The 144,179-nt window shown below is 41.6% G+C and overlaps 2 protein-coding genes and 1 non-coding gene across 4 annotated transcripts; 1 reads left to right on the plus strand and 2 right to left on the minus strand.

The window, feature by feature from the left end:
- Positions 1–20,629: 20,629 nt before the first annotated feature.
- SCAF4 (SR-related CTD associated factor 4) lies at positions 20,630–82,629 on the plus strand. 2 transcript variants are annotated; one of them, XM_019957132.2, is made up of 20 exons: positions 20,630–21,063; positions 43,930–44,013; positions 44,544–44,588; positions 45,779–45,940; positions 47,485–47,620; positions 47,945–48,084; positions 48,667–48,843; positions 52,796–52,980; positions 53,341–53,449; positions 57,729–57,893; positions 58,431–58,516; positions 59,206–59,396; positions 62,102–62,202; positions 62,637–62,750; positions 63,456–63,612; positions 64,691–64,848; positions 66,201–66,366; positions 66,456–66,542; positions 66,697–66,888; positions 81,314–82,629. In XM_019957132.2, exons 1-20 carry the CDS (start codon positions 21,034–21,036, stop codon positions 82,258–82,260), a joined length of 3,432 nt encoding a protein of 1,143 aa, XP_019812691.1. In that variant the 5' UTR covers positions 20,630–21,033; the 3' UTR covers positions 82,261–82,629. The 2 variants fall into 2 exon arrangements, with proteins under 2 accessions (XP_019812691.1, XP_019812767.1); XM_019957208.2 differs by having other exon boundaries at positions 66,763–66,888.
- A 2,088-nt stretch (positions 82,630–84,717) lies between these two features.
- SOD1 (superoxide dismutase 1) lies at positions 84,718–93,453 on the minus strand. The gene is made up of 5 exons (XM_019957330.2): positions 93,279–93,453; positions 89,587–89,677; positions 87,698–87,767; positions 86,753–86,870; positions 84,718–85,144 (listed from the first exon to the last, which is right to left on the minus strand). The coding sequence occupies exons 1-5, from the start codon at positions 93,348–93,350 to the stop codon at positions 85,037–85,039; spliced, it is 459 nt and encodes a 152-aa protein (XP_019812889.1). The 5' UTR covers positions 93,351–93,453; the 3' UTR covers positions 84,718–85,036.
- A 30,802-nt stretch (positions 93,454–124,255) lies between these two features.
- On the minus strand, positions 124,256–124,328 carry TRNAG-CCC (transfer RNA glycine (anticodon CCC)). Its single transcript has one exon. It is a non-coding gene; the product is annotated as a tRNA-Gly (tRNA).
- Between the last annotated feature and the right edge of the window lie 19,851 nt (positions 124,329–144,179).

Below are 144,179 nucleotides of genomic sequence, written 5' to 3' on the forward strand. Positions count from 1 at the left end.
TAGCTAGGGTAGTGCCGGGATTTGAACCCAGCCTGGCTCCAGTGTTTGCTCAAAATCACTACAGTAGTGTCTTTAAGCCAATACCTTGGTTTTGGAAGTAAGATCAGAAACCAACCTGCCATGCCCATGTGCTAGATATAAAAATAATATCATCAAAAAATAATAATAATAATAACATCAAAGTATCAATTTGCTCATTCCATTTTTCTGATATTGCTGAGGCCAGAAGGGAAAATGTTCTAACGTACAGTCTGCTTAGAAACATCTTATTTTATTGAGTATCTGTTTTGTCACTTCCTAAAATTAGAGCTCGGAGAAGGCAATGGCACCCCACTCCAGTACTTTTGCCTAGAAAATCCAATGGATGGAGGAGCCTGGTAGGCTGCAGTCCATGGGGTCGCTAGAGTCGGACACGACTGAACGACTTCACTTTCACTTTTCACTTTCATGCATTGGAGAAGGAAATGGCAACCCACTCCAGTGTTCTTGCCTGGAGAATCCCAGGGACGGGGAAGCCTGGTGGGCTGCCGTCTATGGGGTCGCACGGAGTCGGACACGACTGAAGCAACTTAGCAGCAGCAGCAGCAAAATTATAGCTAGTCCAGAGAAAGGAAACCATATACCCCTCAGTTTGCTCCCTTCAGACTACAACCTGCACACGGAGTCTTACTCAATAAGAACCATGAAAGAAAATCAGAAAAAAAAGTATTTCCCTGTTCGGACCCTATAAAGTGTTATTTTAAAGAATTACCCCTCCCCCCCAAAAAAAGAAAGAAGAAAAGAGTGGGTGTGGGGGATTGAGGGGGGAAAAAGAATTACCTATGTCATTATAATTCATTGCTCTAAGTTTCTTTTATTTTTTTTTAATTGAAGTACAATTGATTTACAATCTTGTGTTAGTTTCTAGTGTATAGCAAAGTGATTCAGTTATACATACACACATATATGTATAAATATATGTATATATACTTTTCAATTATAGGTTATTATAAGATATTGAATATAGTTCCCAACTCAAAACTTCTTTTATTTGCAGCTATACTCTCTTATGTCAAAGTTACTTGATGTCTTTCACATACCCCTAATCTGGGCTTCCCTAGTGGCTCAGCTGGTTAAGAATCCGCCAGCAATATGGGAAACATGGGTTCGATCCCTGAGTTGGGAAGATTCCCTGGAGAAGGGAACAGCTCCGCATTCCAGTATCCTGGCCTGGAGAACTCCATGGACTGTATAGTCCACGGGGTTGCAAAGAGTCAGACGTGCCTGAATGACTTCCACGTCACTTCAAGCTGCTTCTAGACCTTGTTGCATCTCCCGGAGAAAGCCTGTTAGCACTTAGGTTTAGTCTAGTTTTTCCCTGAGCACATATGTTTATTAGCATAGTTAGATAATCTCAACTCCATGTTCACATGGACCTGCTGGAAATTATCCAAGCAGAACTACTTTACTTTGCACAACCTGTTCATCCTGGAAGAACTTTCCCAACCAAGCGACATACTGTGCTTCCTTTAAAAACTTAGTTCACCTCTTACAGGAAGTCCTCCCTGAAGACATTGCATGGGCTCCAGTAAAACTCACACAACCCACCACAATAGTAGCTCCCTTAGCACTTTCCACATTATAAGACTTTTTGTTAACTTGTCAGACTCTCACCTGAAATTGTAAACCCTGTTTGCAAAGACACCGTTCAGATCTATGTCTATTCAGATCTGTGTCTCCACTGCCTTTGGATTAAGAAATAAATTAGTATTTCAGATTTATCAATTTGTCATGAAAATGGAAGATCATTGCTTTCAAAGATATTAAATATGTATTATAATTTAATAGATATCTATAATAAATAATTATTTTTAATAAATAGACTTTAATGTTTTAAATTTTCATATTTATTAAACTTTAGAGGTAACTTAGAAATAACTTATAATGTCTCCAATAAGGACATTATCAAGAATGTTTATAAGGAAATAATAAAACAATGGTCCCTTGTCATTAGCAATGTATTTGGACACTTCCTTAGGAGTTTTGTATAAAAAGCCCATAATCTGTCTCAATAAATGAGAATTCAGACAGAGATTGAGACAGCTACTGTCTTTTAGGTAATAATATTTCTTTACCAAAGTAATAAGCAAAGAAAAATATCCAAAGATATATAGGATAAAAAGAAAACTTTTTGAATTTATACTTTGCATAGGGGTAGGGGAAAGAAAGAAAGACTTATGAGTGATTTTGATAAATGGATGGAGGGAAGATAAGGTATTAAGTTTTACCCAGACTGGGATGGAAATAATGTCACTTTGCAAAGAAATCAATGAAAATGTCATAGATATAAGTACAAAATCTGTCAATCTGAATAGTAACATACTTTAAAGATTTAGGAAGTGATGTCCTTGAATTATACAATGACAGGAGTTATGTCTAGGGGAGACAGATTCTTAGAGTGGCAGGTATTATAGGAGAACATGGGGAAATTTTCAGATGCTTTAAAGACAAATTGCCAAAACTGATCTGTGAAAAGCAATTCCACTCAAAGACCCAGATATGAGATAACTCTCACACAGTCACTGTCTAATAGATCACTTTAAGCTGCAAAAAACATCAGGACATCCGGCCATGAAAACTGGATCTGTTTATGCAGGAGACATATGTCATGGGCCTGAAACTATTTTTCCAAGGGAGAAATCATAATGAATTTGATCTGATTCATTCAAATTTTCCCTAAATCTCTTGTAGGAACAGATGTAGAAGACGAATATCTGAGATTAAGAGGATGACAGGCAATCATAAATGAGAACTGCTCTGCTTCAGGAAGTGTATGTTAGATGGGGGGGAGGGGCAGGGGACAGCCCTTGCAAGACCTAGCCTCCCACTCTGCTTTAATCTGATCTCGGGGGAGATGAATCACTCCTTTGATTGAAAGGGGAACCTCAGATCATAAGACATGTTTGAAGAAGGAAATGAATCTCCTCAAATACAGAAAAGCAAAATCCACAACTTCTTGGCAGCAGAGGGTAGGCAAAGACAATCTGCACTTAATGTAATAATAAAAATAATATTAATAATTGTCTTTTGCGACATAGGAAAGGTAGGTGAACAGTTTTATAGGGATCATTTATATTTGTAAACCAAAAGAAACAAGAAGGAAACAGTTATCTTTTTTGAATATAAAAAGTGTGAGATTTACTCTCTCTTAAAGATCTTAAAACTCCAAATATGAATCTAAAGAAGATGCATCTAAAATAGAAGTCAACAAACATTTTTTGTAAAAGGTCAGATAATAAATATTTTAGGCTTTGTGGGCTATAAATTCTCTGTTATAACTTCAAAACTCTCCCATTATACTGTGAAGCAGCCATAGGTGATATGCAAATGAATGGGTGAGGCTATGTTTCAATAAAACTTTATTTGTAAAAACAAGGAGTGGGCCAGATTTGGTCCACAGTATGCCTATCCCAATCTAAAACATTGTTAAAGAAGTAACAAATAACACACTTTCACATAAATCATTTTTTTATGTGGTTAATATCAAGACTACAAATTAAAGTATCTGTAAAAAAATTAAAAATAAAATAATAGTATTTGAGGAGAAATACTCAAAATAACAATGGTGATGATGAAGGTAATAAGAAAGCAAGAAAAAAGCATGTCTATTTATTATTCAACAACTGATTATACTGTGCTTACTAAGTTTCAGGCTCTAGCCCAAATACTTTATAAATATTAGCTCATTTAATTCCCAAAACACCCCTATTATTACCATTATTATCTCCATCTTACAGATAAGGAAACTAAGACATAAGAGGCTATCACTTGCCCACCAGCAAAAAGCTAGTAATCATGGGAAGACAACAAAGTCAAATTGAAAAGACTCTCAAAGGAATATTATTATCAGAAGACTGAATTAAAATTCTCCTTCCACAGCTAACTAGCTTGACCACATAATTAGCTGGTGTGCACTCCTCTCAAAGTACCTAGGAAAGCTGTGGCCATAATTCTGCCCTCCCTTTGGACTGCACAGAGTTCCTGCATCTCTCAAATACATTGGAAAGGGGTTCATTACTTCTCTTTGCTTCCACAAAATGTTAGTATCACTACTCAGTTATCTAACAAATATATGTGTGTATGTGTATATATCCATCTAGTATTTACACTAGAACTAAAATTCATGAATGACCAGCGGGACTATTCTCAACCTTGCAGAATTCAGACAAGCATAAAACTCGTCTCTTCACTGTCCTGGGCTCTATAATGATTTTTCACATATATGCATAAATCTGATACTAACAACAATTGTTTTGCAGACTAGAAATCTAAAATTTAGAGAATTAAATTCACCCGTATAAGTTCATATTAAAAACCAGTTCCTTGGAGAAATTAACAATAACACAATAATAGTGGGAGACTTTAATACCCCACTCACACCTATGGATAGATCAACTAAACAGAAAATTAACAAGGAAACACAAACGTTAAATGATACAATAGACTAGTTAGACCTAATTGATATCTATAGGACATTTCATCCCCCAAAAATGAATTACACCTTTTTCTCAAGCGCACATGGAACCTTCTCCAGGATAGATCACATGCTGGGCCATAAATCTAGCCTTGGTAAATTCAAAAAAATAGAAATCATTCCAAGCATCTTTTCTGACCACAATGCAGTAAGATTAGATCTCAATTACAGGAGAAAAACTATTAAAAATTCCAACATATGGAGGCTGAACAACACCCTGCTGAATAACCAACAAATCACAGAAGAAATCAAAAAAGAAATCAAAATTTGCATAGAAACTAATGAAAATGAAAACACAACAACTCAAAACCTGTGGGACACTTTAAAAGCAGTCCTAAGGGGAAAGTTCATAGCAATACAGGCATTCCTAAAGAAACAAGAAAAAAGTCAAATAAATAACCTAACCCTACACCTAAAGCAACTAGAAAAGGAAAAAATGAAGAACCCCAGGGTTAGTAGAAGGAAAGAAATCTTAAAAATTAGGGCAGAAATAAATGCAAAAGAAACAAAAGAGACCATAGCAAAAATCAACAAAGCCAAAAGCTGGTTCTTTGAAAGGATAAATAAAATTGACAAACCATTAGCCAGACTCATCAAGAAACAAAGGGAGAAAAATCAAATCAATAAAATTAGAAATGAAAATGGAGAGATCACAACAGACAACACAGAAATACAAAGGATCATAAGAGACTACTATCAACAATTATATGCCAATAAAATGGACAACGTGGAAGAAATGGACAAATTCTTAGAAAAGTACAACTTTCCAAAACTGGACCAGGAAGAAATAGAAAATCTTAACAGACCCATCACAAGCATGGAAATTGAAACTGTAATAAAAAATCTTCCAGCAAACAAAAGCCCAGGTCCAGACGGCTTCACAGCTGAATTCTACCAAAAATTTAGAGAAGAGCTAACACCTATCCTGCTCAAACTCTTCCAGAAAACTGCAGAGGAAGGTAAACTTCCAAACTCATTCTATGAGGCCACCATCACCCTAATACCAAAACCTAACAAAGATCCCACAAAAAAAGAAAACTACAGGCCAATATCACTGATGAACATAGATGCAAAAATCCTTAACAAAATTCTAGCAATCAGAATCCAACAACATTAAAAAGATCATACACCATGACCAAGTGGGCTTTATCCCAGGGATGCAAGGATTCTTCAATATCCGCAAATCAATCAATGTTATACACCACATTAACAAATTGAAAAACAAAAAGCATATGATTATCTCAATAGATGCAGAGAAAGCCTTTGACAAAATTCAACATCCATTTATGATAAGAACTCTCCAGAAAGCAGGAATAGAAGGAGCATACCTCAACATAATAAAAGCTATATATGACAAACCCACAGCAAACATTATCCTCAATGGTGAAAAATTGAAAGCATTTCCTCTAAAGTCAGGAACAAGACAAGGGTGCCCACTTTCACCATTCCTATTCAACATAGTTTTGGAAGTTTTGGCCACAGCAATCAGAGCAGAAAAAGAAATAAAAGGAATCCAAATTGGAAAAGAAGAAGTAAAACTCTCACTGTTTGCAGATGACATGATCCTTTACATAGAAAACCCTAAAGACTCCACCAGAAAATTACTAGAACTAATCAATGATTATAGTAAAGTTGCAGGATATAAAATCAACACACAAAAATCCCTTGCATTCCTATACACTAATAATGAGAAAACTGAAAGAGAAATTAAGGAAACAATTCCATTCACCATTGCAACAGAAAGAATAAAATACTTAGGAATATATCTACCTAAAGAAACTAAAGACCTATATATAGAAAACTATAAAACACTGGTGAAAGAAATCAAAGAGGACACTAATAGATGGAGAAATATACCATGTTCATGGATTGGAAGAATAAATATAGTGAAAATGAGTATACTACCCAAAGCAATTTATAGATTCAATGCAATCCCTATCAAGCTACCAACGGTATTCTTCACAGAGCTAGAACAAATAATTTCACAATTTGTATGGAAATACAAAAAACCTCGAATAGCCAAAGCTATCTTGAGAAAGAAGAATGAAACTGGAGGAATCAACCTACCTGACTTCAGGCTCTATTACAAAGCCACAGTTATCAAGACAGTATGGTACTGGCACAAAGACAGAAATATTGATCAATGGAACAAAATAGAAAGCCCAGAGATAAATCCACGCACCTATGGACACCTTATCTTTGACAAAGGAGGCAAGAATATACAATGGATTAAAGACAATCTCTTTAACAAGTGGTGCTGGGAAAACTGGTCAACCACTTGTAAAAGAATGAAACTGAACACTTTCTAACACCTTACACAAAAATAAACTCAAAATGGATTAAAGATCTAAACGTAAGACCAGAAACTATAAAACTCCTAGAGGAGAACATAGGCAAAACACTCTCTGACATACATCACAGCAGGATCCTCTATGACCCACCTCCCAGAATATTGGAAATAAAAGCAAAAATAAACAAATGGGACCTAATTAACCTTAAAAGCTTCTGCACAACAAAGGAAACTATTAGCAAGGTGAAAAGGCAGCCTTCAGAATGGGAGAAAATAATAGCAAATGAAGCAACGGACAAACAACTAATCTCAAAAACACACAAGCAACTCCTATAGCTCAACTCCAGAAAAATAAATGACCCAATCAAAAAATGGGCCAAAGAACTAAATAGACATTTCTCCAAAGAAGACATACAGATGGCTAACAAACACATGAAAAGATGCTCAACATCACTCATTATCAGAGAAATGCAAATCAAAACCACTATGAGGTACCATTTCACGCCAGTCAGAATGGCTGTGATCCAAAAGTCTACAAGCAATAAATGCTGGAGAGGGTGTGCAGAAAAGGGAACCCTCTTACACTGTTGGTGGGAATGCAAACTAGTACAGCCACTATGGAGAACAGTGTGGAGATTCCTTAAAAAACTGGAAATAGAACTGCCTTATGATCCAGCAATCCCACTGCTGGGCATACACACTGAGGAAATCAGAAGGGAAAGAGACAAGTGTACCCCAATGTTCATTGCAGCACTGTTTATAATAGCCAGGACATGGAAGCAACCTAGATGCCCATCAGCAGATGAATGGATAAGAAAGCTGTGGTACATATACACAATGGAGTATTACTCAGCCATTAAAAAGAATACATTTGAATCAGTTCTAATGAGATGGATGAAACTGGAACCTATTATACAGAGTGAAGTAAGCCAGAAAGAAAAACACCAATACAGTATACTAACGCATATATATGGAATTTAGAAAGATGGTAACAATAACCCTGTGTACGAGACTGCAAAAGAGACACTGATGTATAGATCAGTCTTATGGACTCTGTGGGAGAGGGAGAGGGTGGGGAGATTTGGGAGAATAGCATTGAAACATGTATAATATCATGTATGAAACGAGTCGCCAGTCCAGGTTCGATGCACGGTACTGGATGCTTGGGGCTGGTGCACTGGGACGACCCAGAGGGAGGGTAGGGGAGGGAGGAGGGAGGAGGGTTCAGGATGGGGAACGCGGGTACACCTGTGGCGGATTCATTTCGATATTTGGCAAAACTAATACAATATTGTAAATTTTAAAAATAAAATTAAATTAAAAAAAATAAAAATAAAAACCAGTTCCTTGGATTCTTTCCAAGGCTTCATAATAATAAAGTAGTTCAAAGTGAGGGAAATGGCACAGTGAGGCCTAAGTTGGGTTTATTGTTTTACTTGTTTAAGCATTTTCTTAAATGTTTAATAGTTCATTCTGGAGGATGCGATTAAGAGCTATAAACACAGATTGTATATTGAATAAATTAGGATATTTTCAATCACAAATAACAGAAAACCCAACACAAACTGGCTTCCATAATAAGGCAATATATTGGTTTTCATAATTCCAAGTCCAGAAGTAGATTCAGGGTTGGTTTAATCCAGCATCCTGTTCAGTTTTCCTGGGATTCTCTTGGTTCTGCTCCTCAGCCTATGGCAGCTTCATTCTCAGGCTGGTATCAAGATGGTTGCATACAGACCAAATACAGAAGATGCTACTGTCTTTCTGTCACTTTCTGGATCATGAGAAACTTTCCCCTAGAATCACCTAGAACATGTCATCTTGCATCTCTTTAGACTACAATCTGTCAGATGCCTATTCCTCAGCCAATCTTTGAGGTCAGAGGAACCACCTTGTGCTAACTGGTTTTGCTGTTGTTCAGTTGCTCAGTCATCTCCAACTCTTTGTGACTGCATGGACTGCAGCACTCAAGGCTTCCCTGTCCTTCACCACCTCCCAGGGTTGGCTCAAACTCATGTCCATGATTCAGTGATGCCCGCTTCTCCTGTATTTCTGAACAAATCACTAGCAAGGGGGATTACATTGTTGAATTTGTCTGGATAAAGCCCAGGTTACCTTTGGAGTTGAGATTAATCTTCTTAACTTCATAGTTGTTAGACAACAGAGGGATGAAATGGATCAGGAAAAGCATTTGTTGCTGTTTTTGGCTGAGCAGCTCTGAACCTCCTTCATATATTGGGGATAAGAATCTGGATTTATTTCTCCAGATTATAAATCCTAGTGGAGAGCAGATTCTAAGTCCCATCATTAAAAGTGAAAAACAGATTTTGTCACTCCTCAGATGCTTATGTAGCTAGGAGGTGGGCAAATGACCTAGATTCAGCCAACTGGACCCTTTCCCTTCCTTCAGCCATCCCCAGAGAGCGAATCAGGAGCAAGTGACCCAAAGAAGCAGGGCCAGAATAGAATCTGAATGGTCTGACTAGCAGGGCTCTTTCGTCATGGCTAACTGACCATGGAATTTCTAAGGTCCAAAATCATAAGGAGCCCACTCATGTCTGACAAATCAGAGGAATTTCAATAGAGAGTCTCAAATCTTAGACCTGAAGTAGTTTATAGACTCAGAGCCTTTTGAATGAAGGAACTACTGATGAATAACTACACTTTCATTGTTGTCATTTTAGTCGCTAAGTCATGTCCGATTCTTTTGCCACCCCATGGACTGTAGCCCCTCGGGGCTCCTTTGTCCATGGGATTTCCCAGGCAAGAATACTGGAGTGGATTGCCATTTTCTTCTCCAAGGGATCTTCCCAACCCAGGGATTGAACCTTAGTCTCCTGCATTGACAGGCAGATTCTTTACCACTGTACCACCTGGGAAGCCCAGATCTACAATAAGATCATAAATATGTATTGAAAATCCTCATCCTGATCTTCCTCTAAAACAGTTATCATCATTAGTCAGGGTAAACGTGTACTAAAGAAGGGGAAGTACCTAGATCTTCAGAGGATTATTACAAACTGGTCCATTATTAATGCTAATTCCTACGGAAACAGAATGCCACTGTTGTCTACCAGAGAGAAGATTATGGGCAATAAGGTAATAAATTGATTTGTTTGTCTTCATTAGGCTCAATGAGCCCCCAAATCTGTGTTCATTTCCTCAGCTTATGGAGTTATAACTGGAACTGATACATACAGCAAAGAGCAATTCTCCACATTGGCTCTCTAGTCCATGAATTAAGGGCTATTATGATAGGAATGGTCAAGTGCAAACTCTCCATACATAAAATAGCACATCATAAGTGATATCACATCCCTAGAAGAATTTCAGAGATTAAAAGATCTGAAAGACCAAAGATGATGATTGCTACCACATTCCGATTTAACTTTCTAGATTGGTCAGTGAAGAAAACCAGGTGGGTCTTAGAGAGTGACAATAGATTATTATAATCTTATTTAATTACATCTACATCTCAGCAGGCTTCATTTGACAGAAGCAAACATACAGAGACCCTGGCACTTGGTATGCATCTATGGATTTGCCAAAGTGTTTTTTCTCTATCCCAGCACACAAAGAGAACCAGAAGCAAGTGTTTGCTTGCTTGTTTTACCTGGCAAGGACAATAGTACACTTTTATTATCTTATCCCATTAAGTTACTTCTCTGGTTTTGTGTCACAGTTGGGTCTGAAGCAACCTCAATTGTCCAAAGGACATCAAGTTGACAGAATCTAGGAAGCTGAAGCAGCAGATACCCAGGATGATTGGATTAGACAATTTATATCAAACGGTGAGACATAAGTCTCAAAAAAACTACACTGGATTTAGGGCAGTGGATTTTAGGAAGAGGTGGGGGAAAGGGTCTAATAATGGAGGACATATAGGGCTCTATCTCCAAAATGAAGAGTAAGTTGTTATACCTTGAAAGCCCTATCACTAGGAATCAGGTGCCATGTTTGTGGACTTTAGATTTGTACAATACATTGCCATCTGACTCCGTGGGTGACTCAACTCTCAGTTTGGACAATGAGATGGTCCAGAGCTGGTCCAGGCTATAGTACCAGCTACTCTGCCATTTAGCGCTTGTGATCCAGCTGATCCAATGAGGCCTGACATGTCTCTGGCCAATTGGGATGCAATAGAGTCTAGGATGAGATGGATGGCATCACCGACTGAATGGACATGAGTTTGAGCAAACTCCAAGAGACAATGAAGGACAAGGAAGCCTGGCGTGCTGCCGTTCATGGGCTTGCAAACAGTCGGACACAACTTCGGGACCGAACAACAACAAGTTTGTGGCAGGCCCTGATAGAAGAACCAAAGCAGACAACCATATGGATCTAAGAAAAGCTAAGAACCCTGAGCAAATAGCAAACCTTTAGAGAGCCGGCTCTAGGGTTAATATGCTACAAGGCAACACGATGTAGTGAGTGAGCGGAAGCTTGCCTGGCTCCAGGCTGCCAGAGTTTGAATCTCATCTCTGTCACTCACTAGCTGTGAGACTGTGGACCACAGCTTATCTTCCTTTTGTCTCAGTTCCCCACCAATAAAGCTGGCTTAACAGCAGGGACTTGTTGAGAGGATTAAGTATGCTCATGCATGAGAAGTGCCTGGCATGGTATCCAGCCACACGTGAGTGCTCCATAAGTATTAGTTATCACATCCAGTATGTTGAACAAGCATGGACCGTGCCACAAACAAAACCTTAGTTGTGGGTTTCCCCTCAATCCTTCAAGCTCTTCTCAGTGGAATTTATCTTCTCATCAAAAGAGCCTAGATGAAATTCTAGGAAGTCCCATAGCTTTTCTACTCATTTCTAGGTAATACATGAGTCATGTTAAGTCACAGTTTTATTAGTTAGAATGTCAGAAAACTCAACTTGACAGTGTTAAGCCTTTACCCTCCCTTGACTTCTTGGCTGGAAGCTTCTGCTCCCCTTTTCCCCTGCTCACGTCCTCCCCAGATCGCCAGTCGTTGCTGTGGTGCCACTGGGGCAAAGCAGGGATGGGCGAGGAGGAAACAGGGGTCTAGACCAGCTCTCATTCAGCTGGTGCCTTCACACTGAGTCTCTGGGCTGACAGATGGTTGGTTCTGGCTCTCTCTCATGGGTTCATTTGTGGACTCTTTAAAGGTTTTCTTCTAGACCCTTTTCTCCCCTTCTTCCTTTGACCACAAAGGATGTACCTATTCTGTGTGGTCTCTTATATGATCTTCTTTAATCTCTGGGCAAGCAACACCTGGTCAGCTCTGCCTAGGTCTCCAGGTGGCCTATCCAGTAAGACCCCAAATGAACCTTATCACCACTTTCTGCCTCCCATTCAGTCGTGACTGGTCCTCAGGAAACACTCAGAGTCATTTCCCCTACCCATCCTGGATCCAGGCATCACAGGATTGTTTCTGCCACCAGAAAAAGGCTCACCCTCTAGATTTCCTAGGAGTCAGATCCCAGCCCATGGGTTACCTTCGTTGCCTGAGACATGGTTTATACCTGTCTCCAACGTCCACAGATCTTTTCAATACTCTTCCACTGACCCCTGAAGTCTTCCTCATGAGGCATGAGATTAGAAGAGAGGTCAGCAAACTTTTCCTGAAGAGAGCTGGGTAGTATATTTTAGACTTTGTAGCCTCCAGCTCTGTGTCATAACTATTCAATTCTGCATTGTAGCTTGAAACACAGCATAGAGACAATACATAACCCAATCAGCATGACTGCGTCCCAGTGAAACTTTATTTATGAAAAGGTGATGCTGAAGCTCCAATACTTTGGCCACCTGATGCAAAGAGCCGACTCACTGGAAAAGACCCTGACGCTGGGAAAGACTGAGGGCAGGAGGAGAAGGGGGAAACAGGGGATGAGATGGTTAGACAGCGTCACTGACTTGATGGACAAACTCCAGGAGATAGTGAAGGACAGGGAAGCCTGGCATGCTGCAGTCCATAGGATTGCAAAGAGTCGAATATGACTTAGCAACCAAACAACAACAACGACAACCAGGTTTGGCCTGCAGGCAAAAGCTTGCCGATCCCTAGGTTAGAGGTAGCATTCCTCCATTCTTCATTTCACTTCCCAAACAGATGGGGTGGAAGCCCGAGAAAGACAGTCACTGAAAAAAATATATTAATTTCTTTATCTATTTATTTATTTGGCCATGCCAGGTCTTAGTTGTGGCAGACTAGACCTGGTTAAACTTGGGCACCCTGCACTGGGAGCAGAATGTTAGCCACTGGACCACCAGGGAAGCCCCAACAGCCGCTTTCTTATTTCCAGTCCTTACAACAAACCCTCTCTCTTGGTACCCTGACCACTTTTATCACCTCAAAGTGGGGGAGGGTGTTTAAGAGTTTAACAAACACTTTCTCAGACATTTCCCTTGAAAATGTTCATACATGGACTTGCTTCACAATCACTTTGGTAATTGATATCAAACTGGCACCTTAATTGAAAATGAGGCGGGAAATGTTTCAGATGCACTGAGCCGGAAGTGGCTGCAGATGCCAGCTGGTGCGTCCAGTAGACAGCCGAAGGTTGCGCCTTGAAAGTCACAATGAGCTGGGCAGAGTTCCTTTCTCAAGAAAGGCATAGCTATTCTAATATATGCTGTCTTGCTTTCTAAAAGAATGTGGCACACACCCTCAATTTCCTTGTTAGCTGGGGTCTGACATCACAGCAACCTTTTTGTGACTTACTGTGAAAAGGATGCCAGCAGGGGTTGGGGGTGGTGGTTATGGAAGTGCCTAGAACCAGTTTCTTTTAAAATGAATGGCCCTGACAGTTTTGTCTTGATGAGTTCTTGTGTCTGCTTTCTACAGATTTTTCTGTCTCCTTCCTCACTATAAGTCCTGCTGGCAGCCGCTTGGTGTTGCTGTGTTTACCGTTCTCCAGCAGCCTCCTTCCCTATTTCAGTGCTTTTAATGTGCTTGGACTTAAAAGACTCAAGGTATTATAATTGTTGGATAACCGTAAGAGTGAGGGCTGAGTGACTGTCCAGTCGGTAGCAGGTATGATCTTTATATGTGGACAATAAGACATCTATTTTGGTTGTTTGAAGACTTGTGTTTGTTTAGCTGGAATATCTATTGGGGCTGCTTCCAGACATTATTCATTCACTTGCCCTTCATTTACTTATCTTTTGGTTGAATGCAGGTGCTCAGCCATATTGCTGATATTTTGCCATTCCACCCCTCAAATGACCTTTGTTTTGGATGGGGTTGGAGCCACTTTTTTAATCTTCCAATTGATTTATGTACATCTGTGAGTACTCTTTATCTATGAATGTTTTTCTGGGCTCTTCAGGAGTGAGCTGCTTTCTAGTTTCCACCCCTACAGACTGTAGCCAGCATTCAAGAGAATGTGTTGAGTACCCACAGACGTACATAATTTCATGTAAATACATATAAATACAAATATTCATTTATATAAATACTCTATGTATTTTTAGAACATTTGTGTGTGTGTGTGCGCTTTCTTCCTCTCCTGCTTCATCCATATTAGGGCCCCTTTCCCAACTGTGATGGATCATGTGCCAACAACTGTACATATACCCTTCCATATATCCTGCATACAGCACACATTCACACACCAAGTGTCTTTAGATGGCAGTCAATCTTTGTTGTTCATTCAACAGCCATACCTTAGGGCTCTTCCTCACCCCTCTTTTTTTTAAGTTTTTTTTAAAAAATGTGGACCATTTTTAAGGTCCTCAATCAATCTGTTACAATATTGCTTGTGTTTCATGTTTTGTTTTTTTGGCTGCAAGGCATGTGGGATCTTAGCTCCCAGCCAGGGACTGAACCCACATTCCCTGCATTGGAAGGTGATATCTTAAACCACTGGACCACCAGGGAAGTCTCTGCACCTTCTTCTTCTTTTCTAATAATTATTATCATTTTTTTTTAAAGTTTTGGTTGTGCTGGGTCTTCATTGCTGTGCATGAGCTCTTCCTTCTTCCACTTTCCTTTCCTCAGAGCTCATTCCCCTATTTTGGTGCCAACCACATAAAGAGCTCAGAGACAGAGGCTGACACAAAAACGAACCAGGTGGGTCCCTTGGGGACAAAGGAGGATGTCCACGTGGAATTTTCTAGTCGGTAGCTGGAAATACAGTTGCCAACCAGGGGAGATTTCAGACCTGTAAGTGGGGAGGGACAGCAATCACTGAGATGTCAGGTGAAATCTCAGGAAGGGGAGGACGCTGGCCAGAGAAGGAAAGCAGACCAAGAAGAAAGAAGAGTCTTGTACAGTATCATTAGTTTATACTTGCTCCGGAAAGCATACAGTCTAAAGCATTAGAAACAATGCTGTTTCCTCTTGAACTCTTTATCTATGAATGTTTTTCTGAGCTCTTCAGGAGTGAGCTGCTTTCTGGTTTCCACCCCTACAGACTGTAGCCAGCATTCAACAGAATGTGTTGACATGTGAAGGGCACAGAATTAACAGGAATATTGCTTTCTGAATGTCATCTTTTCTTTCCTCTGAATTGATTTCATCTACTCTTTTTAAAAACAAGTTTGTTTGGAATGGCTTTTAAGAACTATTTCCACACCCACATTATGAACACATGAATCTAAGTCAATGTTCTTTGAGCAAAGGAAAGTCTGCAGGTGGATAAAATGTCTTGCTGACTTCTGCCACATGTATTTACGATTCACCAGCCATCTTTCTAACAGGCTGCGTTCCTACTGCTTCAAGGTCTGCTCACAAAGGATAGTCCTCATGAATTTTTGTTATTTGCCCAAAATTTCCTATTGGAGGATTTGATTTGTGTGCCTGGAGAGTCAGAGATGGAAGTCTGGCAGTAGCTCTGCAAATGGTTGCCAGGCTTCCCTGGTGGCTGAGATGATAAAGAATCTGCCTGCCATGAAGGAGACCCAGGTGTGATCCCTGGGTTGGGAAGATTCCCTGGAGAAGGGCATGGCAACCCACTCCAGTATTCTTGCCTGGAGGATTCCATGGACTGAGGAGCCTGGCAGGCTACAGTCCATGATGTCACAGAGTCAGACACGACTGAGCAACTAACATTTTCACTTCCTATTGGAGGGTTTGATTTGTATGCCTGGAGAGACAGAGATGGAAATCCAGCAGTAGTTCTGCAAATGGTTGTCAGATATCCCAAAGCAAATAGAGGTGCTGCCATCTTCTGAACCGAAAATTTGTAGTAAATGCTGCCAAGGCACCCAAAGCCTAGCTGATAACACATATTCCCTAAACAACTTGTCTAAAAGACCTCCCAAATACTATCAACATATAAACCAAACAACCCTATTCAGAATAGCACCCCCTGCATCTAATTATCTACTTCAAACAGAAGGATGTGTGTTCAGTCTCATCCGATTCTTTGCAACCCCATGGACTGTACCCTGCCAGGCTCCTTTGCCCATGGAATTCTCCAGGCAAGAATACTGGAGTGGGTTGCCATTTCCTTCTCTAAGAAATCTTCCTGACCCAGGGATTGAATCACATCTCTTGCTGTCTGCGCCACTTAAAAAGCCCTCAAACTTAAGGATGGTGCTGGGTGCTCAGATGTGTCCGACTCTTTTCAACCCCATGGACTGTACCCTGCCAGGCTCCTCTGTCTATGGGATTCTCCAGGCAAGAATACTGGAGTGGGTGGCCATTCCCTCCACCAGGGATCGGACTTGTATCTCTTGCGTCTCCTGCATTGGCAGGTGGATTCTTTACCACTGCGCCACCTGGGATAGCTAGTGGGAAGTTGCTGTAAAACATAAGGATATCAGATGTCAAATCTTGTTCCTTATACATTCAAATCTCAATAGAACGGTACACAGAAAATGTTTTCCTCTGGGCCATCATTCCCTCAGTTCTCATGCAGACTTCCCTGGTGGTCCAGTGGCTAAGACTCCAGGCATTTCTGGTCAGGGAACTAGATCCCATATGCCGCATCTTAAGACCCAGCAGTCAAATAAAGAAATATTTTTTAAAAATAGCTGCTGCTGCTAAGTCACTTCAGTCGTGTCCAACTCTGTATGACCCCATAGACGGCAGCCCACCAGGCTCCCTCATCCCCGGGATTCTCCAGGCAAGAACGCTGAAGCGGGTTGCCATTGCCTTCTCCAATGCATGGAAGTGAAAAGTGAAAGGGAAGTCGCTCAATCGTGTCCAACTCTTCGAGATCCCATGGACTGCAGCCTACTAGGCTCCTCCGTCCATGGGATTTTCCAGGCAAGAGTACTGGAGTGGGGTGCCATTGCTGAGTCCCAAATGCCAAATATCTGAAGCTGAAGTCACCACCTTCCCCCCAGCTCAAGACTTCAAACTTCCTTGGCCAAATCTACTTCCCTGAATTACAGGAGGAAAGAAGACTGCAGTTATGAATTGAGGGAGAAGGAACTCCATTAGACTTTATAGATCCCTTTTAAAATTCTGCTGCTGTTCACAGAAAGAGGTAGAAGAAGGCCAAGGGCACAACAGACCTTCTCCCGCCCCCTTTTCAGATAATAGCAATATAAGGTAAGAGGTGCTGGGGTCATGGAAGCATATGGTGGGAGATGTTGAGTCTGGCTGGGAGGAGAAGAGAGAAGCTGTTCAGCACAGTGCCTGACACAAAGTAGGTATCTGAGAAGTGATTAATAATTGAAAGGAAGTATCGTCTGAATGGGCTTCCCTGGTGGCTCACACAGTAAAGAATCCACCTGCCTGGGATTCACCTGCAGGAGACCTGGGTTTGATCCCTGGGTTGGGAAGATTCCCCTGAAGGGAATGGCAACCCACACCAGTATTCTTGCCTGGAGCCTGGAGAATTCCGTGGACAGAGGAGCCTAGCAGGCTACAGTTCATGGGGTTACGAAGAGTCAGACATGACTGAGTGAGTAACACACACATACACAATGTCTGAACATCAACCAGGTGCTAAATCGGCCTGCCTACACGAGATGCAGGGAGGGGTTTTACATAAGCGCAAAGGTGTGTCCAGGGAATGACCAAACTTGGGTTGGGCCCCTGGCCGTAGGCTGGAAACATGGTGTGGGAGTCTTGGATAGTCTTTGGCAGACTATGGAATATCCAGAAAAGCCAAGAGGAAGATCTTCTAAGAACTGTATTTTCTAACGCAATGGCCCTATGGGTAACTACTTCTACAGAAGCCAAATGGGTTTTAAAAAACATAATGGTAGTTCAACTGAGAGAGAAAAAGGGAGTGTAATGAAGTAGAGGCCAGATGGGCCCTGAAAGAATATTCTGCTTGTTCCTTCAACAAAATTAAGAGTGCACTTCTCACAACCTAAAAGAAAGGAGCACAGTCTTCCTTCATTCTACAGCTCTTCCCTGGGGCCCTTACAAACTTGCTTTCATAGTCAAGACTGTCTAATACCTCCTGCTGCCTTCCGCTGAGTGCACGCCAGTTTGGCTTCGGTTCTACACTCTCACCCACATTCCTGCAGAGGTCCCCGATGCTCTCAGGTACTTTCCAATCTGTACCTTGCTGACCTCCAACTCCAGCAGCAGAGGAGGCTGACCTCTCCTGCAGTATTCTTCCTCGGCCTTTTCTAACTCCAGCTTTTCTCCTCTCACACAGCTCAGTTCCCAGCCTCCTTTCCCCTTGTCTGTTTCAGTGAGTTGTCAGTTTCAGCTCCTCCCATCACTATGTGCACTAATGACTCCCAGATCTCCACCTCCTCTCAGCATCTCTACGGACTCCACTGTTTACCCAACTGCCTCTTAGACATCTTCACTTATTTGCCCCAAGTGGCAGCTCAAACTCCACAGGCCCTGTAAGGAAATCATCTGGCTTTGGGCCTGGTAGTTAACTGGGCCTCACTGCCTCAACTCTAAAACAGGGGAATTACCTATAGTCACATCATACAGAAGCCCATTATGCAGATTAAATGAAATAACACAGACTAGCATGTCAGATAGGGCTTCCCAGGTTGTGCTAGAGGAAAAGAACCCACCTGCCAATGCAGGAGACATAAGTGACACGGGTTCAATCCTTGGGTCAGGAAGATCCCTTGGAATAGGAAATGGCAACACACTCCAGTATTCTTGCCTGGAGAATCCCATGGACCAGAGGACCCTGGTGGGCTACAGTCCATAGCGTCACAAAAAGTTGGACACAACTGAAGTGACTTAGCTCACATACTCCTTCTAATTATATCACACAATACCTGGGATGGGAAGATCCCCTGGAGGAGGGCATGGAAACCCACTCCAGTATTCCTGCCTGGAGAATCCCATGGACAGAGGAGACTGGAGGGCTATGGTTCAAAGGGTCATAAAGAGTGGGACAGGACTGAATCGACTTAGCATTCAGGCATACATACGTGAAAGATAAACAATAAAGACTAGAATCCACCTTCCAATGCAGGGGACACAGGTTCGATCCCTGGTTGGGAACTACGGTCCCACACGCTGCAGCACAACTAAGCCTGCATGCTGGAATGAAGACCCTGAATGCCAATAAATAAATTTATATATATACATATATATAATAAATTAAAAAATAAACCCATGCACTTCATTGAGCCAGAACCTACAGCATCCTCCTTGATGTCTCCCTCTACCTTAACATCAATTGTTCTGTCCCAGCCCATCCATTCCCCCTTCATAAGGTATCTGACCTTGTCTCTCTACTCCATTGCCTTAAACCCTCAGCATCCCATGGGGCTAGGGCTATTCTTTCCCTGACCCCACTCTCCTACTATACACAGTAGTCTTGAAAGAGCGCACTGGACACCATCCTCCTTTTAAAAACCTTTCAATGCCGCCCTTGGGGACAAAACCCAGACTCCTTGGAAGGGCACAGACTGCTCAGGGCCTGGTCACAGTCCTTGGCACTCTCTAAACTCCAGCTGGTTCTCCTTGAGTTAACGCCACCGTGCTCAGCAAGCTCAGTCAGGCCAGAGTGCCTTCTTCAACCACTCTGGCCGCTTCTTCCAGATACAGGAAGATGCCACTTCCTCTAAGAAGCCTTCCTGGACTTCCAGTCAGACGAGTATCTTTATTCCCCAGGGTCCCTACCCTAACACTTACCATGCCATCGTTATTACCTGTTCATTTGCCTGTCCTCTCCCACTAAAACGAGCTGTCTGCGGAAAGAGAAATTATCCTTTAATTTCCATATTCCCAGAACCCAGCACAGCGCCCGGCTGACAGTAAGGTTGCGAGGGAAGTGAATCAGAACAGTGTGGCCACCGAAAAAGGAAACAACGCGGTTGTAAGCGAATCCACTCCTCCCGCGGCCGGCAATACAGGGCTCCCTTTAGGTCTGCGTGGACGTCCAGGGCCTGCAAGTCCTTCTCGGGGCTTCAGCTTGAGCAGATGTAACCCGCACCATCAGGGCAGACGGGGTACAGCATCGGCAGAGGCTGCGCGAGGAGCCCGCAAATGCATGCCTAGCGGGCTGAGGTAAAAAAAAAAAAAAAAAATCCTGAGCCCTTTGTTCCAGGCGGCGGAGGGTAAGCGGCTCCGAGTCCTCCGACGGGTGCAGGGCCTGCCTGGGCAGGATGGCACACAAAAACGCACCGGGCAGCGCCGCGTCCGGTAGGGGCGCGCTTGTCCGCGGGCCTTCTCCGTGCCCCCTTCCCGGCCCTGAGATTTCCCCGAACTCTCCAGCGCCCCTCGCGGGGACCCGGTGTAAGTGCCTGGCGGTCTCCCGGGCCTGAGGCGGCAGCAGGCGGGAAAGGGCTCGGCGTTCAGGCGTCACGCGCCAGCGGCTGGCCGGACGGCGCGCGCACGCGCGCGCGGGGCGGGGCGGGCGCGGGGGCGGGGCCGGCGTGGGCGGGGCGGGGCGGGGCGGGAGCCAGGCACAGGAAGCGCTGGGAGGCCGGAGCCGTCCCAGTGTGCCCCGCGCGGCGTGGACTCGGGTCGCTGCCGCCATCCCGCTGGCGAGAGGCAGAGGAGAGGCCCGCCCGCTTGCCGGTCGGGCCAGTGTGGGCCAGTGCGTGAGGGCGCTGGGGGCCGTGTCAGCGAGACGCAGAGCGCAGCCGCCGCCACCGAACGGACATGTTGGAGCCCAGCGCCGCCGCCGCCGCCTCTTTTTCCTCATCCTCCGAACGGGACTGAGAGGGGGCCCGCCACCCCTCTGCCTCCTCAGCCTCAGCCGCCTGCCCCGCCGCCTCGGCCGAGCCTCTTCCTGCCCGGCCTCCGGCTACGCCGCTCGTTGCCTCCGCCGGCCCTTCAAGGCCCGGCCGGTTCCTCAGCTCCTCTCCGCCGCGGCGCGAGGTCTTATGTGACCGACGGGCCCGGAGCAGCCGCCGTCGCCGCCGCAGCGCGAACATGGACGCCGTCAACGCCTTCAACCAAGAGGTGAGGGGTGATCGGGACATGGGGGTGCCGGGGGCCTACCAGGGGGAGCTGGGCCGTCGTTTCTCCCGCCGCCTGAGGTTTAAAGCTTAGGTCGGGGTGGGGACGCTTCCTGCCCCGGTTCCGGGGCGGCGGGCCTGCGCGGAGCGGGCCTGTGTGGCCCGGGGAGGTCGCGGCGGCCCGGTCGCCGACCCCCACACCCCTCCCCCACCGCCCACCCCCGGGCGGCGACCTCAGGCTGCCCCCTCTCGCCCCCTTCCGGCCTCGTCCAGCCCAGCGACGGCCTCCGGTGTCTTTAACTTAGCCCCCCACCCTTTTCAGGTCTGGGCGCTCTCGCCCTCTGCTCCCGTTATTGGCTTCGCGGTGCCGGGAGCCCGCAAGGGGCTAAGAAAGAAACGCGGGCGGGCCTGGGTCGGGGGGGTGGGTGGGGAAGCCGGGAGCATCTGCCGGTCGCGGGGCCGGCAGAGCGGTGGCCTGGGCTTCTCCTGTTGCTCAGGCCGCGCGGCGCGCCGGCTGCTGGACTCTGATCTCGGGTCGGGGAGGAGTTGGTGAGGGTATTCATCCCCCCTCCCTTCGGGATTCCTGCACTTGGGAAATGGAGTTAATAGACGGGGCTCTTTACCCTCCCGAGTCGTGAACTCAACCCTGTTACGGGCTCCGTGGCCCCAACGTGACACCTAAAAAGTTGAATGGGAGAGGACAGCATCTGCTCCGCCTTAGACCGCTAGAAAGCCGGCTTTGGCCTCCAGTCCTCCCACCCTCGCACCCTCCTCGCGGTTGGTTAATCCTTGGCTCCCTTCTTTGGGAACATTTACATGTGAAAAACCTCCCAAAACCGGTAACAAAGCTGCCTGCCGCCCTAAAGCTCTCTGGTTTTATCTCAAAACCTTCCAGGTGCTGTTTTTGAAGTGTCGAGTCCACAGATTCTATTTTTCAGAATCCATTTCAGGGAGAGGGGTCTTGACCATTGATAGCAAACGTACCTACAAAATGGAAACAATTGGCATATGTTGAGTTGGATTATCTTCCTTTTCCAAATACCGCCGATCAACCCAACACTGAAAAAAACAGATGTAGCAGTGCTAGATGCCTTGGGACCACGTTGATGACTTGGTGCACCCTGCACAACGTGATTTTGTAGTTTCACTTGTAACAATTAGGGTGCAGTAACTTTCACTTTGTAGCGCTTCCAGTAACACTGCAGTTAGGACCGTTCATTGCCTTGTCAGTTATCCTAGACATGATTTGTCTTTAACTGATGAATACAGAAAGTTGGACAGTGTCTTTTAAAGTTCTATATTGCCTATTTTCAAAATGATGAAATAGTATTTCCTGATTTTTTTTGATGGCTAGGGCGTTTGTGATAATGCCCCAAAGATTTCAGGATTGGGAGTTGACTTTGTTTCCTGAAGGCAAAATATACTGGAATGTTGGCTTCATGAGGGTGGAGAGTTTCTGTCCTTTGCTTCCTCATAGCACATGCTTGGAAAAAACTTGTTGAATGAATGAGAACTTACACAAATGACACAGTGTTTTAAAAGATAGGTACATAACTTATATAAATGACACAGTGTTTTAAAAGATAGGTACATTTCTTTCTCAAGATGAAAACTTTCTGGATGTTTTCAGTGAACAAAGAGGAAGGGTTTTAGCCTATTCTTAAGACCAGAATTATTTAATTATGATTGAGGCATTATGGACATTAAGCACGTTATTAAGTATCACGTTAATTCTGGGAAAATGTGATCAGTAGTTTTTACTTTGAAAACCAAGATTAGGAATGATAGTGTCTTCTTGAAAAAGGAAAACGGCATTTTGACCTTTTAAAATGTACAAAGTAAGAGTTTTCCTATCATCGATCATTTTCCTCTTTAAATAATTTTTATTTCCGTTCCTAGTCTTTATTAACTGCATTATGTTAGGTGTATGTTACCAATTCCAGCTCTTTTCTGCCAAACTTTCTTCCCCAAAAACTTTCTTCCGGAGAAATTAGTCTGACTTTGAAATCCATCTCCTTGTCCCTGCTTGACGTAGTGCTTCTCAGTTAATTCTCCCCATTCATAAAATGTTAGTGGTTAGTTGCATGTAACCTTAAATCTCCGAAATGTTCATTTTACAAATATTTGAGAGCCTGCCTAGCTGTAAAGCTGTGTCCTAATTAGGATGGCACTGCCACTAAGGATCTCTGCCCCCTAGGAGCCTAAACTAATAGAGGACACAAAACTTAGACAAGTAACTTTAATGTGTGCTGGAACAATTTCCTTTGGGGTCTTTTTAAAGTACTGTGGGGTGGCCATGGGGCATTAGACCTGGGAGAAGAGAGTGTCAGTCTCAGAATTTCCAAAGGTGTAGGAAAAGTAATTCAAAGGCAACATTGGTGAGAAATAAGGAACAGTAGTTTGACTCCTGAGGCTACTGAAAGGGTGGTTAAGGTAGTTTGGGGCCTGACAAGTTTCAAGTCTGTCTAATATGTTTGAATTCCTTTTTCTTTTTTTCCCAGTCTATGGATAAATTGAAGGTTTTAGGCAGGGGAGTAATATAGTCAAAATACTGCTTGATTTATAGTATGTATTGTAGAAGGCAAAGGTTTGGGGAAACATGGCGGGTTGGGGACTGAGGTGGGAGAAGAAAGTAGAATCTGAGCTTGGCATATCTATAAAGGGACTAGAGAGGAGGGGAAGGATGTGGACCTGAAGAATCTGTGGATTTGACATCTGATAGATTTATAGGCACCTTTTGCCCTGGACATCTAAGCTCTGGGAGAGGGGTGACACATCAAGCAGTCATCAAAAGTATATTTAGTGGAGGGGGAAATATGTTTGATTTTGAACAGTTTATGTTTGAGTGAAACAGTCATGTGGAAATTTTTGGCTAGCAGTTGATCATATTGGACTCAAACTTGGAAGCAACAAAGAGTTGGAGGAAGACATCAAAGAGTCACTCTCAGATTGCCTTAGAGAAAATTGAGAGGGGGAGACAAAATGAATTAATAATAAGCATCTATAGCATGTGAGGTGCTTTGTATATACATATCGAAGTTAATACTCCTTCAACCTTGCGTACACGAAAGCTGATTTTCAATTTCAAAGAAATCAAATAGTAATTCACCCAGGGGCATACTACTAGTTCATGGCAGAGCTGAAGTTTAAATACAGATGGTCCCATCTTAATTACTGCCTGAAAATAATATTTTACATAATACCAAGGGAATGGTCATAGGTTAAGTAATACAAAGGCCACAAAATTTTTTGAGCACATGGGATCTGTAGTTTAAGATTGAATGGTGATGGGAGAGATATGGATAAGAGGTAGCAAATATAAAGTAGGTGGGTGTTTTGGGATTTATTGTTGTTTTAGAAGTTTGGTTGTAAGGTGTTCTGCGGAAAAGTCTCTTCAAGGATGAAGGGAAGAAAGAGCAGTTGACAATGTAGTAGACGCTGGTGCTAGCCCTTTGATATGCTTATATATATAGTGTATATGTAAGGTCTTAACCTAAGTAAGTGGTGTTCAAGCCCTGGTCTTTATCAGATGCGTGTAGATGCTAGAGCATGTTGAGGGAGGGGATGTGCAAAAAAGCGTAGTTCAAGTGGCTAGAGGGATTGGTTAACTTAGAACAAAATTGTGGATGAAAGGAAGGGGACAGATCAGAAGCACAGGTAAAAGTATGTATCTGTGATACAGAAAAAGAGGAAGATAAAGATATGGTTAAAGACCTTTTGAGAGAACTTTCATGGCAAGACACTGTGAAGTGTTGTAAAGAATGGAAAGATGAGTTTAAAAATCAGTGATCTCTTAATTGTGTTCTATATATACTCCTTGTTGGTTACATGGATAAAGATTATAGATTGGAATTTTTTAATCCATTGATTGCGTTTTTAGCCTTTAATCAGTCTTCTCTAAATCAAAAAGAATAACTCTTCCCTCATCCTCGCTTTTCTTTTTGCAGCATCTGTGATTTTAAGATCTTTAATTAAAGTACAAAAAAAGTGCAGAGGATATAACAAAAATTGACAGTTGTTATTAGGTGTTTTTAATTTAAAAATAAAATATTATGATGTCTTCGTTTCCTCCCTTTCCCACCCCTCTACCCCCCCACCAACCCCCCAATCAGAAGCAATCAGGTAATGAATTTAGTATCAATCTCTGTGGTCCCTAAACTGTGTGTGTGTATGTGTGTGTGTGTATAAAATCTGTTTTGATAACATATTCCCCAGTGTTTTGTGTGTAAAAATTACTAATGCTGTATGTTAAGAACTGTATAGTTCATTCTGACCATTGTGTAGTATTCTATCATTTGAATAAACCGAATTTTATCTGGTTCCCCAGTTGATGAACGTTTGTTTCTCATTTGTTACTGATAGACACTGCAATCAATGAACTTTCTCAGACATGTCTCTGTGTAAGAGTTTCTCTCGGGCAGCTGTTCTCAAACTTTGGATTTTGACTCCTTCAAGCTCTAGAAGTTAAGGACCACAGAGACTTTTTGTATCTATGGATTATATCTTGATATTTGCTGTATGAGAAATTCAAACCAAGAACAAGATTTATTAAAAATAATAAACCTGTTACATATTATCATAAATAACATTTCTAATGAAAAATAATATTTCCAAGACCAAAAAAACCTAGTGAGAAAATGACATGGTTTTATCTGTTTGCAGATCTCATTTAAACTTAGGTTTAATAAAACTTGAATTCTTGTATATACTTCATTCAGTTTCCAGCTGTTACACAAGTCAGGTAGCCTTTGGAAAACTCCACTGTATACTTGTGAGATTAAGGATAAGGAATGTCTTAGCATTAATATGAAAACAGTTTTTACCTCACAGACCACTGAAAGAAAGTCAGACACCCCTGCCCACCCCCCTCCATCCTAGAGTGTCTTTTTAAGAACTACAACATAGAGATGGTATGCATGTAATGATACTTTAAAGTGCAGGAAGAAAACAGGAGTACTTTTACATTTGTGTTTATCTTTTTTTTTTTGGCTGCTCCTGATGTTAGTGACAAATGGGATCTTTTAGTTTCAGCATGTGAATTCTTAGTTGCATTATGTGAGATCTGGTTCCCTGACAAGGGATTCAAACTGGGCCCCCTGCAGTGAGAGCACGGACTCTTAGCCACTGGACCACTAAGGAAGTCTCTTTTGTTTATCTTTAAAATCAGACAGATTAAACTTTATGAGTACTTTTAACATATGAGTTGACATTACTGCCCTTAACCACTTAGTTGTCAGTCTTGAACCATGTTACTCTGAAGAAGAATTGAGTTCCACATCTCATTAGGGAGCTTCCTAGTCCCAGTGGAAATTGTTCTATATAAACTGTTCTGTATTTTACCTCTTAAAATTACTAGTATGATTGTCTTCTAGACTTTAGATCATATGATGACAGTACCTTGTTCACTTTTTTTTTTAACCTGTAATGTTAATCTGGTTGTTTTTGATTATTCCCTTGTTCTCTGAGAGGTCTGTCTAAAGAAGCGGACCAGGATTTGAAACAAGTTCTTAACTGTATGGAAGAGACGTATCGGACCGGGGCAACAGAAGTAAATTTTGAGGTTTCTCATGACTCATCTGACTGTTACACTATTTATAACAGGGGTTGGAATATTAAAAGTTAGTTGTAATTTTGTTCCTCTTGACTTGCAGAGATTTACTTATCTCTGACAATAGTAGAAGTCTGGCTTTATGATGAGTGGAATAAAGCTGGCTCTTCAGAGCTTTCTGTAGCAGAATTTATCACTGATGTTCTTGTTGAAAACAGCCCACTCCCTAGTCTATCATTTTGTTTAGAATTTTGTTTCAGAAGAAAAAAATACGTGGACATATGATAAGGAACTGATTCAGAGAATAATGGGAATAATGGAAAAGTTGGCTTGTAAATCTTGTGGAACAGAATTCGCAGGGTGGGGGGAGTACCTGATAAAAAGTTGACAAGATGTCCGTTGGTTTTTTGGGGAGAGTTTTGTTTTTGTTTTTAATGTGCTCAGTCACGTCCAACTCTTTTCAACCCCAAGGACTGTAGCGCGCCAGGCTCCTCTGTCCATGGGGATTCTCCAGGCAAGAATACTGGAGTGTGTTGCCATACCCTCCTCCAGGGGATTTTCCCAACCCATGGATCGAACCCACATCTCCTGCATTATGTACAGATTCTTTACTATCTGAGCCACCAGGAAAGCCCAAGAATACTGGAGTGGTTAGCCTATCCCTTCTCCAGTGGAACTTCTTGACCTAGGAATCGAACTGGGGTCTCCTGCATTGCAGGTGTATAGTTGATTAACAATATTGTGTTAGTTTCAGGTGTGCAGCATAGTGATTCCAGGCTTTTCTTTTTTTTTCAAATTCTATTCCATTATTATTATGTTATTACAGAGATGCCTTGTTATCTTGTAGTATCAATTGTCCCTTCCCCTCTCCAGCTCCTTTTCTGTTAACCATAAGTTTGTTTGCTATGTGAGTCTGTTTCTGTTTTGTATATAAATTCCTTTGTATTATTTTTTGGATTACATATATGTGATATCAATACTTTTCTATTATTTCACTAAGCACTCTCCAGATTCATCCACATTGCTGTCAATGACAATATTTCAGTTTTTATGTCCGTGTAATGTTCCGTTACGGAAAGAGTCAGACACAACTGGGTGACTGAACAACAACAACAAAGGTCCACTGTGTATATTTACCACGTGTTCTTAAGCCAGTCATCTGTTGGTGGGCACTTAGTGCTGCTGTGGAACATTGGGGTGCATGTATCTTTTCAAATTAGAGGGGTGTTTTTTTTCCCTAGATATATACCCAGGAATAGAATTGCTAAATCATGTGGTAGTTCTATTTTAGTATTTTAAGGAACCTCCATACTGTTTTCCATAGTGGCTGCACCAATTTACATTCCCACCAACAGTATATAAGAGGGTTCCCTTTTCTCAAAACCTTTTTCAGTACTTATTATTTGTAGACTCTGATGATGGCCATTTTGAATGATGTGAGGTGATACTTCATTGTAATAGTTTTTATTTGCATATCTCTGATCATTAGCGATGTTAAGCATCTTTCCATATGCCAGTTAGCCATCTGTTTATCTTCTTCGGAAAAACATCTATTTAAGTCTTTTGCCCATTTTTTGATTGGGGATTTTTTTTTTTTTTTGGTTGTATGACAGGTAATTTTTCTGTAGATAATCTGCATGTGTTTAAAACTCATTTCAAATATACTTTGATAACACAGGGAAAACATTGTTACATAAATGGTCAACCTTTAGAAGTTTGTGATAACGTTTGTTAAGATAATATACAGAATCATTTCAGAGCGACACCATACAACTTTTTAACAATAAGCTAAAAACAAGCTGTACTATGTTATTAGGTAGTGTATAGGATAAGCAGCTATTAACAATGTAAGTTTTGATAGAGTTGGTAATAGTTAAATTTGGTTAGGTTTTACCAAGTTCCGTTGTGAGCTTAGTCTAGAAGAGACATGTTAACATTTCTGTGTTAATATTAAGTGTAATTAACAATGTACTGTTCATGATTTTTTTTTTTTTTTTTTTTTTTTTTTGCGAACTAGAAGATTAATTGCTGAAACGGTATTATAATTTATTATGCTTCAGTCACCTTCATCCTTTTCAATATTTGCATGGCTTATCAATTAACATTTTATTGTGTTAGGACTCTATTGGTGCTTGTGAAGCCATAGGTATTTATAGAAACTTTGATAATATTGAGAAAGCATTGTATAGGTTAGTAGTGAATTCAGCAAGAAATCCAGTGACACTCTGAAGGGGATTTAAGAATTAGAAGCCAAGGTTCAGATGGGATGGGGGAAATAACAGGGCTCTTGAAAAGTGGAGGGCCATACAGGTACCCCTTAAAGGTTATAATTGGTGTTTGGATAATTCATGATTTTTGGTATAAATCCAAGTGGGTCATGTGGAGGAGATTGTAGACAGTAGCATACCTAACATATTTGACATCCTGAGAACTTTTTTTTTTAGCTTAATTCCTCTTTTACAACAAAATTATTTTCAAATATAATCATGAAATTAGCCAGGAAAGAAATTTGAACTTCATGTCACTTACAAGTAAATATTACAACAAAGAAATAATTGATTAATGTTTTAAATTTTCATTAATACTTCTTTCTGTTATATGTAGAAAATCTTACCTACGTACTGCTCTATAACAGTAATGAATAATAATATTCAGGCTCTTTTAAGTCTTAACTTCTGCATATTTATTAAATGATTGTCAGTGTTGATCTTCACAGTATTTGAGTTCAGTAGACAATTGTATGGAGAAGGCAATGGCACCCCACTCCAGTACTCTTGCCTGGAAAATCCCATGGACAGAGGAGCCTGGTAGGCTGTAGTCCATTGGGTCACTAAGAGTCGGACACGACTGAGCGACTTCACTTTCACTTTTCACTTTCATGCATTGGAGAAGGAAATGGCAACCCACTCCAGTGTTCTTGCCTGGAGAATCCCAGGGACGGCGGAGCCTGATGGGCTGCCGTCTATGGGGTCGCACAGAGTCGGACACGACTGAAGCGACTCAGCAACAGCAGCAGCAGCAGCAAATTGTAGTCAGATTTAGCAGTGTTATCTCCACCTCTAAGTGGTTGAAGAACACTTCTCATTAATTCTGTTTACTAAAGGTTGTATGTGTAGCGGCAGATACACAATAGTTGGGAAATCTTAAACATAAAGTTACCTTTGGCACAAATTTAAGAAAAGCTCACTTCACAATAAATTCTGGAAATCAAAATGCTACCCATGTCTTTTTTGACATCAATTCTAGTGACTTTGCCTGGCGACTCAGTGGTAATGAATCCATCTGCCAATGCATCCTGCATCCTGGCATCCTGACATGTGTTCGATCCCTGGGTCAGGATGATCGCCTGAAGAAGGAAATGGTAATCCATTCCAGTATCTTGCCTGGGAAATCCCACGGACAGAGAAGGCCTAGCAGGCTTTAGTCCATGGGGTCACAAAGAGTTGGATATGACTTCTCTGCTAAACAACTAGTGACTTCCAAATGTACTGTCAGTCAAAAAAATTTCACTAAAATATTTTCACCCACAGTTTCTATAGAGGTCTCTATTGTAATTGATGAACCTCTTTAAGATTATGTGTAATGGCATTCTCCATAATTTTTATTCATGGATCATTAAGCTTTGTGTTTTCTTTAAGACTCACTCTGCTGTTTATAAATATTTATACCACAAAAAAAAAAAAAGATATATCAGGAATGAAGAACTGCAGCTATCATACTTTAAATGTACTGTTTAAATATTTGAATATATACACTTAGGAACTGCAGAATTGGAGATGTAAAATGAGCCTGAGGAGAGTACAGGCTATCCTGAAAAACAATCTCGGTCAACCAAATATTTTAGGGAAAGGAATATTTTATCCCTTATATCATTTAGAATTGCTAGTATTTGCTGATGATAAAACAGTTTTCAAACAGTTTTATTATTTTGTAAGTCTTTAAAGACAATTCACCCACTTTTTGCCTGCCCCTGGGTGGACTTCTCCCATTGTTCCACTCTAGGTGTGTTATTACTCTGGAGAGCAGTAAGTATCTAATGCTATAGTCTGTAAATCTGCAGTATCCCCTGTATATCTTTATGCCTTTTATCGTGAATACTCCACTTTAATCCTTCTTTTGTCAGAGTTTAGTCTTAGCTGATGTAGAATTAGAATACCCTATAGAAAGCCTGTAATAAGGAAATTTATGGTAATACCCTTTTAAGTTTTCAGAAAACATAAACTATTCTTTAAATAAACAGTCACATATGACCTGGTCCACTGTAATTACAAGTTGCTGAATGATATAAATAACTTTATCAAGGACAGCTGAGTTTGGGGTTCAGTTGGAGATATGTTCAAATCTTTATGAAGACCTTAAACATTGTTGACTAATATAAGAGCATATTTTATAAAGTTTGGAGTTTTGTTTTAATATAGTAGTCCAAAATGGGCAAATCTATATAGAGAGAAAGTAGGTTATTCATGAGGGGATGGAGGAAGAATGGGGATGACTACTAATGGGTATGGGATTTCTTTGAAGTATAATGAAAATAATTCTAAAATTACATAGTGTTGATGGTTGTAACTCTGAATATAGCAAAAGCCACTGAGATGTACACTTTAAAGAGGTGAGTTTTATGGTATATGAATTATATCTCAGAGCTCTTTTAAAAATAACACAGAAAAGTTATGTTTTAACACCATTTTCATTATTTTATTGCTTGATTTGATTGACAGATTGAAAACAATATCTATTAGCTGCTGAGTGGCTCTGCAGGTTGTTTTGTTGATCCTGAATCATAAGTTTGTTGAAAGGATATCTTTAGTTTTTACATGCTATTTTAAGAAGTAATCCAGCAGAGACAGTTCAAGGGAAGGGCAGTAAATGAATCTTGCATTTGCTTATTCCCAACTAGATACTAGCATATGGGTTAGGTGTCTTATATATACCTTTCTTTATATTTTATATATACCTTTCTTTCTATTTTATATATTCTATATATTTCTTATATATACCTTTCTTTCTATTTTAGAGGTAAGGAAGCTGGAAAGGATGGTGTTATTTGACCGAGAACTCTTAAGAGGCTGCTTGAGTCCAGTCCACAGCCCCACAATACTGCTCTGAAGTTTTTTGAGCAGCTCATCTCTGTCTGTCGTATTGTTAATGAAGGGAGAGGGCTTCCTGAACAACTGTTGTATATTTGACTCAAAGTAGCAAGGGCACTGTAATGTATATTTGTGGGAGGATTTGCCAGAGTTTAAGAATGATGAAGTTTGGGAGTTTTTAAGTCATCTACAGTAATGCAGTAGATGCAGTCAGTGTTTTAAACTGAAGATTTGCTTTTTAGATGTTATATTTCATTTGCTAATTTATAGTCACAATTAAAATTTTTAATTAATTGGGGATTTTATAAATGTTAACCTTTTCAGTTTTGATCCCATGCTTGTGTGTAGATCTAGTCATTACAACTTGGTAGGGAGAAAAGTAGATATGGATAAAACATACAATGTATAGGATAATGTTTTTCTTCTAATCAAATGATTTTATATCCTGGAACCAGTTTTTATTTGTTCAATTAGTCTGGAAGGAACTGTTTAATTCATTAAAATGTTTGATAGCCAGCTTTGGGTAAACACAAAGTTTACTTAGTGAGGCACAATAAAAGCAATTTTGAAACCTGGCAGCTATGCTAGTAAAATGGGGAGTAATGGTATGGGTAGAATATTTGGCAGTTGCAAAGATCAAATCCTGGCCTATTTCGTGAGCAAGTGAAGACAAAGGAGTTAAGGATTGATTGCAGTTCAGTGAATCAAAATGGAGGTAAGGAATAAAGAATGACCTAGTAAGTGGAACTGAGGGGGTTAAAAGGCCTGACAGCGGGGGTGCAGCAGCCTTGGTTCTAAAGTAAAAAGTTTAATTGAAAGGTAGACCCTTGTAAATTGTAAGGGAGTTAGTCTTACATGAAGAATAAATTAGGGCATACTTTGTGGAGTGAGTCATCAGAAATTAACTGCTTAGAAAATTAGTTCTGGCAGCGGCAAATGGTAACAGAATTAGGGATTGGTGATACAATTAAATAGGGAGGAAGTTTAAACTACTGTTTGCTATATTACTATATTCTATTTTCATAATGCACATAGAAACATAAATAGTTAACTTGAAAGTGGTTTCATACATAATTTAACAGTATATGTTTGCGTTTATTTGTGTGTATTTTGTAAAGCATTTTCCTTGGTTCTGGAACCAGGAGAAAATTTGGTGAGCTTGTGGGTAAGTGTAGTAAGGTAAAGAAGTGTAGAAAGGAGTAAGTATGAAAAATTTTAAGACTCTTTAAACTTGAGAATAGTATATGCATCTTTGCTGTTTGTAAAAATACCTGGTTTATAACCTTATGGGGAAATAAGTAGAACTGATTTGTAGTGTTTAAGTAAAGACCCTGCTCCATAGGAGCAGAGGAACTGTGTAGTTTCTTTTTTCCCATCTAAAGAGCCATGTAAATTTGCCCTGTTATTAGACATACTGTATATTAGTGCCAGACCTGTCTTATCTCCATACATTCCTTTAACCAGGTGGAAAATTGATTAAATATTTGGGTTTCAAAGGATTTGACTCTCTGGAAAGTAAATATAACTTACATGGGAGTAAATCCCTGGGTTGGGAAGATCCTGTGGAGAAGGAAATGGCAACCCACTCCAGTGTTCTTGCCTTGGAAATCCCATGGGCAGAAGAGCCTGGAGGGCTACAGTACATGGGGTCATAAGAGTCAGACACAAGTTAGTGACTAAAACAAAACAACAAAAATCATATATCAGTAGTTAAAGGGATGCTTTCTTTAATGCACAGAGGTCAAAAAATATACTTAAGTGATTTTTCAGTTTTGGGTTTTATGCACAAAGACTTCAGATACAAAGATTTTAAATGGCAGATTTTATGTTTATTTTAAAAATTTTGTTTTAGCAGTTTGAAAAGTTAAAGATTTATAAGGCATTAATTTAAACATATGTGTTAACTTCAAAGATATGGTTTACTCCACAGACAATTCGTACTTGGTAATGATGGTCCTATACATTTACAATCAAGTTGGAGAAATGCATTTCTGTGTCTCAGACACAAATGTAAAGTTTTCCACTTTTAACCCATGATTTTAATTTATTTATTTTTGAACTAATGCAAATTAGGTAAATTTAAGTAAGAAGATATCCCACCAAATATCTTTAACATTTTAGAGTATGTCAGTCTTTTTTTCCCCTTCCACTTGTGTTTGGATATGGTTACCAGATCTTTTTGATAACATGAATTACTTTCTGATTTTAAAAGCCATCTTGGGAATTTGGGGAACATCTGATTTAGATAAATTTCTAAAAATGGAATTGTTGGTTTAAAAGATATGGACTTTTTGAGTTCTTGATATATATAGCTTTAGATTTCTCTCTGAAATTGAAACTTGGCCGTTCTCATCAGCAGAGTGCTTTCTTTGCTTTTTGCTAATCTACACTCATGCCCATTAGATACCTAAGTGAACTGTTATCTCATTGTCTTAATTTGTACTTTTTTGACTATTGGTAAGACTGAACATTTTTTTCCATGTTTATTAATTAGTTTCTGGCTCTATTTGTTATACTTTGTACAGTTTCCAGTTTTATTGTTTTTCTTAGTGTTTGTTATTAACTCATGCACAGTATTCTGCTTTAGGGTAGAGTGGTATAATGGTACTTGTCTAACATGCTTGGCTTGCAGCTCTTCTTTCCTTCCCTGCGCTGCACCCCCCCCTCCCCCCGCCCCCCGCTCTCTCTCTCAGTCTCTTTGTCTCACATACATTCACACGGTCACATTAAGTGCCCAGTATTAAAGAATTAGCTCAGACAAAGTTTTGGTAAAGGCATAAAATGAAATGCCAGTTAAGAAGAGACTAAACTATCTCTTACCTGATTGTTCTAGCACTATTTTATAGAGCTGTCTTCAGGCTATAATTAGAGGGACAAAGCATCTTTGTGGAGATGATTTTAAGATTTTCCCCCTACGTTTTCTTTTGTTAAATTTAATGTGTGCTTTTATAAAGTATATTTTATCAGTAAACATTTAAGTTAAGTTGGCTTTAACTCTTGATTTGGTTGAAGCCAATGTATCAGATTTGATGAGACAGATGAACAAAAGAGGGAGGGAGATTGTAGACTTGAACACTTTGATAACTTGATCTGTCAGAAGGGAGATTTGAGTACCAGCCTGTTACTGTGAGTATGTGTATGTATTTTTGGAAGCATCCAAATTTTTTTTTTTAACTTTGTAATTAATTATTAATAATAGGAGCTTAAGGCAGAATTTGTCATCACGGAGATCATAATAGCAAAGGAAAGGAATACTAGATATCTTAAAGTATAATTCATTATAGTAAGTTTAAGAGGATAAGATGGGATAAGTACACCATTGAAAGAGATTCTGCCTAGAGATTTCTAGTCACTTGGAGCTAGAACAGATTCTCACAGACCAATTAAACATTTTTCTTTCATAAGAAAGAAAATGTGTTTCATCTAGTGAGGACTGCATATATTTCAGATATTTGTCATGATTTCATCTTGAATAAATTAGAAAAAATATTGATAAGTTGAGAGTATTGTTAAGTGAATTTTATCTAACTGGCAGGGTCCACAGAATATTAGATAAAGTCTTCCTACAAGTTGCAAGTATCAGTTCAGTTCAGTCTCTCAGTCGTGTCCGACTCTTTGCGACCCCATGAATTGCAGCACGCCAGTCCTCCCTGTCCATCACCAACTCCCGGAGTTCACTCAGACTCACGTCCATCAAGTCGGTGATACCTTCCAGCCATCTCATCCTCTGTCGTCCCCTTTTCCTCCTGCCCCCAATTCCTCCCAGCATCAGTCTTTTCCAATGAGTCAACTCTTCACATGAGGTGGCCAAAGTACTGGAGTTTCAGCTTTAGCATCAGTCCTTCCAAAGAAATCCCAGGGCTGATCTCCTTTAGAATGGACTGGTTGGATCTCCTTGCAGTCCAAGGGACACTCAAGAGTCTTCTCCAACACCACAGTTCAAAAGCATCAATTCTTCAGCGCTCAGCCTTCTTCACAGTCCAACTCTCGCATCCATACATGACCACTGGAAAAACCATAGCCTTGACTAGACAAACCTTTGTTGGCAAAGTACTGTCTCTGCTTTTGAATATGCTGTCTAGGTTGGTCATAACTTTACTTCCAAGGAGTAAGCGTCTTTTAATTTCATGGCTGCAGTCACCATCTGCAGTGATTTTGGAGCCCAGAAAAATAAAGTCTGACACTGTTTCCACTGTTTCCCTATCTGTTTGCCATGAAGTGATGGGACCAGATGCCATGATCTTCGTTTTCTGTATGTTGAGCTTTAAGCCAACTTTTCCACTCTCCTCTTTCACTTTCATCAAGAGGCTTTTTAGTTCCTCTTCACTTTCTGCCCTAAGGGTGGTGTCATCTGCATATCTGAGGTTATTGATGATTCTCCCGGCAATCTTGATTCCAGCTTTTGCTTCTTCCAGTCCAGTGTTTCTCATGATGTACTCTGCAGATAAGTTAAATAAGCAGAGTGACAATATACAGCCTTGACGTGCTCCTTTTCCTATTTGGAACCAGTCTGTTGTTCCATGTCCAGTTCTAACTGTTGCTTCCTGACCTGCATACAGGTTTCTCAAAATGCAGGTCAGGTGGTAGTTTCAAGTATAGGTCTTTCTAATTTTTAAAAAACCGTGGTGTTGAAAAAAGCCATCTATATAGCAGATTCATGAAAGTTACAAACTAATTGGAATAGCTGCTACGTTGAAAACAGAAAGTGATTTCTAGACTACCTAAGTAGATTGAAGGACTGTCAGAAACCAACATAAAATCAACATGAAGTTCTAGTTCTGATGAAGATTGCAGTGAAACAGTCTGAGGGTTTTACTTGGTTATAAATATGAGTTAATAATGAATTGAGCACTATATATTTAAACTGCACTGGATCTTCATTGCTTCATTGGCTTTCCCTAGTTGTGATGAGGGAGGGCTACTGTTTATTGCGGAACGTGGGCCTCTCATTGCAATGGCTTCTCTTGTTGTGGAGCACAGGCTTTTGGGATCTTTCAAGACCAGGGATTGAGCCCATGACCCCTCCATTGGTAGGGAGACTCCTATCCACTGGACCACCAGGAAAGCCCCAACTATTTAACTTATATGCAGAGTACATCATGAGAAACGCTGGGCTGGAAGAAACACAAGCTGGAATCAAGATTGCCAGGAGAAATATCAATAACCTCAGATATGCAGATGACACCACCCTTAGGGCAGAAAGTGAAGAGGAACTAAAAAGCCTCTTGATGAAAGTGAAAGAGGAGAGTGGAAAAGTCGGCTTAAAGCTCAACATTCAGAAAACGAAGATCATGGCATCTGGTCCCATCACTTCATGGCAAATAGATCGGGAAACAGTGGAAACAGTGTCAGACTTTATTTTTCTGGGCTCCAAAATCACTGCAGATGGTGACTGCAGCCATGAAATTAAAAGACGCTTACTCCTTGGAAGTAAAGTTATGACCAACCTAGACAGCATATTCAAAAGCAGAGACAGTACTTTGCCAACAAAGGTCCGTCTAGTCAAGGCTATGGTTTTTCCTGTGGTCATGTATGGATGTGAGAGTTGGACTGTGAAGAAAGCTGAGCGCCGAAGAATTGATGCTTTTGAACTGTGGTGTTGGAGAAGACTCTTGAGAGTCCCTTGGACTGCAAGGAGATCCAACCAGTCCATTCTAAAGGAGATCAGCCCTGGGATTTCTTTGGAAGGACTGATGCTAAAGCTGAAACTCCAGTACTTTGGCCACCTCATGTGAAGAGTTGACTCATTGGAAAAGACTGATGTTGGGAGGGATTGGGGGCAGGAGGAAAAGGGGGCAACAGAAGATGAGATGGCTGGAAGGTATCACCGACTCGATGGACGTGAGTCTGAGTGAACTCTGGAAGTTGGTGATGGACAGGGAGGCCTGGCGTGCTGTGATTCATGGGGTCGCAGAGTCGGACACGACTGAGCAACTGAACTGAACTGAACTGAAGCAGTATTTTAAAATTTAATAATAATAGATGATCTCCCCTACCCTAGAGTGACCATGTTCTGAATCCTAGAACCTGAGAATGTGTTACCTTACTTGGCAAAGAGACTTTGCAGATGTGAATAAGGGTTTGAGTTGAGTTAATTGTCCCATGTTATCTGGATGAACCCAGTGTAACCCCAAGGGTCCTTAAAATGAGAGACATGAAAGTCAGAGAAAGTGAGGTACAGTGAAAGCAGAGGCTAAGGAAGGACAGACGATGCTATGCTGCCAGCTTTGAAGATGGAAGAGCCAAAGGAATTTAGGCACCCTTTGGCTAGAAAAGGAAAGAAATAGATTTTGACCTAGAGTGCCCAGAAGGAAGGCGGCCCTACCAATGCCTTGATTTCAGACTAATGAGGTTGTGAATTCCACAAGTGTTGTTTTAAGCTACTGAGTTTGTGGTAATGTGTTCCTGCAAGAAGAGGAAACTGATACAAAAGACAACCCACTAGATTCCACAGGAATATATCCAGGCCCTCTTTATTTTGTTTTATCATACTTTTAAAAGGAATTAGCCAGTATAGTCAGATCTAGAAATCATATCATATGGTTAATAGTTGAAGCCGATAAGAAAACATGCTTAGTTATGTTTATTTTCTCACATGAGAAAGATCACTATTGTTCTGTGCTCCAGAGGCAGAACTAGAGCAGGAAAAGGGAGGGAAGGTTATCAGAAGGGAGATTTGGGGTCAGTACAAAGATGACAGCTGTAACCGTTGCAGCTGATTAGTTATGAGTTAGTAACCCTGTGAACTAATATGGGACCTGCCAGATATATTGTGAAAGCAGTTGTGAATTTAGTATGAATACTAGATTAGGTAGTAGGTGCTATACAGCTGCAGAAGTCTTTGATACTGCTGTGTTTTCAGTATAGAGAAAATTTCTCCAAATGCAGCACTTGAATAGTAGATGTAACACAATAAAGTTTTTATGCTAAGCCATAATAAAAAATTGGGCTTCCCTGGTGGCTCACATGGTAAAGAATCCACCTGCAAATGCAGGAGACCTAGGTTCAATCCCTGGGTCGGAAAGATCCCCTGAAAGGAATGGATACCCACTCCGGTATTCTTGCCTGAAGAATTCCATGGACAGAGAAGCCTGGCAGGCTACAGTTCATGGGTCAGTAAGAGTTGGACACAACTGAAGCACTAACGCCTTCAGTTTCACGACAAAAACTTAAACTTGAGATCTGTGTTAAGATTCCCAGGGCATTATGTACTTCTTTTTACCGAGCCATTTATGTGTCAGATCTAGGCCAAGAGATTTATATATACATTATCTCATTTAATCCTAACAGTTTTATGAAAGTGAAGTCGCTCAGTTGTGTCCGACTCTTTGCAGTGCCATGGACTGCAGCCCACCAGGCTCCTCCGCCCATGGGATTCTCCAGGCAAGAATACTGGAGTGGGTTGCCATTTCCTGCCATCTTCCCGACCCTGGGATCGAGCCCAGGTCTCCCGCATTGCAGGCAGATGCTTTAACCTCTGAGCCACCAGGGAAGCCCAACAGTTTTATGAAGTGAATTGAATATTACTAATCCTCTTTTTCATACATCATTGAAATTCAGAAAAGTTTTAACTAAACTTGTCAAAGTTTATGCAGTCAATAAATAGTAGAGTATCATGTTATTTTGACTAACCCTCAAACCCTGTGAATTCTATAAGTGTGATGGGCCAAATTTAAAATTGTTCTTTATTGATAATAGGAATCATTGTGAGTGATTTTTTTTTCATAATTTTTAGAATACTTTGTATATCAGGCACCCAGCAGAACAGTGTTCATGTTTAGTTTTTCTAATAGTTATTCAACTGATGACAACAAAAAAAAACAAACTTGTGTCTATTGCTAGCAAATATGTTTTTCTTACTAAGGCTTTCTAAGGAGGTTTTGTACCTTTTGGGGCCTACTGCTGCTATTATCCTCTATAACAGAATTGCATCATTTTCTGTGGGTGCGTTGACACTTTTTGTTTTTGGACAGATCACATTAATTCTGAATGCAGATGTGTAGTAGCAATGAGAGCGCTGCACCTAGTGATGTTTATTGAGCATTTGCCCAGTTGCAGATGATAGTACTAGTCATTCAGTTTAGTCGCTCAGTCGTGTCTGACTCTTTGCAACCCCATGGACTGCAGCATGCTAGGCTTCCCTGTCTGTCACCAACACCCGGAGCTTGCTCAAACTCATGTCCATGCCATTGAATGGCATCGGTGATGGCATTTAACCAGCTCATCCTCTGTCATCCCCTTCTCCTTCTGCCTTCAATCTTTCCCAGCATCAGGGTCTTTTCAGATGAGTCAGTTCTTCGCATGAGGTGGCCAAAGTATTGGAGTTTCAGCTTCAGTATCAGTCTTTCCAGTGAACACTCAGGACTGATTTCCTTTAGGATGGACTGGTTGGATTTCCTTGCAGTCCAAGGGACTCTCAAGAGTCTTCTCCAACACCACAGTTCAAAAGCATCAATTCTTCAGCACTCAGCTTTCTTCACAGTCCAACTCTCACATCCATACATGACTACTGGAAAAACCATAGCCTTGACTAAGTGGACCTTTGTTGGCAAAATAATATCTCTGCTTTTTAATATGCTGTCTAGGTTGGTCATAACTTTTCTTCAAAGGAGCAAGCGTCTTTTAATTTCATGGCTGCAGTCACCATCTGCAGTGATTCTGGAGTCCAAGAAAAGAAAGTCTCTCACTGTTTCCATTATTTCTCCATCTGTTTGTCGTGAATTGATGGGCCTGGATGCCATAATCTGAGGTTTTTCAATGTTAAGTGTTAAGCCAGCTTTTTCACTCTTCCTCTTTCACTTTTGGGCTTCCCTTGTGGCTCAGCTGGTAAAGAATCTGCCTACAATGTGGTAGACCTGGGTTTGATCCCTGGGTTGGGAAGATCCCCTGGAGGAGGGAAAGGCTACCCACTCCAGTATTCTGGCCTGGAGAATTCCATGGACAGAGGAGCCTGGCAGGCTACAGTCCATGGGGTCGCAAAGAGTTGGATACTACTGAGCGACTTTCACTTTCATCAAGAGGCTCTTCGGGTCCTCTTTGCTTTCTGCCATAAGGGTGGTATCATCTGTATATCTGAGGTTATTGATATTTCTCCCGGCAGTCTTGATTCCAGTTTGTGCTTCATCCAGCCTGGCATTTTACATGATGGAATGTTAGTCAAGCCATATGAAAAAAACTAAAGCAGTAAAGGTTTAGTTTCTGGTGTTTGTCCTGGTGTTCCTTTGTGTCGCCCCCTTTTCTGTGCTACATTGAAATATTTGGTATACTGTAGTTAGTTGTATCTTTGTTCCCTTCTTACTCGTCTTCCTGGTTTTGATTCTGTAATCTCTCAGTTTCTAGAAGGACCTCTGCTTTTTCAAGATCCATATTCCAGTCTGCTGAAATCTCTGCCTGGATTTTCAGTAGGCATCCCAAGTTAAATTCAGTATGTCTCATCGTTATCCCTGAACCAATGCAATATATATAGAGAGAGATGAGCACAGATGCCTACTTGGTATTTTGCCTGCATTCTCCATCAGAGTTAATGGTCTTTGCATGTATTTACAACAAGCAGCATTGTATAAGGAGTTGACTATATGGTTTATCCAGTAGTCATGTATGGATGTGAGAGTTGGACTATAAAGAAAGCTGAGTGCCGAAGAATTGATGCTTTTGAACTGTGGTGTTGGGAGAATACTCCTGAGAGTCCCTTGGACTGCAAGGAGATCCAACCAGTCCATCCTAAAGGAAATCAGTCCTGAGTAATCATGGGAAGGACTGATGCTGAAGCTGAAACTCCAGTACTTTGGCCACCTGATGCAAAGAACTGACTCACTGGAAAAGACCCTAATACTGGGAAAGATTGAAGGCAGAAGGAGAAGAGGACAACAGAGAATGAGATGGTTGGATGGCATCACTGACTCAATGGACATGAGTTTGAGCAAGCTCCGGGAGTTGGTGATGGACAGGGAGGCCTGGCATGCTGCAGTCATGGGGTCGCAGAGTTGGACACGACTGAGCGACTGAACTGAACTGATAATCTTAAGGATTGTGAGCTTTACAATCAACAAATTCTAGTCCAGACACATTCCCTGGGAATCATTTGAAAGCAGATGTAATCCTTTTTGGTATCGGCTCAAAACAGCTGTGACAATCTATGTTAATTGTTAATATGATTAAATAAGATGATGTACCACCTTATACTTAGGCACTTAGTGTTGATTCAAAATCAACTTCCTCTTGTCTTGAGTTGTGCCTTCTTTAGTGGAATAAATACCCTTCCTCTGTCTGTCTCTTAAATGGTAGCACTTAAATGCTCTCTTGCTGGTTTATTGCCTGAGTGATAGTTATACTGCTATATGGTATAGTCTGTACTTTAATTTTTTAAGATAAATGATTTAAATATAAACTGTAGAGCATTTCATCAGAAGATGGCACTAATCTGTCTTGTCTCCTCAGTTGGCTGGGGTTTTTTGTGTGTGTGTTGTTGTTTTTTAATATGGGGAGTTCCTTACTGTAGAAATAATCAAGAATGTGGGACATTAAATGAATATTCGTGCTGGCTTAGGCTTCAGAGAAATATGATTCTCTAAGCTTTTAATGGCCAGAAAAGTAGTTCTCGCTGTTACTCATTCTTGAGATCGTGTATAAACTCTTTTTGTATCCAGTTTCTCTGCTTTAAGATCCAGAAAAGGAAATAGAACTGTAGTAATAAATAACTGTTTCAATAGCTTTTGTAACTTAGAAATGGGCAGAATATGCCCTTTTATAAACTGTGTGCTGCATACATTTTTCAGTTTGTATTGGAGTTGAAATACTTTAAATCGTTTCTTAGTTTCTCATTGGTTTATATAGTTTTAAAGATTAGTGTCTCTAGTTGTTTTTCAATTAGTGAGCATTTATTTTCACGGAGAATTTTTATTTTGTTGGAAATAAAGAATAATGACCCGAATTAGATAATGCCTTTTTAAAAAAATCAGTCTTTGTGTTAGTATCTTTGTTTTTCCCATTCTCTGTATTTTAGTATTGTTGTTCTTGTTCAGTCCTAAGTCATGTCCAACTCTTTGTGACCCCATGAGCTGCAGCATGCCAGGCTTCCCTGTCCTTCACGATCTCCCAGAGTTTACTCAAATTCATCTTAGTATCATTTATCAAAAAATTCTACCTTTCTCTGCTTAAACAAAGTACGTTTTTAGTTCTTATATTGATCATATCTTGCATTGCATACTTTTTAAAAAAATTACTGTTACCACTATCTATAGTCCCATTGTGTCTGTAGTTTTGAAAAACTGCAAAAACTCTGTTGCCAGAGTATTTTGTTGACAGGTAGGGCTATTTATTCTGGAAAAGGAGACTTGTTCTTTAGGGTACCTTTTTAGTAGGTGTCCAGTAAAGATAGTCTGTGTCTTAGGGGTTCCATATTTGAAATTCCAGCATTAGTTGGAGAGAAATGGAAATATGATTCATGTAAGACTGATAATGCTTAGAAGGCCCTGAAACTTATTTCAAAATGTATTTTTAGAAGAATATGTATGCTTATGGTTAAAACAAAAACAAGATTTTAAGAAACTAGATATAAGCTTCTTCTTAATGTCAGAATTTTATCTTTATTACTCTTTATGGGCTCTCATTATATTTTGGTTGGGTTTAAATTTTAGGGGAAAGGAGTGTGCCTGTGTGGTTTCATCTCCTGGGACTCCCTGATTGTTGGATTTACTGTAGTGAAATTTGTTAAATACGGTGTCATTTTTATTCCTGACTAATCAAGAAATTGTGAATTCAAGTTTTATAATGACGTGTTAAGTTTCTTACCTGATGTAATACATGTGTATCTCCAAATGAACATCAGAATTATTTGAAGTCCTGCAAAATCTCAGTGAGGTTGGATTTGAAATATTAAATATTGAGTCACAGTATTGCCATTTTCAGTATAGGAACATGGTGTGTTTGTTTCCATTCAAATCAGTTTTGAGTTCTTCAGTAGGGTTTTGTAAATTTTCTGTTATAGATTTTGTCAATTTTTTTTTACCTTTTCCCCCTTTTTTGCTGATTTTAGCATAATCTTTTCCCATTCTGTTTTCAAAGTGGTGATGCTAGTATGTAAGAAAGCTCTTGGTTTTTCTTTACCAGACAAATTATTAAACCTAGTTTTAGAAATTTTATTATTCTTTTAGTTACAAATATATTTGTTGAAATGAAGGGTAAACCTCTAATTTTACTTTTAATTAAAACTTTTTTCCTTTTTTTTTTTTTAAAGCTCTTTTCACTTATGGATATGAAACCTCCCATCTCTCGAGCCAAGATGATTCTCATCACGAAAGCTGCTATTAAAGCTATAAAGGTAAGAGTAAAAGAAATATATTAATTTGGAAGGTGTTTTTTAAAATGTTGAAAATATTATTGTTAAATTTGAGGTTTCATATTGTGAAGTAGTTCAGGCCTAAGTCAAAGAGCACTAACCAGGTTTTGCTGAAAGTACATAATAACAACTGTATGATGTGTCTACATTGTAACATATTTCAAAATCTGTTACGTTGTATTTCCTCTTTATATTTTTTAACTTTATTGAGGTATAGTTGACAGATTTAGTAGTAGGTAATAGAGCACGGTTTGATGCACATGTACGTTGTGAAATGATTACCTTATACTAATTGACACATCCATCACCTCACGTAGTTACCTTGTTTATGTGTGGTTAAGAATTTTTTGAGTTGTTGACTATGGATTATTTACTAGGGTTCGTTCAGTATTACCTTGAGAATTATTCAAATTGTACAAATTTTGAGGTTTTAGGTATTTTCTAATTATAGGAAATGTATTGAAGAGAAAAGTGTGTTAGCTGGATAATGATATTCTTTTTGTTCTTTTCAGCTTTATAAGCATGTGGTTCAAATAGTAGAAAAGTTCATCAAAAAGGTAACTATCCATTTTATTATTACCTCATTTTAGTTATGATCAATATTGTAATGTACTTTGTGAGTTGTAATTTGAATAATTACTTCGAAAGTCACTCTACAGAAAAGTTGTCACTGGAAGTCTTGTTTTTTTGTTTCATAACAAAACAAAAATATATAGCAGTACTGTTGATTGAGTACTTACTATGAGTCAGGATTCGAAATAGTTTTTTGTCTGCTCGAGCCTTCTCTCCCCATTGCCCTGATGACTCTTTTGACTTTTAACTTATCTTGTAGTACTTCAAATGAAATCACTGTGGTGTTTTCAACTTCCCTTTCTCCCATCATAATTAAACCACTTTTCACTTCTACAGTTATATGTTGTTTGATAACATATGTAACATTAGCACATGTCTATGTCAGTAAAGGACTGAGAAAGGAGACTTAGACATCATTGTCTTCTCCCCTAACCTAGAGCTGTACCTTTTTTTTTTTTAACTGTTTTGGCCATGCCACGTGGCTTGCAGAATCTTAGTTCCCCGACCAGGGATCAAGCTGTGCCCCCTGCATTGGAAATATGGAGTCTGTTTTCCTTAGTATAAATTTTTAGAAATAGGGTTGTTGGATCAAACAAGGCTTTGTGTTTATTGCTAAATTATTTTTCATAAAGGTTGTACCACCAGAAGTGTTTGCAGGTGTCTATCTATTCATTTTATCTTGTCAGTTTGTAAGGCCAAGAATGACTTTGCCTTTTGGGTTTTGTTTCTCTGATACTGTACTTTAATAGAATTGAAATTAATATTTTGGTTAAGATTGGCTTTTTGATAATTTTAAAAGTTATTTTTTGAGCAGGATGAATGAGAGTAGATTTTTCCATAATAAGTAGATCTGTATGGAGGTGGCTTAGGCATTGATAAAGTAATGCTGATTCTAGGAAGTTGGAAGTGGGGGAGGACAGAGGGATCAGAAAAAAGTAAAATATTGGGAGTCTGAAACATCAAGAGAATGGTAGTTCTCTACAGACCTGTGGGAATCTTGACAAGCTAGCCAATAAGAGAATTTAACATTTAAGTAGTTAATTACTTAAATTAATAACTTTAGTTATTTCTGTAGAAATAACCTTGAATATATAGTTTCATAAGAGTGAGATTAATGGGTGTCAAATTGTGATTTACTTTTCTTGTATTGACTTTACATCTTTAATCTTTGTAGTGTAAACCAGAATACAAGGTTCCAGGATTATATGTAATCGACTCAATTGTGCGACAGTCTCGTCATCAGTTTGGAACTGATAAAGATGTTTTTGGGCCAAGATTCTCTAAAAACATAACTGCCACATTCCAATATCTGTATCTTTGTCCATCTGAAGATAAGGTATAGTTTATAATTTTTAAATTAAACTTGTATTCTTACTCTATTCTTAAATGTATATTAGGTATTTAAAGCCTACTGTATTATTAGAAAGGTAATCACATAGTGATCTCTGTGAACTTGAAACAAAACCCAGTTTTTTTCTATAGTAGTCATATCTATTTTCTTGTGAAGTCCTTCAGAAATGTTGTACTTTTGAAATACAAAAGGAGCATCAGTTCAGTTCAGTCGCTCAGTCGTGTCTGACTCTTTGAAACCCCATGAGTCGCAGCACACCAGGCCTCCCTGTCTATCACCAACTCCCGGAGTTCACCCAAACTCAACGTCCATCGAGTCGGCGATGCCGTCCAGCCATCTCATCCTCTGTCATCCCCTTCTCCTGCACCCAATCCCTCCCAGCATCAGAGTCTTTTCCAATGAGTCAACTCTTCACATGAGGTGGCCAAAGTATTGGAGTTTCAGCTTTAGCATCAGTCCTTCCAAAGAACACCCAGGACTGATCGCCTTTAGAATGGACTGGTTGGATCTCCTTGCAGTTCAAGGGACTCTCAAGAGTCTTCTCCAACACCACAGTTCAAAAGCATCAATTCTTCAGCACTCAGCTTTCTTCACAGTCCAACTCTCACATCCATACATGACCACTGGACAAAAAAAAGGAGCATCATCTTTCTTTAAAGAAAACATTATTAGAAAGATTTCTTGTGACTGAATGGTAAAGAAATTCTGCAGTAGAGGAGGACAGTGCTTATCTCAAATTGTTGTTTATTCCAGAAGGAAGGGACCAATCATTGACTTTCCCCATCATATAGAGATGTTGAAGTATAAATGATATTCATTAGCAATCAGACTACTGTATTTAATTCCTCACATTTATAGCTGGTTTTACTCTGTACTGTAAAAAGATAGAAAAACATAGACAAAAAACTAGACTCTAATAGGTAGGAGAAATACACTGGTAAGCTCAGAATAACAAAGACTAGAGCCTGTATAATAAAGGACATATGAATTCGCATGTTATGGATTCTCTGTATTCTTGGAGGAATGCTCTTGTGGGAAAGATATACAAGAGAAAAGTTCATTCCTAGAGGAGGAGATAAGAGTTGTAACCATGAATAACACATTTTCTCTGGATCTCCTTCAAATTTGGTAACCCACAAAACAACTTACCTAGCAATTAGAGGCCAGTTAATTGTGTTAAATATTTTAACTATTAAAATCATCCTGGATTTTACTCTTCTTAGATAACTGAATTTTTTGGTTTCTTTGTAATCATAAATATGAAAATTTCAAGTAATTCTAATGCATTTCTTTTGACTCTCTAGGTTAATTTTTTGTTTTTTTTCTCTCCCTGTTTCTTACCCTGGATTACACTACTGAAGGAAGGCCAGTTAGAGTAGTTTAATGAGGCTGTAATTCTGATGATAGATTGTTTTCTAACAGATATAGCATGGAAATGTTAGCCTGTGGTGTTTTGTTCTCTCTTTTCATAAGAGGTATAATTATTTATGCTAATACTTATTATATATTCATGTTTTTTCACATAACAGAGTAAAATAGTTCGTGTATTGAACCTTTGGCAAAAAAATGGAGTATTCAAAATTGAAATTATTCAGCCTCTTTTGGACATGGCAGCAGGAACCAGTAATGCTGCTCCAGTAACAGAAAATGTTACTAATAATGAAGGTAAGGTCAGGTGTGTCTGTGCACTTAGAGAATTGTGTCATTTTTTGTACATGATATGTTTGGAATCTATTTATAGTGATGGAATTTTTCTATAAGAAGGAAGCTTGAGTTTACATCTTGGAAGATCAAGTTTTCTTCCCATCATTATTTCTAATAAAAGTATTCAGTGCGTGTTGCAGTATAGGCTGTAATACCATAATCTATATTTTTTACTGTATGTTAAACTGAATAGAGTATTGTTTTAGTAAAGAAGCTTAATGGAGTTTAAAGGAAATATTTATGAGTTAAAAGTTTTTGAGGCCTTAATGATCTTTTCTTTTTTAGGTTCACCTCCACCTCCAGTTAAAGTTTCTTCTGAACCTCCACAAGCCACTACAAACTCTGTACCAACTGTACCGCAGTTGCCCAGCTCTGATGCTTTTGCTGCTGTGGCCCAACTGTTTCAGACAACTCAAGGTCAACAGGTAAACTGTCTATCCAAAGATTAAATAGTTTGCAGTTAGGTACTGTTGTCAGTTCTTATTTTACATTCTTGGTTACCGAGCACATTGTGAGGAGGGAATATATCTACTGGAAAAGTCTTTGTGAGGAAGGATACTAGGGGATATGTGGGAGAGGTAAGCAAGGGAGCAGCACACTGAGGAATGGTGTGCCCCTTTGGAGAGAGCTGCAGAGCTCTCAGGGTGGTGGAGTTGCCCACAGTGCTAGTTACAAAATTATATGGATTAATGCAGACGATTTTTTTACACTTTTTTAGAAAACATATATACATTGTTCACAATTCAGTGTATTTTCTCTTCTCTCTGACCATCATTGTCTACCATTGGCGTCATCAGCATATACTTTTAACCTTAAGTGACACACATTGTATCCCTGATATATTTATTCAGGATAAACTTAACCATTACTAAAAGGTTGGTTCCTTTTTCCAAGTTCCTCTGTGCCTGTGCTATTTTGATTCACCATTTTTTTTTTTTAAGTAAATTAACTTTTGATACTGTGATTATCCTTTGTTGTGTGGTTTATCAGTTTTCCCATTCTTTAAGCTTCAGCAGATCCTTCAGACTTTTCAACAGCCTCCAAAACCACAGTCTCCCGCCATTGACAATGCCGTGATGGCTCAGGTTCAGGCTATCACAGCTCAGTTAAAGACAGCTCCTACACAACCACCTGAACAAAAAGCTGCTTTCCCCCCACCTGAACAAAAAACTGCATTTGACAAGGTATGCTTCTCTCACATAACCCATCCCATTGTTTATATCGCTCTGTAGAAGTTAACCCTTTTCTGACTTACTTGGATTGTTCATTTAGTTATTTGAGGGATTTTCCCCCTCGGCATCAAAACATTGACTCTTATTCTTGGTTATAAATGTGATATATATTCATTGCAGAATTTTCAATATAAGAGAAAAGTAAACAGTATAAAGGAAACAGAGCATTCATCATTAACCCCCTTACTCAAGGATAACTACTGTAACATTCTGCTATATATCTTTTCAGAATTGATTTCCTGTGGATATAGTCTTTTCTTTTTTGGTCATTATGTATCTGTGTGTTTGTGTGTATGTGTGTGTCCATACATATATAAAAATAGGTATTTTTAATCTATATACATAAATATACATACACATTGTTTTTAACTGGTTTATTTTTCATCTTAATCCTCATGTCTCTGGGTGGTTGTTAAGGTTAATAGATATAAATCTACTATGTACTGAGTGCTCATTAGAATTATTCCATTACATGGACACATCAGTTTAACCATTTCCCCTGTTGAAAGACATTTAAGTTGCTTTCTGTTTTCTGTTGTTGAAAACATTAGTTACCTTATCTATAATATGAAAGTTTGGGTTGGTTTAGTGTCTTCAAACTTCTCTTTTGGGCCTTAGTTATGTTTAAGGAGCTCCCACTAAGGGTATGCTGCTGCTGCTGCTAAGTCGCTTCAGTCGTGTCCGACTCTGCAACCCCATAGACGGCAGCCCACCAGGCTCTGCCGTCCCTGGGATTCTCCAGGCAAGAACACTGGAGTGGGTTGCCATTGCTTTCTCCATTGTGTGAAGGTGAAAAGTGAAAGTGAAGTCGCTCAGTCGCTTCCGACTTGTAGCGACCCCATGGACTGCAGCCTACCAGGCTCCTCCATCCATGGGATTTTCTAGGCAAGAGTACTGGAGTGGCTTGCCTTCTCTGCACTAAGGGTATAGGTGTGTTGAAAATGCACAGCTCAGAGCTTCCTGTTGAAATGTTTGCCTAAACAACTCCACTCTTACCTGTTTGTGTCTTGTCTATATATGACAATATAAAATTTAATTTCATTTTACAAGTTGCAGTACAAAAAAACACAAAAGTTTGATAATCCTAGAAAGAACTTTTAATTTAATCATCTCTAAATATCTGTTTCTTTCTAGCATTCTAAGATACAATAACTGTTGCTAGTAGTTAATATTAAGAATCTATGGAAATTACTGCTTGTTATTCTATCTATATGATTTATGAGTGACTACTGATTAAAAGAAGGTTGGATTAAAATTTTTGAGTACAAAAGAAGTACATGCTTTTAGGGGGAAGAAATGCAGATAATACAGAAAGTTCTGAAGTGAAAAGGGAAATCAGTTCCACTGATTTGTGTATGGTTTTTCAGACCTGTTTCCTCTGCATATGTGAACATAAATTGTTAAGTGCTATGGTTTTGTTTTTTAGTCTTCTGTTCTATGTTGTGATTGGGAAAATTCTCCCCACTTGTATTAAAAATTCTCTATTTCTCCTAGTAGTTTTACATTTCTGTTTTTTATGTTTGTCTCAATGTATCAAGAACTTATATTAGCATACAGTTCAAGATAGTTAAACCTTTATATTTTTGGAAATAGCCAATTCTCCCTCACAATTTTTGTCATACACTTTTTTCTATGTCTGTCTCTAGATACCATTTTGTCCCACTAGTATCTGTGTGTGTTTTGGCATCATAGCAGTTTAAACACTTGCAACTTACAGTTCATTTCTGGATGTGTTTTCTGCCTTTATTCTTTTTCAGACATTCCTTGCCTATTCTTGGGCATGTGAATTGGTATGTTCCAGAGAAACAGGACCAGTTACAGGCACAGACACACAAAGGGGAGAAGGGGGGTATTTTTTTTTAAGGGATTGGTTCATGTAGTTGTCAAGTGTAAGTTAGAGTGTCAGGCTGGAAATCCAGGTAAGAGTTAATGCTGCAGTCTTGAGTCTAAATTCTGCAAAGCAAAAGGTTTTCCTGTTGCTGTCTTGAGAATGCTGTCTTTGGGAAACCCTGCTATAAGGCCTTTGACTGATTGATTGAGGCACACCCATATTGTGGAAGGTGTTTGTTTATTCACAGTCCACTAATTTAAATGTTAGTCACTTTTCTTTTTCTTTGCTGCTCCATGCAGCTTAAAGGATTTTAGTTCCCCAACCAGGGATTGAACCTTAGGCTCATGGTGGTGAAAGTGCAGAGTACTAACCACTGGATCACCAGGGAATTCCCTGTTAATCACATTTTTAAAATACCATCAGAGCAACATCTAGGTTAATATTTGACCAAACAACTGGACATCATAACCTAGCCAAGTTGGCACGTATACAGTTGACCATCACAGCATGCTTTTCCAGATGAGCTGAGTGTTAGCATAAATTTTTATGAATTTACAAGTTAATTTAAGAAGTACTGATAATTTCTTATATAGAATCTCAATTTACTAGGTTTCTGATTTTTTTTATATTTGTTTCATTTATTCTTAGATAATTTACTCATTTTTCATGTTTAGTGTTTCATAACACTTCCATGTCCAAATCTTTGCAATCCTATGGACTGTAGCCCACTAGGCTCCTCTGTCCATAGGATTTTCCAGGCAAGAATACTGGAGTGAGTTGCCATTTCCTCCTCCAAGGGATCTTCCCAACCCAGGGATCAAACCGGCACCTCCTATGGCCCCTGCATTCCAGGCAGATTCTTTACTTCTGAGCCACCCTGGAAGCCCAATTGATGCTGTTGAGGGAAACTATTGAATTTTTATGTTATCTTGTAAATTATCTTGTTTTCTCTAGTTGGTTCTCTCACATTTTGTAGGCTGCTAAATTTGACTTTTCCCCTTCAACATCTAGACCTGTTTCTTTTTTTTTTTTTTTTACTGTCTTGATGGCTAGGACTTCCAGAAAAATAAAATGTTGAGTAATAGCAGTGCTAGCAGTGGCATTCGTATTTTGTTCATTTGAATTGCAACTAATTCCTCTAGTGTTTTATCTTAAGTGGATTGATCAATGTTTGTTCTTTACATTAAGTTTAGAAAAAGGAATTGTGCTTTGCTTTTGACTGAGAAGGTCTATTTTAAGCTAGTCAAACAGCTGACTGGGAACAGCTTGTCTATTTCAGCCTCTTTGTAGATGTTCAGTTTCCTTAAAAGCAGCAGAAATATCTTTTTAGATAGTAGGGCTCAGTTAAATTTTTTAATTGCTTCAGATGTTTTCCCCAAGCAATAGGTTTGAATCGTAAAACTTTTGAGGAACATGTCTATATGTGATAAACTGCAGAGAGTTCTTTTGTTGTTTTTGTAGATAGTTTAAACCTAATTTTTTTTTTTTTTTTTTTTATTTTTGGCTGTGCCAAGTCTTTGTTGCTGTGCAGGCTTTTTCTAGCTGCAGCAAGCGGGGCCTACTCTCTAGTCTCCTTGTGTTGGCTTTTCTTGTTGTGGAGCACAGGTGCTAGGACACGCAGGCTGCAGGAGCTGCGGCTCTCGGGCTCTCGAGCACAGGCGCGTTAGTTGTGGCACACAGGCTTAGCTGCTCCACGGCATATGGAATCTTCCCAGACCAGGGATCAAACCTGTGTCTCTTGCACTGGCAGGCAGAGTCTTCACCCCTGAGCCGATCATCAGGGAAGCCCTAGACCCGAGTTTTAATTTTGGCTCCTGTCATTGACTCTATTAATGTTGAGTTACTTAAATATTCACTGTATACCTCTGTAAAAAAGCAATGGTAGTACCTTTTTTGTGTGTGCAAAAATTGTCTGTGCGCCAAAGTCCCTTAGAAGCATGTGGGAAAATGAAATTGTACATCACAGCATAGCAGGGTTATAGATGATGGTGAATGTCTGTTTTTATAAAGTTTTTTTTGTGCAGTGAATCACAACCTGAATTTTAAAACGGAATATTGGCATACCTCTTGCAGAAGCTACTTGATAGATTTGATTATGATGATGAGCCAGAAGCAGTGGAAGAATCCAAGAAAGAAGATGCTGTTGCCGCCTCGGCCACCACAACACCTGCTCCTGCCGCTGTTGTGCCCACTACGCCGGCCACCGCCGCCGCACCTTCTGTGGCTGCGCCCACTGCCTCTCCTCCACAGGCACCCTTGTACGTCACTTTCTTTTGATTCCTCAGCAGATAGAACTTTGGTAGTCATTACAAGGCATAATGCAAGTAACACTTAATAGTCATTTTTCATATAGCGTCTTCTAAAATTCTTTTAAAAATTGTGGTATTTGGGGATTTCTTCTGAATGGGGAGGGGATCCTGTCAGATTTACAATAAAAAATGACTTTTATTTTGGGAATAATGCTGAGTTTTTAAGTTAATATAGGTAAATAAATGATTAAGTAAAATGTTGATTGTTAACAACTCCTGAACAGCAATCTGTAAGTTTGTGTAGCGTAAATGTGGCCAAGAATGATGTGTTTTTGAATGGGTAAAAAGAAGACTGCTCATCTCTTTTAGTGGGTTTCCTGGAGATGGCATGCCGCAACCAACATATGCCCAACATCAGAACATGGATCAGTTTCCGCCTCGAATGATGGCAGTGCAGCAGGATCCAGTGCACCATCAGGTAGAGGCATTTCTAATTACCTAAGACGTGTTCATTAGCGCGTCTGGGTTGCACTTGCCAGAGTAGTAGTGTTTAGTTGTGTGGGTGGCTGAATAGTCCTTAAGCTGTACTAAAAGCTGTCAAGCACATAACTGATTTGAGTTGCTTTTTTGCTTTAATTAAAACAAGGATGCTAAATATTCATGCTAATAATTTAATAGGTATTTTTATTTAAATAGTTTAGAGAGAGATTGTTGGTTCTATTTTAAGGAACTGAGCTATTTAGTTATACACCTTTTCCCCTTCTGAGAAGCCTTTTTTTCCCCCGCTTTTCACTTTTATTTATTAATTTTTGTGGTACACTGTGTTTTGCAGGATCTTAGTTCCCCAGCCATGGGTTGAACCTGTGCTGCCTGCATTGGGAGCACAGAGTCTTAACCACTGGACTGCCAGGGAAGTCTCCCTTTTTTTTTTTATTAATGTTGTGTGACTTGTTGCTTTAGAGGGCTTTCAGCTCTTCAGCAGTCAGGAATATAGTTTGAAATCTGCAGTATAAGATAAGGAGGACATCATACTGGAGAATTTCAGGAAGTTAGACTGTCTTTGTTCGTTGGATCTATTTTAATAAATTCTCTAATTCAGAGTTTTCTAAACTTGTCCGTACATCTCAGTTGGAGGAACATACTACAAAATACATATCCTAGACTTCTGGTGCTATAGTCAATCTTAGAGAATCTTTATTTATTTTAATTATGTGATGATTCTGTTGTACCACCAGCCTTTGGGAAATGCTCCTTTTAGACTTAATTTAGAAAGTGCTCTAAGAAACCTTTTAGAATATATTGATTTTCTTATCTGTATCATGTTCAATCCATTATATATAAAGGCATACCTTGTTTTTTTATTTTTCACAGATCCTGCACTTTTTTTTTTTTTTAAACAAATTGAAGGTTTATGGCAACCATGGGTTGTCAAATGATTATTGGCATTTTTTTTAGCAAGATAGTACTTTTTAGTTAAAGCATATACATTGTTTTATTTGGATATATTGCACACTTACTGAACTGCAGTAAGTGTGAGCATAAGTTTTAAATGCTGTGAAAACCAAAATATTCATGTGACTCACTTTATTGCAGTATTCATTTTATTACAGTGGTTTGCAATCAAATCCATCATATTTTGAGATATGCTTGTATTTGGTCATATGAAACTGACATTGTGATTTAGTGACTTGTTGATCAGTTCAGTTCAATCGCTCAGTCGTGTCTGACTCTTTGTGACCCCATGGACTGCAGCACGCCAGGCTTCCCTGTCCATCGGCAACTCCTGGAGTTTATCCAAACTCGTGTCTTTTGAGTCGGTGATGCCATCCAACCACCTCATCCTCTGTCGTCTCCTTCTCCTCCTGCCCTCAATCTTTCCCAGCATCAGGGTCTTTTCAAATGAGTCAGTTCTTCGCATCAGGTGGCCAGAGTATGGGAGTTCCAGCTTCAACATCAGTCCTTCCAATGAACACCCAGGACTGATCTCCTTTAGGATGGACGGGTTGGATCTCCTTGCAGTCCAAGGGACTCTCAAGAGTCTTCTCCAACACCACAGTTCAAAAGCATCAGTTCTTTGGCACTTAGCTTTCTTCATAGTCCAACTCTCACATCCATACGTGACTACTGGAAAAACCATAGCCTTGACTAGATGGACCTTTGTTGGCAAAGTAATGTCTCTACTTTTTAATATGCTGTCTAGGTTGGTCATAACTTTCCTTCCAAGGAGTAAGCGTCTTTTAATTTCATGGCTGCAGTCACCATCTGCAGTGATTCTGGAGCCCCAAAAAATAAAGTCAGCCACTGTTTCCCCATCTATTTGCCATGAAGTGATGTGACCAGATGCCATGATCTTAGTTTTCTGAATCTTGAGCTTAAACCAACTTTTTCACTCTCCTCTTTCACTTTCATCAAGAGGCTCTTTAATTCCCCTTCACTTTCTGCCATAAAGGTGGTGTCATCTGCATATCTGAGGTTATTGATGTTTCTCCTGGCAATCTTGAGTCCGGCTTGTGCTTCCTCCAGCCCAGCGTTTCTCATGAAGTACTCTGCATGTAAGTTCAATAAGCAGGGTGACAATATACAGCCTTGACATACTCCTTTTCCTATTTGGAACCTGTCTGTTGTTCCATGTCCAGTTCTAACTGTTGCCTCCTGACCTACATACAGATTTCTCAAGAGACAGGTCAGGTGGTCTGGTATTCCCATCTCTTTCAGAATTTTCCAGTTTATTGTGATCCACGCAGTCAAAGGCTTTGGCATGGTCAATAAAGCAGAAACAGATGTTTTTCTGGAACTCTCTTGCTTTTTCCATGATCCAGCAGATGTTGGCAATTTGATCTCTGGTTCCTCTGCCTTTTCTAAAACCAGCTTGAACATCAGGAAGTTCACAGTTCACGTATTGCTGAAGCCTGGCTTGGAGAATTTTGAGCATTACTTTACTAGCACGTGAGATGAGTGCAATTGTGCGGTAGTTTGGGCATTCTTTGGCATTGCCTTTCTTTGGGATTGGATTGAAAACTGACCTTTTCCAGTCCTGTGGCCACTGCTGAGTTTTCCAAATTTGCTGGCATATTGAGCACTTTCACAGCATCATCTTTCAGGATTTGAAATAGCTCAACTGGAATTCCATCACCTCCACTAGCTTTGTTCGTAGTGATGCTTCCTAAGGCCCACTTGACTTCACATTCCAGAATGTCTGGCTCTAGGTGAGTGATCACAGTATCGTGATTATCTGGATCATGAAGATCTTTTTTGTACAGTTCTTCTGTGTATTTTTGCCATCTCTTCTTAATATCTTCTGCTTCTGTTAGGTCCATACGATTTCTGTCCCTTATTGAGCCCATCTTTGCATGAAATATTCCCTTGGTACCTCTTAATTTTCTTGAAGAGATCTCTATTCTTTCCCATTCTATTGTTTTCCTCTATTTCTTTGCACTGATCACTGAGGAAGGCTTTCTTATCTCTCCTTGCTATTCTTTGGAACTCTGCATTTAAATGGGTATATCTTTCCTTTTCTCCTTTGCTTTTTGCTTCTCTTCTTTTCACAGCTATTTGTAAGATCTCCTCAGACAGCCATTTTGCCTTTTTGCATTTCTTTTTCTTGGGGATGGTCTTGCTACCTGTCTCCTGTACAATGTCATGAACCTCTGTCCATAGTTCCTCAGGCACTCTATCAGATCTAGTCGCTTAAATCTATTTCTCACTTCCACTGTATAATCATTAGGGATTGATTTAATTTAGGTCATACCTGAATGGTCTAGTGATTTTCCCTTCTTTCTTCAATTTAAGTCTGAATTTGGTAATAAAGGAGTTCATGATCTGAGCTACAGTCAGCTCCCTGTCTGGTTTTTGCTGACTGTATAGAGCTTCTCCATCTTTGGCTGCAAAGAATATAATCAGTCTGATTTCAGTGTTGACCATCTGGTGATGTCCATGTAGAGTCTTCTCTTGTTTTGTTGGAAGAGGGTATTTGCTATGACCAATGTGTTCTCTTGACAAAACTCTATGACTTGTTGATAGATGAAATTTAAAAAATATTTTCTCATCCTGTTTAAAATACAAATGAAACCTATGAACTTAATTCCAAATGTTTAACAATTATTGATAGTTTATTAATAATTTAGAGAGACTGCTTTTTTATATTATAGTGATATTACACTATAATTGTATTGTATAATTGTATTGGCATTAGAATGTTAAGTGTATAAAATTGTTAGATTGTGAACATAGTACTCTCATTATAATGATATTTCAAACCCTAAATAAATTCAGCCGTAGGCATGTTGGCTGAAACTCCCCTTGGAGTAAAACTTAAAACAAACTTAGAAGTCAGTGCTTCTAAATACTTTTCCTCCCCTAAAGCTTAATTGCCTTTAAAGTTGAAGAGAGAATATTTGCAGTAGAGTACCTCTGATTTTAAGTTTAGTCTGTCACATTGCTTTCTCATATAAATGAAGGTATGTTTTTATAAATGAAGGTATGTTTTTAAATTATAAAACCTGACATTTGTGTTAATTTTAAAATGAGTTGTAGGATTTTTAAGCTGTGTTCTTGGATATAAGCAGTTTCTTTGGATAAAAATTGTATATGTAGAAATTGTTGGTCATGGTTGAATGTCATAGTTTTTCCTTGATCAAAATTTATTGAAGATGTTTTAGTTTTATATAAAGTTAACTAAAATTTTTTAAAAATTATTTTTGGTAGCAGTTACTTAAAATCTACTCATACAATTTTTTTTTTGTTTTAAAACAAACAAGGTTCCACTTCCTCCTAATGGACAGATGCCAGGCTTTGGCCTTCTTCCTACACCTCCGTTTCCTCCCATGGCTCAGCCCGTGATTCCTCCAACTCCACCTGTGCAGCAGCCCTTCCAAACTTCCTTTCAGGCACAAAATGAGCCACTTACACAGAAGGCACATCAGGTAAAGCTTCATTCTCCGGTTGCTGGTTATTTTTTGGTTCCCTTGATTTACAAGCAGATTCCTGACTGTTTGTTGGCTTTCTATCTTCAGTTTTGAATATGAAGAAAAACTATTAACTGTGGGAATATATTCACCTTTTCTGTGACCTAACTTATTCTTTTAGGAAGCGGACATAATAATACTATAAATTTTCATAGGGTTCATGAGGATTGAGATAGAGTATGGAATGCTTAAACAGTGTCTAATTCATTGCTTTAGGTGATGGTTTGTTAACACAGTATGTTAACTTTCACAAAATAATTTACAGAAGTAGATAAGTATTTCTTCTTTGTTTGTGAGCCATATGAAAAAAACTTTTCCCACTCATGCCCAGTCATCATTAAGCTAGTAATTAGGTCTCAAGTAATCATAAGAGAACTTTCTGGGCAAGAGATTTGTAATTTAGCATTTTGTAAGTTTTTGGCCTCTTTTTTTCTATTTATAATTTCCATTTTCTCCTTTAATGATGGGTTTTGTATTTTGTTTTTCTTTTTAAAGGAAATGGAAGTAGAACAACCTTGTATTCAAGAGCCTAAGCGGCACATATCTGATCACAGAAAGTCAAGATCTAGATCAGCATCCAGGTAGTTTATAGAAAATGTTAATCCAGATGTTCATGTTTTGAGAGACTTAGTATTTAATTGTTTTTAGATGTATGGGATTAATAAAATAACACTTGGTATGTTTGTATGCATGAGTAGAATGGGGGCAGGAGACATATTAGTTTTAAAAAACTAAGTCATCTTAGCCAGTATTTTTTCCCTCTGAGTTTCTGTAATGCCTGTTTACAGATATGCATGGAATTGTAAGATTTATGTATTCAAAGTTCCTTTACCAATTTATCAAGCCAAAAAAAAAAAAGTGGAAAGAAAGTAAGGAATACTATAATCAGATCACATATTTTTAATTGCTACAGAAAAAAAGACTTTTCTGAGAAGATAGAGAATAGCAATCACAGTATATCTCTGTGATGACATTCGCTTTTTCATTACAAAGATGTCATTTAAAATAATACTAGAGGTATCAAAGATGAGAGATACTTTTTTATAAGTTAGCAAACTTGTTTATAATATATATGTGCTTTCTAACTTTGTGCATATTAAAAATCCTTAAAATGAATTCCCTACTGTCAAATTCTTACACATCTTACAAATTCTTACATATCTTACATTAAATTCCCTAGTTGTATTTTTTTCTTCTTGCGATTAACACATGCTGAAGTTTTCTTTATTTCCGTATATTAATCCATTCTCCTTTGTCCTGAAAATATTAGGTCACCGAAAAGGAGACGATCTCGATCTGGTTCTAGATCTCGAAGGTCTCGGCATCGACGTTCTCGATCTAGGTCCAGAGATAGACGCCGACATTCTCCTCGGTCTCGATCCCAAGAAAGACGAGATCGAGAAAAGGAAAGAGAACGCCGACAGAAAGGCCTTCCTCAGATCAAAGCAGAAACCGCAAGTGGTAAGTGAACATTTATAATTCACATTTCCTGCATTTTTTTTTTCATGTCGTAAGTTTTAAATGCTTTGTAACCACTTAGGAAAATACTGCTTTCTTGGGTCTTGTCTGTTTGTACTCTGGCGTATACCTTTAGATTTGCTTTTGTACCTATAGCTGGCTGTGAATCAGCAACGAGAAGTGAGCCAAACTAACAGTGATACGTAATAGTGTGTCTTGAGTCAAGTGTATAAAATATAGTTGTTAACTAGTTCTGCACACTGAGGAAAGGTGGGGGTGCTCCTCCAGAACAACTAATACCCTCTTACTTTATAAAGATACACAATTTATAGGGTGTGTTAGCTTGCATTATCTCCTGAATTTCATGATGTGTTTAGAATATGTTTAATAATATATAGTAGATATTCTTGATATAAGTCTATAGCTGTTAATGAAATTTTAATTGATAATATGACTTGGGCATATATAAAACTTCTGACTCTGCAGGGCTTATTATCTAGGACACAGCATGAAACAAAAATCATTACACTCGACAGTTGAAAAGGGACAGCTACTTACAGTGAACAAAAGCACTGAATTGGTTGGTGATCAAGGTCTTTGGGATCAAGGCTTTAACTCCTTTGTTCACTTGCCAAGGGCATTCTTGGGCAAGATGCTGCTTCTCTGACTCTTTACATAGATGAAATCTTTAGATGTGTCTTCAAAAGACCAGTTTTTTCCCACCTCATCGGTTTACCTTTCACTATCCTGGTTCCTAGAATGTCGACATTCACTCTTGCCATCTCTTGTTTGACCACTTCCAATTTACCTTGATTCATGGACCTGACATTCCAGGTTCCTATGCAGTATTGATCTTTACAGCATCAGACCTTGCTTCTATCACCAGTCACATCCACAGCTGGGTATTCTTTTTGCTTTGGCTCCATCCCTTCATTCTTTCTGGAGTTATTTCTCCACTGATCTCCAGTAGCATATTGGGCACCTACTGACCTGGGTAGTAGGTCACATGCTAGTAAAGTAATGCTCAAAATTCTCCAAGCCAGGCGGCTTCAGCAGTATGTGAACCGTGAACTTCCTGATGTTCAAGCTGGTTTTAGAAAAGGCAGAGGAACCAGAGATCAAATTGCTAACATCCACTGGATCATGGAAAAAGCAAGGGAATTCCAGAAAAACATCTATTTCTGCTTTATTGACTGCCAAAGCCTTTGACTGTGTGCATCACAATAAACTGTGGAAAATTCTGAAGGAGATGGGAATACCAGACCACCTGACTTGCCTCTTAAGAAATTTGTATGCAGGTCAGGAAGCAACAGTTAGAACTGGACATGGAACAACAGACTGGTTCCAAATAGGAAAAGGAGTATGTCAAGGCTGTATATTGTCACCCTGCTTACTTAACTTATCTGCAGAGTACATCATGAGAAACGCTGGACTGGAAGAAACACAAGCTGGAATCAAGATTGCCGGGAGAAATATCAATAACCTCAGATATGCAGATGACACCACCCTTATGGCAGAAAGGAAAGAGGAACTAAAAAAGCCTCTTGATGAAAGTGAAAGAGGAGAGTGAAAAAGTTGGCTTAAAGCTCAACATTCCGAAAACAAAGATCATGGCATCCGGTACCACCACTTCATGGGAAATAGATGGGAAAACAGTGGAAACGGTGTCAGACTTTATTTTTCTGGGCTCCAAAATCACTACAGATGGTGACTGCAGCCATGAAATTAAAAGATGCTTACTCCTTGGAAGGAAAGTTATGTCCAACCTAGATAGCATATTCAAAAGCAGAGACATTACTTTGCCAACAGAGGTTCGTCTAGTCAAGGCTGTGGTTTTTCCTGTGGTCATGTATGGATGTGAGAGTTGGACTGTGAAGAAGGCTGAGTGCCAAAGAATTGATGCTTTTGAACTGTGGTGTTGGAGAAGACTCTTGAGAGTCTTCTTGAGACTTGAGAAGACCCTTGGACTGCAAGGAGATCCAGCCAGTCCATTCTGAAGGAGATCAGCCCTGGGATTTCTTTGGAAGTAATGATGCTAAAGCTGAAACTCCTGTACTTTGGCCACCTCATGCGAAGAGTTGACTCATTGGAAAAGACTCTGATGCTGGGAGGGATTGGGGGCAAGAGGAGAAGGGGACGACAGAGAATGAGATGGCTGGATGGCATCACTGACTCGATGGACGTGAGTCTCAGTGAACTCTGGGAGTTGGTGATGGACAGGGAGGCCTGGCGTGCTGCGATTCATGGGGTCGCAAAGAGTCAGACACAACTGAGTGACGGATCTGATCTGATCTGATCCTGGTTCCATTTCTGGAAGTACTACTGTAATTTTCTAGAATTTTTAAAACATATATGGGGTTTTGGGCTTTCCAGGTGGCTCAGTGGTAAAGAATCTGCCTGTAGTTTCAGGAGACACAAGAGACCTGGGTCATGAAGATCTGCTGGAGGAGGAAATGGCAACCCACTCCAGTATTCCTGCCTGGGAAATTCCATAGACAGAGGCGCCTGGTGGGCAACAGTCCGTGGGATCAAAAAGAGTCGTACGGGACTGAGCAATTGAGCCGTAGCACATATGGTGCTTTATACTTAAACTTGTGGATATCATAATGTAACTCATGCATGTTTTCTGTAATGATTTTTTTCATGTAAAGTACAGAGCTGCTCAGTATGGAATGTGTATATTTTTATGATTATAATTTTATTTTAAGTTTGTAGTACTACACTCTGGGTGGGACAGCTGGACAAAAGGACTACTCAGCAGGATGTTGCCAGTCTTTTAGAAGAGTTTGGTCCAATTGAATCAATTAATGTGAGTATTTATTAAATTTCTTAACCACAGTAGATAGAAGTGGTTAATGTTATTTTGCGAAGTTAAGGACTTGAGACCTAAGTTAAAATTGGTCTAGGTTTGTAGAAGATGTGGCTGGAGTTGAGGTGTTTGTTCTAAGTTTTTGTTTAGCATTTAAGTACATTTTTTGGATAACCAAATTTAATCTAAAATCTTTTTCTAAAAATGACTTTATATAACAAAGCTTGGGGCTGTAGATTGTTGATGATTGGCAGTTGAGACTAAATTGGAGCCACCAGTTTTCAGATTTTTTTAAACTCCAGTTATAGAACACAGGGCTCTGGAGTGTGTAGGGGATTGGAATTGAGGTTGTTGGAACTGACTGCTTAATATTATGTCTTGTTGCTTTTTGGTTTTGTTATCATGTTTTATAATATTAAAATCTTTTTGAGCAGATGATTCCTCCCAGAGGTTGTGCCTATATTGTTATGGTTCATAGGCAAGATGCCTATCGTGCCCTGCAAAAACTGAGCCGAGGGAACTACAAAGTGAACCAGAAATCCATAAAGGTACTGTTTTATCATTTATAATTCATTTTTTAAAAAATGTAACATATATTATGAGACTTTTAAAAACTGTAGTTTTGGACACTGGGGTATTATTACATGTGCATCTTTTTTTTAAGAGGTTATCTCCTAAGAGTTACAATTTTAAACGCTAGGTATATGGTAGAATTTTGTCTTTTTTTTTTTTTTTTTTAAGTTTGCCATCTCAGAACTATGAAAAATAATCACTAAAGATAGAGGGAAAGATATAGGTACATGGGTGTTCTTCCTCTGAGGGGTCAGAGTCAGTGTTTCCTTAAAGTCCCAAAACCCTGTTCCACACTTGGATTTCACTGCAAAAGGATTTTGTCTAATGTTGAATAATTCTGATGTACCCAAGACTTTTAAAAGTGTTCCCTACTTTCTTATGCCCAATCAGCCAGTCCCTGATAAAATTTTCCCTTTTCTCTTAGTTTTATGCTGTCTGAGTAGGGGTGATTGGAAGAGTGAGAAAGAAGGTCATTGACAGTCAGATTTCCTTCTAGGACAAACAAGAGTGGGATGAAAGGGTAACCAGATTCCTGGCGCCAAAGATGCTTTGAGTGAGCCCCATGGGTAGCCAGGCCAGATTGTTCCCTTGCTGACCAAGTCTGAGTGATTGGAATCATGGGAAACAGTTTATGACATTCTTCTCCTTTCCTTTTTATATTTTAACAAATGTTGAACTAGATTGCCTGGGCCCTAAACAAAGGAATAAAAGCAGATTATAAGCAGTATTGGGATGTAGAACTTGGTGTTACTTATATTCCATGGGACAAAGTCAAGCCTGAAGAACTGGAGAGTTTCTGTGAAGGAGGAATGTTGGACAGTGATACACTTAATCCAGGTAAAGTAGTATTTAATTTTTTTTAATGTATTTATTTCCTTGGTAGTACTATGACAAATGTTTATTCTTTGCCTTAGGAACTGTTTTTTGAGATTTTTCAAATACCCACTATGTGGGTGCTAGTCTCTCCATTATCAACTAAGGGAGCAATGGTGAATAAGACAAATGTGGCCTTTGCCCTTATGCAACTTACATTTAGTGGGAGAGATGCAGACACAAATAATTACTGATTGTGGGGTTCATTATTCATTATAATATTAAGTGGATCTTAAGTAGACTTTTTCAGTGTAAAAAACTAACAGATCAGATGAGTCTTAAACTGAACATTGTTAGTAAGATCCACTGCCTCATAATAATTTCTTTGAAAATGTTTAAATGTCCAGAGAAGCCATCAAAAGTAAACATGTAAGATGAGGAGATGCAGTTATTTGAAGCCTGGATATTAAAAATGCCAGGTTGATAGTGGAATTTTCATTGGGGAAAATGCCAGCCTGTGGGGACATGACCTGGAGAAAGAGAGATAGCAGGACAAAGAGGAGCACAGGATGGCATGGCAAAATAGAGTAAATATTTCACACATTACAGAACTTCAGTCAGGAGTGCAGAGCTGGACTTGCCCCCACATACCACCTCCTCCCTGCGCGTGCACAGCGCCTTCACTTACGGATAGAGCTAGGCGTTTCTGTTCAGGCAGACAGGTGTTGAAGGTCTGTGCTCTAGGTGTTCTGGGCGTCTCTGGTCCAGGATAAAAAGAACTCTGCTCCTCCTTCCCAGGGTCTTTGATCCAAAGACATCCTCCTCCACCATTGTGGTTAAGAACAGAGACTTAAGAGCCAGATGTATCTGGGTTGAATCCCATCTCTGCCTCTGCCAAGCGTGTGTGACTTTGTTTTCCTCTCATAAAATGGGAATAATAATAAATAGAACTATTACATCTGTGTATATATGTATGTATGTATGTATGTAACAAAGGCTTACATTTTCAGTTTATAATTTTAAACGCAGAAATGATTTTTTTTAATGTTGATGATATTAAAATCAGAGAGCTTTCTGATTATATTTCTTTAACTCTTCATAGATTGGAAGGGAATTCCCAAGAAGCATGAAAACGAAGTTGCTCAAAATGGAGGAGCTGAAACCTCACACACAGAGCCAGTGTCACCCACACCTAAGCCTCTGCCTGTGCCTGTGCCTCCTATTCCTGTTCCCGCACCGATAACAGTACCGCCTCCACAGGTAAGAGTACTTGGGGCATTGTTGAAGCTTTCAAGCATCTAAAAGATACCTTTCTAAATCTTACTGGTGATGTATGTCTAGATTCATAGCTAAAAGATGTGAGTACATAGACGTGCGTATTAATTTCGTATATATTGGTATGTCAGACCTAATATTTATAAATGCTTTCAAAAACCAGAGTAAATTTCATTTTGCCTTACATCTGCCCAGATTATTCAGTATCTTATTACCTCATAAACTTTTTGACTTGAAATGTGATTTTCCTGCAACATGTTAAGAGCTAAGTAACTAATGTGTTGGTAAGAATTAGAAGTACTTGATCCATACTTTCATGTGTGATTCACTAGATTTTTCTCTTCTTTCAGTACCTTCTTTCCTCAGTTTCTCACATTAAAACTGAATAAGTAAATCTAAGCTATCTCAGGGCTGGGTTGCCTAGCTTCTTGATTTTCCTCAATGTTAAGAGAAAAGTACATGCTTTGGTACATTCTTAGCGGTGACATTTTATAAATGGATTCCCCAAATTGGCACTCCTTACGCAACCTTTTGGATATGACTTCCAGTGCAGGTTTCAGTGTATGTCAGCGCTCACTTAAAGAAACTTGACTTATCTGTTAAGATTGATACTTTTTTTTTTTTAAGCAATAACTAAAGTGTTGGGTATGTATTAAATGTCAGGCATTAGCACTCCACATTTATTTATTCTCTAATCTCCATAATTATGTGAGGTTGGCACTTTTTCATCTTACAGATGAGTAAACTGAGGTCTGCAGAGTGTAATGTAAGTCGCTTTCTCAGGGTCACAAAATGACTTAAAAGGGGGAACAGGCAGTTTGACCCCAGGAACTGTGATCTTAATCACAGTTAAGTGCAAATTACCTGGTAGCTTTTCTTAGAGTTGTATTCCTCAAACTTAATTGACCTGACCGTGAGACATTTTTTTAACAATATTCTGGCAGAACACCAGTGTAGGTGATGGTGAATCACAGTGTGGTATTTGCTTTGATAAGTATAGGGCAAACTGATTTCTGGAAATTCCTTGGTAGCTTAGTGGTTAGAACTCCATGCTCCCACTGCAGAGTTGCAGCTTCAATCCCTGGTAGGGGAACAAAGATCCTGCAAGCCACATGGAGCAAGCAGCCCAGAATTTTTAGAAAAGGGGAAAAGTATGTAGTTTCCATTGTTTTGGAGTGGGTACAGATTACCACTGTTATCTAATAAATGTATTCACATAATAAGCACAATTTAGAGATACTGGTTTTTTTCAGCAAGGTATTTTCTTTGTCTCTACCCACTATATGAGTGAGAGGGTGGCTAGATACGCGGCTTCATTTTCCTTTCTTTCTTTCTAGGTCCCACCACATCAGCCAGGACCTCCTGTAGTTGGTGCTCTCCAGCCACCTGCTTTCACGCCTCCTTTGGGAATTCCACCTCCAGGCTTTGGGCCTGGTGTTCCTCCTCCTCCACCTCCGCCACCGTTTTTGCGCCCAGGATTCAACCCAATGCATCTGCCACCAGGTACACTAAGTTATTTGAGAAGATACTCTCTTTTAAGAGCCTGAAATAAAGTGACACAACTTAAGTTGGCATTGTTTTTCTTATTCTAGGTTTTCTTCCCCCTGGACCCCCACCTCCTATAACTCCACCAGTATCCATTCCTCCTCCTCACACTCCACCAATAAGCATCCCAAACTGTAAGCATGTTTTTCCTTTGTCACTTGTCCTCTTGGAGTTGGGAGTAGGAGGGAGAATGGACCAGTAATAGGTTCTGTAGTATGGCAAAAGCATGTTAACCGGGGTGATAATTAATTATTCAGCTTCACATGTTGATGTAATTATATTCCTTAGCTACTATCGCTGGTATAAATGAAGACACTACAAAAGACTTATCTATTGGAAATCCCATTCCAACAGTGGTGTCTGGGGCTAGAGGAAACGCCGAGTCTGGTGACAGTGTGAAAATGTATGGCTCTGCTGTGCCACCTGCTGCACCCACGAATCTGCCTACCCCTCCTGTAACCCAGCCTGTTTCACTTCTTGGTAAGTTCATTTTTTTTATCATTAGTTTTCTTTCCCCTTCCCAAGTTAGGCTTTTTAGAAACAGTGTTCATTTTGGTAAATTATTCTCTGAGGCTATTTTCCTTGGAGGAAGACCTTTCTTTTAAATATGTGTACATGGTCTTCACCAAGTCTACCCTTAAGAGACAGCCTCAAAAATGAAATCTTATTTGTTTCTGTCTTAAATAAAACTTTGGATTTGCACATCTTAATTTGGTATAAAAAAGTGATCAGACTAATCTCTATGAACAGGAATTGGTACATAGTCCATGATTAACAGAACCCCAGACATCCTGGCATAGTAAGATACAGACTTTTTTTTTAAGCAACATAGGTTTTTTTTCTGTCTGGATGAATTTTTATATATTTAAAATTCCTGGACTTTGATACCATTCTCTGTAGGCTGGCAAAGAGACTATCTTTGATACATTGCAATAAAATGGCTTTGTTACCTGAGTGACAGTTGCACAGCCTGAGGCAGTGCTTTCCCACTGACCCCTCAGTTTCTTATAAGACTTAACCTGTTGTATTCTTTACCCACAACTCAACTTCTAAGGTCCAAGAAAGTGTGGTTTAGATTGTTCACATCTTTAAGAGGCCTTACCCTTGCTTGCTTGAATTTAAATGATATGCCATATACTTATTTCAAGTGTTAATAACAAATTATTATATTTGAAGTGGTATTGCTAACTATAATTAACACTTGATTCTGATAATGGGTAGTTAATTTATCCTTACTATTGTAATGTTTCAATCCTGTGAACTCATTGTATTTTTTAAAGGTGTGTGTTTGTGCACAAATGTTTGTTTTCCTAATCTTAGATTTTTTAAGGAAAGAGCCCTATACTCCTGGGATATAGGGCTGTGGGACATTGGTTTGTGATGTAGGACTTTTACTTTTCACCTGCAGTTTTCAGGACTGTTGGAAATTTTACTTTGTTGCATGTACTACATTTATAATAAAAATTAATTTGTTTTTAAATGGCATGCTGTCTTCTGCCCTCTCCAAGACTGAGGTTAGGTTAATAATAAACTTGATTTTTATTTTAGTACACAGACTGAGTAATAGTAAAAGAGGATTTATGGTTAAAATTTGTCACAAGTAGTGTACAGTAGTCATTGTAATGATGCAAAATGATTTGTTTGATGGGGAAGTTGCTTAAGAGGTCTATGCCCTGATGGAAGTCAAAGTAGAAGGAACAGTAGTAGACTGGGAGCCAGGAAACCTCAGTATCTTTGGATCTCAGTTTTGTTACAAACCCCCTCCCCCCCAATATTTGTAATACGATGATTATACAAGAATCATAGTGAATCTAAGTTGGGTAGAATTTTCTGATCACCCTCTTTCCTTTACCCCACACCCATGCCCCTGATTATGAATTCTCACTGAAATGAAATTTCCTACTCTGGTGTCCATAGATATTAATCACCTGAGACTGTTTGCTTGCATTTGTGCTTTTTTTCTGGGTTTAGTAAATTCATTAAATCAGTGAAAAGATTTCATCATCTCTAAGACTTCGATAACCACTACTTTTGAACAGCCTTCAAGAATAAATAACCCAGGGAGTTCCCCTGGTGGCCTGATGGTTAGGATTCCAGGCTTTCACTGCCGTGGCTTAGGTTCAGTCCCTGGGCTGGGAACCAAGATCCTGCAAGCCACATGGCACAGCCAAAAACAAATAAGAATAAACAGCCTACCTTTTATTTAACATTTAGGCTTTGGAAACTCTGCCCTTAATTTCTCATCACTACTGAAGTGTATAATTTAAACTCTCAGCCAACATGTGAAACAAAACATATCAAAGCTAGTCAGTGCTAGAAAAATAATCAAATGTCTTAGCATTTTTTGTTATGTAACATACCTGCTTAGATGTCCATCTCCTCCTACCCACCAGACTGGAAGCTCCATGAGAGAGGAATATTTATTATGTAAGTGGATGGATGGATGCTTTTCAGTGTAGGGCTGTTTATACTTCACCTCTGACGATGATCTTTGTCCTTAACTTTTAAAACAAAAAATTTAGGGAATAAAGGTTGTTCCAGATCTGGAAACATTAAAATCTGATATAGCATAAAAATAAGAACAGTTTTGTTAAAATAAGCACTTTTAAGTAAAATGCAGTAGTTTTATTTGAATCATGAAAAAAATATACTTGTTTCCCTTCGATTAGAAATCTTGAAAAGAGTATCCCATGAATTTTGACCTTTTATAGAAGTGAGACTTTTTAATGTATATGCAAATAAAGGAGGATTTATCCAAAAGACTGATCACAATTCCATCATTTTGATAAAGGAATATAGTAATCACATGCAGTATTGTAGTACTAAAGGATCAATTAAGTAGGTTGGATACTGTTGATGTCAACCATGAAACAGAAGACTAGAGCTAAGATGCTTTCATGTTTTCTCTTGGTGCTCTAATGTTTTCTCTTAAGATAATAAAAACCAACATGACACTATACAGAAAATTTTAAGCCTAGGAGGTGATACTTAAACTTCAGCTTCTTCATCTGTGAGACAAGAAATAAAAATGTTAAACCAGGGTGTTGGGGTGATTCAGTTGGACTAACATAAACATATATAAACAGCTGACATGGGGCCTGTCACAAAGTAGGCACTCAGTGAATAGTGGGTGCTTATTACAGGTAAGAAATATAGACAATATTTAGAATAAAGAAGAGTATTTATACTTGGAAATTCTAAAATTATATTACTGTACCTATAATTTATTTTAAATTGTTCTAATTGTCAGCAGTAGAAGTAGCTTTTTTAGGAAAGTATGTATCTTGGCATGGTTGCCTCAGATATTTTTACAGTATATTAAACCAGGTGATAAGTTCACATATATAGAAGTTCCATCATGGCTTAGTGATAAAATGTGTATTGGTTATATAGTAATGGCATTTCATTTAAATAGCATGATATGGTATCTGTATTTATCCTATTAGTGATACTCAAATTGTTTTCTTAAAATGAAAGGTAAATATATCCTTGAGAGTTAACTGAGTTCTTGGATCTTAATTTCTGAAATGTGGCAATGATATTTTTAAACTAGAGGGGCCAGTAAAATGTTCAACAGATCTTCCAAAATTCTGTTGTGGGCCTTGGTTATGAAGGAGGCAGTGGGGTGCTTTAAGGATGGTTTGGTTTAAAGAGTTTTCTGAATGATCAGACTTAAGTTTAGGTGTTAGTTTGGAAGTGATGACTCTCTGGAATTGGGCTGAAGTAGCCCACACCACCAGATTTGTAGAGAACCACCTCCATCTTCTAGAGATTTTTATTGTTTTAGTAACCGATAATCTGAAAACGTAAAAACTATTTGATGCACAATAATAATTCATTACTTGATTTTAAAGGAATCTGTGCTTAATACCTCACACTCCCAAGTAGCTTGCTAGAGCAGTGGTCATTTCATTAAAGTTAATAATTTATAGTTGTTGACCATTTAGAAGAGAAGGAATATTAAAGATGATAGCAATTCAGTACATTCTCTTTACTGTATAAGTGTATGTATTTATTACTTTTCCAAATTTATGTATAACATGTATCTCTAATACAATGTACAACATATTCTTATTTAAAATTTCATTGTAATGTGAAATTTGGGTTACTTTGGTGTTCCAAACAATAAAAAAATACACAAAAAAATGTTTGTTTGTGTTACATATCTATTGTGTTACCAGCATATCCAAAATATCTTTTCAAGGAAGAAATTAAGCTAAGTCAGACTCATTCCTATTGTGCAAAATTAAAGTCTCTTCTCTTGTCAGGTACATACATTCATTAATTATTATTATACAGAGATTCTCCCCGGTTTTGTCACAGTGCTATAAGTGATGGTAAACTTCATAAGTAAGAATTGGGTATGTGTTAGATTGCTTCTTTTTGATAATATTTGTTACCAAAGATTTAAAGCACAAGTCACAGATCAGTGGCCTACAAGCTGAATTGCTAGACAGTAGTATGATGTATTTCGAGCTTGATTTTTCACACTTCCTTGCCTGGCGTTTGATTTTCCATAATTTGAACACGTCAAGAATTATGTAGACCAAATTGGTTTGTAAATTAAACAGTTATATTTGCTTTTATGCCATAGCTGTGACCTTAATACTGTCTTGAAGATGAACAATTTTATTGTCAACTTCTGTAATTCCACTTGATTCTTGAACAGTGCTGGGATTAGGGGCTTCAACTCCCGTGCAGTTGAAAATTCACTTTTAATTTTATACTTGGCCCTCAGTAACCGAGGTCCCACATCTGTAGATTCAACCAACTACATACCCTGTAGTATGTATTTACTGGGAAAGCAGTCTGTGTAAGTGGGTCTGTACAGTTCAAATCTGTTTTTCAAGGGTCAACTGTGCTTTAAAATTGATATTTTAAGTTGTGATTTCACTTAGCTTTACAGTTTTCTCCCCAGAATTTTGATTTTTTGATAATTTTTAATATTGTAAATTAGAACATTAGAGCACCAATCTAATAGTGTGAATAACATTTAAAGGAATTCTGAAGAAAATTCTCAATATTTTTTTAATGGTAATGTCTAATTTTTGAAACACTTCTTACATTTTAATTTTTTTCTTATTGTAGACTTGGTTGTGATGTTGGTTATATTAAATTATAACCTAGAGGGGTCTACCAAATGTTCCTTTGTCCTGTAAAAGTGTTCTTTGAAAGCTTTAAAATATTTGAATTGGTACTCTAAATATTGCGTTTTATTATTCCACTAGTGTTTTATACTTAGAAATGCTTCCAAAATACTCATCACAGTGCTTCTTTCAACTTTGTATAAAAAACATTGTTCAATGAATGACTAATAGTGATCAATCCACAACAAATACTTACTTTGGGTATGAATTTATACATGAATATACTGTGTTTTCTCAGAAGGTGAAGCACTTCAAACAAAACCTTGGCAAAGTCTTGCACAAAAACGTGAAAGGTGCTTATCACATTGTCTCCATCTCTGTCTGCACCTTCTAGGCTGCAGAACTCCAACCTAAAGAGTCTCTTTTTAATTGAAACCTGACAGCTTTTGGGGCCTAAGGAAGGTAGGAGGGACAGAAACTCTGGGCTCTAGATTGATTTTTGGTAGACAAGTATAATGCTATGAAGAATTGCAGGTAAGATTTTTTCCAGATAACACTGAGAATTATGGATGATCTCATTCAGTAATGGATTACCAGTATATCCCAGACTTCTTGACTCCAGTAGTACAACTCTTAACTCCAAGTCACACCTGTTATGCCTCTGTATACAAACTCAAATTCTAAAAAACAACTATAAAAGATCTATAGGAAAATTGACCAAACCTTATTGTAGATTGTTTTGCAAAAAAAAAAAACCAAGAAGTCATTTTTAAGAGATAATGGTTTCTGTTTTTTTCATTTAAAATTAGGGTTTTCATGTCCTATGCCATGCTAAAAATAGATATACGGCTTAGTGTACTTACACTATATTACTGAAACTCAAATTTCTTTTAAGTTTTTGCTAACATACCTTTTTTTTTTTTTTTTGGTGTAGTAATGTATAATGCAATCTAACATGTGCTCTCTCTCTCATTCTTTGAAAACTAGCTCATTTTTTTCATTCTCCCCAGCTCCCAACACAGTACCTGCTAGAAGAATCACCTGGGAGTCTCTTCAGAATAATTATGCCCTAATTGTTATTAATTGGTGAATCTAGGCAAAGGAAATACATGTTTGGGTTGTACTATTATTTCAATTTCCTGAAGGCCTGTAGTTTAAAAGAAAAAAGACAGCTTTCAATGGTTCAACAACCATATATCTGTATGCCTAGAGGCTCTCAGGGCGTTGATGGGAGAGATAAGAGTGGCTGGTATATCTTTTTCCTTGTGTGAACAGATTTCGAATTAGGTTCATGCACAGTGCCACAGTGGCATTCTTTTGGAATCAAAAAAGGTGGAACTGCAACTGGGAGCGGAAAAGGAGGTTGTGAAAGAACATTGCAGCTTTTCTCAAAATAAATTTCAGGTCTTCATAGGTAAGGAAAGAGACCACCCTGGGGAGAGACTGTTTTTGCCCCCTGAGAGGTATCTTGTCTATGAGTTTAGTTGTCGGTTTATGCCACCACCATACATTCATATGTTCTACATGTTTACTCCCAATACCTACTGTGGACCAGGCAGTGTTCTGGGTACTAGAGATACCTGAATGACAAGAGAAGGCCTGTCTTCCTGGAGCTTACATTCTAGCAGGGACTTAGATAAATAAGTAAACTAATAATTTCACATGAAGATATTCCTGTGAAGAGAGTAAAGCAGAGAATGGGATTGGAGGAATGTCGTGTAAAGTGTACTGTTTTGAATAAAATGGCTGGAGAAGGCTTCTGAGGAGGTAATATAGAGAGAAATAATAAGAGGAAAGAGTCGTGTAGATACAGAGGAAGAACATCTCATTTAGAGAAGACAGAAGGGGAGCCTGGACTGAGAACAAACTACAGAGGGCTGTAGGGCTGGAACAAGGTGAACATAAGAGCAGCCGTGATGAGTTCAGAGCTAGTTACCAAGGGTCAGTCAGGAGTGCAACAGGAAGTGTAGGTTTGAACACTGTTGTGAACTAGTTTCCATTTTTCAAAGGATTGTATATGGCAGTTCTGGAGAAAGCAAACTGCAAGAGTTGGTAAGAGTGGAATGAGGGGACTATTTTGGATGAAGATGGAGCCTTCAAAGTGACTCTCCTAACTTACATACGTGAGAGAAGAGCCAAGAATGACTACGTTTTGTTGTTTGTTTGTTTTTTTAACCTGAGCATTTGGTAGTGTAATCGCCATTCCTGAAATGGGAAAATCTCAAAGAGGTGTGGGTTTAGGGTGAGGATGTCAAGTTAAATATGTTGGATGTTTTGACATTTAGGTGCAGATGTCAGCTAAACATCTGGTAAAGATAAGTTCTGGTGTTGTCAGCAAATATAAACGACATTTACAGCCACCAGTCGTGAAATTACCTAGGGAGGGGATGTAGTGCGAGGGATGAGCCCAGGAATACTGCAGCACTTAGCAGTTGAAAATACAGTATGGAGAACTAAGAGTTTGTGTATATCAATCATTTAAGCCTTACAATTCTTTGAAGTCGACACAGTTATCCCCATTTTGTAGATAGAGTGTAAGAGGCATAAAGAGATGAAATAACCTGCCCAAGGTCACAGCTCCAAGTGGCAGTGCCTGGAATTCAAGGTCCCCTCGTTCCAACACCCATGCTTTTAGCCACTGTCCTGTGCTGTTGCATCCAGCAGAGGCGCAGCCAGGGAGCTAGGAAACAGTAGAGGGAGGTACTCTGGAAGCTGAGTAAAGAAAAGATCCTAGGGAGGAGGGAGACGGCAACCACCAGAGGCCATTGTTGGGTCAAAGAGCGCTGAGACTTGCCAACTGGATTTAGCAAAATGAAAGCTTCTGGGTGACTTTGGGAAACGTGGTTTTATTGGAGTGATGGGTTCAAAAGCCTGTATAAGTGTGTGTGGGGGCATATATATATATATATATATATATAGGAGAGAATGAGAGAGAGGAGGCAATGGTACAGTAATTCTGGACATCCTACTCTGAGGAGATGTGCCATATGGGGGAACATTAAAATGGGGGTGAGAGCTGAAGGGAGATCCACAGTGAGGGAGGGTTTTTTTGTTTTTATTTCTAAAAGATAGACAAAACTCCAGCATGTTCTTACTGGAAAACCCGGGAGAGGGGAAATTTTTGATGCAGCAAAAAAGATTTGCTAGGTTGATATTCTTAGGTAGATGAGAGGGGGGCCTAGATTTGGGGTTTGAGTGTGGGGCTTCATTTAGCCTTTGGAACACATGTTCCAAACAGATGTTCACAGACGGAAGGAGCAATACGGATACAGGTGCAGGTAAAGGGTAGGTTTGGTGGTAGGTGGGTGGATGAAAAAGTCTTAATAAATGCCTTCTTTTAATGCTATACCAACTAGGATAAATAAAACTTATTTCCATTTAACATTACTTGGTTATGAAATGAAGTACTTTGGATGGGCCTTGAAAGGATACGCTAAGTCAAAGAATCTAGTCACAGAGGGTCGTGTATTGTATGATTCCACTTACATGAAATGTCCAGAATAGCCGAGTCCATAGAGACAGGAAATGGGATGTATGGTTGCCTGGAGGTTGGGGGGAGATGGGGAATGGTAGTTAATGAATACAGGGTTTCTTTTTGAGATGATAAAAATTGTTCTAAAATTTATTTTGATGGTTGCCCAACTGAATATATTTAAAAACATTGAACTACACCCTTTACATGGGTGAATTGTAGGCTATATGAATTTTACCTCTCAAAAGCTATATAAAACCAACCAGGTAAGAGCAGACAATTAAGGAAAAATGAACATTTGAAACAGATACCTAGAAGCATATGAATGTGAATTGACTCACGAAATTAGAATTGGTGGCCAGGATTAAGGGAGAATTTGTGGTTGTAGTTACAAACAAAATGAGGCCAGTCAGCATGTTGGGGGTGGTGCCCAGCCGTATTCAGGTGCAGATTAGGTAGAAGTGTTGCATTTAAAACCAATTTCTGAGCAGCGTGGTGAGGGAGAACCATGGACTCCCAAGACAGGTAAGGAGGAAAGGAAAGACGTTGCGGGCATGGGGAACATGATCCTAGTGGGATTGACCATTGTTTGGGGCACTTGAAAATGAGAATTTTGAAGTAACGAAGTTGCTTCTGATGAAAAGTCCAGGACTTCCCAGAGGCATTGGCTGTGGTAGAATGAAAGACATGATGATTGGTGGAGAAGAGGCAGAAGAACCATCCTTTCTGCTGATTGGCCTTTTCAGATGTTCCCTCTGCCCTTCCTCCCCTTGCTTTCCCCCCTTTCCTTCTTCACATAGCAGATCCTTGCTTTAAAAAAAAAAAAAAAAATCCAACTTAAATTTACATCATCTGTGAAAGAATACAACTAACACATTCAGCTGGTCTCCACCACAGTAAATAAGTCAAGCTTTATTCTTCTGAGATTTCAAGGTCCACACTGGTCTCTAACCATATCAACCTTCCCCTCCCACACCACCCCTTTAGCCTTTTAACATACTTGTTTCTTATTTCCCATGATCACCAACATCTTTGCTATAGAAAGCAGTGGCATCTCTCTAATCTTGATACTTGTTTTTTAGTTGTGGAACAGTTGAGGGCTTTTTGACTCATAGGAAATACCCTTGGCTATTTAAACTCCAATGAGTTTCTTGCCCAGTGGCTTGGACGGTAAAGAATCCACCTGCAATGCAGGAGACCCAAGTTTGATCTCTGGGTCAGCAGGACCCCCTGGAGGAGGGTATGGCAACCCACTCCAGTATTCTTGCCTGGAGAATTCCATGGACAGGAGAGCCTGGTGGGCTACAATTCATGGGGTCGCAAAGAGTCCGACATGACTGAAGTGACTTAGCACACATGCACGAGTTTCTTCTACTCCTTGAATTTAAATAATTTGTCTGCCTTAAAATCTTGCTGCATTAGAAAATTTGGAGTTTTCTATCTACTGTACTGTCTCCCCAGGTCTGAATTCCTCCCTTTTTTGTTTCATCCATATTCTGGATAAGTTAACACCATGACTCTTAATCTTCTGAGCTCTATACATTTAATCAATCTCTTGAGCACATTTCCATCAGGTGTAGCCCAGGCCTCTCCAACCCTCAGTGTTACCATGTGAAGTTTGTCGTCTGTCTCCAAAAATTGCTTCTGTTATTAAATTTCTGCATTGCACAGATGCCTCCATCCTCGTTCAAAGCAGAGAGCTGTGTTCCTCCAGCTCTTGGATTCTTCCAGTCCTGCTGTTGAAAAGCTTAAATGTTCCTCCTTCTCTAGCACCTCTTTCAGTTGTCTCTCACCTCTGTCCCCTGGATTCTTGAAATAAGAGCCTCACTACTCTCTAGTATCCTCCCTCCTCCCCCTTCTTGCTTTCCTGAAAGAGGGATCTTCCGAAAACGACCATAGGACCATCCCTGCTAAAAATCCCTGTGTGGTTTTCCCCCCTCTCTAGATCAGTCCAAGTTCCTTATCACGCATGGAAGACCTGGATGCCCCGGCCTACCTTGTTCAGCCTCACACATCTCATCTTTTTTTCTTTTTCTAATTTGTAATTGATAGCGATTTATATTTGTACAGATTGTAGCTGCTTCAATAATAAACCTCACCTTCTCTCCTCGATTTTCATTCAGAAGACATTCTGCTGCAGTAACAGCACACTTTACTGCTTCAGCTTGCTAATAGGCCTTTTCAGCAGTGCCATCCTCTTGATCGTAACATTCTTCATTCCTAATGTTGGCCTGAATGTTTTTGTCTTCTGCTGACACCTAATTCAGACATCTCATGGGACTCCTGCTCATTTTCACACACACCGACTTGTATCAGTTTTACTTTTGTCACCATCCTAGTGTGTGCCATCTCTTAGAGCAGTTAACATTTGTTTCTACTAGGCTGTATTCTGTTTGAAGGAAAAGATTATTAATTTTAGTCCTTATATCCCCAGCACATGCTTCCCTGGTGGCTGAGTGTTAAAGAATCCACCTGCCAATGCAGGTTTGATCCCTGGGTTGGAAAATTCCCCTGGAGAACGAAATGGGAACCCACTCCAGTTTTCTTGCCTGAGAAATCCCATGGACAGAGGAGCCTGGCAGGCAACAGTCCACAGGGTAGACACAGGTTGGGACACAGCCACTAAAGAACAACATCCCCAGCACAGTAAATGTGGTAACAATGTAAAAAAAGCTTCGAGGTTCAACATACGTATGGGTGAATTTTTTTTTTTTTTTTTTTGAAGTTTGTAACTGGAAAACTTGTCCATGGTATATTGCACATCAAACTTTGAAATAAAATGAATAATTACGTTGAATGTCCTTTAGACCTGGGGAACTCACTACATATCCACTGGTGTGTGTGTAACATCAGCTTTCCTAATGAAAATGAAATTCAGCTGTTATCCCTACCAGGAACTTACACCACCTGATATATTTTTTTAATCAAATGTAACTTTAATTAAAAGCAGTACTTTTTTGTTCACTGCAGAACAACAACAGATGAGCAAAAAAATCAGTAATTCTACCACTTGTGTATTTTGAAGGCCAACATTTGAAACTATGGAAATACTGTCAGGGGAGTCTGTACTTTGTTGGCCCATAAAGGGTTAAAGGGAAATCAGCTTATTTATGAAAGAGAAAAATTATTTGAGTGTATAATATTTTAAGTAAATCCTAAATATCCACATATGTTAGATAGATAAATTAGGCAATGGGTTTTTTTCTTTATAAAAATATGCTTTGGGGAATTCCCTGGTGGTCCAGTTGTTAGGACCCTGCATTCACTGCCATGGGCTCTGGTTCAATACCTTGTTGGGGAACTAAGATCCCAAAAGCTTCATGTCGTGGCCAAAAATTAAAAATAAATAAAAATTTATTTGTAGGAGGTTTCATTATATGGGACTTCCCTGGTGGTCCAGTGGCTAAGACTTCACTCTCCCAGTGCAGGGGCTTGGGGTTCAGTCCCTGGTCAGGGTACTAGATCCCACATGCCACAACTAAAGACCTGGTTTGACAAAATAAATATTAATATATACATATATATATATATATATATATATGCATGTACTGTAAAAGTTAACCCTGTTAAGTCCGTCTGTATGTACCCTCAGATGCATGTTACAAAGAACTTAGAAATGCGTTCCTAGAGATGGGTTTAGAAAGAATCATTGCCCATGTGATCTCTGTACAAAGATAGAGGTTGGCTTTTGGCAGCTGTCAAATTGGCAGTTGAGGAAGGCGTCAGTATTCCCATTGTCCTGCAAAGGTCTGTTTCCTCTTAAAGATTCATCTGAACTTAATTCTTTTGTTATAATAAGATACTTTTAATCCCTTCCCCATCCCTGTAGTGTAATTTATTTTTTTTTTGTAGTGTAATTTAAAACTTGGTATTGGCCCCTTGAGCTTATAGTTAGGTCCTAGAATGTGCCACACCAAGTCTTTTAACAGAGTAAACATTTATCATTTTTTTCCTTGAGTAAAAGCTGGTGGGAAATGAAAATTTTATTTAGGTGCTTCTGTATATGATTAACTATTGAAAGAGACTGTACATGGGTACATACACTTTATGTTGCTTGTTTTGAGTTAAAGTCCACAAGTGTTGGTACTGTATGATTTCTTTAAAAAGTGGGAGCAAGGAAATAACCTTAGATGCCAGGTTGTCTCACTATATGGTCCAGTCTCAGTAAATGTACAATAAGTGGCATCAAGAAAGTTTGCTGTGAATTTCATATCATTCTGAGGTAGAGTATAAGTTCTGTGTTATGCTCATTGTCTGGGATTTTCTTAAGAGTGTGAAGAGTGTATGAAGGGCTGAGGTCTTTGCCTCATTCATCCAGTTCATCATTTGTGGGTTTTCATTATGGTAATTAACATTTTCTTAGGCCTGATATATGGAAGCTTAATTTCTTTCAATTACCAAACTGCTTGACTCTAAACGGTGGTGGATATTGGGGAACCAGGAGAGGCTAATAAGATCTTAATGATCAGAAATACAAAACATAGTGTTTTTGCAAAGTGAAATACTTAGTGTTAAGATATTTACCATTTGTCAAAATAGATGTGTAGAATAATAACTGCAGCACTTAGCGATATGCCAAGCTCTGAGCTCATGCTTAAGTGTTTTATCCCATTTAATATCAGCAAAAAGCAGGTATTATTATCCGTATTTCTGAGGCATGTGTCCAGGGTCACTCCTGTGTGAGGTTTTTTTCACCAAATGTTTCTCTTTAAGCATTTAAAAGAAGGTACTCTAAGTAAAGTGGTAAGAGTTACAACTTCATGTTAAGAGTTATAACTGATACACGTACATTTTCAGTCCACTCTTTTTAGTTCCTAAGTCTGACAGAGTAGTATTGGACCATATGTTCGGAGGAGCAAAAACTGAAGTAGAAATTCTTGTCTTCCATATTAGTAATAATTGTGTATACAGAAAACCTATTGTTAGGATTTAGTAGGACTTCCTTAAATGTTTGCTAAAGTGAGTGGGAGGAAGTGATTGAAACTGTAAACATAAAATAACATGATGTTGGGGATGGGGGAAAGATGAAAAAGTATTGGGTTTACTTCCAGGTTATTTTTCTGTCAGTGTTGCACAAGCATTTCTCTCACCATTGCCACTTGATAGTCATAACCTACAACTTGCCAAAGACATCTCTGCAGTATGTGAGTAGACGGCACCTTCTGATAATACCTGAACGTTTTCCTTTTTCGAGTAACTTGTTGTATTGTTAATATTTGCAGAGAAATGAGAGAGGTGATGATACCTGTTACTTAATTAAGTTGTGAAACAAATCCTCCTTTTCTGTATCATACATGATGGGTTGAATTTGACTGTTAAAATAAAGCATAAACAAAATGCCTCCTGTAAGTAGGAAATAAGACTGGTAGTCATTGTCACTTTCAGCAGCACTAACTTTTATCAGTCTTGCCATCTTTGGGAAAATGAATAGAAGGTGAATAGCTGAGCACTCAGCATAGTTCAGCAGTCATTTTGGCATAGCAGTTTACATGTTATGCTGTGCTTTAAAAAGAGACTTGTGAAAACAAACTCTCCGTTCTTGTGTTGATCTTTGTTTTACAAGCATTAGTGTTTTCGATCCATGGGTTGGGAAGATCCCCTGGAGAAGGATATGGCAACCCACTCCAGTATTCTTGACTGGAAAATCCCATGGACAGAGGGGCCTAGTGGGCTATACAGTTCATGGACCACCACCAGTATTCTTGCCTGAAAACTTCTAAGAGGAGCCTGGCAGGCTATAGTCCATGGGGTCACAAAGCGGCTGAGCAACTGAGCACATGACTGCACGTTAACTACGTAAAGCATTTTAGTGTCATAGACTCAAAGAAACCTCCCTCTTCACTGGATTTTCTGGGTCATTGACCCCATTTTTTTCCTAATAGAAAGTCAAAGTAAGACTTAGAGTAAAAAATTTCTAAGAGTACACCTGAAATAAGTTTCAGTTGGCTCAGCTAGTTCATTTCTTTATCTCATTAGGACATAGTACATTGTGTTTCTCAAGCATTTTGAGTGGTAAAACAGCTGCTAATCAAGGCTGTGCGGAAGGACGTTTTGATATACTTTTTCCAAAATGTGGTATATTAGTCTCCTTATGTGACGTATTTGGACCTCAACCTGTATTAGGTAGGTGTGTGTACATAACTGTATGATGTATCTTTAGGACTGCTTGCCATGGATTGTTGCTGGGACTTCACATTGAGTTTCTCCTGGGTAGACTGTCAAACAGTATGACATTGGAAGATTGTGAATTTCATTTTGCTCCAAGCACCACAGGAAACAGCTGAAAATAGAATATGCCGTCTTCTGTGTTGCTTTATTTACAGTCTCATTTTTATTGCCTCATCAGGTACCCAAGGAGTTGCACCAGGTCCCGTCATTGGGCTCCAGGCCCCGTCCACTGGTCTCCTCGGTGCCCGACCTGGCCTGATCCCACTCCAGCGCCCGCCAGGAATGCCTCCACCTCACTTACAGCGGTTTCCCTTGATGCCACCTCGGCCCATGCCTCCACACATGATGCACCGAGGCCCACCACCAGGCCCGGGGGGCTTCGGAATGCCTCCACCTCATGGAATGAAAGGCCCATTCCCACCCCACGGCCCCTTCGTCAGGCCTGGCGGGATGCCAGGGCTCGGGGGCCCGGGGCCGGGCCCGGGGGGTCCTGAGGACCGAGACGGAAGGCAGCCGCCGCCACAGCAGCAACAGCAGCAACAGCAGCAGCCACCTGCACAGCCGCCACCGCAGCAGCCGCCGCCAGCCCAGCAGCCGCCGCCGGCTCAGCAGCAGCCACAGCCGTTCAGAAATGACAGCAGGCAGCAGCAGTTCAATTCAGGTAGAGACCAAGAAAGGTTTGGAAGAAGATCCTTTGGAAATAGGGTGGAGAATGACCGGGAACGGTACGGGAACCGTAACGATGATCGAGAGAATAGTAACCGTGAGAGGAGAGAGTGGGGAAGGAGGAGCCCCGACCGGGACAGGCACAGAGACTTGGAAGACAGGAATAGACGTTCTAGTGGGCATCGAGACAGAGAGAGAGATTCTAGAGATAGAGAGTCTCGTAGAGAGAAGGAAGAAAACCGAGGCAAGGAGAAGCCCGAGGTGGCAGACAGGGCAGGCAGTAACAAGACCGTGGAACCTCCCATTAGCCAAGCGGGAAACGTAGACACTGTTTCAGAACTTCCTAAGGGGGAGCCTGGGCCTGCAGTCGCAAAGCCTTCTGAAGAGTTACCTGCTGAGGCTACCTCATCCGTCAACCCCGAGAAGGACCCCGGCTCAGCAGCAGAGGCTCCTCGTTAAGAGAGACTGGGATCTGTCGGATATGACAGCAACACAGGAGGGTAGGGCTTGGGGTGTACAGATGCTGTATTATACCTGCTCCTGCTATGTCACAGCCCCGCAGTAGTTGGTGGGAGCTGTAAGCAATTTGATTGCTTCCCTTCTATTTAAAAATAGTCACAAAATAACAACAAAAAAAATACTGAAAATATGAATAAATATTACCCTTTTTGCTGTAACTTTTTAAAAGTTTTGACTTTAAAAAGTTTACAAATCGTAATTAGAAGTGCTCTCTATTTTTTTTTTTTTTTTAATTTAAGACAAGGTAACGGTGAAAGCTCCTCAAAAAACAATAGGGATGTTTTTAATAAACTCTATTTTCGTAACAAACTTTTAACGTGTGCTATTCTTCCTACACTACATTAAGGTAGAAAAGGACTGTTCATCCAAGTTTGAGCGGTTAATGCTGTATTAGTCTAAATTAGACTTGTTGATTTGATGGAAACAGACATCTTTATGTAGTTATTTTCAAACACTTGATCTGTAATATTTTTGATTTTTAGCATTTCAATCTTAAGGCAAAAGTTAGTGGTTTTAATGTTAACTGAAAAGCTTGAGTTTTGGGATTCAATCAAGGTGTTCTCCTCCCCACCCGCCACCCATTGGCTTTGTGGTAAATGTTGCCCTAAATAATTGGTAAAAAAAATTCTTTGCTAAGGGAACATTGGACCCCAACATTGCCAATTGTACTATAAATTATTGCCTGGGTATTACTTCTTTAGAAGGCTGGTTGTCTTACCATCCCATTAAATTTTTCAAAAAGGTGAAAGAAAATCAAGGTTAGTGTCTGCAGCTTTATTAGCTTTTTGTCTCATCTGTTTAAGAACTTAAATGCAGCCCCCACTGTTTCTATAACCCTTGCCTGTTGCCTCTCTTTTCCCCTACTGAGCAGAGGTAAACTGAGCTTTTCACCCCTGCAAAGTACTCGCTCTTCTTTAAAATAATTGGGTTAACTAGGAAGAACAGTTGTGAGTTATCCAAGAACTGTTACATGAAGATATTTAAAGGGAAAACCTGTACCTGAAGTAGTACAGAGAAGCGGTTACATAAAGCTGCTGAGCTAGTGCCAAGGAAAAGACCAACCATTAACACAACCCAAGTATTTATGGCCTTGAAGCTCTTTTCTCCTTAAACTATGTGTCTAAACTGTCCTAGTTTGTGTGCTGGTACAGCTTCTTCACCCTCATCCCGAGGCCAAGCTGCTTTATTTGGTTTTGATTTTCTGCAGCAAGATCCTTAATGGGTGGTGGGGGGAAATGTACCCGGGCAACGTTTGGAAAATAAGAGAAAATCCCGTTTCACATATGTAGACCTGAGTCATAAGCTTACCCTGGTGTATGTTGGCCCACTGAGTGTCAAAAGGCCTAGCTGAAACTGCTTCTGGAAATACACATCTGATTAGTGTTCGGGTTTCAAGGAAACAGTCCAGTATTTCCAATTGAAAGTATTAAGGTCACCCTATTTGCTCATGACAAAACCCCAGAAGTATTAAGTGGGAGTAATTACATTTGCGGCCTTAAAGACCCAAGCAAGTCCATTTATGTAACAAACTACCTTATGAAATGTTAGTGTTGGTTTTTAAATTCCAATGTTAATTTGTGAGCATACTGTTATCACCAACTTAAAACTGAATACACTACATTTATTTTTCTAAATTAGCTTTTCCTCTCCAAGTGATCTTCACTGGCTAAAGTCCAACCAAAACAGTTGCTTATTTCTGGCTTCTCTGTCAAATATCCTATAAATTTCAATTAATAAACTATAACCCACAGTCAAACCTGTGTTAAGATCAACACTTCATTTTAAAGCATTCTTCTATAGGCATACGTGTTTAGAGAAACAGACTTGAATTACTAATTGGGTGTAGAAATTCTTGTATTTAAACAGGCAGAACTCACAACTAAGTCATTTCTTTGCTTCCACCTTACAGTGGGTATAATGTATTTCTTTAAAGGGCATATCTGAAAGCAGGTTGTGCCAAACTCTACTGTTATTAAAAATAAGTGGCCATGGGTCTATAAAAATGGAGTATGTGCCATTTTGACAGGTAGGTAAATTAATCTTACTCTGCTAAGGCTGTAACTTGCCATTTACAATTTCACTAAGTTATCAAAGGGCTCTCTTAAATTGTAAACAGCTACTTTTTAAAATAAAGTTACCACCTTAACTTCCCTAAAGCTAACAAAGAATGGCCTATTTGTCTGAGATTAAAGTTCAGCTTAGTCTTAGCTAAATTTACCAATCGCTAAAATTTTAACATTTGAATGATCTCATTTAAAAACACTTTCAAAAAAAAGTTCTATAAGATAGTTAATACCCGTCAACATATTAGTAAGAGATTTAGTAATAATTCACGCTCTATGTATGAATATCAAGTTAATTTAGAATTTCAATTTAAATACTTCAACAGGCTCAAAATACAGTGCCACAGAGAATGTTTATTGCAGGCTTGAGAGAATCGAAGAAATTCAGACAAATAATACACATGTGATTAAGTCTGGCAAAATACAGAGATGAATGAAACACATTTTAATTGCATATGAGTTTTATAAAATTATACAAATCTTTCAAGTGATCATAAGTCAGTTCTCATTACAGGTACTTAAAGCAATTTTTAAAAAGTCACACATATTACACTTTTTAAGTTTACAGTGTTAAATGCTTATCAAATTAAATTTCTACAACTAGCAAGATAACAGATGAGTTACTAGGACTCAGACCATGTCCCAAGGAATGTTTACTTGGCAATTCCAATTACACCACAGGCCAAACGACTTCCAGCGTTTCCAGTCTTTGTACTTTCTTCATTTCCACCTCTGCCCAAGTCATCTGGTTTTTCATGGACCTTTAAAAAGTTTTAACAACAAATTAACTCAGGCTATCAAGCAATTACCATCTCCTCAACAATACCCAAAAGACTTTTAAGAACCACTGAATATTAGAAAATACCATGTTAAAATAATCCTACTAGTAGGAAAATACATAAATATTGAGTAGTAAAAAGTAGAAACTACTATTCAGAGCTTTTTCTTGATGATGCAGACATCATAAAGGGTTAGCAGTACTATCTCAAAAAGACGAGAAACCCATAGAATTAGGTTACAAAGTATCCACATGCTAAATCTACCATAAGAAATTTTAGTAATATCAGAGTAGACATTCTTTCATAGTACAAACTGGTTTGAGGGGAAAGGTGAACCAAAAAAAACTATAAACTTACAAAAACTTTGTCTAATTAGCTACAGACCCATAAATAAGAGATAAACCTAAAAATATCTTGAATATTCAAATCAGAATACTGGAGTGGGTTGCCATGCCCTTCTCCAGAGGATCTTCCAGACCCTGGAATCAAACCCGGGTCTCCTGCATTGCAGGCAGATTCTTTACCAACTGAAGCTATGAGGGAGGCCCTAAAAATATCTTGAATATTCAAGCAGTAGCCTTTTAAATTTTGCTCATAAAACATTAAGCCACCACTTGGTGGCTCAGATGGTAAAGAATCTGCCTGCAATGCAGGACACTTGGGTTCGATCCCTGGGTTGGGAGGATCCCCTGGAGGAGGGCATGGCAGTCCAACCCAGTATTCTTGCCCGGAGAATGCCATAGACAGAGCCTGGCGTGCTGCAAGTCCAGCAGTGGCACAGAGTCGGACACAGCTGAGTGACTAAGCACAGCACATCAAACATTGATAAGTGACTTTTCTGCTTCATAACTACAGAAGGAAATTAATTCTAAGGATAAAAGGGTGAACTGATAGGAAGCGTCTACTGAAAGTCAGCTGTCCTCTGGGAGCCTTCAGGAGGCATTCCGTAGGAACCAGATGCAGGGCTACATAGCCTGGGGCAACGGCCTCCCACACGTTACGCAAGTGACAACAACCTGCAGACGTGAATGAATACTGGCACCAGGTCCACCCCAGACTTTAGATTTCAAATGCTCTGGTTAACTGCAAGGGGGAAACCCAGTAGTGACAGAAAGCCTGGCCATCTGAAGACCAAAGACAGCTTCTGTTTCCACTGGAGAAGGCGGTGGCACCCCACTCCAGTGCTCTTGCCTGGGAAATCCCATGGACGGAGGAGCCTGGTGGACTGCAGTCCATGGGATCACAAAGAGTCAGACACGACTGAGCGACTTCACTTTCACTTTCCACTTTCATGCCCTGGAGAAGAAAATGGCAACCCACTCGTGTTCTTGCCTCAAGAATCCCAGGGTTGATCAAAGGTAATCTGCTTTATTACTGCATCTTAGCAAAACTGGTCTTAACCGACCTTGACCATTAATTCACCTTCACTGTTAAGTGTCCAACAAAATAATTGCTTTTCCTAATCTGAACGGAACGTACAATTTATATGGAAGCTTAGAAGCCAGGATTAACAATTGTGAAGTCATGACAACATACATGATCATATGTTAGAAGAAATTTCATGCATATCCTTATTATATGAAAACTTACCACCATCGTGCGGCCAATGATGGAATATTCTCCTGAGAGTGAAATCAGAGGATCTACAATATCCACGAAGGCAACACCGTTTTTGTCAGCTGTCACATTGCCCAGGTCTCCAACATGCCTAACATTGAAAAAGCAGAGGGATTAGGACTAATTTCTGTCTATCTAACTTTAGTTCATAAGCTAAATTAAAAATGGATGAGTCAGATATATAAGGGTGACTTGAGAGAGCAATACGGTATTATCAAATAGAATCCACTTTTCCATACTGACAAAACTTTGAAAACATACAAATTAAACAACTAACAAGATGTTCCAGACACACAGCTCTTCAAGCAAGGCTTCAAGTCTATAAAGCAACACTCTGGAAAGACTTGGGGTGCACCCCTAACCTCAGAGGTAAAGTAAACTTAAGAGGGTAAACTCTAAGTTACTGAGTTATGCCTATTAATACTTGGCATGGCTAAAAGAGTTATGCCCCTAGCCCTTTGATATAAACGTAAATTAATCCTTGTCCTTAAAATTTAATATTTTCCTGAAAGGCTTTCAGAAAACGAACACATACAAGGGGAGTCTCAGTGAATTTTCAACATTAAATTTTCATCTACAAAGTTCCCAGAGTTTCACAATGATGTTTTAATTTTGCTAGTAGTTGACAGTACTGTTATTCATGACATTTCCTGTATTAGTTCCCTTTGACACTTGTATTAGTTCTTTATTCAATAAACGCTACAAAACCCAAATCGTTTGCAGTGTCCCCATTTGTCAATTCCTTAGCCCAGGGAGTAATGCCATTCCAGTACTCGGGGGCAAGGCGTTACGTGGAGCAACAAATTCAAAAGCAGAAGTGCAATTATCTTAGCATACAATCTGCAAGTAGTAAACCATACTGACCACCCCTGCCCAAAGCCAGCACTATTATTTCAAAAAAGAATTAAGGTCACTCACCTCTCTTCATCTTTTGGCCCACCGTGTTTTTTGGACAGAGGATTAAAGTGAGGACCTGCACTGGTACAGCCTGTTCACAGAAGAAAAAAAAAAAGGCAGCTAAATTATAAATCACAATTCCAAAATAAATTCTAAAAACGAAACTGGTCATTGCTAAAAGCCTCAACTGGAGAAAAGTACTGACCCAAAATGTGACTTCTGGGCTAGTAACAACAGCAACAGAGGGCAGGGAGTAGAGACAAATTCTAACTACTGTGTGACACTGGTCAAGGTAACAAAATTCTCTGGGCTTGGGTGCTTCTGCCCCGACTTGCACTTCAATGGTCCTTCTATTAAAATCCCATGATTATGATCCTACTTCCTAAGACGACAGGATACCTCAACTACAAAAAACGTGTCTCCCCAGCAACACGCTGCCAGACAGCTGCGGTCTGGGTCTTGGTGCTTTTGGAATATAAAGCAGCATCCTAGTCCAAGGGCTGCTGCCCTGCACGACTCTGGGCCTTAAGGTTGTACTCTGTGAAAATGGCACTCCTGAGCACCGGGGAAGAGCATTTCCACAACTATGGAGGCGGCTCTTTCAGGACATGGGTCTTCACTCGATGGCTGTCAGGTGGGGTGGGGGATGGATAAAGGCTGTGAACAGCCCCCACCCTCCCCACTCAGGGAGACAACACGCAGGTTACAGGACGTGGCAGAGTAAGTCGAAGCCAAACAGCAGTCGCCTCCCACCGGAGGCGGGAATGTTTTTCCTTTGGCTGCGCCAGGTCTCAGCTGCTGCACACGTGATCTCTAGTTGAGGCACGCAGGGTCCTTAGGCAGCAGCATGTGGCCTCTGGGTTGTGGCGTGCATGTGGGGACTCCTCTCCCTGACCAGGCATCCAACCCAGGCCCCCTGCATTGGGAACTAGGTGGAGTCTTACCCACTGGACCACCTCTTAGTCCCAGGAATTTTTATAATTGTTGAAGTGGATCACATCTGACCCTTAAATCACTATTTAAAGGAACCAAATTATGGGACATTAAAAACAGGTTCCAGCAAAATGAATTAAGTTCTCATCACAGAAGGTTGAAAGACTAAGTTTACTCAAATACAGCAACTTAACCCATAAATTTTGTTAACTTGCTTCTGATCCCAAATGGAGAAAATCAAACTCAATCCACAGCACCAACACTTCACAGGCCATCATCAGTTTGTCTCTTCCTTCCCCTCCAGCCCCGTCCCAACTAAGGCTCTTGTGTTGGAGCTGTGGAGCTGTTCTTCCAGGGTAATGATAAATGTACCCCCTGCCTGTCACACCCACCCTCAACCCCCAGCTCACAAGGACCAAAGGCCAAGAAGGTCAGAGAGTAGCAGCAATGTTTTCTATTGTTAAAAACACCTGAGACTCTTACATAATCAACCAATAGTAAGATAAAAACATCAATTCCCCCTTCCATTCCATGAGTCAGTCATTTTTGTCCCTGAGGCTGATTTGAGTAGTCCTATTGACTTTTTAAAAAATTGTTGGCAAGTTTTTAATGTGTGGAGATGGCTTCCTGGATGGCTCAGCAGATAGACAATCCACCTGCAATGCAGGAGACACAGAAGACTGGGTTCAATCCCTGGGTCGGGAAGATCCCCTGGAGAAGGAAATGGCAACCACTCTAGTACTCTTGCCTGAAAAATCCCATGGACAGAGAGCCTGGAGGGCTACAGTCCACGGGTTGCAGAATCAGACACAACTGAGCGTCTAAGCACACGAGAGCGCACGCACACACACACACACACACACACACGCACACGCACACGCACACACACACACACACACACACACACACACACACTACTAGGTTTATCTCACTAGGTGAGGTGACTGTGAATCGCTCGTCACCAGGACAACACCCACCTTGTGTATTGTCTCCAAACTGATGGACGTGGAATCCATGATCACCTTCAGTCAATCCTGTAATGGATCCAGTTACCACGACTGTATCTCCCTTTAGTCAAAGGAAAGTGAGAGAAGTTTGAAAAGAGGGCAAATGCTTCTGAGCAAAGAAAACGACTGAATTACCTTTACCACTCACAGGAAAAGTGAAAAGAACAGCAACTCGGGAGTCAAAAGCCTGTGTCCAAGGTTTTTGGCTAGAAAGGCCCACCACGTTCTAGCAATGAACCCCCAGGTAGCTGCTTAACCACTCATGTGTAATACGAGTAAGTTCTTGCTTATTTTGTAAATACTTCAAATAGGTTGTGCTCGTGTGTGGCTAAGTATATGTGCACGTATCAAACTTGTGAACCCAACTGCTTGCACGTCATACACTTTTCAGCATCTTCTTCATGCAGACACTGCTGTATTATCAAACACACAGATTGTCTTAAAAAGAAAAAAAAAAAGGTTTCCTGGAAGTACTCAACTTGCTATCCCATGGTCCCTCTTCTCCACTCCTCCCAGGAGAGGGACGTTTATCAGTTTCCCACATGGATATTTTTGGTTTGTAGCCAGAGAATATCCTCCTCATTGCCACTGGGAAGCTGATCCTAGTCTAACCAGAAGTACTGCTTTCTCGAGGCTTTTCAGGCATTGAAACCTAGATAACCTTTCCACTCCTGAGATCAAAAAGAAGGGACAATAAAACACCGAAGCAGGTGAAGAAAAACAAAACACTGCAATCCCAGCAAAGGTGATGGGTAATGGTACTGCACGCTACATAGACAAGTCAAAGAAGTTACTTCCACAGCCACAGAGAGATCTTAGCAACTAAAATAAACCTAACACAGCAACCACACCATATAGGAATAGCAGATGGTGTTTCTGTTTTTTTAAAAAGACAGGGCCGACAGTTACAAGACGTGTTAGGCCTTGAAGATCTGATTTTCCACTGGCTAGGTATCACTGCTCCTGGAAAGTAGCGTGGCGACTGCTGCCTCTTGTATTTCTTTTTGAAGACAGATACACTATGATTCCTCTAGGTAAAGAAAAACCCGAAATTTAATAGAACATTCTGGAAAAAGCCAAATGTGACCGTTATCCCCCAAACCCGGGCCCCCTTAGTTTTTACACCTTTCCTGCGCAGCTTGTATGGCTCCCTCTTCTGGGTTCTGAACCTCCATTTTGGTGGTGCTCTCTGCACCATGTTATCAAGAGCACAGAGAGGCAAACACGCAGGCTCTTCCACACGCCCACTCAACTGGTAATGCACAGGAGAAGTTCAAGGGTAAGCAGCCTGGTACATCCTGCGGGAACTGGGCTATTCTCTCAAATGGGTGAAACAGGTCAGGGAAGCAGGAGGAAGGGAAACGGGCCGCAGTGTCACTCTAGGCTAACGAAGGCTCAGCAGGGGCCTTCTCCAGATGATTTTCAAGACAAGCTAGACTCTGGACTTAAAAGGTGAAAATTTCCGATTTTTGAAAACTGGAAACTAATCCAAAAATTTTAAACACTCAATAAGCCAAGAAGTACAGGTGATAGTTTACTGACAGTTTAATACATCTGCATACCCAAGGGTCTTTTATCAGGTGCAGAGAGCACCACCAAAGCGGAGGTTCAGAACCCAGAAGAGGGAGCCATACAAGCTGCGCAGGGAAGGCGTAAAAACTAAGGGGGCCCGGGTTGCGTCAGGTTCCACAGTTTGGCTTCTGAATCTAAGTGACACCAGGAGCTGCCTCTCAGTGGAGGAGGGAAAGAATTCCTCAGAGGCTTCTTAGGTTCTCTAGTGAGAGGCAAGAGGAGAGACAAGACAGTCTGACAAATGAAAAGAGCAAAGTTTAGTCTAATGTCAAAAAGCCTTTTCGGAAAATTTGGAAACCACCAAAAGGAAAAAATTAAGCTCAAATATTTAAGTTCTCCTTGTATAAATCTCACATAGGACACTTTGCATATCCTCTCATGTTTCCATAAACCACTGTAAATCTCATTGGTACCTTAAATACTCCCTCAAGATTAACAAGCCAGCACAATTTTCCACCCACTGGCAACCTAAGATCTGGGACAGTCTTTTCACAACATCTGTGAAAAGATGTTTCACACTCCTCACAACATCTGTGCTTCACAGTATTATCACTGTGTTTCTGTACACTTTGTTTTACATGATTCGTGCAGAGGTTTGTCCAATACCCTCTCAGTACAGGCCTACCGGTAAAGAAATTTCAAAGTCACATGACTGAAAATGTTTACAGGAATACTCCAAGCACAGAAATGACAATTCCGTGCAAAGGAAATTACTCTAGCCCTCCTCTCCCTGGACTCCCGAACCTCATCCACTGCCCTCTATGAACAGAATTCTCAATCCGCCATGAATCACTTTGGAGGCTTTAAAAACACCAAATTTCAGACTGCACCGCACCAAGTTCTGACGTAACTGATCCGGAGTTGAGCCCTGGAATCTCTATTTTAAAAAGCTCTGCCAGTGACTCTGGGGCTTCCCTAACGGCTCAGCGGGTCAAGAATCTGCCTGCAATGCAGCAGAGCTGGGTTCGATCCCTGGACTGGGACGATCCCCTGGAGGAGGAAACGTCAACACACTCTGGTTCCTCTTGCCTAGAGAATCCCATGGACAGAGGATCCTAACGGGTTACAGTCCATGGGGTCGCAAAGAGCTGGACACGACTGAAGAGACTTAGCACGCACGCGGTGAGTCTGAATCTGCCGTGCAACCCAGGATTAATATCGCTGTCTAGAAAACCCCCCAAACAAGGGAGTCTGTTAGATCTCTGGGTTTTTTTGGAGCTCTGACCAGGGCCGTCTTCTCCGTCCCCACAGAGCCTGACCATGACCTAGAGCAGGGTGTGTCAGCAAACTTTTTTGTAAAGGGTCACTGTTGCATACTAGTGTTTTCCTTTAAACACAAACATTAAAACAAAACAAAAATAAAAATACAAAGACCTGAACAGATAGAACCACTCAGCTCGAGGGCTGTACAAAACACCAAACCCGGCACAGACTGTGCGCGTGGTTCGCAGATCCCTGAGCTGGAGCACTGGAGCTGCAAAGGAAGCCCCAAAAGGATAACGGACGCCACGAGATTCCTGAAGGCCCGGCCGCACCCCGCCAACCCCGAGATCTCAAGGACGGGCCAGGCCTCGGGACTGCGCAACTCAAGAATCCGCAGCATGTCAGGACCCAGACACTGACCCCGCCAAGAAGGGGGTAGGGGGGTGGGGAGGGGGGTGAATAGCCACACGGCCTCCTCAAAGCAGGGCAGGTCTCCGTCGGGGCCTGCGGACGTCGAAGGGGCGCCGTGGCATCCGGTTCTCCTCCTCCCTCGCTTTCTCTCCGCCCTCCCGGGCCCGTGGTTGTCGGCCTCACCGCCCCCACCCCCACACACACAAAGGGGCCGACCGGGTGTTCCCTTCCTGCACCCCCGCCCAGGCCTCGCCTCGCATCGCCCCCGGGCTCGCCCGGTGACTCAGCACTTTGCGGGCGCGCGGGGCGGCCCGGGGGTGGGAGTGGACCGCGGATCCGCCGAACCGCGCGCCGGGGGAGGGAGGCGTGGCGAGGGCGGCCCGAGGCCCGGCGGGGCCGGCCTCCCGCTCCAGGGCACAGGTTGGCGCTCACGCGCTCGCCGCTTGTCTCCCCTCTAGTCCCCCGGCAGCCCTTGCCTTTGCCTCGAAGTGGATGGTGCCTTGCACCGGGCCGTCGCCCTTCAGCACGCAGACGGCCTTCGTCGCCATGACTCGGGGGAAAGGCTCTCCGGCCCGGACCGCTAGAGACGCCCCAACCAAGTAGAGAAAACGACGCCGCAGAACACACGCCGACGCAAAACCGAGAGAAGCGCGCCGCCGCACTTTTATAGGGCTGGACGGCCGCGCCCCGCCCAACCTGGCCCTCAACCAATTGCCGCCCGCGCTCTCAGCGCGCTCCCCCGCAACGGGGTGGCCTCGGGGGGGCCCTGACGGAGGGGCGGAGCCTAGGGGCGGTGTGGGGAGCCCGTCACTCAAGCGCCGCCGGCCCCCTCCGCCCTGGGGCTGTGTGAAAACGCGCAGTAAAACCTGGATCCGTGGGGAAAAAAAAAACAACCTCCACCCAGGCTTTCTCCTCGAAAGGGTGTGATCTGCGGATTGCAGTACACGAAAGTGGGACAGGGAGGTATATACGTGGCACGCCTGGAAGATATGAAGTCCCTTTGTCCGCAAATGTTAATGAGTGATAACTGACTTTGGTCCTGACGTTGTCGCTTTTGTGTTTCACAAGTTGAGACGCTCATGCTGGGTGTTTGTGATAATTTCCTTTTTTTTTTTTAATTGCGTTGTGGCTTTCTGAGGGTCTGTAAAGACGGTGGATCTCCGTCCCGGGTCTCACCTTTTCTTCTCCGCAATTCTTAGTCCTAAACCCATAAAACTTACGTATTTGGTTGTCAGAATTACGTCTTTTCAAATATTTCCTGTGTGGCAAGGCCACAAACCTGAAAATGCCCCCCCCCCAAAAAAAAGCCAACTGATTGATTTCTACATCCCTCTGTGTTTTGTCTGCTGCCCCAACAGTCAAGGAGAGGGGGAGAATGGGTGAATGATACCTCCATACATTTCTTAACCTTCAAGGAAGGCGTTTCTTCTGTGGGTTTTTATTTAAAAGTATAAACATGTTTACTTGTGTGCTCAGATATCTCTAGAAAGATGTACAGGAGACTGTGGGTGGGTACCTTTGGGAAATGCAAATTTAACTTTTACTAATGTTCTCTCAAAATATTTTTTTTTTTTTACAGTGACTATGCATTTGCTTCTCTCCTGACTCAGATGGTAAAAAATCTGCCTGCAATGCAGGAGACCTGGGTTCACTCCCTGAGTGAGAAGGATCCCCTGGAGAAGGGAAGGGCTACCCACTCCAGTATTCTTCTCTGGAGAATTCCATGGAGAGAAGAGCCTGGCCAACTGCAGTCCAGTGGGGTCCGCAAAGAGTCGGACAGGACTGAGTGACTGACGCTTTCACTTTTACACTTTTCACTGTGCATTTGTCTGCAACAGTTTGGCTCAGGAGAATCCCCACCACCGCCACCATCTGGCCCCAACCCCACAAACATGCTTTTCTTGGCAAAATAGTTTGATAACCACGGGATTGCCAGGGGGCATCAAGAGAAGAATCTTCCTCTTCCCTCCTCAGCGGGCTGCCTGAGTAACAAAGATGAGTGAACTGTTTTCAGAGATGAGGTTAATTCAATCAGGAAGCACGCTTTCGACTCATCTAGAAGGCTCGTTAAACTGCAGATTGCTGTGTTTCTGACCCAGTGGGTCTGCGGTGGGAACCTGGAATTTACCTTCCTCCCTTGTTCCCAGGGAGCTTTCATGTTGGCAGGTTGAGAAATTCTGACCTGCAGCTGTTTTTCATGCCCAGTGAAGTAGGCAAGTTGAGGGCAAGAGCTGGACCTACTTGACTCAAAAGAGGAGATGGGGAAAGTATACTGAAAAGAAACAGGGAGTTAAGGAGACCCAGACAGGGGCCGATGAGGGACACACCTAAGGGAGGAGAGATCTGGCTGCTAGGGATTTCTGTTGAAATCCTCTGCTTCTCCCAGTGAACTCCCAACACAATCTGCCTTTCCGTCTAATGTAGGGAGGATTTAGTTGTGGCGCTAGTGGTAAAGCCTGCCAGTGCCGGAGATGTGAGAGACCCAGGTCCAATGCCCTGGTGGTGAAGATCCCCTGGAGAAGGATATGGCAACCCACTCCAGTATTCTTGCCTGGAGAATCCCATGGACCGAGGAGACTGGTGGGCTACAGTCCATGGGGTAGCAAAGAGTCGGACACAACCGAAGTGACGTAATACACACACACAGTTGTGGGGATGGTGAAATGCTGAGTGAGACCTAGTTCAAGGTCAGAGTGAAACAAGGCAGAAACTACTTCAGCCACGTCTTGGCTGCACATGACTTATTTAATTCTACCTTTGGGCTCATACCGTCATCTATCACAGGTACACAGTTCACTTTTTTTTATCATCCTCTTGAAAGTATACATATTTGTAATTTTGCTTGTTGTACTCAACTAGCATTTTCTAGTTAGCCTGTACGTTGCATAAATGTGCAAATCACAGCCAAAGGTCCTTTGCCCAAGGCCAAAGTCTCTTTGGCTTCCAGGAAGTTGGAATCAGATTTCAGTTCACATGCCAACAATCTACCCCATGTGCAGTGGTGCTGGGATCCAGGTTCCTCCTCTTTTGAGATAGGTAGACAAAGCCTGGGTCAGTGCCAGGGCTGTGTCATGCAGGGTTCGAGGACCCCTGAGGTTCATTCCTAGAACTACCCTCACACCTAGGCAAGGGGTTCCACACTGCAGAGGGCCTTGTTCTGTTCCTCATTAGGCGGTATTTCCCCTGGGGAGAGGTGTGGAGCTGAGAAGATGCTCCCACAAGAGTCTTACCCCTTCCTCTAGAACAGGGTTGTGTGTGTTAGTCGCTCAGTCATGTCCGACTCTTTGTAACCCCAAGGACTATAGCCCTCCAGGTTCCTCTGTCCATGGGATTCTCCAGGCAAGAATACTGGAGTGGGTTGCCATGCACTCCTCTTGGGGAATCTTCCCGACCCAGTGATGGAACCCATCTCCTGCATTAGCAGATGAATTCTTTACCACTGAGCCACCAGGGAAGCCCACGCAATACGTTGGACTGACTTCAAAGAGTTAATGACCAGGAAACATGAAGATGGAGAAACAAAGACTAGCTGTTGAACCGAGGAACTGCTAGCAATTTAGACATAAGCCAGCCACAAAGCAGTGTTACCTAGCTCCCAGGTCCCTGAAGGATGAAGGTCTGACACACATTCCTAAGTTGTTTTGTAGGAAGGAGATCCATGTGGTACAAAGGCGTCCCTTTATGCCCTTGCCCCTGTCCTGTGTTCATTTCAGTTCAGTTCAGTCGCTCAGTCGTGTCCGACTCTTTGTGACCCCATGCATCACAGCACGCCAGGCCTCCCTGTCCATCACCAACTCCCGGAGCTCACTCAGACTCACGTCCATTGAGTCAGTGATGCCATCCAGCCATCTCATCCTCTGTCGTCCCCTTCTCCTCCTGCCCCCAATCCCTCCTAACATCAGAGTCTTTTCCAATGAGTCAACTCTTTGCATGAGGTGGCCAAAGTTCTGGAGTTTCAGCTTTAGCATCATTCCCTCCAAAGAAATCCCAGGGCTGATCTCCTTCAGAATGGACTGGTTGGATCTCCTTGCAGTCCAAGGGGACTCTCAAGAGTCTTCTCCAACGCCACAGTTCAAAAGCATCAATTCTTCAGTGCTCAGCTTTCTTCACAGTCCAACTCTCACATCCATACATGACCACAGGAAAAAACATAGCCTTGACTAGACGGACCTTTGTTGGCAAAGTAATGTCTCTGCTTTTGAATATGCTATCTAGGTTGGTCATAACTTTCCTTCCAAGGAGTAAGTGTCTTTTAATTTCATGGCTGCAGTCACCATCTGCAGTGATTTTGGAGCGCCCCAAAATAAAGTCTGACACTGTTTCCCCATCTATTTCCCATGAAGTGATGGGACCGGATGCCATGATCTTCGTTTTCTGAATGTTGAGCTTTAAGCCGACTTTTACACTCTCCTCTTTCACTTTCATCAAGAGGCTTTTGAGTTCCTCTTCACTTTCTGCCATAAGGGTGGTGTCATCTGCATATCTGAGGTTATTCATATTTCTCCCGGCAATCTTGATTCCAGCTTGTGTTTCTTCCAGTCCAGTGTTTCTCATAATGTACTCTGCAGATAAGTTAAATAAGCAGGGTGACAATATACAGCCTTGACGTACTCCTTTTCCTATTTGGAACCAGTCTGTTGTTCCATGTCCAGTTCTAACTGTTGCTTCCTGACCTGCATACAGGTTTCTCAAGAGGCAAGTCAGGTGGTCTGGTATTCCCATCTCTTTCAGAATTGTCCACAGTTTATTGTGATCCACACAGTCAAAGGCTTTGGCATAGTCAATAAAGCAGAAATAGATGTTTTTCTGGAACTCTCTTGCTTTTTCCATGATCCAGCGGATGTTGGCAATTTGATCTCTGGTTCCTCTACCTTTTCTAAAACCAGCTTGAACATCAGGAAGTTCACGGTTCACATATTGCTGAAGCCTGGCTTGGAGAATTTTGAACATTACTTTACTAGCATGTGAGATGAGTGTAATTGTGTGGTAGTTTGAGCATTCTTTGGCAGGCCTATTCATTTCAACCTTGAGATTCCACGATTCTGTGGCTTTGGGGTGCTCCTGCCCCCTAATCTAGTCCCAAAGGTCATGTGTGTGATCAGAGAACTCAGGTGGTTTTGAAAAGTTCAAATCCCATTGAGAGTCATTATCTCCAGGAAGTTGAGGGAATCCAAAAGGAGGTTGGGTTGTCTTGAGCCCAGGAATGTGGCTGGCCTCTGACAGTCAGGATGAGGCACGTTGACCCAGAGAGACTTGAGTTTTGTAGGGAATGGAGAGGACTGGGTGCCTTGGAACAGATTGCCTCATGTGCAGATGACTCAGCAGTTTACCGTGTGTCCTTCTGGTGTTCCTGAGCATGAAAATCAATGTTTGGTTAAGAAGTAAGTGAGAAGGTAGACCAGCTGTTCAGTCTTGCATTTCCACCCCTTTCCTCTTCTTTTCTTTTCTTAGGGTTCATTTCTCCCTTTTCTCCCTTATTTCAGGCTTCCCCAGTGGCTCCAACAATAAAGAATCTGCCTGCAATGCGGGAGACCTGCGTTCGATCTATGGGTTGGGAAGATCCCCTGGAGGAGAGCATGGCAGCCCACTCCAGTATTCTTGCCTGGAAAATCCCATGGACAGAGGAGCCTGGCGGGCTGCAGTCCATGGGTTGCAAAGAGTCAGACACAACTGAGCCACTAAGCACAGCACAGCACTCCTTTATTTCATCTCCCTTTTTTCCCAAAATCATTTTTTTTCTCCTGAAATCCCAAGGCAGATCCTCCTTTACACCTTCATGGTGCTTAATAAATAAGTAGTTTTCTTTTCATCTGCTTCACATCACACATCGCAAAGGGATTATCACCAAAACTTTTGCTGATGAAAAATATGTTTTTGTATATGTGCTTAGTTGCTCATTTGTGTCTGGCTCTTTGTGACCCCATAGACCCAGGAGATTTTTGAAAACAGTGTGCTTGGGCCCGATTACATTCACATCTTTAAATTGTGTTTATTTAAATGGTAGATGCATTTGACATTGCTGTAAGTTACATAAGAAACTGGTAATGGCCTTCATTGGAAATGGGCTGCTTACCTTGGCACTTTGTATCCTACGAATAAATAAAACTTATATTTGGTTAAACAAGCATAACCAGGCTTCTGTTACATGCAGTTCAAAGTAAGTTCCAACTGAAAGAGAGAAGAAGCCACCAGGGGAGTTTTATCAGGAAGGGACTTGATTAGGTACATGAGTAAGATGGATCCTAGATACTCATGTGGGTAGATCAGAAGAGAGTAAAGTGAAACTGAGGGCAGAAAGGCTATTTGGGAGTAGTGATATAAGGTCCTGGTCGGAGGCCATTGCTAGAAAACAGAGCAGAGAGAATGAAAAAGGAACCTTCAGCCTCAGGACCTGACCAAACCTGCAGCGTGAGGGTGAAGCAGGGCAAAGGGTAGCTCCCAGATGTGGGGATTGGGTGCCAGAGTGGAGGATAGAGCTGCCACTTATTGATACCATGAAAAGAAAAGTCCAGATTCAGACCTTCATTCAGGACAAGGGTGCATCTGGGTGCCTGAGGAAGCTGGAAGTGCTGAGGTGGATGCATCCTTTTGAACACAGATGTGAACCTCAGGGTGGCCCTACGTGGCATGGCTCATAGTTTCATTGAGCTAGACAAGGCTGTGGTCCATGTAATTAGATTGGTTAGTTTTCTGTCATTGTGGTTTTCAGTCTGTCTACTTGGAGAAGGCAATGGCACCCCACTCCAGTACTCTTGCCTGGAGAATCCCATGGACGGAGGAGCCTGGTAGGCTGCAGTCCATGGGGTTGCGAAGAGCCGGACATGACTGAGTGACTTCACTTTCACTTTTCACTTTCGTGCATTGGAGAAGGAAATGGCAACCCACTCCACTGTTCTTGCCTGGAGAATCTCAGGGACAGGGGAGCCTGGTGGGGTGCTGTCTAAGGGGTCGCATAGAGTTGAACACAACTGAAGCGACTTAGCAGCAGCAGCCCTCTGATGGAGAAGGATAAGAGGCTTATGGAAGCTTCCTGATGGGAGAGACTCACTGAGGGGGAAACTGGGTCTTGTTCTGATGGTCGGGGCCATGCTCAGTAAATCTTTAATCCAATTTTCTGTTGATGGGTTGAGCTGTGTTCCCTCCCTGCTATTTACCTGGGGCCAAACTATGGTGGAAGTAATGAAGATAATGGTGACCTCCCTCTAAAGATCCCATGCATGTACTGCCACACTCAGTGCTCCCAACCTTGCAGCAGGCCACCACCAACCCACGCCTCTGCTGGAGACTCCCATACACAGAGGCAAGTCCAGGACAGTCTCCTGTGGGGTCACTGCTCCTTTCTCCTTGGACCAGGTGCACAAGGTTCTGCTTGTGCCCTCCCAGAGTCCGTTTCCCAGTCCTATGTAGTTCTGGCTGCTCTGTGGTGTGGTTAATGGTGACCCCCTCCGAGAGGACTTATGCCATACCCAAGTCTGCTGCACCCAGAGCCCCTGCCCCTGCGGCAGACCACCGCCGACCGGCACCTCCACAGGAGACGCTCACACACAGTTCTGTCTGTCTCTGTGGGGTCCCTGGGTCCTGGTGCACACAAGGTTTGTTTGAGCACTCTGAGCGTCTCTTGTGGGAATGGGGTTTGATTCTAAACACGAATTCACCCCTTCTACCATCTTGCTGGGGCTTCTCCTTTGCCCTTGGATGTGGGGAATCTCCTCACAGCCGTTCCAGTGCCCACGGTCCTACCGGATCACCAACTCAATGGACATGAGTTTGAGTAAACTCCGGGAGTTGGTGATGGACAGGGAAGCCTGGTGGGCTGCAGTCCATGGGGTCACAAAGAGTTGGACACGACTGAGTGACTGCACTGAACTGAACTGTGAACCTTGGGGTCACCCAAAGTGTGGGCTCTGTATCAGACCCAGTACACATGCTATTCAGATTTGTATTGAAAATGTAGTTACCTACTCCCTTTGTGTGTGTGCACACTCAGTCATGTCTGACTCTTTGCAACCTCATGGACTATAGCCCACCAGGCTCCTCTGTCCATGGAATTCTCCAGACAAGAATACTGGAGTGGGTTGCCATTTCCTCCTCCAGGGGTTCTTCCTGACCCAGGGAATGAACTCGTGTCTTTCGCATCTCTGCATTAGCAGGCGGATTCTTTACTAGCAAAGCCATTGGGGAAGCCCATTTATTCCCTTTAGGGGATATAATTGTCGTCATGATTCTCTACCACACTGGGTAGGAAACTGGTGGCTCAGTGGTAAAGAATCCTCCTACCAATGCAGGAGACTCAGGTTCAGTTCCTGAGTAGGGAAGATCTCCTGGAGAAGGAAATGGCAACCCACTCCAGTATTCTTGCCTGGAGAATCCTATGGACAGAGAAGCCTATTCAGCTACAGCCCATGGGGGTCACAAAGAGTTGGACAGGACCGAGCACACACACACACATACACACACAGGAACCACTGACATTTTCTCAAGTTCATCTGGTTAAAACATTCTTTAGAGCAGTGATTCTCAAATGTTAATATCCTGGGTTGTTTTTTTTTCTTTGGCCGTGCCACATGGCATGTGGGATCTTAGTTCCACAACCAGAGATGAACTTGTGCCCTCTGCATTGGAAGCAAGGTGTCTTAACGACTATACTGCCATGGAAGTCCCTCAGATGTTACTATACTTTAGAGCTGGCTAGAAGGCTTGTTAAAATTCAGATTGCTGGTCCACCCACAGAGGTTTGTTGGGTTTTTTTTTTTTTTAACTTAAAAAAAAATAGCCTTATTACTATATAATTCATGTACTATAAAAAATTCACCCATTGTAAGTATACACTTCAGCAGTATTTTTAGTAAATTTTTGTAATTAGCAACCCTTCCCAAAATGCAGTTTTAGAACATTTCCATCAGCCCAGCAAGTTTCATCATGCTGGTTTTTGCTTAAGCCCTTCTCCCACTCCAAGCCCTAGGCAACTACTAATCTGCTTTTTACCCTGTAAATTTGCTTTTCTGAACATTTCTAATAAATGGAAACAGTATGTAGTCTTTTGCATCTGGCTTATCAGCATAATGTTTCAGAGCTTAATCTTTGTTGGTAGTTTGTTCCTTTTTATGTCTAAAGAGTATTCCATGGCATGGAAACACCATAAGTTGTTTTCCAGTCACAAATTTGTGGACATTTGGATTTATTATGTGTTGTTGAATTGTGAACCTCCAAAATACATATGTTGAAGTCCTAACCCCCATGAAATGTCACCTAGTTTGGAAATAGGATTTTTGAAATTAAATTAGTTAATATAAGATCATAATGGAGTAGGGTGGACCCCTTACCCAATACGATTAGTGACCTTATAAAAAGGAAATTTGGACACGGGCAGAGAGAACACCATGTGAAGATGAAGACAGAGATCAGGAGGATGCTGCTGCTGCTGCTAAGTCGCTTCAGTCATGTCCAACTCTGTGCGACCCCATAGACGGCAGCCCACCAGGCTACAAAGCCAAGGAAAACCCAGCATTGCCAGAAGCTAGAGGAGGGACATGGGACAAGTTCTCTCTCAAAGCCCAGAAGGAACCCATCCTGCTGACACCTTCATCTCAGACTTCAGGTCCCCAGAACTGTGAGCCAATCAATTTCTGTTATTTAAGCTATTTTGTTACAGAAGCCCTAGCAAACCAATACAAGATTATTTCCGAGTTTTGAATGTTATAAATAATGCTGCTGAGAATATTGGTATACACATCTTTGTGGACATACAATTTCATTTCTCTTTGATTTGCTTTTTAACTTTGGTTCAAAATAAGTGCTAGACAATATTTCAGTGGGCTACATCAGCGACGCAAAGATTTCACTTTCTCCACATCCTTGCCAACTCTTGCTATTATTTTTTTTTTTAATTACAGCCATTCCAGTGAGTATGTAGTATCTTATTGTGGTTTTAATCTGCATCTCCCTAACAGCTAATGATGCTGAGCATCTATTCATGTGCTTATTAGCTGTTTATCTTCTTTGATGAATTGTCTCTGTGGGTCTTTTCCCATTTTTGGCCTTATAACACTGTTTGGAAGCTCCAGCACAGTGTTGTAGAAGTGGTAATAGGTGGAGATCTTTGGGTTGTTCTCCATAGCTGGGGGAAGAATTCAGTCTCTTACACTTAAGTGTGATATTAGTTGTAGGTTTTTCATAGACGCCCTTTATCCAGGTTGAGGAAGTGAAGTGAAGTTGCTCAGTCGTGTCCGACTCCTAGCGACCCCATGGACTGTAGCCTACCAGGCTCCTCCGTCCATGGGATTTTCCAGGCAAGAGTACTGGAGTGGGTTCCCATCTATTTCTAGTTAGTTGACATGAAGGGTGTTAGCTTTTGTCAGATGGTGTTTCTGCATCTGCTAACACGATCATGTGGTCTTTGTCCTTTGTTTTATATATCTAGTGTATTATGTTGAGTTTCAGATGTTTAATTGACCGTGTATTCCTGTAATAAATTCCATTTGAATGGAGTGTATAATCCTTTGTATATGTTGATGAACTTGATTTGTTAATATCTATAATGTTATTTTCTTGTGCTGTCTTTATTTGATATCAGGATAATACTGGTGTCATTGAATGAGTTGACAAATCATCTCGATTTAGGCTTTTCTTTGTGGGAAGATTATTAATTACTAATTCAGGTTCTTATTAGGATTCACATCAGATTTTCTATTTCTTCTTGATTCAGTTTTGGTCATTTATGTCTTCTAAGGAATTTGTCCACTTCATCTAAGTTGTGTAGTTTGTTAATACAGAGTTGTTCATGAAATTTTCTTATAAATTTTAAATTTCTATAGGGTTAGTAATAGTGTCCCCTCTTTCATTACTGATTTTGGCTATTTGTCTCTCTAATTTTCTTTTTCAGTCTAACTAAGCAGTTGTCAATTTTGTTAACTCATTTTGAAGGAACTGGCTTCTGTCTTTGTTTTGTTTCTTGGCTGTGTCACAGGGCTTACAGGATCTTAGTTCCCCCGGCAGGAATCAAACCCCAGGTGGGGTCCTAACCCCTGGACTGCCAAGGAATTCCCCCAAAGTACCGACTTTCGGTTTCATTGATTTTCTCTACTGTTTGTCTGTTTTCTGTCTCACTGATTTCCAATCTAATCTTTATTATGTCTGTCCTTCTGCTTACCTTGGGTTTATTTTGCTTTTCTTTTGTCTAGTTTCTTAAGGTGAAAGCATTGTTTATTGATTTGAGATCTTTGTTCTTTTCTAGTGTGGTTATGTAAAACTATAAATTTCCCTCTAAGCCTTGCATTAGCTACGCCTATAACATGAGATGTCACATTTTTATTTTCATTTAATTTGAAATATTCTCTAATTGCTCTCATGACTTCTTTTTTCACCCAGGCATTACTTTATAGTGCTTGCCTTCCAAATATTAGGGTTCCCCAAATTTCCTTCTGTTATTGAATCCTAGTTTAATTCCACAGTAAATTGAAAGAATACACTTAGTATGATTTCATTCCTTTCAAATATATCGAGATTTATTTTATGATCTAATACGATCTATTCTGGGGAATATTCTATCTGCTATTGAAATGAATGTGTATTCTGCAGTTGTTTGGTGAAACATTCTACATATATCACTAAGTTTCATTGGTTGATAGTGTTTCTTAAGTTCTCTGTACCTTTGCTGATTTTCTGTCTGGTTTTTCTATAAGTAATTGAGAGTGGGATATTGAAATCTCCAAGTACTATTGCTGTATTGTCTACATTTCCTTTTATAAATGATAGAAGTATAGTTGATTTACAGTGTTCTGTTAGTTTCTGATGTATGGCAAAGTGATTCAGATTCATTTCTTTCATAGTTTATTACAAAATATTAAATGCAGTTCCTTGTGCTGTACAGTATGACCTTGTTGTTTTATCTGTTTTATGTATAGCATTTCATACCTGCTAATCCCAAAGTCCTATTTTATCCCTGCCCCCAAACCCTTGCCCTTTCGCCCTTTCCTCTTTGGTAACTGTAAGTTTTTTTCCTATGGCTGTGAATCTGTGTCTGTTTTATAAATAGGTTCATTTGTATCATGTTTTAGATTCCATATATAAGCTGTATCATATGATATTTGTCTTTGTCTGACTTACTTCACTTAGTATGATAATCTCTAGATCCACCCATGTTGCTGCGGATGGCATTATTTCAGTTTTCATGGCTGAGTAATATTTCATTGTGTGTATAAGGTCCGTCTAGTCAAGGCTATAGTTTGTCCAGTGGTCATGTATGGATGTGAGAGTTGGACTATAAAGAAAGCTGAGCACCGAAGAATTGATGCTTTTGAACTGTGGTGTTGCAGAAGACTCTTGAGAGTCCCTTGGACTGCAAGGAGATCCAACCAGTCCATCCTAAAGGAGATCAGTCCTGGGTGTTCACTGGAAGGACTGATGTTGAAGCTGAAACCCCAATACTTTGGCCACCTCATGTGAAGAGCTGATTCATTTGAAAAGACCCTGATGCTGGGAAAAATTGAAGGCGAGAGGAGAAGGGGATGACAGAGGATGAGATGGTTGGATGGCATCACCAACTCAATGGACATGGGTTTGGGTGAACTCTGGGAGTTGGTGATGGACAGGGAGGCCTGGCGTGCTGCGGTTCATGGGGTCACAAAGAGTCGGACACGACTGAGCGACTGAACTGAACTGATACACACACACACATACACACATCACATCTTTACCATTCATCTGTCAATGAGCATTTAGGTTGCTTCCATGTCTTAGGTATTGCAAATAGTGCTGCCGTGAACATTGAGGTGCATTTATCTTTTTCAAATTGGCGTTTTCTCTGGATATAGGCCCAGGAGCGGGATTGTTGGATCATACAGTAACTCTATTTTTGGTTTTTTAAGGAACCTCCATGCTTTTCTCCACAGTGGCTGCAGCATTTTACGTTCCCACCAACAGTGCAGGAGGGTTCCCTTTTCTTCACAACCTCACCACATTTATTATTCGTGTCTACGTTTCCTTTTAATTCTGTCCCTTTCGTTTCATGTCTCTGAGGCTCTGCGAGTAGATGCATATACATTTATAATTGTTATGCTTTCCTGTTATAGTGACTCTTTTATCATTTTAGAACATCTCTCCTTGTCTATGGGAATTTTTTTGCTTTAACATCTATTTTAGCTGCTATCCATATAGCTACTTCAGCTCTCTTATGGTACTGTTTTCATGGCATATCTTTTTCAGTCTTTTTAGTTTCAGTGTATTTATGTCTCAGAATCTAAGGTGTTCTCTTGCAGACAGCACATAACTGACTCTTGCTTTTGTCTTGTCTTTTTCTATATCCCTGCTCTTTGATTGGATTGTAGACCATTCACATTTAATTTAATCAATATCTGTTTGGATTTACAATTGCCATTTGTTTCCTCTGTGTCTCCTATTTTCTTTGTTTCTCTGTCCTTCTTGTACTGCTTTCTTTTATGTTAAAAAAATTTTAGTATAGCATTTAAATTCCTCTGTTAATTTTTTTTTACTATTTTAAAATTTATTTTATTAGTGGTTACTCTGTAGACTGCAACATCTTAACTTACCAAAATCCAGTTGTGATTAATACTGATCCAAAATCACTGCAGATGGTGAATGCAGCCATGAAATTAAAAGACGCTTACTCCTTGGAAGGAAAGTTATGACCAACCTAGATAGCATATTCAAAAGCAGAGATGTTACTTTGCCAACAAAGTTCTGCCTAGTTAAGCCAATGGTTTTTCCAGTGGTCATGTATGGATGTGAGAGTTGGACTATAAAAAAAGCTGAGCCCCAAAGAATTGATGCTTTTGAACTGTGGTGCTGGAGAAGACTCTTGTGAGTCCCTTGGACTACATGGAGATCCAACCAGTCTATCCTAAAGGAAATCAGTTCTGGGTGTTCATTGGAAGCACTGATGCTGAGGCTGAAACTCCAGTACTTTGGCCACCTCATGCGAAGAGTTGACTCATTGGAAAAGACTCTGATGTTAGGAGGGATTGGGGGCAGGAGGAGAAGGGGACAACAGAGGATGAGATGGCTGGATGGCATCACCAACTCGATGGACATGAGTTTGAGTGAACTCCGGGAGTTGGTGATGGACAGAGAAGCCTGGCATCCTGCAATTCATGGGGTCGCAAAGAGTCGGACATGACTGAGTGACTGAACCGAACCGAATTCTAGTAAAATACAGAAACTTTGCTCCAGGGTAGCTCCATTCTCTCCCCTCTCCTTTGTGTTATTGCAGTTATATATAATATACATTTATATATGGTATAAACCCAGCAATATAGTGTGACAATTATTGCTTTATACAATTTTATGTCTTTTAAAGACATCAGGAGAAGAAATGAGGAAAATATAGAGCCTTTTATATTTACCCACACATTTACCATCTTCAGGACTTTTCATTTCTTCCTGTGCGTTCAAATTGTGATCTGATGTCACTAACTTTCAATCTGAAGGGGTTTCTGTAGTATTTCTTGAAAGGAAAGGCTGTCATCCCTTCTATTAACAGTGCCTCTGGAGGTGGGCATTACCCACTACACCAAATCAATTGAGTCCCCTTCAATAACAGCACCGTGTCGGTCCCCATGGCCTGGCCAGCACTGGCAGGGCCTCCACACCCAGTGGGCTGGAGGAGATGGAAGCAGTCCTCACAGGCACGCCTCAGGTATCCACTAGCCTTACCCAAAGTTCAGCAGTTTTCAAACATAAACACGCCTCAGACTATTATACCTGTTTGTTCACCTTCGAGAGCCCTTAATGTTGTTGATGTCAATTTTATCTAGCTTTATAGTTGCTTCCTGGGGAAAGGATTTGCTAACCATTTCACTTGGCCCTACCCAGAAGTCTGTTTCCTTCCCGCTATGTTTCTGATTCATTAACCCTGAGGTGTAGCTGGGAATTTTAAATTTTAATGAGTTCTCAGGTAATACTAATGCTGCTGGCCCAGGGCCCACACTTTGAAACCTACTGCTTTAGATTAAATCAATCTCTTTTCGATGTGAAAACAACTTTCTCAAGTATGAATTCATTATGAGCACACATGAAATTTTATTTTAAACTTGCTGCAGGGGAACAAGGCATCCAATAAAACCAATCCAGATATTTCTGTTTTATAGAAACTTTCAATTGCAGGAAAGGTGACTAGATAATGCTGTTAACATTAGGTTCAAGAAAGGCTTGTCTGTTCAGCACAAGCCTGCTGGTCTGGTCAGCAATTTCGGTGATTCATAACAAGACCGTTCAAGTAAATCTAACAGCCCATGAGGGCTCTTAATCTCATCAAAGTCTGTAAGAAAATTGCTGTTATTTTATCATGAATGCCAGACACTTTCCCCGGGAGGCTGTTGATTATCCCAAGCCCCTCCGGTCTTCTCCAGGCTGCCTTGCTCAGATGGTGGAAGTGCTCTCTCACCTGAGTAAATCCAGTTTCCCCGCTTTCCTGCTGTTGTGCCCTAGGAGGCACGCTGGGCACCTAGTTGGCAGAGGTCAGGCAGCAGTAGAGGCGGGCACTTCCTGTCCACGTGGTGTCATCAGGGTCCTCGCTGGTTTCTGCCGTACAGCAGCGGGTCCAGTCTGGTTCTGGACCAGTGACAGCTGTAGCATGACTGGCCCTCCACTGTCATCGGTGGTTCTGACTATTGCCAACTTGTCACCAAGTCCCAACTTCTTTGCATTTGCCCCAGTCTTCTGCTGGTCCACCGGTCAACTCAGCCTTTTCATATCCCAGCACTGGGGTGCACAGGAACATCAGGGGCTCTAGGTACCAAACAGAGGCTACATTTTACTGCTCCAACTTCTCTATCCTGACAACTCTCTCTGCACCCACTGCCCACCCTGGCGCCCTGTTGGGATGCCTCCACGTGGACTCTCTGCGCCCCACTGCCCACCCTGGCCATGTTAGAATGTCTCCACGAGGACCCTCTGCACCCACTGCCCGCCCTGGCCACGTTGGGATGCCTTCACACGGACCCTCTGCACCCACTGCCCGCCCTGGCACCATGTTGGAATGTCTCCACATGGACCCTCTCCTAAAGCTTTATTCCTCCTCCACCCACTGTGATATGAATGCCGCTAGCTTTCATAAAGTTCTCAGGATCTTCCATTTCGTCTAAGTGTTTCTACCTCAGCAGTCACAGGGAGAGAGGAAGTGAGGACCCGAGTGGCCCATGCCGCTTGCTTCGCCTATGGCCCTCTCTCCTTTCCGTCTCTTCCCATCACGTGAAGGACAGTATGTTTTACTTTCTCCACCTCAGAGGATCTCTGACGTGAGCTACATCAGAATCCCTTGAAGGGCTTGTGAAAGCACTGATGACTCAACCCCATCCCCAGCGCTTCTGATTCAGCAGCTCTGAGATGGGGCCTGAGAAGGTGCATGTCTTTTATTTTTTAAGATTTCTTATTTATTTATTTGGCTGCACCGGATCACGGCATGTGGGATCTAATTCCCCAACTGGGGATTGAACCCAGGTCTCCTGCATTAGGAGCACGGGGTCTTAACCACTGGACAACCAGGGAAGTCGCAAAAATGTGCATTTTTTCTTAAATTTCATGCATTTATTTTATTTATGATTTTTTGGCTGTCCTGGGTCTTTGCTGCTGCAAGGGCATTTCTCTAGTTGTGGTGAAGGGGGGCTGCTCTTCACTGTGGCACACAGGCTTCTCCTGGCAGTGGCTTCTCTCTTGTGGTGCTCAGGCATCGGCAGCTGTGGCATATGAGCTCAGTAGTTGCAGCTCCTGGGCTCTAGATCGAGGGCTCAGCAGTTGTGGTGCATGGGCTTAGTTGCTTCCAGGCACACGGGATCTTCCCAGATTAGGGGTCGAACCCATGTCTCCTGCATTAGCAGGTGGATTCTCTACCACTGAGCCACCAGGGAAGCCCAAGAATGTGCATTTGTTACAAGCCTCCTGGTGATGTTGTTGCTGCTGGTCTTCTAACCACACTGCAAGAACCACTGGTCTACCTTCTACCCTGATTTCTTGTTCCCCTCAATTTAAAGTGAAATTCTAAGATCTTTTCAGAAGACTTGATACGTGAGTTGTTAGTGGATGCTAAAGGAACTTAAAAAATCCTTTTTCTCACCAAAAATCTTTCTATTGGCCTATAATGTGGGGGTGACTATAATTTATTTGTCCAAACGGGGATACCTTTAATGGTTAGGTGCATTAATATTAATAACAATAATGCCAAGATCACGAGAGTCATTGGGACTGCCCTAGGCAAACCAGGATGCCTGTTTACCCCATGCTACAGCTCAAGAAAATCGTCTTTGGAACGCAAAGCCATAACTTCCTTGTTCTAGGAGTAAACGGACTCTCCTGGGATAAAGAGGCTGGTGGCTCAAACTTGGAGTTGGAACGCTGCCAGGGAATGTGATTTAAGAGGGAAACAAAAACATAAAGGTTTAATATCTTCAAAACATCATCCCGATTGCATTCATTTGAGTTTCCCACCTATAACACCAAGGTGACCCAGTGGTAAAGAATACACCCACAGTGCAGGAGACACAAAACTCAGGTTTGATCCCTGGGTTGGGAAGAGCCCCTGGAGAAGGGAATCGCTATCCACTCCGGTACTCTTGCCATGGAGAATCCCATGGACAGAAAAGCCTGGCAGGCTATACAGTACATGGGGGTCACAAAGAGTCGAACGTGACTGAGCTACGAACCACGCACCTATAGCACCAAAGAGCCTGATTATCCTTCAGCCACGAAATAAAAGCCGTTTGCACTTCCTTCCAGGCACAAGCACCACCAGCTCTGTTGGGCATCAGCCCTCTTCTCCGTCCCCCAGTGTTGTTAGCTATTTCTGGGCATGCCCCAAGTAGCAGCTCACAGGTGCCCACAAACCAGAATGTCAGTTGCAGCCCCCCACGAGGCCTTCTCCTTCCTCTTCTACTCTGGCTTCTTGTTCCCCTCCGTGGTCCCCAGAGCCACCTGGAGCAGTTTCGCTTCTGCAGCTTCCCATCAAAAGGGCCCCCAGTTCCACGCCAGGATGCTGCCTCCAGATGCTCCCTCGTCTCGGGTACCAGAGTGTGGCCGCTCTTTGTGTCCTGGGGCCCAGGGTGGATGAGTTTTGAAGGCAAGGCCAGTAGGAGTTGCTTGATGGTTGGAATACTGGGTGCAAGAGGAGAGAAGTCGAGGATGATTCCAGGGTTTCAATTCACTGTGTGAGATTGTTGTTATTTAGGATGGTTGGGAAGACTGGAAGACTGTGGGTGGAGCAGGTTTTCTTTGTGAGGAAAAGGAAAGATCAGTAGTTTCATTTTGGTCATAGTCAAGTCTGTGATGTCACTTGGATATCTAAGATAAGAAAGGGAACAATGGACCTTCCCTTTCAACTTCTACACAGAGTTGAACCGAACTATAAAGATTATTTTCCAATTCCAGCAGGCACTGTTGCCTGCCTGCCTGACGGCCCTGTTTTCTTTTCTCCGTGCAGACTGGCAGAGTGTAGATTTTGCTCCAGTGTCTGACGTCAGCTGTGTGACTGGAGGAAACAGTCTAAACCAGCCAGGTCACCCCATTCTACATGTCACTGAGAAGTAGAGCCATAAGTCTGACACTCAGTTCTGGTCAGTGAGACATGGTGGGGAGCGGGGAAGTCATTTAGGGACTCTGGGGAGTGTTTGCTTTCTTTAAAAAAGATTCACTGGTAGACAGGATATGATAAGGCTGTTGGCACAGATACCCTCACAGTGTGAAGTGCTGTGAAGTTGAAGTTGAAAGGCAAAGTCCATTGTTACCTTTCTTATCTTAGATATCCACAAGACAACACGAACTTAACTATGACCAGGACTTCCCCGGTGGTCCAGTGGTTAAGAGTCTGCCTTGCAATGCAGGGGATGCAGGTTCAATTCCTGGTCAGGGAACTAAGATGGAACATGGAGCTAACAGTGTCGTGCTGCAGCGCAACTAACCCAATTGCCACAGTTACAGAACCTACACACTCCCAAGCCCGCATGCTACACCTAGAAAGTACGTGTGCTGCAACGAAAGATCCCACATAATACAACTAAGACCCGACACAGCCAAGTAAATAAATACATATTTTTTAAAAAGAAATGACTTTATTAAAAAAAAAAAAAAAGATACATGAAAAGAATTTGGCTTTTCCTCCTGAATGTCCTAGGGCAGCCATCCTGCAAACATGATGTGGGTAAAAGCAAGCTAAGGATGGTCAACCTGAAAGATAGCATTTTCTAGCCCGTTAGTTAACTAACTGGAACCCGTCCCTTCTCTGGATCTCTTCTGCAAGATAATGCACTCTGTGACCAGTTAAGCCATTCTGAGAAGCGTTTTCTTCACTTGCCTGTTAAAGTATCCTAACTGGCACACAAAGCCAGGAGAGAAAGTCAGCCTGCGGAGAACACCTCAGAACCTGCAGGGCAGTGATGAAGATGCCCAGGTGGTCACTAGCAGTGTCAAGCCGGACCATCCCAGTGCAAGGCACTGACTTGGTTATGAACATGAGCTTGCAGCTGCTTGTTTTGTGATAGGTCTGTACTTTTTTCTTTGCTAGAGAGGGCTGGCATTTCACACTGTGAGGGTATCGGTGCCAACAGCCTTATCATCTGTCTACCCAGAGCTCCTCCCTCCTACACAAAATCGTCCTTGGCACAGAGAGTCAAGTCCGTGAATTGCTCTCACACTTCCTGTTCCACTTTGCACTCACAAGCACATGTTAGGAGGCCAGGCAAGTATCATATCCCCACATTACAGACTGAGAATTAATACTCTGAGGTGATCACAGCCTAGAAATGGCAAAACCCGGACGAGCACCAGGGTCCATTCCAGGCCAGCAGTCTTGGAAGCACACCATGAAATTTGTTTTAAAGTCTAAAATGATGTCTTGTCGTTGTCCTCACTTGGTTGTTCTAATTTTGCAGGTGAAGCCTGATTAAAGTGACTAATCGCTGTAAGACTCTCACGTGTCTTGATTCAGACAAAACACATACTAAGTACCTAAGGTCTCTAAGGTCTGTTTGGCTTTCTATTACTCAAAGTAATAGTAATTTTCCTTCAAATGCCACTTGATCAGGACTGTTTTCCCCTTTACAGTTTTCTTACAAGCGTGTTTTGAGTTTACTTTTAGTGCTGTATATAACAGGACTCATAATCACAGTAATTCCAGAGATGATCAGGTATTTAAATTAATAGAAGTCCTGCTACATATGCAATTAGTTGTGCATGAACCAACATGGTATATATATTCTTTTTCTCGTAAAGCTCTTCATTTGCATGGGAATAAGAACTCTGAACTGGTTTGAAGTGAGAAATTCAGTCCAATTTTACCAGGAAGACAAGTCACACCAGTTCACTTGGTGGGAGAGTGCTTCAATCTGGTTTTGTTGGGAACTAGGTATTTTACCAGGAAGACGAATTTGTTTGCGTAATAGCAGGGAAATTAACAATTTAAGACAAGCACACTATGGCGAACCATAGGCAAGTTCTGAAAAAGTGGTTCTTAATAAGTTAGTTTGAGAGTGACTGGGGAATGTCCTTATTGTTTACTTTTGTTTTGGAGATAAAATGTTCCAGAAATGTTAACAAGCTGGATTTTTCAAAGAGCAAGTCTTTTTTTTTTTTTTTTAATGTTCTAGGAATGTTTGATTTGTCATTAAGAGTGGTGGGGAAGCGGGTAGATTTTGCCCTGTTTCTCACATCAGGTACTCATCCACCCACCCCTTCCTAGCTCTTCATCTCCAAGATGCTGTACCCCAAATGTCTGGATCAGTGTCGTACTCAGGAGCATTTGACAATGAGTGACTTCCAGCCCCACCTAAACAGCTAGTTAGATATGTGAATCCAATGCCTTTCTTGGGGACTGGGGACTCATCTCATCCCCACCATCACTCTCTCTGGCCAGCAAGCCAGAGCCCTCTGGTCCGAGCATCTAGAACAGGCCTGAGAAGAAAGGAGAGCTTACCAGGACCTCCCCTCCCCCCGACCCAGGCCCTAAACCAAAACTTCCCCTATCAGCTCTGGGGAAGGGAGGTGCTGACTTACCTGCTCACCCTTTTGGGCCATTTGAATTTACCATGCTCATGTATTTTCCAAAAATATTTTAGTACATATATCTTTAAATGCTTAACTATTAAAAATACCACTAAGATAAATTTTACACCTCTGGCTGAGGCTGTTTAAAACAAGATAACAGGCCCCCAGTGGAATCGTTTGTGTTAAGCCCCATGTTACCAAGCTGTAATTTAATTACAGTTTCAGCTCTCCCAGAAATGGAATCTTTAACTAGTCAATCAGGAATTGTCAGATTCCTACACTGGTTAAGGTAGCACTGGTGTGTGCAGAGGGCCTGTGCAATACCCTGCTTTTGCTCCAGCCAAAGCTATGGTTTTTCCAGTAGTCATGTGCAGATGTGAGAGTGGGAACATAATGAAGGCTGAGTGTTGAAGAACTGATGCTTTCGAATTGTGATACTAGAGAAGACTCTTGAGAGTCCCTTGGACTGCCAGGAGATCAAACCAGTCGATCATAAAGGAAATCAGTCCTGAATACTCACTAGAAGGACTGATGCTGAAGCTGAAGTTTCAATAGTTTGGCCACTTGGTGCGAAGAGCCAACTCATTGGAAAAGACCCTGATGCTGGGGAAGACTGAAGGCAGGAGAAGGGGATGGCACAGGATGAGATGGAGAGCATCACTGACTCGATGGACATGGATTTGAGCTGTCTCCTGGATAGGTGGTCCAGGACAGAGGAGCCTGGTGTGCTGAAGTCTGTGGGGTCACAAAGGGTCAGACCCAAATTATCAATTTGACTTAGCAACTGAATAACAACAACTTAAAAAGTGGCAGTTGGGTTGTTTTTTTTTTTTTTTTTTGTCTCTTTGTATCTTTTCTCCAAAATTTGCCCCAACTGCTCATGCAGGCAGTTATTTTTATTTTTAGTCCCATACAGTTTCTTTGTATTTTGTTGCTAGAGGAGAGGTGTGTCCAGGTACAAGCACCGCCACAAAGGGTCCCAGGTCCTAGCCTGTCTCGCTGCCCCCTTGTTTCTGCTCCCTCTGCCTTTAGGACTCTTTCATTTTGTACCGCTCCTCAGAGATGCTCTGTTTCCTAGATTAGATGCTGACTGACTCAAATTACTCTTTGCTCAAATAAACTATTAAAACAGTTAATATACCTCAGTTTAACTTTTCACAAGACTGAGTAAGGCTTTCAGTTCTCAGAGTTTTTCCTCCCAGAATTGAAAATAATGGGAAGCCATCTCAGAGCGGTGCCTTTCTTCAACTTTCACCTTGCCTCCTTTGCTCATCAGCAAGCCTCCGGTCCAGTCTCGTGCCAGGACACAGGTTCAGTTCAGCTCAGCTCAGTCGTGTCCGACTCTTTGCGACCCCACGAACCGCAGCACACCAGGCCTCCCAGTCTATCACCAACTCCTGGAGTCCACCCAAACCCATGTCCATTGAATCAGTGATGCCTTCCAACCATCTCATCCTCTGTTGTCCCCTTCTCCTCCTGCCCCTAATCTTTCCCAACATCAGGGGTTTCTCCAATGGGTCAGCTCTTCACATGAGGTGGCCAAGTATTGGAGTTTCAGCTTCAACATCAGTCTTTCCAATGAACACCCAGGACTGATCTCCTTTAGAATGGACTGGTTGGATCCTCTTGCAGTCCAAGGGACTCGAAAGAGTCTTCTCCAGCACCGCAGTTCAAAAGCATCAATTCTTTGGCACTGAGCTTTCTTTATAGTCCAACTCTCACATCCATACATGACCACTGGAAAAACCATAGCCTTGATCAGATGGACCTTTCTTGGCAAAGTAATGTCTCTGCTTTTTAATATGCTAAGTCGGTCATAACTTTCCTTCCAAGGAGCAAGCATCTTTTATTTTTTTTTTTTAATTTTATTTTATTTTTAAACTTCACATAATTGTATTAGTTTTGCCAAATATCAAAATGAATCCGCCACAGGTATACATGTGTTCCCCATCCTGAACCCTCCTCCTTCCTCCCTCCCCATACCATCCCTCTGGGTCATCCCAGTGCACTAGCCCCAAGCATCCAGTATCGTGCATCGAACCTAGACTGGCAACTCGTTTCTTACATGATATTTTACATGTTTCAATGTCATTCTCCCAAATCTTCCCACCCTCTCCCTTTCCCACAGAGTCCATAAGACTGTTCTATACATCAGTGTCTCTTTTGCTGTCTCGTACACCGGGTTATTGTTACCATCTTTCTAAATTCCATATATATGCGTTAGTATACTGTATTGATGTTTTTCCTTCTGGCTTACTTCACTCTGTATAATACGCTCCAGTTTCATCCACCTCATTAGAACTGATTCAAATGTATTCTTTTTAATGGCTGAGTAATACTCCATTGTGTATATGTACCATAGCTTTCTTATCCATTCATCATGGCCGCAGTCACCATCTGCAGTGATTTTGGAGCCCAGAAAAATAAAGTCTGACACTCTTTCCACTGTTTCCCCATCTATTTCCCATGAAGTGGTGGGACCGAATGCCATGATCTTCATTTTCTGAATGTTGAGCTTTAAGCCAACTTTTTCTCTCTCCACTTTCACTTTCATCAAGAGGCTTTTGAGTTCCTCTTCACTTTCTGCCATAAGGATGGTGTCATCTGCATATCTGATGTTATTGATATTTCTCCCAGCAACCTTGATTCCAGCTTGCGTTTCTTCCAGTCCAGCGTTTCTCATAATGTACTCTGCAGATAAGTTAAATAAGCAGGGTGACAATATACAGCCTTGACGTACTCCTTTTCCTATTTGGAACCAGTCTGTTGTTCCGTGTCCAGTTCTAACTGTTGCTTCCTGACCTGCATACAGGTTTCTCAAGAGGTAGATCAGGTGGTCTGGTATTCCCATCTCTTTCAGAACTTTCCACAGTTTACTGTGATCCACACAGTCAAAGGCTTTGGCATAGTCAATAAAGCAGAAATAGATGTTTTTCTGGAACTCTCTTGCTTTTTCCATGATCCAGAGGATGTTGGCAATTTGATCTCTGGTTCCTCTGCCTTTTCTAAAACCAGCTTGAACATCAGCAAGTTCACGGTTCACATATTGCTGAAGCCTGGCTTGGAGAATTTTGAGCATTATTCTCTACATGATCACATTTCCCAATCATTAACTCTTATGTGCCTGCCAAGTTGCTTCAGTCGTGCCTCACTCTTTGTGACCCTATGAACTGTAGCCCACCAGGCTCCTCTGTCAGTGGGATTCTCCAGGCAAGAATACTGGAGTGGGTTGTTATGATGTCCTCCTGTGGATCTTCCCGACCCAGGGACCAAACCTGCATCTCTTATGTCTTCTGCATTGGCAGGTGGGTTCTTTACCACTAGTGCCACCTGGGGAGCCCAATTAACTCTTAAGTCAGCATTTTACTTCAGAAGACAAAGACACAGGGGCTTGTACACGGGTTCAGTATGATAACATAATGAAATAAATATTTGGTCCTCGTCCATTTCCAACACAGAGATCCTAAAATCCTTGCTATTTTCTAGGCAACTAGAGAGATAAAGATGTCCTTTTTTAATAATCATTTGTTTAAAATTTTTTATCTGTCTTTGGCTGCACTGGGTCTTCACTGCTGCACGAGGCTTTCTCTCATCGCCAGGAGTGGGGGCTACTCTCTGGTCGCGGTGCACGGGCTTTTCACTGAAGTGGTTTCTCTAGTGAAGCACAGGCCCTTGGCGCTTTGGCTCAGTTGTGGCACACGGGCTTAGTTGCCCTGCAGCGTGTGCAATCTCCCTGGACCAGGCTTCAAAACCATGTCCCTGCATTGGCAGGCAGATCCTTAACTGCTGGACCACCAGGGAAGTCCAAGGTGTCTTTTTTTATGTTAATGAGATGACTTTTGGTTCCACCTAAGGATGGGAGTAAAGTAATGCTGAAAATTCTCCAAGCCAGGCTTCAGCAATACGTGAACTGTGAACTTCCTGATGTTCAAGCTGGTTTTAGAAGAGGCAGAGGAACCAGAGATCAAATTGCCAACATCCGCTGGATCATGGAAAAAGCAAGAGGGTTCCAGAAAAACATCTATTTCTGCTTTATTGACTATGCCAAAGCCTTTGACTGTGTGGATCACAATAAACTGTGGAAAATTCTGAAAGAGATGGGAATACCAGACCACCTGATCTACCTCTTGAGAAACCTGTATGCAGGTCAGGAAGCAACAGTTAGAACTGGACACGGAACAACAGACTGGTTCCAAATAGGAAAAGGAGTACGTCAAGGCTGTATATTGTCACCCTGCTTATTTAACTTATCTGCAGAGTACATTATGAGAAACGCTGGACTGGAAGAAACACAAGCTGGAATCAAGATTGCCGGGAGAAATATCAATAACCTCAGATATGCAGATGACACCACCCTTATGGCAGAAAGTGAAGAGGAACTCAAAAGCCTCTTGATGAAAGTGAAAGAGGAGAGTGTAAAAGTCGGCTTAAAGCTCAACATTCAGAAAACGAAGATCATGGCATTCGGTCCCATCACTTCATGGGAAATAGATGGGGAAACAATGTCAGACTTTATTTTGGGGCGCTCCAAAATCACTGCAGATGGTGACTGCAGCCATGAAATTAAAAGGCACTTACTCCTTGGAAGGAAAGTTATGTCCAACCTAGATAGCATATTCGAAAGCAGAGACAGTACTTTGCCAACAAAGGTTTGTCTAGTCAAGGCTATGGTTTTTCCTGTGGTCATGTATGGATGTGAGAGTTGGACTGTGAAGAAAGCTCAGTGCCAAAGAATTGATGCTTTTGAACTGCGGTGCTGGAGAAGACTCTTGCGAGTCCCTTGGACTGCAAGAGGATCCAACCAGTCCATTCTAAAGGAGATCAGTCCTGGGTGTTCATTGGAAAGACTGATGTTGAAGCTGAAAGTCCAGTACTTTGGCCACCTCATGCAAAGGGTTGACTCATTGGAAAAGACCCTGATGCTGGGAGGGATTGGGGTCAGGAGGAGAAGGGGACGACAGAGGATGAGATAGCTGGATGGCATCACTGACTCGATGGACATGATTCTGAGTGAACTCTGGGAGTTGGTGATGAACAGGGAGGCCTGGCGTGCTGCGATTCATGGGGTCACAAAGAGTCGGACACGACTGAGCGACTGAACTGAACTGAACTGAAGGATGGGAGTTGGTTGCCAGGAGAAACTGATCAGAGGTTGGCCCCTCAGGGAGAGGGACTGAAGATTGAATCAGTCACCAATGATGATTTAATCAATGATGCCTATGTAATGAACCAGAGATAGGCTGAGACCTGGGACTCTCTGCTACAGAGTGGCAATGATTGCACCTGGACACAACTTGCCTCAAGCAACAAACAAAGAAACTATGTGAGACTAAAAATAACTGCAGGCGTGAGCATACCCATTTGGGGCAAATTCTGGACCCAAAAGATACAAAGAAACCAAAAATCCCACTGCCACTTTTGAGGAGCCTATTCTGCGAGATAGTGAAGGGCAGGGAGGGAAGCCTGCTGTGCTGCAGTCCCTGGGGTCACAAACAGTGGCAAAGAGCCTGCCGGCCAGACCCGACGGAGTGAACAACAAGAGCAAAAGCCTGGTGTTGGGGCCAAAGCAGGGCACTGCACGTGCCCCCTGCACTCAGCACCACCTAAGGGGTGGGCAGACTGCCCAAGCCACCCCTCTGGCCTGACACATAGACACACCCCTACCCTCACCCCATATAAGGAACAAGCCTGCTCCCCGGCCAACCCCGGCTGCTCCCAGTCTGGGAGCTAGCAAGCAAGGGAGCCTGTGCTGTTTTCACTCCTCACTGCTGCAGCAGCAGCCCCAATACGCCTTGCCAAAATTTCTTGTCTGGCCTCTAGTCAGTTTCTATTGACTGGGGAAGACCAAGAACTCTGCTCAGTAACAAAGCCTCCAGAAAACCTCCAAAAGATAGGATCTGGAGAGCTTCTGAACTGGTGGACACGTGAAGGTGGGGGAGACAAGGATGCCTAGAAAGGAGGCTCCACGTCCCTTCCGCATGCCTTTCCTCACACGTCGCGTCCATCTGGCTGTTCATATCCTTTTAGGCGTGCGTGCTAAGTTGCTTCAGGCGTGTCCGACTCTGGGCGGACACCCTGTGGGCTGTAGCCTGCCAGGCTCCTCTGTCCATGGTATTCTCCAGACAAAAATATTGGGGTGGGTTGCCATGCCCTCCTCCAGGGGATCTTACCAACCCAGGGATCAAACCCTTGTCTTTCATGTCTCCTGCATTGGCAGGCAGGTTTTTTACCACTAGCGCCACCTGGGAAGCCCTTTCCTTTTATAATACACTGATGATTTAGTGAGTTCAGTGTTTCTCTGAGTTCTGTGAGCCACCCTGAAAGTGAAAGTCGCTCAAGCCTTGTCCGACTCTTTGTGACCACATGGACTATACAGTCCATGGAATTCTCTAGGCCAGAATACTGGAGTGGGTAGCCTTTCCCTTCTCCAGGGGATCTTCCCAACCCAGGGATCGAACCCAGGTCTCCCACATTGCAGGTGGATTCTTTACCAGCTGAGCCTCAAGGGAAGCCCACCCTAAGCTACTAGGGTTAGCCACCCTAGTAAATTAATTAAACCCAAGGAAGAGGGTTGTTGGAATCAATCTGCAGCTAATAAACTGACCTTAAGACTGACTTCCCTGATGGCTCAGCCAGTAAGGAACCTGCCTGCCAATGCAGGAGACACAGAAGACTTGGTTCCGATCCCTGGGTCAGGACGAGCCCCTGGAGGAGGAAACAGCAAGCCACTTCAGTATTCTCGCCTGGAAAATTCCATGGATAGAGGAGCCTGGTGGGCTACAGTCCATGGGATCGCAAAAGAGTTGGATGTGACAGCACAAATGCATGCGAGATGCCCTGACGCTTAAATCTGGAGAAAGATGGGAAGTATCTGACTGGAGTCATGGAGACTCACGGTGCTTGGAGATCCCCTTTAGGGTGGCCAGAATGGCCCACCCATATTTTGACTGAGTCACAATCACACTGAAGAAATAGAGAAAGAGACAGCCATGAAATGGTGGGTGAACATATCAGGTGTCTGCGATCAATCTGTAGAACTTCAGGTTTGGAAGACGGTAGCAGACCTCCATCTGGGAACACTAGCTGAAGCCCCAAGCCACTAATATGAATGATAGGGGACAGTTACCTGATATTCTAAAGAGAGATGTAAGGATATCCCCTCATAATTTGCTAAGAGGAGGCTGGACCAGTCTTTTGACCTGGAATGCTCCTGTAAACAATATGAGAGAAAGTGAAGAATCTATCAGCCAGATCAGAGTGAGCATTTCTTTGAAGAGCATGGTTGGCTTGGGGTGAAAGGGTGTTTTCTACTTCCATGCCCCCCCAAACTCAAGGCAAATAACAGGGCTTCAAGAGAAGCCTACCTAGCTTCGAAAGGATATATGTACCCCAATATCCATTGCAGCACTGTTAACAATAGCTCAGACATGGAAGCAACCTAAATATCCATTAACAGATGACTGGATAAAGAAGATATGGTACTATGAACAATGGAATATTATTCAGCCATTAAAAAGAATGAAATAATGCCATTTGCAGCAGCATGGATGGGCCTGGAGATGATCATACTAAGTGAAATAAATCAGAGAAAGATAAATCATATTATTATATCACTTATATGCAGAATTTTTTTTAAAAAATGATACAAATGAACATATTTATAAAATAGAAACAGACTCACAGAGTTAGAGAAGGAATTTATGGTTACAGGGGAAAGGGGAGGTTAGATGGGCAGTTTGAGACTGACATGTACACACTGCTGTATTTAAAATTAAATGCCTTTCCATGAAAAAAAGAGAGCGAGGCCTGACTGGAGTGTGGATGGGCTGCCAGGAAGAAAGAAAGGCTGAACATGAGGTTGAGCTTGAAGACATTTAGAGAATGGTTATTGGAAGGCAGAGCCTGGGGGGTGTTGTGGATTGAAGGGGAGTTCTGGGCTGAAAAAGGACTTTGCTTTTCACTTTCACTGTCTTGCTTAATGTGTTCTTTATGAATATATGTTTCTTATCTTCTAAAAAGCCAATCGTACTTACATTCAATTTGTTTAAATGTCACTCTGGCCCCTCATTTAGGAGAGAAAGTCTCAGAATAGTAAGTCAATGCTTCTCAAGCTTCAACATGCATAAAATCCCCTGGAGATCTGGTTAACGATGTATGCTCTGATGCAGTAAATCTGGGGTGTGGCTGAAACTCTGCCTTTCCAACAAGCTCCCAGTGCCCAGAATGCTAATGCATGGACCACACTTTGAGTAGCAAGGGGTAAGTGACTTGTGCAAGCCTCCCCAACCAGGGCTAGAATTCTGATTGCCTGCCTTCCCAGAGAAGATGGGCTTACTCTTGCCTTTTACTTTCAGTTTATATTAACTGCCACCATTAATCAGAACCTCATAGGTGGTGGGGAACCACCTGCACTGACTGTTAGGCTTGCTCTTTCCGTGTTGGTGTGGGGAAATGGTTTATTTTATTATTTTTTAACTATTATTGTTATTATTTTGGCTGCACCATGCAGCATGTGAGATCTTAGTTCCCTGACTGTGGATCGAACCCGGGCCCCCTGCAGTGTGGAGTCTTAGCCACTGGACCTCCAGGGAAGTCTGGAAATGGTTTATTTTAAAGCAATCACAGATGATCCTGTTAAATCTCAGACTTCAGTAGAGCTATGCTTCCCTTAAGCAGTTACATAAGCAGTTATGCAACCGTAGTCCGAGAGCATGATGTTTTTCTTTTGCCAAGAAAAGCGTGCTAGAAAAGAGCCCTTAAGGTAGTAAAGGCATTTCCTCCTTTCTGAGGCCTCGGAACACCCGAGGGAGCCTTGTCTATCCCACTGCGCTATCTATCCCCTGGGCCACAAGAACCTTTGCTGTGTGTCTTTCCCCACCCTCTGGGCCCTTGGTGCCTGACTCTGTGACAACAGTCCCCACAGGCCATCACATCTGGCCCTCCTGACCTCCATGGGAGGGCTCGTTAGACCCCTTTTACAGATGAGGAAACTGAGGCTTCAATGCATCAAGTATTTGCCTGAAATCACACACCTAGAATTCAAAGCTTTGTCCCTCTGACTCTGGAGTCCTCATTGTCACCAGCCCACCATGCTTAGCCTGATGTGGGTCACCACGAGGGTTAGTTAGCCTTGGAGGAACCCCTGGAGCAGTCAACCCAAGGCCTGGTTCTTTTCCCAGCCTTCCCCTTCTGTGATAAGGATTGTGCGTGCATGCATGTGTGCTCAGTCGTGTCTGACTCTGCAACCCCATGGACTGTACCCCGCCAGGCTTCTCTGTCCATGCGATTCTCCAGGCAAGAATACTGGAGTGGGAAAAAGGACCCCAGTTGGATGTCATCTAATTACCCTTGGAACTTTCAAAGGTATAATGTGGGGTCTTATGCAAAATTCCAAGCTACCATGCAACATCTTTTAACTGTAATGAGGAGGAGGAATTGTTCCCAACCTTCTTTACATGTTGTGCTTTTTGGTTCAGAAATGCTGAATCTTTCAAGAGATGGTACAACTTTGAGTCCTTGGCTTGACTATACAACTTTGAGCTTCATGGCATGTCAGTTTTGCCATATTTAAAAGAGAGTTATTCTGTGTATAACAGCTCACAGTTGCAAGTACCACATGTGAACAATATGGTAACTTTAAAAAATGTTTGTGTTGTATTTGAAGACTGTTTGCCATAAATCTGAAGTTTGAACTTAATGTATTTCAATTTGGTATGCTAAAAAAAAAGCACTGAATTAGTTTAACAGCCTTTTTTTAAAAAAAAAATCAATACTGTAAGTTTAGAATTTAACTGAAAATATAAAACCCAAATGGTTTCTATATAGTAAATTGAACTGTAAAGATAACTTATGTGTGATTCTGAATACACAGATAAAATGTTTTTAATTCTTCCTTAAAGAAAAAAAAAAAATACTGGAGCGGGTTGCCATTTCCCCTACTCCATTTCAACCCAGGGATCAAACTGGCATCTCCTGTATCTCTTGCGTTGGCAGGTGGATTCTTTACCACTGCGCCACCTGGGAAGCACATTGAAGATTGTAGCTTTGTTAATTTTCCTGTGGCTGAACTTAATTTCTACTGTGAACACTCATACCACAAGGTGTAAAAGCAACATCTCAGCCAGTTCAGTTCAAGGCTTACATAGTCCAATCAAGGTTTTTTTCCTCTCTTCCTTCTTAGCTTTGCTTGCTCCTCCTTTTTTTGGTGTGTGTGTGTGTGTCTTTATTGAATTTGTTACAATATTGCTTTTGTTTTATGTTTTGGTTTTTTGGCCCCGAGGCATGTGGGATCTTAGTTTCCCTGAGCAGGGATCAAACCTACAACCCTTTCATTGGAAGGTGAAGTCTTAACCACTGGACTGCCAGGGAAGTCCCCTGGTGTGTGTGTGTGCTTTTAATTGATTTATTTGGCTGCACTGGGTCTCTACTGTGGCATGCAGGATCTTTAGTTGTGACACGTGGAATCTAGTTCCCTGACCAGGGATCGAACCCTGGCCCCCTGCATTGGGAGCGCAGAGTCTTAGCCACTGGACCACCAGGGAAGTCCCTCAACATCACTTTCTTTTTATTTTTTTTTTTCAACGTCACTTTCTTAAAGACACAGTTCCTGTGCACTTCCACCCAGTCATTCCAGCACTCTTTTACTCCTTGTTTATTTTTATCGGCTGTGTCTCTCTGTCATCACTCCCACGAATGCTTGGCAGTAATGGATGCTCAGTATTAATAAGTACGTGTTCAGTTCAGTTCAGTTCAGTCGCTCAGTCGTGTCCAACTCTTTGAGACCCCATGAATCGCAGCACGCCAGGCCTCCCTGCCTATCACCAACTCCTGGAGTTCACTCAGACTCACGTCCATCGAGTCAGTGATGCCATCCAGCCATCTCATCCTCTGTCGTCCCCTTCTCCCCCTGCCCCCAATCCCTCCCAGCATCAAGGTCTTTTCCAATGAGTCAACTCTTTGCATGAGGTGGCCAAAGTACTGGAGTTTCAGCCTCAGCATCTGTGCTTCCAATGAACACCCAGAACTGATTTCCTTTAGGATGGACTGGTTGGATCTCCATGTAGTCCAAGGGACTCTCAAGAGTCTTCTCCAACACCACAGTTCAAAAGCATCAATTCTTTGGGGCTCAGCTTTTTTTATAGTCCAACTCTCACATCCATACATGACCACTGGAAAAACCATTGCCTTAACTAGGCAGAACTTTGTTGGCAAAGTAACACCTCTGCTTTTGAATATGCTATCTAGGTTGGTCATAACTTTCCTTCCAAGGAGTAAGCGTCTTTTAATTTGCTAGCTACAGTCACCATCTGCAGTGATTTTGGAGCCCAGAAAAATAAAGTCTGACACTGTTTCCACTGTTTCTCCATCTATTTCCTGTGAAGTGATGGGACCAGATGCCATGATCTTCGTTTTCTGAATGTTGAGCTTTAAGCCAACTTTTTCTCTCTCCTCTTTCACTTTCATCAAGAGGCTTTTGAGTTCCTCTTCACTTTCTGCCATAAGGGTGATGTCATCTGCATATCTAAGGTTATTGATATTTCTCCCGGCAATCTTGGTTCCAGCTTGTGCTTCTTCCAGCCCAGTGTTTCTCATAAATAATTAAAATATCCCCAGGAGGAAGCTACTGGGTCCTCTAGGAATGAGGCACAGGAGGGAAAGTGGGGTTGGGGGGAAGAGCTAAAATCCACTCCTGTCCTTATAATAGGCCCCCAAGGAGGCTTTGGTCACCCAGGCCGTTGGGTTTGGATGGGTTTTTTTTTTGCTGCTTGTCCATGTTATGAAGGAATAAAGCATCTGTCTGTGGCTCTGGCTTCCTATCGGAGGAAAGCTGGAGGAGAATGGAAATCCTGAGGACACTGGGGGCCTGGAGAACCTCCAGAGAAAAGAGACTCTCCTCTCCTCCTTCGGGATAGCCCAGGGTGTAGAGAAAACTTGTGAGGTCAAGTGAAAAGGTTTTCTCCTTCCTTCTAGTCCCTTTCTCACCCCTTCCCCATCCCCTGCATCCTCAGACCCAAAGTTGTCTTCCTTTCCTCTCCCCTCCTCCATCCATAAACAGTAAGACTGGTGGCCCCCATCTATTGAACTTTGTCTGTGGTGCAGGCGGAAGACTTTTTCAAGTGTCAGCAAGGTCCCAGAATGAATAAAGATGTGAACTTCCCCCTCCTGTACAGATTGAAAGGCAGTCTTCATGGTAACATTACCTCACTGGGAAAGGCAACCTGATAGAGACAAGAAGCTTGTTAATCTTTGGGATTCCACCCCTGCCTCCTTTTTAAGAAAAAATGATTTGCTGCTCCAACTGAAAATCGATGCTGACTATGGGTTTTGAATGCAACCAAATCAGAAATGAGGCCAACCGGGCCTGATGCAAGAGCCGTGTGGGATCAGACTGACATTTCTCTTCCATATTGGATGAATAGAGAAAAACGCTGGGGGGATTTCTCAACAACCAGAGTCTTTTGCACATTTTGTTGCAGACTGGCTGTCCGTGTCTGTTTCCCAGTCCTGCTGTCTAGCCAAGTGGGATTCCTCTTCATGCTGGTTACGTGAGCACAGAGGCTGGCTCTTCCTCCAAGGTCATGAGCAAGTATGAATGTATCACAAGAAAACGGCCCTGTAAAATAAACAATTTAGCCTTGCCCAGAGAGAGATCTGGTCTTTGCCTTCAGCTCCCCAGAGGTGGTCTCTAAGCCATTGACTCTGATAACAGCAAATGTAGGTCCATTAACCCACAGACAGTAAAGCCAATCTACTGACCCTGCTTGCCATGAAGGAGTTTAGTATTTATTGTAAGGTGCCAAACAAGGAGTCCAGGGCAGCAAATACACAAAATACTCCAACTCAGGGAGGCATTTAAAAAAAAGTATTTATTTTAATTGGAGGCTAATTACTTGATAATATTGTAGTGGTTTTTGCCATACATTGACATGAATCAGCCATGGGTATACATGTGTTCCTCATCCTGAACCCCTTTCCCATCCCCCTCCCCATCCCATCCCTCTGGGTCATCCCAGTGCACCAGCCCTGAGCTCCCTGTCTTATGCATCAAACCTGCACTGGTCATCTATTTCACATATGACAATATACATGTTTCAATGCTATCTCTCAAATCATCCCACCCTCACCTTCTCGCACAGAGTCCAAAAGTCTCTTCTTTACATCTTTGTCTCTTTTGCTGTCTCGCATACAGGGTTATCGTTACCATCTTTCTAAATTCCATATATACGCGTTAGTATACTATATTGGTGTTTTTCTTTCTGGCTTACTTCACTCTGTATAATAGGCTCCAGTTTCATCCACCTCATTAGAACTGATTCAAATGCATTCTTTTTAATGGCTGAGTAATATTCCATTGTGTATATGTACCACAGCTTTCTTATCCATTCGTCTGCTGATGGACATCTAGGTTGCTTCCATGTCCTGGCTATTGTACACAGTGCTGCGATGAACATTGGGGTACACGTGTCTCTTTCAATTCTGGTTTTCAGGGAGGCACTTTTAAAGGCCACGTGAGGGAGGGGAGTTACGGGTCTGTAGTCGGCTCACGCGCAGTTCTCTGGCTGGTTGATTGGCATCAGGGCAGCCTCCCACAGCGGGTGGTGGTGGTGCTGACATTACCAGCTGTGAGGTGTAGGTAGGTCTGGGGGCTGAGTGCTCATGTCCATCAAGGAGTTAACATATTCCCTTTGGTGGGGGTTTTTCACATCTGTAAAAACAACTCCAGAAATGTATATCAAATAATGTTATCTTAGTGCTTCGGAGAGGAGCTAAAGCTGAGGACATGGAGGGAGGGGGTCTGTCCCTGGAAAGCCCCACTGAGTCCTGCTCAGTTACATTTGTATTCCTGGACGCCAAGTAGGGACCTCTCCTGACTCCACCCTGTGTGTCTCTTCTCTTGGCTGATTTTAACCTTTATCTGAATGTAATCTAGATTTACATTGAAAGGAGATCATTCCTGGGTGTTCATTGGAAGGACTGATGTTGAAGCTGAAAGTCCAATACTTTGGCTACCTGATGGGAAGAGCTGACTCATTGGAAAAGACCCTGATGCTGGGAAAAACTGAAGGCAGGAGGAGAAGGGGACGACAGAGGATGAGATGGTCAGATGGCATCACTGACTCAATGGACATGGGTTTGAGTAAATTCCAGGAGTCAGTGATGGACAGGGAGGCTTGGCGTGCTGCAGTCCATGGGGTCGCAAAGAGTCGGACACGACTGAGAGACTGAACTGAACTGAACCACTAGACCACCAGGAATTCCCTGGTTTGCTCTACTGTCTGTCTTTCCTACTGCCTTTTCTGTTTTTTCTACATCTCAGAATCACCTAACCCAGTGCTGGAACACTGTTCATGGCTAAGAAATGTTCCCGGAGTTGAACAGATGCAGATTCCCCGCTTTGGAACAAGAACAGTCAGGCTCAGGTTAGAAGGAATAACAGTTGGCAGCCCCAGGGCTAGAACTCAAGTCTTCTGGTCCCTGGTCTGATCCACCTCTGAGCACCGAGGGCCTGACCAGTTTGCTATCACGACCCTGAATTTCTCTCAAACAGCTGTTGAATTTTTGTTGTTAGTGGTGGATTTTTTTTAATTGGATTAATAGCCTTTCTGAGACAAGCTTATTGCAAAGTTAAGTGCAGGAGGGCCTAGAGGAGCTATCCCACATTGAAGGTCAGGAAGGGCAGCGGTGAGGAGATACCCTTCGTCCAAGGTAAGGAGCAGTGGCTGTGCTTTGCTGGAGCAGCCATGAAGAGATACCCCACGCCCAAGGTAAGAGAAACCCAAGTAAGATGGTAGGTGTTGCAAGAGGGCATCAGAGGGCAGACACACTGAAACCATACTCACAGAAAACTAGTCAATCTAATCACACTAGGACCACAGCCTTGTCTAACTCAATGAAACTAGGCCATGCCCATGGGGCAACTCAAGACGGGCGGGTCATGGTGGAGAGATCTGACAGAATGTGGTCCACTGGAGAAGGGAATGGCAAACCACTTCAGTATTCTTGCCTTGAGAACCCCATGAACAGTATGAAAAGGCAAAATGATAGGATACTGAAAGAGAAACTCCCCAGGTCAGTAGGTGCCCAATATGCTACTGGAGATCAGTGGAGAAATAACTCCAGAAAGAATGAAGGGATGGAGCCAAAGCAAAAAGAATACCCAGCTGTGGATGTGACTGGTGATAGAAGCAAGGTCCGATGCTGTAAAGAGCAATATTGCATAGGAACCTGGAATGTCAGGTCCATGGATCAAGGCAAATTGGAAGTGGTCAAACAAAAAATGGCAAGAGTGAATGTCGATGTTCTAGGAATCAGCGAACTGAAATGGACTGGAATGGGTGAATTTAACTCAGATGACCATTATATCTACTACTGCGGGCAGGAATCCCTCAGAAGAAATGGAGTGGCCATCATGGTCAACAAAAGAGTCCAAAATGCAGTACTTGGATGCAATCTCAAAAATTACAGAATGATCTCTGTTCATTTCCAAGGCAAACCATTCAATATCACAGTAATCCAAGTCTATGCCCCAACAAGTAACGCTGAAGAAGCTGAAGTTGAATGGTTCTATGAAGACCTACAAGACCTTTTAGAACTAACACCCAAAAAAGATGTCCTTTTCATCACAGGGACTGGAATGCAAAAGTAGGAAGTCAAGAAACACCTGGAGTAACAGGCAACTTTGGCCTTGGAATATGGAATGAAGCAGGGCAAAGACTAATAGAGTTTTGCCAAGAAAATGCACTGGTCATAACAAACACCCTCTTCCAACAACACAAGAGAAGACTCTATACATGGACATCACCAGATGGTCAACACCGAAATCAGATTGATTATATTCTTTGCAGCCAAAGATGGAGAAGCTCTATACAGTCAGCAAAAACAAGACCAGGAGCTGACTGTGGCTCAGACCATGAACTCCTTATTGCCAAATTCAGACTTAAATTGAAGAAAGTAGGGAAAACCACTAGACCATTCAGGTATGACCTAAATCAAATCCCTTATGATTATACAGTGGAAGTGAGAAATAGATTTAAGGGCCTAGATCTGATAGATAGAGTGCCTGATGAACTATGGAATGGGGTTTGTGACATTGTACAGGAGACAGGGATCAAGACCATTCCCGTGGAAAAGAAATGCAAAAAAGCAAAATGGCTGTCTGGGGAGGCCTTACAAATAGCTGTGAAAAGAAGAGAAGCGAAAAGCAAAGGAGAAAAGGAAAGATATAAGCATCTGAATGCAGAGTTTCAAAGAATAGCAAGAAGAGATAAGAAAGCCTTCTTCAGTGATCAATGCAAAGAAATAGAGGACAACAACAGAATGGGAAAGACTAGGGATCTCTTCAAGAAAATCAGAGATACCAAAGGAACATTTCATGCAAAGATGGGCTCGATAAAGGACAGAAATGGTATGGACCTAACAGAAGCAGAAGATATTAAGAAGAGGTGGCAAGAATACACAGAAGAACTGTACAAAAAGGATCTTCACGACCCAGATAATCACGATGGTGTGATCACTGACCTAGAGCCAGACATCCTGGAATGTGAAGTCAAGTGGGCCTTAGAAAGCATCACTATGAACAAAGCTAGTGGAGGTGATGGAATTCCAGTTGAGCTATTCCAAATCCTGAAAGATGATGCTGTGAAAGTGCTGCACTCAATATGCCAGCAAATTTGGAAAACTCAGCAGTGGCCACAGGACTGGAAAATGTCAGTTTTCATTGCAATCCCAAAGAAAGGCAATGCCAAAGAATGCTCAAACTACCGCACAATTGCACTCATCTCACACGCTAGTAAAGTAATGCTCAAAATTCTCCAAGCCAGGCTTCAGCAATATGTGAACCGTGAACTTCCTGATGTTCATGCTGGTTTTAGAAAAGGCAGAGGAACCAGAGATCAAATTGCCAACATCTGCTGGATCATAGAAAAAGCAAGAGAGTTCCAGAAAAACATCTATTTCTGCTTTATTGACTATGCCAAAGCCTTTGACTGTGTGGATCACAATAAACTGTGGACAATTCTGAAAGAGATGGGAATACCAGACCACCTGATCTGCCTCTTGAGAAATTTGTATGCAGGTCAGGAAGCAACAGTTAGAACTGGACATGGAACAACAGACTGGTTTCAAATAGGAAAAGTTTGTCAAGGCTGTATATTGTCACCCTGCTTATTTAACTTATATGCAGAGTACATCATGAGAAATGCTAGAGTGGAAGAAACACAAACTGGAATCGAGATTGCCAGGAGAAATATCAATCACCTCAGATATGCAGATGACACCACCCTTATGGCAGAAAGTGAAGAGGAACTCAAAAGCCTCTTGATGAAAGTGAAAGTGGAGAGAGAAAAAGTTGGCTTAAAGCTCAACATTCAGAAAACAAAGATCATGGCATCCGGTCCCACCACTTCATGGGAAATAGATGAGGAAACAGTGGAAACAGTGTCAGACTTTATTTTTCTGGGCTCCAAAATCACTGCAGATGGTGACTGCAGCCATGAAATTAAAAGACACTTACTACTTGGAAGGAAAGTTATGACCAACCTAGATAGCATATTCAAAAGCAAAGACATTACTTTGCCAACAAAGGTCCATCTAGTCAAGGCTATGGTTTTTCCTGTGGTCATGTATGGATGTGAGAGTTGGACTGTGAAGAAGGCTGAGTGCTGAAGAATTGATGCTTTTGAACTGTGGTGTTGGAGAAGACTCTTGAGAGTCCCTTGGACTGCAAGGAGATCCAACCAGTCCATTCTGAAGGAGATCCGGCCCTGGGATTTATTTGGAAGGAATGATGCTAAAGCTGAAAGTCCAGTACTTTGGCCACCTCATGGGAAGAGTTGACTCAATGGAAAAGACTCTGATGCTGGGAGGGATTGGGGGCAAGAGGAGAAGGGAGCGACAGAGGATGAGATGGCTGGATGGCATCACTGACTCAATGGACGTGAGTCTGAGTGAACTCCAGGAGTTAGTGATCCACATGGAGGCCTGGCGTGCTTCGATTCGTGGGGTCGCAAAGAGTCGGACAGGACTGAGCGACTGATCTGATCTGATCTGATTATATCCATCAATTTCTGTTCGAATGTGACTTCTCAAATGTTAAATGACTTCTGAAACCTCTGAATTTATTCTTCCTAGGAGCTCCATGGACCCAGTTTAACTTTTGTATAAGAAGATTTTTAAATATTCAGAAAAGTACAAAGAATTTCTTAGTGAACCCATCACTTAGATTCACCAAGGATCGTTTGCCCTCTTTGCTTCTCATTTTTTTTAACGTAATTTCCTGAAACATTTTAAAGTAAATTACAAACATCATAGCATCTCAAACCTAAATAAAAAGGACAGCATCTTTCAGAACCATAATTCTTTTGTCACACATACAAAAATTAATTCCTTAATACCATTATGGACGGAGGAGCCTGGTAGGCTGCAGTCCATGGGGTCACAAAGAGTCGGACACGACTGAGCGACTTCACTTTCACTTTTCACTTTCATGCACTGGAGAAGGAAATGGCAACCCACTCCAGTGTTCTTGCCTGGAGAATCCCAGGGACGGGGGAGCCTGGTGGGCTGCCATCTATGGGGTCGCACAGAGTCGGACATGACTGAAGTGACTGCAGCAGCAGCAGCAGCAGCAGCAGCAATACCATTTTATACACAACCTCTATTTGAATTTTCCCAATTGTCCTTAAAAAACCACTTTATTACAGTTGATTTGAGTTCATGTAGAACAATTCCATGCTTTTTCTTTGTTAAATGTCAGTGTTTTATTGAGACAGCTAAATCAGTCTTTCTGCAAAATGTCTCACATTCTGGATTTGGTTGGTTGCTCCTCATGGAGTCATTTAACCTGTCCCCTTCTTGGGCTTCCCACGTGGTGCTAATGGTAAAGAACCTGCCTGCCGATGCAAGAGACATAAAAGACACGAGTTCCATTCCCGGGTCAGGAAGATCCCCTGGAAAAGGAAATGGCAACCCACTCCAGTTCTTGCCTGAGGAATCCCATGGACAGAGGAGCCTGCCTGGCAGGCTACAATCCATAGCGTTGCAAAGAGCTAGACACCACTGAAGCCACTTAGCACAGACACAGTCCTACTTCTTGTCACCTGTAATGTAGACCTAAAATCCTGCTCAGGCTTAATAAAAATATTAAGCATTTTTGGTAAGAATACTTCAAAGATGATGTCTTGTGCTTTGTGTTTCAACATACCAGGGTGCTCGAAATATCTGGCTGCCCCATTACTAATATGATGCTAAGATCTGATGAGTTCCGGTAATGAAAGCCTAATTCCTCATGGAAGAACTCTTTCCTCTTTCAACCAGCAAGTAATCTCCGGCAAGGTGCTTGACACTCTGCTCCCCATCAGTCTTTCACCCAAAGGTTTTCTCATCTAATGATGAGTGTTGCCTGAATCAATTATTTTATTAGAGTTTGCAAAATGGTAATTTTAATACTGTGATTTTTTTACATTTATTAACTGGCTTTTTCTCATTATTCAGGCCTATTTGGTCACTCTGAAATATATTTCCTAAAGTAAAGGCAAGATAAATGTTCAATTATTTTCCTTCAATGATCAATTTTCAGAGTATGGAGCTGGACCCATAGCTACCTCCAATGGTGACAGACACATTATTCTGGAGGGCAGGGAAGGGGACTTCCTCTTTTGATTAAATATCATAGTGAGTTCATGGTTTGGGAAGGCAATTATTTTAGGTCTCATTCTAGGGTCTCAAATACAAATAGGATGACAGTTGGCCTCTGTATCCTTGGGTTCTGTATTTGTGGATTCAAATAGCCATGGATCAGAAATATTCCAAAGGAAAGAAAATTCCAGAAAGTTCCAAAAATCAAAACTTGCATTTACTGTGCAACAGCAACTAACATTTACCTTGTACTTGCAACTATTTACACATTATTTACACTGTATTAAGTTTTATAAGTGATCTAAAGTAAAAGTGAAGTCTCTCAGTTGTGTCTGACTCTTTGTGACCCCATGGACTGTAGCCTGCCAGGCTCCTCCATCCATGGAGTTTTCCAGGCAAGAGTACTGGAGTGGGCTGCTGTTTCCTTTTTCAGAGGATCTTCTCACCCCAGGGATCGAACCTGGGTCTCCCACATTGCAGACAGGTGCTTTACCATCTGAGCCACCAGGTAAGCCCTATCTAAAGATGAATTAAAGTATATAGGAGGATGTGGGGAGTTTATATGCAACTACTACCCCATTTTGTATAACTGATTTGAGCATCCTTGGATTTTCGTATCTGTGGGAGGTCCTGAAACCAGTCTCCTGCAGGTGCGTTCGTTCCGCTTCTCTGGAGAACTCTAATTCTCTTTGCTAACCAGGATGTACCTTCTCATACATATTACGTTGTGGCTCTCTCCACAATGAACTTGATACATGATCGGGTACCTGCACACTGAACTTTCCAGTGTTCTGGGCACTCTCCTCTAGACTGGATGAACTTGGTGCACGAGAGTCTGTGATTCTATACATCCTGACACTGTATTTTCAGGTTTTAAATTTACGGTGCCCCTTCTCTGCCCCATGGCTTTAATGGCTTCCTGCCTCCCTCAGCAGAAAGTCCACAGGAGTCCACGTGTCCCTCCCTCACCTTCTCACGGGCCTGCTGTCTGCCCCACCCACCTCTTACCCTCTAACCGTTCTCTCCTCCTTCCAGTCAGTGGGCTTTCTGCTGCTCCTCAGCCTCACCATCTCCCTCCCACCTCAAGCCCTTTCTCTTTGCTGTTTGCTCTGGGCTCACTCCACAACTCCTCCTTGAATGTTTCTGCAATACTGTGGCTTATAATAAAAAATATATGTTTGGTCTTTGTCCTCATCCCTTGGACAAACTTCCTAAAACCGTTGGAATTTCCTAAGTGATGAGTGATGAAAGAAAAGAAAGTGAAGTCGCTCAGTCGTGTCCGACTCTTTGCGACCACTTGGACTGTAGCCCACCAGGCTCCTCCGTCCATGGGATTCTCCAGGCAAGAGTACTGGAGTGGATTGCTGTTTTCTGCTCCAGGGGATCTTCCTGACCCAGGGATCAAACCTGGGTCTCCTGCATTTCAGGCAGACACTTTACCGTCTGAGCCACCAGGGAAGCACCAAGAGGGATAAAGCTGTCTTGCTATTAATAACAAACCCATTTCAACCCTGACTGAGTTAATGAGGTGACGTTTGGAAAGCCCCCAAAGATGTGGGCTGGATGCCAGGGGAACCAACTACGTGCTGGGAGGTTGTAACTGTCAAGTTCTACCTCCCTGACCTCCTGGGAGGGGAGAGAGGTTAAAAGTCACATCAATCACCAATGGCCAGTGGTTTAATCAGTCACACCTGTGTAATGAAACCCCCCATAAAACCCCAGAAGGATGGTGTTTGAAGAGCTTCTGAGCCAGTGAACACGTGGAGAAGCCAGGAGAGTGATGTGCCCAGGGGAAGGATGGAGTCTACAGCCCTTCCTACGTGCCTTGCCCTCTGCAGTTCTTCCATCTGGCTGTTCCTGAGTTATATATCCTTTCATAATAAACCAGTCATCTAGTAAGACTTCAGATGTCAGTAACTTATTATTATCAGTATTAGGTTATGCTATCAGTAATATATTAAGAATTAACATATACAGATGCTAGTAATTCCTAAATTCAAATCTTGGACTGAAAAACATTTTTATAATTGTACGTAGTCTTCAATATCTAGAAACGTATCCAGGGATGAAATTAAAAGATGCTTGCTTCCTTGGAAGAAAATCTGTGACAAAACAAGACTGCATATTAAAAAAGGGGAGACCTCACTTTGCCAGCAAAGGTCTGTCTAGTCAAAGCTGTGGTTTTTCCAGTCGTCATGTTTGGATGTGAGAGTTGGACCATAAAGAAGGCTAAATGCCAAAGAATTGATGCTTTTGAACTGTGGTGTTGGAGAAGCCTCTTGAGAGCCCCTTGGACTACAAGGAGATCCAACCAGTCGCTCCTAAAAGAAATCAACCCTGAATGTTCATTGGAAAGACTGATGCTGAAGCTGAAGCTCTAATACTTTAGCTTGCTGATGCGAAGAGCCAATTCATTAGAGAAGACCCTGATGCTGGAAAAGATTGAGGGCAAGAGAAGCGGGTAGCCAAGGATGAGATGGTTGGATGGCATCACTGACTCCATGGATATGCGTTTGGGCAAACTCAGCGAAGGACAAGGAATCCTGGTGTGCTGCAGTTCATGGGGTCGAAGAGTCAGACACAACTTAATGAATGAGCAACAAGTAAGACAACTTACAGAGTAAGAGTGCAGAAGTATGTCAGTTACAAATCACAGGAATTGCTGTCGAACATGGTTCATTTCATCATTTTTCCACACAAAAGTAATTTTAAAAATAAAATCATGATCAATATTATCTCTGTATTAGTTATGTATTCCTGCTGTCAACTGAAAAAAAACACACCACCTAAAAGTTGAGAATCATGTTGTGTTTGGTGGACTTTCTCAGGACCTCACACCTCTCAGATTACTCTGAGGGACTGCTCAGAAGAAGTAAGGGAGGAGCTGGATTATATAAGAAGCTGAAGTTGAACGGTTCTATGAATACCTACAAGACCTTTTAGAACTAACACCCAAAAAAGATGTCCTTTTCATTATAGGAGACTGGAATGCAAAAGTAGGAAGTCAAGAAACACCTGGAGTAACAGGCAAATTTGGCCTTGGAATATGGAATTAAGCAGGGCAAAGGCTAATAGAGTTTTGCCAAGAAAATGCACTGGTCATAACAAACACCCTCTTCCAACAACACAAGAGAAGACTCTACACATGGACATCACTAGATGGTCAACACTGAAATCAGATTGATTATATTCTTTGCAGCCAAAGATGGAGAAGCTCTATACAGTCAGCAAAAACAAGACCAGGAGCTGACTGTGGCTCAGACCATGAACTCCTTACTGCCAAATTCAGACTTAAATTGAAGAAAGTAGGGAAAACCACTAGACCATTCAGGTATGACCTAAATCAAATCCCTTATGATTATACAGTGGAAGTGAGAAATAGATTTAAGGGCCTAGATCTGATAGATAGAGTGCCTGATGAACTATGGAATGGGGTTTGTGACATTGTACAGGAGACAGGGATCAAGACCATCCCCATGGAAAAGAAATGCAAAAAAAGCAAAATGGCTGTCTGGGGAGGCCTTACAAATAGCTATGAAAAGAAGAGAAGCGAAAAGCAAAGGAGAAAAGGAAAGATATAAGCATCTGAATGCAGAGTTTCAAAGAATAGCAAGAAGAGATAAGAAAGCCTTCTTCAGTGATCAATGCAAAGAAATAGAGGACAACAACAGAATGAGAAAGACTAGATATCTCTTCAAGAAAATTAGAGATACCAAGGGAACATTTCTTGCAAAGATGGGCTCGATAAAGGACAGAAATGGTATGGACCTAACAGAAGCAGAAGATATTAAGAAGAGGTGGCAAGAATACACAGAAGAACTGTACAAAAAGGATCTTCACGACCCAGATAATCACGATGGTGTGATCACTGACCTAGAGCCAGACATCCTGGAATGTGAAGTCAAGTGGGCCTTAGGAAGCATCACTACAAACATAGCTAGTGGAGGTGATAGAATTCCAGTTGAGCTATTTCAAATTCTGAAAGATGATGCTGTGAAAGTGCTGCACTCATATGCCAGCAAATCTGGAAAACTCAGCAGTAGCCACAGGACTGGAAAAGGTCAGTTTTCATTGCAATCCCAAAGAAAGGCAATGCCAAAGAATGCTCAAACTACCGCACAATTGCACTCATCTCACATGCTAGTAAAGTAATGCTCAAAATTCTCCAAGCCAGGCTTCAGCAATATGTGAACCGTGAACTTCCTGATGTTCAAGCTGGTTTTAGAAAAGGCAGAGGAACCAGAGATCAAATTGCCAACATCCTCTGGATCATAGAAAAAGCAAGAGAGTTCCAGAAAAACATCTATTTCTGCTTTATTGACTATGCCAAAGCCTTTGACTGTGTGGATCACAATAAACTGTGGACAATTCTGAAAGAGATGGGAATACCAGACCACCTGATCTGCCTCTTGAGAAATTTGTATGCAGGTCAGGAAGCAACAGTTAGAAATGGACATGGAACAACTGTTGCTGCTGCTAAGTCACTTCAGTCGTGTCCAACTCCGTGTGACCCCATGGACTATAGCCCACCAGGCTCCCCCGTCCCTGGGATTCTCCAGGCTAGAACACTGGAGTGAGTTGCCATTTCCTTCTCCAATGCATGAAAGTGAAAAGTGAAAGTGAAGTCGCTCAGTCGTGTCCGACTCTTTGCGACCCCACGGACTGCAGCCCACCAGGCTCCTCCGTCCATGGGATTTTCCAGGCAAGAGTACTCGAGTGGGGTGCCATTGCCTTCTCCGACATGGAACAACAGACTGGTTCCAAATCTGGAAAGGAGTACGTCAAGGCTGTATATTGTCACCCTGCTTATTTAACTTATCTGCAGAGTACATCATGAGAAACACTGGACTGGAAGAAACAAAAACTGGAATCAAGATTGCTGGGAGAAATATCAATAACCTCAAATATGCAGATGACACCACTCTTATGGCAGAAAGTGAAGAGGAACTCAAAAGCCTCTTGATGAAAGTGAAAGTGGAGAGTCAAAAAGTTGGCTTAAAGCTCAACATTCAGAAAACGAAGATCATGGCATCCAGTCCCATCACTTCATGGCAAATAGATGGGGAAACAGTGGAAACAGTGTCAGACTTTATTTTTCTGGGCTCCAAAATCACTACAGATGGTGAATGCAGCCATGAAATTAAAAGACACTTACTCCTTGGAAGGAAAGTTATGACCAACCTAGATAGCATATTCAAAAGCAGAGACATTACTTTGCCAACAAAGGTCCATCTAGTCAAGGCTATGGTTTTTCCTGTGGTCATGTATGGATGTGAGAGTTGGACTGTGAAGAAGGCTGAGCACTGAAGAATTGATGCTTTTGAACTGTGTTGTTGAAGACTCTTGAAAGTCCCTGGACTGCAAGGAGATCCAACCAGTCCATTCTGAAGGAGATCCGGCCCTGGGATTTATTTGGAAGGAATGATGCTAAAGCTGAAAGTCCAGTACTTTGGCCACCTCATGGGAAGAGTTGACTCAATGGAAAAGACTCTGATGCTGGGAGGGATTGGGGGCAAGAGGAGAAGGGAGCGACAGAGGATGAGATGGCTGGATGGCATCACTGACTCAATGGACGTGAGTCTGAGTGAACTCCAGGAGTTAGTGATCCACATGGAGGCCTGGCGTGCTTCGATTCGTGGGGTCGCAAAGAGTCGGACAGGACTGAGCGACTGATCTGATCTGATCTGATTATATCCATCAATTTCTGTTCGAATGTGACTTCTCAAATGTTAAATGACTTCTGAAACCTCTGAATTTATTCTTCCTAGGAGCTCCATGGACCCAGTTTAACTTTTGTATAAGAAGATTTTTAAATATTCAGAAAAGTACAAAGAATTTCTTAGTGAACCCATCACTTAGATTCACCAAGGATCGTTTGCCCTCTTTGCTTCTCATTTTTTTTAACGTAATTTCCTGAAACATTTTAAAGTAAATTACAAACATCATAGCATCTCAAACCTAAATAAAAAGGACAGCATCTTTCAGAACCATAATTCTTTTGTCACACATACAAAAATTAATTCCTTAATACCATTATGGACGGAGGAGCCTGGTAGGCTGCAGTCCATGGGGTCACAAAGAGTCGGACACGACTGAGCGACTTCACTTTCACTTTTCACTTTCATGCACTGGAGAAGGAAATGGCAACCCACTCCAGTGTTCTTGCCTGGAGAATCCCAGGGACGGGGGAGCCTGGTGGGCTGCCATCTATGGGGTCGCACAGAGTCGGACATGACTGAAGTGACTGCAGCAGCAGCAGCAGCAGCAGCAGCAATACCATTTTATACACAACCTCTATTTGAATTTTCCCAATTGTCCTTAAAAAACCACTTTATTACAGTTGATTTGAGTTCATGTAGAACAATTCCATGCTTTTTCTTTGTTAAATGTCAGTGTTTTATTGAGACAGCTAAATCAGTCTTTCTGCAAAATGTCTCACATTCTGGATTTGGTTGGTTGCTCCTCATGGAGTCATTTAACCTGTCCCCTTCTTGGGCTTCCCACGTGGTGCTAATGGTAAAGAACCTGCCTGCCGATGCAAGAGACATAAAAGACACGAGTTCCATTCCCGGGTCAGGAAGATCCCCTGGAAAAGGAAATGGCAACCCACTCCAGTTCTTGCCTGAGGAATCCCATGGACAGAGGAGCCTGCCTGGCAGGCTACAATCCATAGCGTTGCAAAGAGCTAGACACCACTGAAGCCACTTAGCACAGACACAGTCCTACTTCTTGTCACCTGTAATGTAGACCTAAAATCCTGCTCAGGCTTAATAAAAATATTAAGCATTTTTGGTAAGAATACTTCAAAGATGATGTCTTGTGCTTTGTGTTTCAACATACCAGGGTGCTCGAAATATCTGGCTGCCCCATTACTAATATGATGCTAAGATCTGATGAGTTCCGGTAATGAAAGCCTAATTCCTCATGGAAGAACTCTTTCCTCTTTCAACCAGCAAGTAATCTCCGGCAAGGTGCTTGACACTCTGCTCCCCATCAGTCTTTCACCCAAAGGTTTTCTCATCTAATGATGAGTGTTGCCTGAATCAATTATTTTATTAGAGTTTGCAAAATGGTAATTTTAATACTGTGATTTTTTTACATTTATTAACTGGCTTTTTCTCATTATTCAGGCCTATTTGGTCACTCTGAAATATATTTCCTAAAGTAAAGGCAAGATAAATGTTCAATTATTTTCCTTCAATGATCAATTTTCAGAGTATGGAGCTGGACCCATAGCTACCTCCAATGGTGACAGACACATTATTCTGGAGGGCAGGGAAGGGGACTTCCTCTTTTGATTAAATATCATAGTGAGTTCATGGTTTGGGAAGGCAATTATTTTAGGTCTCATTCTAGGGTCTCAAATACAAATAGGATGACAGTTGGCCTCTGTATCCTTGGGTTCTGTATTTGTGGATTCAAATAGCCATGGATCAGAAATATTCCAAAGGAAAGAAAATTCCAGAAAGTTCCAAAAATCAAAACTTGCATTTACTGTGCAACAGCAACTAACATTTACCTTGTACTTGCAACTATTTACACATTATTTACACTGTATTAAGTTTTATAAGTGATCTAAAGTAAAAGTGAAGTCTCTCAGTTGTGTCTGACTCTTTGTGACCCCATGGACTGTAGCCTGCCAGGCTCCTCCATCCATGGAGTTTTCCAGGCAAGAGTACTGGAGTGGGCTGCTGTTTCCTTTTTCAGAGGATCTTCTCACCCCAGGGATCGAACCTGGGTCTCCCACATTGCAGACAGGTGCTTTACCATCTGAGCCACCAGGTAAGCCCTATCTAAAGATGAATTAAAGTATATAGGAGGATGTGGGGAGTTTATATGCAACTACTACCCCATTTTGTATAACTGATTTGAGCATCCTTGGATTTTCGTATCTGTGGGAGGTCCTGAAACCAGTCTCCTGCAGGTGCGTTCGTTCCGCTTCTCTGGAGAACTCTAATTCTCTTTGCTAACCAGGATGTACCTTCTCATACATATTACGTTGTGGCTCTCTCCACAATGAACTTGATACATGATCGGGTACCTGCACACTGAACTTTCCAGTGTTCTGGGCACTCTCCTCTAGACTGGATGAACTTGGTGCACGAGAGTCTGTGATTCTATACATCCTGACACTGTATTTTCAGGTTTTAAATTTACGGTGCCCCTTCTCTGCCCCATGGCTTTAATGGCTTCCTGCCTCCCTCAGCAGAAAGTCCACAGGAGTCCACGTGTCCCTCCCTCACCTTCTCACGGGCCTGCTGTCTGCCCCACCCACCTCTTACCCTCTAACCGTTCTCTCCTCCTTCCAGTCAGTGGGCTTTCTGCTGCTCCTCAGCCTCACCATCTCCCTCCCACCTCAAGCCCTTTCTCTTTGCTGTTTGCTCTGGGCTCACTCCACAACTCCTCCTTGAATGTTTCTGCAATACTGTGGCTTATAATAAAAAATATATGTTTGGTCTTTGTCCTCATCCCTTGGACAAACTTCCTAAAACCGTTGGAATTTCCTAAGTGATGAGTGATGAAAGAAAAGAAAGTGAAGTCGCTCAGTCGTGTCCGACTCTTTGCGACCACTTGGACTGTAGCCCACCAGGCTCCTCCGTCCATGGGATTCTCCAGGCAAGAGTACTGGAGTGGATTGCTGTTTTCTGCTCCAGGGGATCTTCCTGACCCAGGGATCAAACCTGGGTCTCCTGCATTTCAGGCAGACACTTTACCGTCTGAGCCACCAGGGAAGCACCAAGAGGGATAAAGCTGTCTTGCTATTAATAACAAACCCATTTCAACCCTGACTGAGTTAATGAGGTGACGTTTGGAAAGCCCCCAAAGATGTGGGCTGGATGCCAGGGGAACCAACTACGTGCTGGGAGGTTGTAACTGTCAAGTTCTACCTCCCTGACCTCCTGGGAGGGGAGAGAGGTTAAAAGTCACATCAATCACCAATGGCCAGTGGTTTAATCAGTCACACCTGTGTAATGAAACCCCCCATAAAACCCCAGAAGGATGGTGTTTGAAGAGCTTCTGAGCCAGTGAACACGTGGAGAAGCCAGGAGAGTGATGTGCCCAGGGGAAGGATGGAGTCTACAGCCCTTCCTACGTGCCTTGCCCTCTGCAGTTCTTCCATCTGGCTGTTCCTGAGTTATATATCCTTTCATAATAAACCAGTCATCTAGTAAGACTTCAGATGTCAGTAACTTATTATTATCAGTATTAGGTTATGCTATCAGTAATATATTAAGAATTAACATATACAGATGCTAGTAATTCCTAAATTCAAATCTTGGACTGAAAAACATTTTTATAATTGTACGTAGTCTTCAATATCTAGAAACGTATCCAGGGATGAAATTAAAAGATGCTTGCTTCCTTGGAAGAAAATCTGTGACAAAACAAGACTGCATATTAAAAAAGGGGAGACCTCACTTTGCCAGCAAAGGTCTGTCTAGTCAAAGCTGTGGTTTTTCCAGTCGTCATGTTTGGATGTGAGAGTTGGACCATAAAGAAGGCTAAATGCCAAAGAATTGATGCTTTTGAACTGTGGTGTTGGAGAAGCCTCTTGAGAGCCCCTTGGACTACAAGGAGATCCAACCAGTCGCTCCTAAAAGAAATCAACCCTGAATGTTCATTGGAAAGACTGATGCTGAAGCTGAAGCTCTAATACTTTAGCTTGCTGATGCGAAGAGCCAATTCATTAGAGAAGACCCTGATGCTGGAAAAGATTGAGGGCAAGAGAAGCGGGTAGCCAAGGATGAGATGGTTGGATGGCATCACTGACTCCATGGATATGCGTTTGGGCAAACTCAGCGAAGGACAAGGAATCCTGGTGTGCTGCAGTTCATGGGGTCGAAGAGTCAGACACAACTTAATGAATGAGCAACAAGTAAGACAACTTACAGAGTAAGAGTGCAGAAGTATGTCAGTTACAAATCACAGGAATTGCTGTCGAACATGGTTCATTTCATCATTTTTCCACACAAAAGTAATTTTAAAAATAAAATCATGATCAATATTATCTCTGTATTAGTTATGTATTCCTGCTGTCAACTGAAAAAAAACACACCACCTAAAAGTTGAGAATCATGTTGTGTTTGGTGGACTTTCTCAGGACCTCACACCTCTCAGATTACTCTGAGGGACTGCTCAGAAGAAGTAAGGGAGGAGCTGGATTATATAAGAAGCTGAAGTTGAACGGTTCTATGAATACCTACAAGACCTTTTAGAACTAACACCCAAAAAAGATGTCCTTTTCATTATAGGAGACTGGAATGCAAAAGTAGGAAGTCAAGAAACACCTGGAGTAACAGGCAAATTTGGCCTTGGAATATGGAATTAAGCAGGGCAAAGGCTAATAGAGTTTTGCCAAGAAAATGCACTGGTCATAACAAACACCCTCTTCCAACAACACAAGAGAAGACTCTACACATGGACATCACTAGATGGTCAACACTGAAATCAGATTGATTATATTCTTTGCAGCCAAAGATGGAGAAGCTCTATACAGTCAGCAAAAACAAGACCAGGAGCTGACTGTGGCTCAGACCATGAACTCCTTACTGCCAAATTCAGACTTAAATTGAAGAAAGTAGGGAAAACCACTAGACCATTCAGGTATGACCTAAATCAAATCCCTTATGATTATACAGTGGAAGTGAGAAATAGATTTAAGGGCCTAGATCTGATAGATAGAGTGCCTGATGAACTATGGAATGGGGTTTGTGACATTGTACAGGAGACAGGGATCAAGACCATCCCCATGGAAA

The sequence above is a fragment of the Bos indicus genome, chromosome 1 (assembly GCF_029378745.1).
Source record: "Bos indicus isolate NIAB-ARS_2022 breed Sahiwal x Tharparkar chromosome 1, NIAB-ARS_B.indTharparkar_mat_pri_1.0, whole genome shotgun sequence".
NCBI classification, from domain to species: domain Eukaryota; kingdom Metazoa; phylum Chordata; class Mammalia; order Artiodactyla; family Bovidae; genus Bos; species Bos indicus.

Coding starts and splice junctions, on each gene's coding strand:
- SCAF4 (XM_019957132.2), top strand. CDS start 21,034: ATGGACGCCGTCAACGCCTTCAACCAAGAG. Junction 48,085..48,666: donor AGACAACTCAAGGTCAACAG/GTAAACTGTCTA, acceptor CCATTCTTTAAG/CTTCAGCAGATCCTTCAGAC. Junction 62,203..62,636: donor GTCCAATTGAATCAATTAAT/GTGAGTATTTAT, acceptor CTTTTTGAGCAG/ATGATTCCTCCCAGAGGTTG.
- SOD1 (XM_019957330.2), bottom strand. CDS start 93,350: ATGGCGACGAAGGCCGTCTGCGTGCTGAAGGGCGACGGCCCGGTGCAA. Junction 89,678..93,278: donor CCATCCACTTCGAGGCAAAG/GCAAGGGCTGCC, acceptor CTTTGACTAAAG/GGAGATACAGTCGTGGTAAC. Junction 85,145..86,752: donor TCATTGGCCGCACGATGGTG/GTAAGTTTTCAT, acceptor AACTTTTTAAAG/GTCCATGAAAAACCAGATGA.